We start from the raw sequence: 112,197 nt of genomic DNA on the forward strand, positions 1-112,197 counted from the left end.
TGAAGAATGGACCTGTCTGGGACAACCTGCCACAAAGCTGTGCCCACATCTAATTTCAGCTCATCACCAAGGTGCCAGTCTCCTACAACATATGTACCACACGACATGCACAGACCTTCCCAGAAATGTTAAGCTGAGCAAAGACAGAGCTTGGGAGAGTGGATTCTTAGCAGATTCTTAACTGGCGATACGTTCTTCTCTTCCCCGACCTGCCCACGATTACAGACTATACCACCTAGCTTAACATCAAACACCTATCCTGGAAAGAAGAGTGCCTTATTTAGGAGGGCAAGGAATTTCCTGGGATTTCTTAAGGCTGAAGATGAGCCTGATCAGACACCTCTCCCACATACTGTGTATTTGTGGTTGTAACTGGGTGGGGGGGAGGAAGGAACGTAATAAGCCCTTAGCGACTCATTAAGGTTTCTCCCCTATCCGAGGAGTCTCTGGTGGCGTGAATATGGTGCCAAGTGGATTGGCTGGCGCCTTTGCCCTTCCTAGAGACAGCAACAGGGCCCTGGGGTATGGTGGGGTGTGTCTGCTTGCGTTAGCTCTTTCAAAGCCCTGGGGCTCTCAGACTAACCCCCAGAAACAGCCAGAGTCAACGTCTACAAAAATATATGGATTTATTTTCTATCCAAAAGTGAGCCTGGGGTGTTTAGTGAGAAAGGGGAGCTGGAAACCAGAGAGGGTTTGTGAGTTGCCCAGATCCTCATTGAGGTCGAGACCATGTTGGGAGGGAGGGGGGCAGATATGACTGATGTTTGGAGGTGGGAACTGCAGAAGGGTAAGGCTAGAATGCTTTGAGCTGCTGGCAGCAGAAGGGACCACCTTGCATGACAGCCTGTAGAGAGACAGAAACAGATGTTGACAGGCCCGAGTCAAGAATACGAACAGACATTATTAGGACCCCCTTGGAGCCCACTGTAAGACAGGGATTGTGAACTGAAAAAACACAAAGACCAAACAAATAAGAGAAGCCAATTTGGCCATCAAGAAATAATCAACAAGGGGCTGGAGAGATGGCTCAGTGGTTAAGAGCACTGACTGCCCTTCCAGAGGTCCTCAGTTCAAATCCCAGCAACCACATGGTGGCTCACAACCATCTGTAATGAGATCTGATGCCCTCTTCTGGTGTGTCTGAAGATAGCTACAGTGTACTTATATATAATAAATAAATAAACCTTTAAAAAAAAAAAAAAAAGAAAAGAAAACGAGGGGTTGGGGATTTAGCTCAGTGGTAGAGTGCTTGCCTAGCAAGCACAAGGCCCTGGGTTCAGTCCCCAGCTCCGAAAAAAGAAAAAAAAAAAAAAAGAAAACGAAATGATCAACAAGCAGGAGACTGAAGAAATAGAGACTATTTCTTTAGCCACCTTCGACTAAGGATTACTGATTTTTGCCAGATGAATATTGTCTCTTGGTATCCAGACATCTTTGGTTTGGTTTGGTTTGGTTTGGTTTGGTTTGGTTTGGTTTGGTTTGGTTTTCTTGAGAAGTTAGAATACTGAATATTTTGTGGCTCTATCTGGAGTTTGATGTTAGTAACTAATTCCTATTTCGAAGGAGAAAAAAAGTGTTCTGAGAGCCAAAGACACATCTGGAGCCATCAGTTTGTTTCTGTGTATGCCCTGGGGTGAAGTGAACTCCTTCAGTTTAGCTGCTAGTAGGAGGCCTAAAATGTACTACGGTTCTCAGATGACAGAATCTCAAACTCACTCCCCTCAAGGTGACATTGTTCTTAGGGTCCTCTGCAAAGGACCCAGAATCTGGGACAGAAGAGCTCCGTAATACTGTAATACCATCTAGCCCTCTCACTCTACACCCTGCCTGGTCTAACCCCAGCCTTCATTTACTAAGTTAGATCCTTGCTCTTGACCATTCTTCTGTCCCCAGCTTATACCTACCTCCAAGTCGTGGGGAGAAAGTAAGACATCTCCTCTGCGTAGCCCAACAGGGCACCATGGTCCATTTCATGCCTGCTGGATTCCACGGCTTCAGGTGACTCCCCTCCCACAAGAGGAGGACGGGGGGGATGGTTTAGAAAATGGAATGGGGTTAGATGTGGCCACTCATTGTTAAAAAGTCCAGAGAATCCAGAGCCAACCAGACCAGCTGGCAGCTGCTGACCCCAAGGCAAGAGGCCAAGGAGCCCAGCTCCTCCCTGGATGGCAGGTAATTAAGCCCACCCCAGACAGGCCTGGGCCCAAGGCCAGGGTCAGTGGAATGTGTCTGACCCAGACTGGAAGCTGTGCTTCAGGAGGCTTGGGGTCAGAGGAGAAGCCTCTGGAACTGGAGAGGGTCCAAGAGGATCAGGTTCTGAAGGAAAGGGTGGCACCATGGAAGACCTCAGCTCTGAGGGGGTGGCCCCTATCTCCACTGTCCCAACACTGGCTGGACAGTGGACTACAGCAAGTGTAGTGTTCTGGAGACCAGGTGGAGGTCCAGACATATGAGGAGAGATGCATGGCGGTCTCTGATGGGGGCAAGGAAGGTCTGGGAGCCAAGTGGAGTCAGGTGGGTGACTTGGGGGACCCAGCCTGGCCTGTAAGAGGCCCATCACTTGGCGAAGCTCCCGGCTCAGCTGAGACACTTCCTGGTTGAGTCTGGAGATCTGTTGAAAATATAGCAAAATGTCTCATGGACACCATAGCAATAACCAGGTCACCCCTCATCCCCCACACTACAGATTACAACTTCCTTCAACACTGTCGGTTCACAACCACCTGGGAAGAAGAAAGAGCAGGAGCTAGAATAGCCTACGAGTACCCCAATTTATTTCCAGAAAGTTATTTGTGACATCGGACACTGCTGCACCTGCTCCCTGGCTTTTTACATATTTAATTTGTGTGTATGTGCACTGCATGTGTGTTTGTGCGTGCGTGTGTGTGTGTGTGTGTGTGTGTGTGTGTGTGTGTGTGTACACTTGAGTGCAGATGTTCTAGGCCAGAGGTCAACACAGGATGACTTCCTCTTATTCTCTATGGTTTTGTTTGTTTGTTTGGTTTTAGTTTTGTTTGTTTGTTTGTTTGTTTGTTTGAAGACAAAGCCTCACTGGATGATGGTGGAACACACTTTTAATCCCAGAGGCGAGTGGGTCTTTGTGAATTTGAGGCTAACCTGGTCTATAGAGTTCCAGGACAAGGGGGGGGAAGACTGAGACAGAGCCCTCTCACTGAACTTGGAGCTCACCAACCATCTAGACTGGGTGACCGGCGTGTGTCTGTCCAAATCCCTTCCCCATCACCAGTGTTACAGACATGCAGCACCACGCCTGGCTTTCAGTGTGCACTAGGGATCAGAAGTCAGGTCCTTATGTCTATGTGGCAGGCACTTTACCAGTGAAGCCATCTCCCTAAGACTGTCTCAGAGAGCTCAGGCTGCCATGTAGGCAAGGATGGTCCTGGATTCTTGATCTTCCTTGCTTCTATCCCTGGAGTTTCGGGGTTACAGGCATGAGCCACTACACTTGGCTCCCCCTCCCTTTTATAAAATATAGGGGAAAAAATGCAGTCACAGCATTGCTCTTAACTCATTGCCTAAGTGTCTTCATGGGTGGCTTTTTAATGAGTGCTGAGTCCATTGAGAAACTTGTCAACATGCAGAGTTCTTGACCCCACCCTAGACATTCCAAACTGATAGGAGCCAGGGAACTTGTACGTGAAAGGGCAGTGCAGATACAAACTCAGGTATGGGAAGCACTGGCCTGGAGCTGAGGGCAGCCCGAGGCAGTCAGGAGAAGCAGAAGCAGAACTTGCCATTAACCTTGACCTGGAGATAGCTCTAGGCTCTGCTCTGGCTCGGATGCTGCCTCTCTGGGCTCCTGGCTGTTTATTAGAACTGAGGGAAGGTGTCTCCCAGGGGTTGAGTTTGGTAGCTGTGCGGCGACAGTACTGAGATCCCTTGGGGAAGGAGTAGAGGCGGTGCCTAGCCTAAGTATATAGAATATGGTCTCTTCCTGGCCAGTATTCAGCCATAAGGGCATAGGCCCTCTAAGCCTAAAAGTGGACACACACACACACACACACACACACACACACACACACACACACAACCAAGACTGAGTAAAGGTTAAAAGGGAAAGGACTTAAGCCTTGGGCATCAGACTTTGGTTGGATGGTGTTTGGTTGGATGGTCTCAGGCTGCAAATGGAGACCTAGTTGTGAGAGGGAGAGGTGTTAGTGAATATTCGAGATGCAGCAGGACCCAGACCAGATATGTATGCACTCTTATTCTCACACTTCTGGGGAGGACATACTATTTTTCTCTCATCTGTCATCTGTCTGTCTATTATCTGTCTATCTATCTATCTATCTATCTATCTATCTATCTATCTATCATCTATCTATCAATCAATCGTTTGGTTTTTTTGAGTTTCTCCATCTATCCCTCTAACTCTCCTGAAACTCACTCTGTAGACCTTGGACTTGGCCATTGCCTGCCTCTGCCTCCTGAGCGCTAGGATTAAAGGCGTGCACCATCACCACCCAGACAGACATACCATTTTTCTAACTTTTTTTTGGGGGGGGGAGCTGGGGACCGAACCCAGGGCCTTGCGCTTGCTAGGCACTGAGCTAAATCCCTAACCCCCATTTTTCTAACTTTTAAGTGAGGAAACGGAAGCCCACCATAGCTGTGGGACTTACCCAGAGTAATTTAGCTAGCATGACTAACAGGACTCTGGCTAGCTCTAGAACACGACATGCTCCTCTCAGACCCCAAGACAATATTCTCTGGGGTCGGAGGGGAAGAGCCAAGCCAAACTCACCTCTTGGTTCAGCCTGCAGACCTTTTCCTTCACCTCCTCTGCTGCCTCTGTGGCCAGTTCCCGGCTGAGCCTGGGGCCTGTGGGCAGAATGGGGTGAAGAGGCACAGATGAGTTCACAGAGCATGAATCCCCAGGTGCCCACACCTTTCTGTTGCCTAGCAAGCAGGAAGCAAGGAATAGAACACTCTAGTGTCAGAGAGATGGGGAAACCAACACCAGTGGCTGGTTTTGTGGCCCTGTGACTCTCCCAGTCTCTGCTTTTCCTCCATGCCTGCCACTCTCCAGCTCTAGGCAACAGGACTTCTTGGCATTCAAACACAGTGTCTCTTCTGTGCATGCCTTTATACCTTTGAACGGTCGCTCCACTTTACCAACGTGCCACATTCTCCTTTTCTTCTCAATTGCACGTATTTATTTATAGCTGTGTATACATGCGTTCCACAGCGCCAGGACAACTTTCAGTTCTCTCTTTCCAGCATACGGGTTCTAGGGATCACACTCAGTTAATCAGGCTTTACCACTGAACCGTGTCTGTGGCTCCTTGCAGTCCGTTTAAGAATCAACCAAAGGGGTTGGGGATTTAGCTCAGTGGTAGAGCGCTTGCCTAGCAAGCGCAAGGCCCTGGGTTCGGGTCCCCAGCTCCAAAAAAAAAAAAAAAAAAAAAAAAAAAAAAAGAATCAACCAAAGTGCCCTTCCAGTCCTACCACAAAGTCTTGCTCTCCTCTCAGTTGTAGAACTCAGCGCAGAATTCTACTATTCTCCCCAGCCCCAGCCGCCGGATAAAATGTTGGCGGGATCTGGTTTGGTTGTATGCAACTTTTGGCAAGCTTTAGTTTAACTGTATCCCTAGGATGGCACGTAACACACGTGCCATGGAGTGGATGGGTAGATGGACGGATGGATGAGATAGATAAGTGGATGGATGGATGGATGGATGGATGGATGGATGGATGGATGGGTACAGGTGGATAGATGAATAAATGGGCAGATACATAAATGACTGTGATTTGAAGTCATTGTGGTTCCTTACCTGAAGGGGGAGCCTGTGAGCGGGTTCTGGTGGGCTCCGGCCTCTTGCTGAACCGGAATGTAGGGGCCTCAGCTGTGTTACTGGAGTCCTCAATGCCATCCACGATCCTGAGGGTAGAGTAGTGTTCATCAGCACCACAGGGAGGGTGCGGGGCCGGAACAGGGTAGGCAGAGGGTCAATGAGGGCAGCAGAGGCAGGAAACTGGGGAAGAACAGTGGTCAAAGCAGAATGGGATTGCAAGCTGTGGTTGGAAAGGCAGATGGGGGCAGAGACAGGAAGGAGCACTGGTTGGAGCGCTGGGAATGGAGCCCAAAGAAGGTTCTGGAAGCCAGCAGGGATATGGGAAAGGTAAGGAAGGCTGGCATCTCACCGGGGACTGAGGTCCGGAGGTCCAAATGTTCCCAGTGGGGGGGTGAGGAGCTGGGGGGGCTTCCAGGCAGCAGAGCCCCTGGGGGGCCCGTGCAGGGAGGGACTTGAACCCCGGCCAGCCAGGGCAGGGGAAGGAGTTGGGGACAGGGAAGGAGAGGAGACAAGGGCTGAGAATGGGGGCAGCTCCTCGCCCAAAAGGCTGACCAGGGACCCCCGAGGTCGTGCTGGACTGAGGTTGGGCAGCAGGAGGGGCCGACGGGGCTTGGAACCAGCCCCAGGCTCCATGCCACCCTCGGTTTCTGTGATGGATGGCAGAGTCTTGTCTGAGGAGGAACCAAGAGTGTCGGAGCGTGCCTGAGGGAAGAGGGAGCATCAGTTGTTACTGGACAGTGGACAACAGGACCCTTCACTGGGATGCAAGCCTCAGCACCGGATGCTCCTCCCAGTCCCCTGTCCCTTCTCCCTGTGGCAGAGGAGCTAGGGAAAGCTGCACACCTCCCAGCCTCTCCACAGAACAACCTCGCCCCACCCAGAAACGCGGACGGATTACCTGGGAGAGTCGAGGAGAACGTGAGAAGCGGCCGAGGCCCTGTGGAGACAGTGGGAATTCAAGCTGACTCCTAGCTCTTCACTGCTCTGGTACAGCCCCTCCCCACTCTACTGAACAGTGTTAAGGGGTTGAGTATGTGGGACCTTTTTATGGAATCGAACCAGACCACCAACTCCCAACTCAGAGGAGTTCAGAATGATTAATCGAACCCTAAAGTAGCAAAAGACAAAGGCCTAAGGTTTAGACACAGTCCAAAACAGACCACTGGGACAGCAGAGGAGAGGAACTTTGGTGTGAGGGGTTGGGGGGTTGGTGCCAGTTCAGAGAGAGATCTAAAAGAAGGGGTTGTTCAAAAAGATAAGACAAGGCTGAGAGGTACTGGCTAATAGTTGGAAGCTGTAAGAGGTGGTCCAGAGGCTGGGGGAGGCCCAAGTGGAGTGGGGTAGGAAGAGAGTATATATGAAGCAATACAGGGAGGAAGTTGGAGTTAGAGGTGATGTTTTTAGAGAGGAGAGAGATCCAAGAGGTTATCCGTCTTGAAGGAAGGTACCTTGGTGGGGGTGGCAGTCATACATTGTCAACATACATTGTTTTCAGAGCCTTGGCGCAGGTTGAAGGTTAGGTCCCGGGGTAGGCCAGCCCTGAAGGCAGCCACATATTCCGGATACAACCGAAGGACCTCGGCCAGTCCTCGGCTGCTCAGCTGCTGCAGGCCACAGTAAGTCAGTGCTTTCACATCAGCGCTGGTCTTCAGCACGCAGCTGGGGCCTGCCCCTGCCCCAGGCTCCTGCCCCAACTCAGGGATGTCTGCCCCAATCAAGTCCCCCTTTCCTGTGGGTAGAGGAAGGGGATAGTCAACAGGGATGAGTGGAATATCAGTGGGAGAGGGTCAGAGGACTTAAGGATGGTTGAAGGTGAGTTAGCGCATTGGAAGAGGGAACTTGGAACAGGCCAATGGAGACTGGCAGGTGGAGCTAGTTGCAGCCAGCGGGAGAGGTCTACAGTGATGGAGAAATGACCAATGGAATTGGATGATCAGTAAAGAATGGGCCAGAGGGGTCAGTTAAGCCGGAAAGGTCCACAGGTGTTAGAGTTGTTTGGGGACGGACGGGTCAATGGAGCTGGAAGATGATGCAACAGAAAAGGACGAGTAGGTGTGAGAGTCACTGATGGCGGGCCCATGGGTTAAGGTGTGGCCAAAGAGCCAGGGCAGAGTGGGAGGAACGGCCAGGAGGAACTGTAATAGGGTGAAGGAATCGAGGAAGACTACTCCTCAGTAGGCATTCTAGGTACTCGTTAGAGGTCTCCCATTCCCTGAACCCCAGGCTATCCCCAAGCTCTCCGAAGAAGGTCTTAGGATGGGCCTTAGTGTGAGGTGGTGGGGTTCTCACCAAGGATGGCCAGCACCGTGTTGTCTCGGAGCACCTCAAGGGAGCCAGAGCAGACATAGTAGTGTGCCTGCAGGGCATCCCCACGGCGTAGCAGGAACTCCCCAGGAGCACAAAATGAGGTCTTGATGTGCAGGGAGAGGGCACGAAGGCAGCCCCTGCTTGCTGCTCCAAACAAAGGCAGCTGCAGGATCTCCCGATTCAGGTGCATGGCGATGTCAGCTCGCAGCTCATCCGGGAAGTCACGCAGTAACTGTCATAAGAGGCAGAGGTTATTCTGGCCATCCCCTGGGCAGTCGATACTCAAATCTACAAATGAATTGGGCTATCCCCAAGGGCAAAGGTGCCAACTTGCCCTCTCTTTAAAATTACCCACTGGACCTTAGGGAGATTTCTTGTCTGGTCTCAATTTTCCTTACTCTGTGGATCGCCAACCAAATCTAACTTCCGGGCAGAGACCAAGTCTGCCCTCTGGGTACCGCACATGACTGCACATGCTCAACATTCCTAGATTCTGGTTGCTCAATTCTATACAGTGAAGAGTCATCCTTGGTGGGTCAGACTTCAACTGGGAACTGGGAAAGTAGGAACCCTCCCTTTCTCGTCTCTGGGCCTCAGTATCCCTATCTGTAAACTGCAGGCTCAGGCAAGGTCTTGAACGTTACCAGGGCTCTCCACATTTCCCTCACAGAACCATGGAACCCCTCGGCAACTCTGTCTTGCCGATCTCTTCCTTCTTCCGCCTGGGTCCCTGGAAGAGGCTCCCTCCCGGTTCTGCTCCCTCATCTCTGGTGTTCCTTCCTCATTCCTCCCCCAGCCTCCCTGCATAGCCAATCCCCTCAGTCACTTCTCACTTCTGCATCCTCCCCACATCATGGTAACCAGCGCCCCTCTTCCCCACTACTCAGGCCTGGAAGCCCTAACGTTCGGTTCAATGTATATTTACAACTACCTGATGGACACCTAAGTCTCCCATAGGCAACACATCTCCTGATGGCTCACCCTGGACGCTCCCCTTCATCCCTAAGCTCCGTCTTCCTCCCATCTCATCCCTGGACCCACCCAAGCCAGACCAGGGTAGCTCTCTTGCAACCAACTAGAATTTGCCTACTCTTGTGGATCCTTTCCTGGCAGATGCTTCCCATGCACTTCTTCCTCCACCCTCTGCCACACCCTTTCTTAGAGATCTGACAGGATAAAACTGCAAACTCAAGGCTATCTGCTCTTGGGGCTGCAGCGGCCCAGCCCTGACTCTGGCACTGACACAACCCCTCTCCAGCCCTCTCCAGAGCTCACTTTTTTTTTTTTTTGGCCTGGAATGGTCTCATGACAGACTGATTCTCTTGACTGTGATGTATCCCTTTCTCTAACACCTTCCTTGTCCCCTCTGGACTCAGACACAATAAGGGCCCTCCTGCTGGAACTCACTCCTGGATGGTTCCATTTGCTATGTGTTTCTCTGTACGGGTTTCACTCTCCCACCTTTCTTGGGGTCCCCTTTAGAGCTGAGGCTGCCTGTAACCATTTCTAGCTACTGTCCCATTCAGTACATAAGAATGAATGGAAAGGGAGGGCTTGGCCCACTCTAGTACTGGGGGAAACCTGTGAAGCCTACCATGACGGAGAAACTGAGGCCCGGATAAGGCAAGATGTCCACTCAAGTCCAGACTCGAGCATTCTGCTCCCTTTCAACCTCCATGTTTAAGGACCAAAGAAAGGGATTTGGATTTGTCTGGGTGCACATCCTTGCTGAGAGCCCCGTGCCTCATTATACCCTGGTTGCCTCTGTTCCCATCCTGGAGAGGCAGTACCCCTTCCCTACTGCACCTCCACGTGGCAGGAACCCCTGCTCAGCACTACCTCGTTGGCATCGATGCCGCTGTTGACGGCCCATGTAGTCTGGAAGTACTCGAGCATGCGCTGCTTGAGTGGGCGGGGCAGACGATGCACTCGGATGAAGTCCTTGAGATCCTTCATGCGGCTGTGGTAGAGCGAGCGTCGGGAGTACATGCGCTGGATGATGGCTGTGACATTCCCAAACACCACCGCGTGCATCAGCGCTACAGAGGTGGCAACCCAGAGTATCAGAGGCTCTCACCGCACATTTGCTCCTTGTGCTCCCCGAATCACCCTGCCTTGGATGGGTCTCGGAGGTTCTGGGGAAGCACAGGAGAGCTAGCAGTTCCTGGGAGCACATCTAGCCATCAGAGGCAGGGGGAAGTAGTCGACAATCCATAGATGGGGCACACCCATACTCCTCTCTCATCACCCCCTTGACCATGACCTTGGGTATTTTTACCCCTTGAAAGAGATCAAAACTGTTTATGGGGGCATAGTCACGGGTAGCGAATATGAGTGAACACGTGACCGTGTGGACTTGAGTGGGCAACTTGCTTTCTCTGAGCCTTATTTCCCTGTGCACAAGCCCGGATTCAAAGGCTCCCTGGAAACAGTGGGTCTGGCCTCACCGCCTATGAGCATCGTGCAGATGGAGAAGATCTTCTCAGCGTCAGTGTTGGCACACACGTTGCCGAAGCCTACACTGGTGAGGCTGCTCAGCGTGAAGTACAGCGCGGCGATGTAGGCACTGCGCCGAGATGGTCCACCGGCCGAGCCATTGACATAAGGCTCCTCCAGCCGCTTACCCAGCTCATGCAACCAACCTGTGATAAAAAAGAGAAGAGGGGTTGGGGATTTAGCTCAGTGGTAGAGCGCTTGCCTAGCAAGCGTAAGGCCCTGGGTTCGGTCCTCAACAAAAAAAAAAAAAAAAAAAAAAAAAAAAAAAAAAAGCCACGGAAGAAATTATGACTGGCTACACTAGCAGCACTGGATAGAGCATTTTCCTGATCTGCCTGTTTGGCCTTGGATACATATTTACAAAGAAGGCCAGTTTGTAGCTGCTGAGACAGGAAGTGTGACAAGCAGCGGTGACTGGGCCTGGAGGCCATGAACTTCCTACAGTTGACTCCAAGGCTACCCACTCCATACTTTCTGATATGTTACTGGGTGTTTCTTATGCATGTGTGTGTTGTAGGAAAATGCTGAGATCTGACCCAGCTAGGGCTGTCCCTGCCATCAGTGTCAAGAGGAAAGGAAAACAAGCCATTGCAGGTAGAAGGCAAGCTACGAAAGTGTACAGCAGGTTGGGGGTGGGGGCAACATGGATCTTAGGGGCATCACTCTCTTAGGATGTGGTATATTTTGGTGGAGACTGAGAGAATAGGAAATTCACCTTGGGGAAAGAAAGGAGCCTGGGTCTCCTAGGAAGGAAAATATATACAAGGCCCATAGTGAGAAATCAGTGGTTGCTAGGTCCAGGAGGCCAGCTAGTGTACACGGGCTGTACAGGAGAAGACGGTAGGGACACAGATCACACAGGGCCACCTTGAACACATAGCCATAGCGTGGAGTTCAAGGGCAGTGAGGAGCTTATGTAAGGGGCCAGGTAGAACTGGGGTGGGTCAGTGTCTATTATGTTTTAAAATTATTATTACAGATTTATTTTACCTTTAATGTGTATGAGTGTTTTTTTTTTAATTTTTTAAAATTACCTATTTTATGTATGAGTACACTGTCGCTGTCTTCAGACACACCCGAAGAGGGTATCTGATCTCATTACAGATGGTTGTGAGCCACCATGTGGTTGCTGGGAATTGAACTCAGGACCTCTAGAAGAAGCATCAGTGCTCTTAACTGCTGAGCCATCTCTCCAGCCCCATGAGTGTTTGCTTACATGTTATGTATGGGTCTAGGCAGAAAGAAGCAGGGAAAGGGTCAGTGTCTATTAAGTTTTAAAATTATTATTATAGATTTATTTTTTAATGGGTATGAGTGTTCACCAACATGTTATGTATTTGTACTGTGTGTGTGTGTGTGTGTGTGTGTGTGTGTGTGTGTCGCTTACACAGGTCAGACAAGGGCATAGATCTCTTATGAGCTACCTATCATAAGGGTGTTGGTTCTGAACCCAGGTCCTCTGTAAGGTCAACAAGTGCTCTTAACCCTTGAGCCCATTGTAGGAGTCATGAGGAGAGGAAGGTGGATTAGATTGGGCGAGGTAGTAGAGATGAAAGGACCATGCCAGATCCAAGTGGTGGGGCAGTGTGGGCTGACGGAGTGGGAGGTGTCAAGAACGCCTAGGATCTGACCTACTTTCTAAGGAAACATTGAGGGCCTGGGTCTGCTTCCTCGACAGTGGTTCCGTTAACTGCGTCTACGGAGGAATTGATGATGGCCTTGAGCTGACAGACTAAGCTCTTTCTAAGCCTTTACACACGATGCTTCCTCTGTCCAAAATCCCCTCTCTCTATCAAGGTCTTTCCCCTATCACTGATCTTGGTCTTGTTCCTTGCTAGGCTGGAAGTTTCCCCCTAGGCAGAGCCCTTGTCTTCAAACCAGTGTCTCCACACTTGATGCAAATGAACACGGCATTTTATCTGATGGCTGGAGGACTATGGGATGAGGAAGTGTTGAGTGCTGGTAGCATTTTTGGGGGATAAGAGAGGTTGAGAGGTGGTAGCAAGCGGGGGGGTCTGGGGCTGGTGGCTCACCAATGTCCCAGAGCAGCGGGTCATTGGCCTCCATCTCCCGGCGCCCGATGACATACCAGACGCAGGCCATCCAGTGGGCAAGGAGTGCAAAGACGGACATGAGCAGCGTGAGCACCACCGCGCTGCACTGAGAGTACCGCTCTAGCTTCTGCAGCAGCCTCAGCAACCGCAGGAGCCGCACGGTTTTCAGCAGATGTACCAGCGAGGTCTGCAGGAGGGCAGCGGGGGAGGCTGTCAGCAGGCCACACCTCCCCAGAGCTCTCACTTAGCCCCGCCTCCGCCCAGGCCCTTCCCACCAGACACCCAGGAGCCAGAGGAAGCTGCAAAGAAAAAAAAAAACTATCCCTGCTGTCCTGAAAAAGTGACTTTAAAATGCATCAGGAGAGAATAATTAACTCAGCCACTGAGGACTCCTTTCGCTTTGTTCCACCACTGCGTTAGGCATTTATAGTCCTCATTAAAATAAACAAAACAACCTTCCGAGTCTTTGGTCCAGTTATCATCCTGGACCCTGGTTTGCGTAGGGCTCACACTAGTGACTTGCTCCAAGTCACAGACCAAGGAAATAACAGAGCGGTAACCTAGACTCAAGGGGATGGACACCCGAGTCCATTTGGGACTAAGCTGCCTCACAGAATTATATAGGGGGATACAGGAGCAAGCCCTGGTCAGAGGGGTAGACTGAGAGATCTGTGGAAGATCCCTGCTCAGAGCTCCACTGTCCCTAGAAACCATCAAGCAGGATTGGCGACTGGCATGGGGAAGTGAAATGAAGGGAATGGGGTCAAATATGGGGCCCGAGGACTGCCAGAGGTCAAGGGCTTTTCTGCTTGTAGGTCAGCTACCGGTGAGAAGGAAAGCGGGGCTTGAGGACACCTGCTGTGAGCTGGAGGTTGATGGAGCCACGGTGTCTAGCAAGGGTAACTTTTGTTAATTCAACGAGATGCAGGATCAAACCCAGGACCACCTGATACATTCTAGACAAGTTCTCTCTCTCTCTCTCTCTCTCTCTCTCTCTCTCTCTCTCTCTCTCTCTCTCTCTCCCTCCCTCCCTCCTTCTTTCTTTTTAAAATTTATTTATTTACTGCGTATGCAGTGTTCTGCTTAACTGTATGCCTGCACAGAAGAGGGCATCAGATCCCGTTACAGATGGTTGTGAGCCACCATGTAGTTGCTGGGAATTGAACTCAGGACCTCTGGAAGAGTAGCCAATGCTCTTAACCTCTGAGCCATCTCTCCAGAGCCCCCCACCCCCTTCTTTCTTTCTAAACCATGAAGCCACATCCTTCAAATCTGCCGGGTTTGTTATAATTATTTACACTTCAGTTAGGGCTTTTAATATGGCAAACGAGGAGTAGCTATACTCCTTACCCACACACAGCTTGAAGGCTAGAGCTAAAGACTCTCGGGCTTGACAGAAAGGCCCTCGCCACCCTTTCAGGGAGCTGCATGAAAAAGCATACCCCCCCCCAAAATAAAAAGGAAAAGAAAAAAAGGGGTTGGGGACTTAGCTCAGCTGTAGAGCACTTGCCTAGCAAGCGCAAGGCCCTGGGTTCGGTCCCCAGCTCCGAAAAAAAAAAAAAAAAGAAAGAGCATACCCCAGGGCCCTGGCATTACACTGCTCCAGAAGGCATTACACCTCATGAAGGGGCTAGAAAGGAAGCATCCCTGGTTCCCCAACATGGATCTTCGTTAAGGCCTAACCAAACACACCAACCTTCAGCCTGCACCTTTAAGGGCTCTTGTCTCATTGTCCTTTGGCCTGAATGCCGTGGGCATGACTCCTTTAGCTCTATGTAACTCTTACGTGTCTGCTCCTCTATTTTGGTTCTAGCTCTCTCAGGCTTCTGGTATTTCTCCCCATCCCATACATTTGGAGCCATACACTTGGAGATCCTGCTTATCCAGGAAGCAGGTTGTAAATGGGAAAGGATACTAGATCAGGAGTCTGGAGACCTAGTTCTGACTGAGTTTTCATATCAACATTTGAAAGAGAGATACAAGAACCTCCCCTGAAGGGTTCCACATGTGTGAAAGTACAGTACTGATCTGTAAAGTACTCCTGAAGGCAACAGAGGAGAGGGGGACATCCTCTCCGCACCCTGAGAGGAGGGGCTGGTGGCTCTCTGCAGCACACCTCTCCAGTAAGGACAGCAGTCTGCCTGGCTGACTATCTAGTGGGCATAGAGGCAAGGTTACAGTGGACCTCAGGGCAGACTCACACACACACACACACACACACACACACACACACACACACACACGCACGTGTGTAGGAGCATGCACACACATGTGCACAACCAGGAGAAGGGGCCCACAGCCCGTTGGCGGCTAGTTAAATCCGGCTTCGTGTAGGTGGTTTCCTGCTATAGCTGAGTGCGGCAGGGAGAGCACACAGGAAAACTGCTCTCCACCTCGCCTCCCCCATAATGGCGAGGGGGCTTGGGGACACAGGGTAAGACTGCCTCACCTTGGACTAGAAAAGACCTACTATCCAGCCTCCACCCTGACCACGCAGGGCGTTTCCAGGCAGTCCCAAGCGAAGACACAGGTCCAGGTACACTACCCAGCCTCTGACTCCCTGGCTTGACTTACTATGCTCTTTCTCTGGAGTTTCATCATTTTGCTAGCCAAATCCTGTTCATTCTTAGAGGCCTGGCTCTGCTCCCACCTCCCCCGGGAACAGTTCCTTCCCAGACCACCTCAGCCCCTGCCCAGCTGGGATGCTTCTGCCCCCAGGTGCTGGCCTGATTTCAGAATGTTTTTGCATATACTAGTGTTCCAGCCCAGATCTCCAAGGCCAGCCCAGATCCTGTGCAGCGACTGCCATCTCCCATTCAGCGATTCTGTGTCTCATGTCCTCCCTCTACTATCCCTGCCTGTCTCACCAACCTGAGAGGGCTTTGAGGGCCACTTCCTCGTCTCTTTCTACCATAGTGACCAGACCCCCATATAGTGTTTTGCAGACAGCTAAATGCTCATCCGTTGTTTGTGAAATAAAAAAATGTGAAAAGTACCACTCATCTGGCGTCCGACCAATGCCGCCTTGGTAGCCATAGTTAGCAATCGGTTCTCTCCGCTTCCCTCAAAGACTGTAAGCTGAGTTCTCCAAAGAGCATAGACCCTTTGGGTTCCTTCCCAGTGCCTGGCAGGGCTATGCCCACAGCAGGATCAGAGGAACATCTATCTGCATGTGATTGGATAGGACTGTGGCTGGGTTTGTGGTTGCTCCGCTAATGGGAGAGGCTGGAGTTCATTCAGATGCTAGGATGCATGGTGGGATGTGTGTGTGTGTGTGGGGGGGGTCACTCACCACAGTGATGTTGAAGACATATAGCAGGTCAAAGGGCAAAGCAGCAATGAGGTCCACAAAGAACCAGGTGGCCAGGTAGTGGAGGCCAATGGACCGAGGAGCAGAAACCACCTGGCCCGACTGGGACACGTAGGTGGTGCGGAAGTTCAAGATGATGTCTGAGGAATGCAAGAGGCCGTTACTAGGGACCATAGCCTGAACTCTCAGGTCAGGTAGCTAAGGAATGGGGCAAGCTAGGAGTGAGCATTGGAGGCCCAGAATGAAGGAAGAGGCAGAATGAAGAAAGCTGAAACTCTTGGATGATCTATAGGAAGGAAATGCCACATGGCGGAAGGTTGCAGGGTACTGGGCACTATGGGATTTACGGGGTCCTAGGGGGTAAGCCTCCTCCCCCTCTGAAGGCATACTCACCCCTCACCAGGCCCCTAGAACTCAGAACTACAAAGACTCTTTAAGCTAAGGAAGGGTCCAGCAGACCTAGGCTGGAAGAGGCTTGCCAGAGTGGGTCCCCACAGCCCGCCCTCCAGATTAGTACAGCAGAGGGTTGTGGGTCCCCACAGCCCACCCTACAGGTTACTCCAGCAGAGGGTCTGACCCAGGATGAAGAGCATCTCCACAGCGATGTCACTGACAAGGGTGTGTCGGGACGTGATGGGGGTGTCGTCATCACCAGCGAAGCAGACGTTGTAAGGGACGGTGACTGCGACGTAGAACGTGGCGAGAAGGATGAGACCGTCCCAGACAGCCTTGGGGATGCTGTAGTGGAGGAGCAGGCAGCGGGAGCCCCCCACGGAGGCCACTTTGTACTCAGGCACTGATGGCTTTGGCTCAAACACGTTCTAAAGGGAGAGGGGTAGCAGTTAGGGACACTTAGGGGAAAGAAAAGTTGAGGCTGAGGGAAGGGAGAGTCTGGAGATAGGGGGAAGGGGACGGTTGGTATTGGACGGGTAACCAGAAAGGAGATAGAAGATATGGGGTTTGGGGGCAGGGAATTCTCAGGTCGGCATCTGTACCATGTTATAGCTCAGGTTTCTCTTTCGTAGTTCTCTTTACTCCTTCTTTTCCCTTTCTGCTGCTGGGGACCTAACCCAGAGGCTGTGTACTTTTGAGGCAGGCACTCTATCACTCAATCACTCTATCACTCCCCACAGAACACCCTCAGGCAGCTTCTAAAGAAATCTTGCTTTATCAGCAATATTGGCATGGACTGTCCCTCACCCTGCTTGAAGATTGCCAGATGACAATCAGACCATTCTTAGGGCCATAAATTCTTTGCAGTTCTTTCTGAGTTTTAGGGACCTAGTGAGGGGGTGAGCATGCCCTCACAGGGAGGAAGTAAACTCTGTTGACCCAATTCCTTTGCCCTATAACAGACTATAGAAGCGGGTGGGGGACTCATTGCCTGGCTTGGTCAGGAACCTTGGGGGTAGCACCCAGGGTGGGATTCTAGGATCACAGCAGCTTGTGAGTTCATCTCTCATGATACAACCCTTACATTCAGGGGGAGGATTACTGCTAGAGCCCCACCCTCTGTGATGTCGTTACCAGAACGTCAATTACCTACTGAAGAAAAGGAAGTGGGGACGCTTGCGATGAAGCAGAAACTGGCATGTGGAAAATGGGTGGGCAGAGGGACAAGCCAACGGAGGGAGATTGAACGGACAGGAAAGAGGGAGAAGGTAGCAGGGAATTAAAGCTGGAGGACCCAGGAATATCAGTGGGGGGGGGGTGGAACTCACACTATTGGCTTTCACGCTTCCCTGGTCCCGGCGACCAAAGTGGCCAGTCAGCCGGTGTAGAACTGTCCGGTTCTGCCTCCTCGTGGACCTAAGTCTTGAGCTAGCTCCTCTCCTCCCAAGGGAGTTTTCTATTGGGAAAAAAAGTGGACAGAGATAAGTTAGGGTGCTGTCTCCTAAGAGGCTGTACGTAGCACAGTCTACTGAGACCCGGACCTGTAGTTACCATGATTATTGTCCCCATGGATCCCTGGTGAGCCAAGTCCTGGGCCTCCACTCTGAGAGATGTCCTTAAAGGAAAATAGGAAAAGCACAACCTCCCCCATCTCATTTTTGATGGGCATCATATCCAGAAGACACCAAAAGGCTGAACCTGTGGACACAGAGAGAGGGCAGAGGTACATGAGCATCCCTAGGCCACCCTTTGATTCTCCTCGGTTTCTCAAATTAGTCAAAGGCTTTGGTGAAGGTTTAGAGCTGGGGGATACCCCCAGAGAACTGTCATCTGGTTCTTTCACATTACAAATGGAGAGACCAAGACCCAGAAAGGATCTTAGTCCTACAGGCAGCTTGTGGCAATGGAAAGATAGGCCCATCAGCGTCTCTGTGCCTAGCACTCTGCTGAGGGAAGCCCTGGGATTTGGGCAGATGTCAGGCAAGCCAAGTCGGGCTCTTTACCATCCTTTCGGTAAAAGCAGATTTCAGCTCTGTGTTCTTGGTGGCCCTCCAGGGCTTTTTGTAACCGTTGCAAGGCCGGCTCACTGGTCTCTGGGCCATAGAGGAACCGGCAGCTACAGGTTTTCTGCATGACTTCGGTGCGGCCGTAGCCTGTGAGCTCACAGAAGCCGTCAGAGCAGTAGACGATGGGAAAACCCCGTGGGCCCTGGGCATTGGCCAGAAGAAAGTTGCTGTCTACAGGAAGGAGAAGTCAAGGTCAGGACCAAGCAAAGAGGGGAGCTAACTTTTAAATGAACAACAGTTCCCTCAAGTCATGGACAGAGATCAGAGAGCTAGAAGCTTCCGGGTGGTTCCTAATCTCCCTCTGAGATGTTCTCATAAGGACAAAGTGTACAACCAAAAGGTAAGGACTCAAGGGTGACCCAGAGACCATGAAGGGCTAGAAAAGGAACCCCATGTGGTTCATGTGGGAACCACATGGCTTCAAGCCGGGGAACTGTGACTGCAGAAAGCCATAAAGAATGGCAAAGACAGGGACTCCAGCACTCACTTCTACCACCTACACAATGTGGCTTAAGACCTCAGCTTCCTTATCTGCAAAGTGGGACACAATGTGCCTTTCCCCCATGAATGTGGGTTGCATCAGGTAACTTGGGAAGGAAGGCCCGGGGGCACTTAGAAGATCTCCCCCTACACCCCCTTTCACTCAATTTTGGAAGTGCATTCTTGGATACAATCCCAGCATCCTCTTTTAACGAGCAGGACAAAGATTCTGATGACATCACACTCTCTTATTGTTAAACCAAAAGGCAGAAAATTTCAAAACTCATAAATGTCCTTAAAAGTGAGGGAAAGACTCTGGGAGACACATCTCTCTTTCTTGCCTTCCAGGAAATGCCGACTTTTTGATATATATATTTTAAAGGAGTTTCAAAGGATCCGTTCCTTATGCTCAGAGTCAAATTGAAGAGGCATTGAGGTGTGAGCTGCAGCCACCCCAGCACCAGAACCTGAGTTGGCTCCCTCTAGCATTGGCGGATTAGAGCCTTGGGGGTGGGGGGACATGTAGGGATAGGCTTAGTCGATGGGGTAGGAGACACAAACAGTCCAAGGACCCTAGGAGAGGGTTCTGTTAGGGGATGGGGTGTCTGATCAGGACACTGAGGGTTCCTAGGAAGCACTGGGTCCTGGGCACAGCCTACTTCTTCCATCCCAGGGCCCGTTGCCTCGGTGATTGGCGCTATGGAAACAAGGGAGGTTGAGGGGGGGTAGGGCCCTGGCGGTTCGGTTTCCGCCCTCGGCTACCGCTCCCCCACCCTCCTAATGCCGGCCAGGGTTTCGAAGAGGGACAAAGGAAGACCTGGGGGTTCCAGAGTTAGGAGAGGGAATGGCGGGAGAAGAGGCCGGGAAGGAGCTGTGCGGCTGTCCAGGGTGCTGAACTTGGGAACCAAGCTCAGGTGGGCTAGCAGGGAGTTTTCTCAGTCTCAAGTACTTGCCCCCGCTTTGCCTCACCCACCTCACGCACGGTTATCTCATGACTTGGGGGCGCGTGACCTTAATGCAGACTAGGTCTTGCCGAAGTCTGTTCTCTCTCTTTTCTGGGGCAGAGGTAGCTGTAGTCACCAGACCACTTTGTCCCATCTCCGCGCCTCAGATACCTCTATACACACTCCCAGCTCAGCTCTGCCCTGGAGTGGGTGGCTCCCAAGGCCCCTCCTCCGTCTGTGGCACAAAGAGCCGCTTTTGCCTTGAGTCACACCCCCTAACCTTGCCCCCCCAACCCCCGTGCTCCATGTCTTGATTTCCACTCTCAAGGGCTCTGCACCCCGTTTCTTTACCACGGTTTTAGGAGACCCAGCACCTCATTCTCTCTCCTCTGATCTCACCACATCCAGATATTCACCCTATCCCAAGGAGACTTGACCCAGCCTCGGCCCAACTCACGCGTGCCGTCAAAGCGAGTGGCGATGGTGTCCAGAAAGGTGTTTTGCGGGGCCAGCAACCCCTTCATGACCGGCATGGCCCCGGGTACGAATTCGAGGCGTTGCGCGGGCTGCGTTCAGCGCGGCCTGGCCGGAGGGGGCGCGCTACCGGCGGGGCCGGGGCGCCCCATGCGCCGGCCTGCCTCCTCCCCTCCTCTCGCCGCCGCTGCCTGTGTGCTCTGAACCTGTTAGTTCTAAGCTCTGCTCGCAGCACTTCGGGAGCCGCCACCCCCACCCCACCCCACCTCCCCACGGGTCAGGTTTTTCCCGGAGGGCTCAGCCCGCGCCCACCACGTGGCTCCGCACCGGGAGGGGCCTCCAGAGACACCCGCAGCCCTCCTCTGTGGCCCTCCTCCCAGAGGGGAGCGGCCCACGCGTGTCTCTTGGGGAGAGACTCGGAGACACGCCCACCATCCAGGCTTGAGAGGTGGGACTCGAACGGTGGCCCCGCCCTTCTTTCAGGGTGATCACGCCCCTACGCGCGTGGTTCCCTGGCTGCTCCGGTAGCTCCACCCCACGGGTTTCCCCGCGCGGCCCACGCTGGGGCTGGTGTCTGGTTGACAGTGCCGCCTGCTGGAGTTGGAATATTTCCTTCTTTTTTTTTTTTTTAAAAGGTTGTTTTTATTTATTTTTGTATATATGTGTGTGCGTGTGTGTGTGTGTGTGTGTGTGTGTGTGTGTGTGCCTGTGCCTGTGCCAGTAGAGCAGGTGTGGAAGTCAGAGGCCAATTTCCGAAGTAGGTTCTCTCCTTTCACTTTGTGGGTCCCTAGGATCGAACTCAGGTCTTCAGTCTTGACTGCAAGTTCTCTGTCCACTGAACCATCTTGCCAGCCCTGTTGTCTCTACTTTATGATTTTATTTTGCTGTTGTAGGATTGCTCCAGCCACGTGACACCGTGACACCGAGCGGATGGCTTAAACAATCCTGGGGTCTGGAAATCTGAGTACAAGGTGAACTCAGGGCTGGATCCCTCTGAAGGCTGTGAAGAAGAGTCTCTTCTTCCTTGCTCTCTTCCAACTTCTAGGTGGGCTGCTGGTGACCGCTGGCATTTCTTAGCTGGTGGGTGCATTGCCCTGATTTTTATTCCCATGTTCATGTGAGCTCTTCCCGTTTCTGTGTACCCTAATCCCCCCCTTTTTGTAAGACCACTACTTATACTGGATTACAGGTCTCCTATCTCATCTTAGCTGACTCCATTGGCAAGGTCACTTCCTACGTGCTGGGGGAGAGGAGGTAGCTGAGATTGCAACGGGTGAATTTGGGGGACACACACTTCAACCCGCAACTGGCACTTTTGGATGGAGCTGTAGAGAAAGCTTTGCTTGTTCTCTGCTTAAGACCATTCCCAGTCTTCCATTCTATTTTTATTTTTATTTTTTTTATTTTTATTTATTTTTTTCTTTTTTTCGGAGCTGGGGACCAAACCCAGGGCCTTGCGGTTGCTAGGCAAGCGCTCTACCGCTGAGCTAAATCCCCAACCCCGACTTCCATTCTATACAAGGTGCAAACTCTGCCGCTCATATGCAATGGCTGCATGAACTTACCCACCTCTTTTCCAGTGTGGCATTGCTCACACTTCACAGTATAGTGGACCACACTACAGATGCTCCTGAAGGCTCCTCAGGAAAGCTCATGTGCCTTGCCTCTTCTGGAACCTTACATCCAGCCCTTGCCAGTTGGATCCTGTGCCGTCGAGCCGTTTTCCAGGACCTCTCAGTATTGGTCCCTATTATAAAACAGTAGGGGCTGAGGATGTAGCAGTTGTTAGAATGGTTGCTTAATTGAGATATACGAATGAAGCTCTGGGGTCATCCCTACCATTGCATAAAGGAGACGCGGTGAACCGCACTTGCAATATCAACACCACTGAGGAAATAGAGGCAGTAAGATCTGAAGGTCATTTAAGTTTAAGGTCATTCTGGTCCTTCGAGGGCAACCTAGGATACATAACACCTTGTTTCTAAATAAAGTGGGCAGAAGAACGTGAGGGCACATCGGTACCTCATTTCCACCCTCCCAAGCGTGCAACACACATCCATGGACTCTGGGAGGTTCCATGCTGGGTTCTTCCCGACCAAGTATTTAGGATGAGAAACACAAGTTCCTTCCAGGCCTTAGAGTCATCACAATTCTCAAGATCCTTTCCCGCCCCCTGGAGGCCTGAACTTGACACACAGAAACAAAGATTAGTCACGCCAACAAAGAAACGTCTTTATTGCCTAGAGACTGGCGAGGAGAGGGGGAAGTTAGGACTAGGACAGGGATAGAAGACGGGTTCAGACTCTGGATCCGCCCCGGGGCGCTAAAGCGGTGGCCGTTGCAGTCGGACAGCGGCGACCAGGGCAGGGATATGGCTCTAGCTCTGCGCCTGCGCGGCGGCCCATGGTCAGGATGCCAGCTGCGTGGTTACCGTTGGCCTGAAGGAGGCGCTGCAGCCGTCCTTGGAGGCCTGGGGGTCCAGGTCGCCGCTTTCCCAGAGTGAGGATGCCCGCGGCGTGGTTGCCAGCTCCGTGCAACAGTTCGTAGAGACGGCAGGAACACGTCTTCTGGCGACAGCAGTCGGGCAGAGGATGCGCGTCCACCCCAAGCGACAGCAGCGCCGGCGGCAGCAATAGCAGCAGCAGCAGCGTCACGGCGGCCCAGGGAACCTAAAGGGACAGAGACAAGGTGCAAATGGATTTCACTCCACAGAGCCAGTTGGCTCTGAATTTCTCTTTGCCCGAGATCCTGCTTGGCTGTCACTTAGTTTCCTGCGGCTGGCTCCTTTGTCAACTCATATACTCTAGGAAAACCTCATAGGCTTCTCTGGGGTAGAAGTTTGTCCTGTGAAAACATATTTAAAGGCTTGACCTTCCACCTGCAGGCAGGTGCGCCTGAGTCTGTCTGTGCCAGACTTACAAGCTCGACAGAAAAAAAGGGTTTATTCAGTTCAGTCCTTCCCTCTACACACAGTGGGCTTGTTCCTTTGCTGGGAAAACTGAACGTTGTGGCTTTAAACGAGTTTCTCACCCTCTTAGGACAGCCTTTCCTCAAACAAACTAGGCATTAAATCATCCCTACTACCCAGGGCTGTTGAGTGGAAGACATAACTGACAAGCACAGAGAGCATCCAGAATGCAAGTTCTCATTAAACACGAACTTCTCCATAATGGCATGCCCAGTGTTAACCAAGGAGGCAGGTTGCCAAGAGCCCACCCAGACTCTTCCCTTAGTGCTAGCCTAGAAAGCTCATAGGAGCCCAACCCTTAGCGAGCACTCTCATGGCCTCGGTCGTCTGGTGAGGTGCATCCCTATTTCTAGATCTTACCTTTGTAGAAGGAAGGTTCATGGTGTCTGGAGCTCAGGGAAAGGTAATCAATCCGGAGAGATGGTATCTTCGGTGCAGTGGTCCAAATACCCAAGGAGTCTGAGGCCGCCGTCTTCTGTGGCTTGTTTCCAGGGGCCAGGAGTTTATAGTGTTCTGAGGTGTGTGGGGCGGGGGGAGACATGAGTACATGCGTCTACTCTAAACCAGACAAAGGCATGTCTAAGATTAGCAGCTTGCAGGGGAGCCGTTTCCAGGTTGGACCCAAAGAATGGCCGCCCTGTCCCTGGTCCCCAGCTTGTCTGTCTGCCTGTTCCTTGGAGATAGGGTGGTTTCTGAGTACTAATGAGGTTACCTTGCACCCAGGAATCTAACTTCACAAAAGAGGCCTTGTGAACACTTTTGGGACACTCGGTTGGAGACAATGGGGGAGGGGACGGTTGCTAATTAGGGGCAGAAGTAGCAGCCTGAGAACCACTGTCCGTGGTGAGTGTAGAGAGGGTACCTGTGTGGCATGCTCCCTCACCCCCACTGATTCTGGGGGTCCATCAGATTCCAGGGCCTTTTCCTCCATGGAAACAGCTATTGACCTCTCCCGCCTCCCACAGCTCGCCTCTTCTTTTGTCCCTTTTACCAAATTCCTCCATGGACAGTCTTGGAGACTTACTATGGGCAACGGGTGAGAGGGCAGCCAAGCCTGGTCTTTAGGAGAGTAGATGACGAAGAGTAGACGTCTCCTGGGCCAGCAGAGACGACCGTCATCATCTAACTCTGCCATCTCCAGGATTGAGCCATCATGGAATAGGGTGTGGGTGGTCAAGGACTCAAGCCACCTCCAGGCCAGGTTTGCCTTCAGGGTCCTGTTATGAAGCTCTTGGTGTAGATTAGTCCTGCATGGGTGCAGGGATAGCTGTGTGCCTAGGATGTGACACCATTTTCTTAAGTTTATTTTTAGATTTTTATGTTCGAGTGCTTTGCCTGTGGGTATGGCTCTATTGTGTGCCTGGTGCCTGTGAATGCCAAAGGAGGGTTTTGGAACCTAAGGAACTGTAGTTATGGATCATTGTGAGCTAACGTGTGGGCACTGGGAACCAAGATTGGGTCCTTTGCAAAAAGGCAGTAAGCGCTCCCCCCCCCACCCCCGCAGCTGGGGACCGAACCCAGGGCCTTGTGCTTGCTAGGCAAGCGCTCTACCACTGGCTAAATCCCCAACCCCGGCAGTAAGCAAGCGCTCTTAATGGAGCCATCTTTCCAGCCTCCACGTCTCCTCCTTCAGGGAACACACAAACCTGGATGGAGTGACTCCTAAGCCTAAGAATAGTTCAATGCAGGGGAGGAACTACTCAGGCACCAGCAAAGATTAGACAGGCACTTTCTTTTGGGTGGGGCAGGGTGGTCCCTCAAAGGCTTTGCCTGAAAAGTAGCTTCCATTAGGTAGGTAAGGGGACAGACTCTGCCTGAGAAGGGACAATGTTGATGAGCGAAGGCTTAGATGATACAGTACTTAGTGCTTGGCTCCCGAGGGATGGGGTGTGGGCATCATAGTTCCTATGGAGCTAAAGGGAGAGTAAGCTAAAGGGTTGGAGAGATGGCTCAGTGGTTAAGAGTGCTGACTGCTCTTCCAAAGGTCCTGAGTTCAAATCCCAGCACCCACATGGTGGCTCACAACCATTTGTCTGATGCCCTTTTCTGGTGTGTCTGAAGAGTTACAGTGTACAGTGTATATAACAAATAAGTCTTTTTTAAAAAAGGGAGAGGTAAGGTGGTTATGGTTTTTCCATGTGTGCCAGTCTGGGCAGTCATGGGTGGGGGATTTTAAAAGGGGTGGTTGTGGTAGGGGTGCTGGAGAAATGACCCACCGTTTAAAAACATGGACAGCTCTTCCTGTTCTCAGCAACCGTTTTACATGGTGGTTCACAACCATCTGCAATGGCTCTTTTCTAGTATGTCCGAAGAGAGCTACAGTGTACTCACGTCCATAAAATAAATAATTTTTTTAAAAAGGCTGATGCAGGACTGGCTAGGGAGGAGGGGAAACTGGAAGCTGGACACTGATCTAGACGGGAGGAGTTTAGGGTCTTGGCCTTGTGGCTTAGTTTCCTCACTGCTGTGGACACTCTCTTCAGGTAGCTCTAACGCTTCTTCCTGCTGTGACATTTTGTGTCTTGAAGGATAGCGATCCTCCTTTCTCATCATGGAAGTGATCTGTGCAGACCAGGCCAGGAAGGAGCCCAGTACTGAGAAGCTGGGAACAGCTACTTCACCTTCAAGCTGTGCTTGGCACGGGAGGGAAGAGGGTATCTGTCTGCTTGGCTGTGAAAACCATGGTGGGAGTCCCCAGGGGCTCCTCTAGTCTCACAATCTTGGGACGAAGCTTAAGCCGGCATCGTAGAGTAAGTGAAGGCCCTGGAGCTCGGCATAGAGAGGGAATGGAGGGGCCTTGGTGGGGACCCCAGACAGCAGCTGAAGCAGTGCGCAGAGGACCGCACATGGCATTCCCAAAACAGGGTCCATTGTATGGGTAAGAGTTTTATTTGAAGGCCCAGAGGAATGGTTCAGCAGTCAAGTACTTGATGTTTTCACAGAGGACCTGGGTTTAGTTCCCAGCATCCACATAGCAGCCCTCAACTGCCAGAAACTCCAGGTCCAGAGAATTCAATATCCTCTTCTGGCCTCTGAGGTCATTCACATACACATGGTGCACATACACACATGCAGGCACATACACACACATAAACATAAAATAAACACATTAATTTTTTTAAAAATTTATTTGGGACGTGATCCAGGGAACAGAGTGATAGAGTGGGCCAGGGAGAGAGGATGGAGGGGTGGGAGGAGAGCTGGTAGGAAGAGTATTAAACACTGGACGACTGGGGGCCATAGCCTCAGCCTGTCGGGAGGTTTTGCAAGACACAGCCTAGACCACGAGACAACGAGGCTCTGGTTTCTTCATCTGCTCCTGGAGCACTGCCTATACTTTTAGCCCTTGCTGTACCTTGGCCAAGCACATGAGAAGGGCTGCAACATAGAGAAGCCACCAGCAGCCTCAGGCAGGAGAGGCTGATGGGAGACCGTCGATGGGTTCAGCTGCATCCATCTTAAAACTGGCCAATGAGTCTAGGGCCTCCCTAAGGCCCAAAGGCTCTGATGGGCCAATATTATGTGACGTCTGATCCAGGACTCAACATCCAGACATATCCCAGAGGAAAGAGTGAGGCAGCAGGAGGGAAGCTGCCTTGGTTAGGGTATCACTCTCTTCTGCAGGAGCTGGGCCAGGTGCCTGAGCCTGAGGACCCGAGGCATTTCAGGACAGGAAGAGGAGGGGCAGGCTGCTAGTGCTTCCCGAAGTACTCTGAAGCTCCCTGGCCTCACCAGATGGACTTTGGCAGGACCCACGCTGCCCCAGAACCGCAAGGACTTGTACCGAGGGGAGGCTTCCTGAAGGCAGTGGTCAAGCTAAGGGCAGAACAGTGAGGTGAGGCCATGATGCGATGTGGTGGCAGTTGTACTGGACATGCACGATCATATCCAGGGCCACGTGCACTTAGGATTTTGGTGTGGAAATGTGTGTTGTGGGGCCCATGCTCCCTTCTCAGATTCTCTGAAGGGGCTCCCCGTCCCCAAGACCCACCCCATTCCCTTAACTCTCTCATCTCCACGGCAACTAGGGGCTTGTAGAACAAAAGAGACTTAGAATCAGACCCAGGTCTCATCATTTACCTTGTCTCGATTTTCCTCCGACAGATTCCTCAAGCCCCTCAGCTCCACAAACACTTCATAGTGTGGGGCGGATCCCTCATAGGAGTCTGGGGATAAAGCCATTGGGATACAGGCTTCCTGAGGGAAAGGAGGCTGCGAGAGCCAGCAGCCTGCAGCCTCACTTCTTCCCTCTTCTAAGGTTCGCAGCAGGAAGAAATGATTCTTGGTGGGGAGCAACAAATGGAGGGGAATCTAGAACCGACTCCTAAATATGAGACAGGTCAGGAAAGAAAAGGGGCGGAGACAGTAGGGATGGAAGTCAGATAAAGAGAGGGACTTTCTTTAGGAACAGTGGGGAAGGGTGAGTTTTATCTCCTTCCTAGATGTCTCTGGTCAAGGGTGAACATGGGTCGGGGGATAGCCAGACCCAAGACATGGAGGTAGGAACTGGAGGAAATGCTTACCCAGAATGTGGCTCTCCACACAGACATGGTCCAACAGCTTGGCCCCTGGCCACTGCCCCACTGCTTGGGCCAAAGCCACAGAGAATACATTCTCATCAGTAACTTCTCCTCGAACACTCAGGGTCTGTCCCAGCCTGAAGGAAGAAGGAAGAGGGAGTAGGCTCAAGGCACAGGGACAGCCCCTCATTGTCCCGGGGGGGGGGTCACCTACCTGCAGGTGAACCTGACCACAGGACACTGATTGTAGGTGCCAATCACCTGTACCACGTCACCCAGGCGGCACCTAAGGAGTGGGTTGATAGGAAGAGTGGGCTGTTGTCCCCTCCCAAGGCCAGGGTTCTTATCAGAGGTGAGAAGGCCAGTAGAGGATCACCTGGTCAGGCTGGTGCTGTCAGTCAGGACCAACTCATACTCTTCCTCCCTTTGGACATCAGTAAGAAGGAGAGTGGAGGCTGCCTCCTCTTGGGTTCCTTCCTTGATTGGAAGCAGCTCAATAAAAGGGACTCCAGGGGACAGAAGATAGGATCCTTGGGGTTGCTCTGGCCACAGGTTTAGGGCCATCACCCCTACAGAGAGCAAAACAATCTTCTTGTCAACCTCGTGGAGCATTCCTTTCTGCCACACAACAGCAGAAAGTAATACCTCACTCTGGACAACAGGGCCAGTTCCTCTAAGCATCTGGCCCTCCTGATGCAGTCTTTCTGGTCACCCCCCACTCCTTGCCCTCAGTCCGGCCTGCTCTCTCCTGGTCAGGCAGAGGTGCTGTGGTTCTAGAAGGGATCAGGGCTGGAAGCAAATCCTGGTACCACGTGAGTCTGTGTGAGATGTTATGTCTCGGTGAACCCTGGCATGCTCAGCTGTTAGTCAGCGCTGGTAACCCGTACCATTCCCGGCACTGAGGAGAACTGAAGGTTAAGTGGACGTGGTTCAATGCATGGTAGCTAGCTGTGTGAGGTCTCCCTCCCAGCCCCATCTGCATCCAACCCCCGCATCAAGCTGACCTCCAGAGGCAGCATAAGCAGGAGAGAAGAAGGCTAGCCCTTGGCACCACAGGACCCTAAGGGCAGCCACAGCTTCTGCCTGTCCTCCTGCGTCCAGAGTCACCACCACCTGCAGCTTTGGCCAGAGCCGGAGGGCCAATCCTCGGGGTCCCTGCTCTAGGGCCTCCTGCAGCTCAGCTGCTCGTCGGGGGAGCTTCCCTAGGCTCCCAGATGCTATGACCTCAGCCAGTTCTTCACCATCAGCCTCCAAGCCCACAAAGACATCCAGGAGCTCCACTGCAGTCCTTGCCTCAAGTACCCTCAGCCCCGGGGATATCAATGCCTCCAGCAGCAGGGTCCGGGCATCCTTGGCTCCAATGGGACTTACCCGGCCCAGGGCATGCCCGAGCCAGGGGACAGAGTAGGGCCATGGGGATGTAGGGGTCACGCAGGCAGTACTTCCTGGAGCCAGCACTTCTGGATAGGCCTTGTTTAAGGTCATTAGACCCAGCAGGGTGGCCTGGAGGGAGATAGGAGGGACTGTCATTCAGACTTTAGAACCAGACCCCAGCTACTACAGTGGGCCTCCGTTGTACATCCTTTTGTGAGTGTCTGCTGTTGTGGGGTGGAGGTACCTGTTTACCTGCAAAGAGGCATCTCCATGGTACTGGGGTAAGGTAGGGGGCGGGAGCTTCTCTTCACTTTCTTTCTGCTGGGTGTGGCTGGTTTTTGTCAGTGGAAGATTCCGGAAGGTGGTCATGTCTGTAGACAACCCCCCCAAAGAAACAAAACAAAACAAAAACAAAAACAAACTCCTCAGGAAGTGAAAAGACTGTGGAGAGCCTTGAGAAAGGGTCTGGGAAGTGGGGTGAAGGCTAGAGCAGGGCCCAGCAAGGGAAAACCCATCTTAACAGGAGTTGGGTATAGGTCACGGTAGGGTTCTGCCCTAGGCCACATCATATTGGTGGTATTTGGGTTCTAGAGTCTGACTGTCTTGTGGGTCATCTCCTCTCATTGGGTCACCTCCCCCAGGTGCCAGAAACACACCTGTGTTCTCCCCGGGGAGACAGCAGGAACCCTGGGCTTCCTTCAGACACCCCATGAGGGCCTGCTGCTGGCTCTGGCTCGCGTTCAGTGTGCTCTGTTCTAGTTTCCGCCGCTGCCAGGCGGCTGCCCAGCTCAGCACCACGCAAGCCACCCGGTGCTGGAGACTGATCAGCCAGTATGGCCTGGCACCCGGAGATCTCTGCTGCCAGAGCATGGCCAGCAGGGGCAGGAGTGGCAGCAGCAACAGCAGCCACAGCACAGGCATCTCCAAGTATCTCCTGGGAGAAGGATGGAACAGAATGGAGCTTGAGGGGGATAACCAAGTCTTCCCACACACTCCGCTGCACACAGAAAATAGAGGAAGGAAGACAGTGGGGGGAAGCCAGGGCCCCGCTGGTCAGGTGATATGGAAGAGAGACCCTCGAGACTCGGGCATCCTAGCTACGGAGCTGGAAGCACAGCTCCCACAGCTCCTCCCTCGGAAGACGGAGAGAGGACTGGGCACGAAGTATAACATTTTTACCCACTCCCAAGTGACTTTGCTTCCTCTCGGGATCTTCCCTGCCCTGGTCCCCTTTCCCCTTAGAGCCCTGGAGACAGATATGCACCTGTCACAGCCCACTTCTGCCTACTTTCAGCACCCCAGACCCCTCAGGGTCCCACAGTGCATCTGGTTTCTGTGTGCCGTAGTCCTGAAAGTTGAAGTGATGACTTTAAAAGGCAGGGCTTGGACAGGAAATCCGGCCTGACTGGGCGGACCTAGGAGCCGGGGGAGGAGTGTTCTTAAAGGAACAGATCACCTAAAGGGCTACAGGTTGAGTTGCTGGCTCAGGTTGGCAGATGAGGGAGGTAAGGCCAGGGTAACATGATAGTCAAGAAAGTGTGTGTGGAAAGAGTGCTTGCTTTCCCACCCAGGAGCAGGCTCAGATTTGAGAACTACTAAAAACCACAGCTGTGGAGGTGTGGTTATGCGCACCAGTTGTTCCAGCCCTAGGGGATGTGTCCGAAAGAGGGCAAGGTCACCCACAGCTACATAATAAGTTCAAGGTCAGCCTGAGCTACACGTCTTAAACAAACAAGAGAACCCATTCTACAGAATGCATCTGGAATCCCTGCATTTGGGAGAGGCTTGGGAAGAGGAATGGCTCCACTAAAAGTTGGAGGCCAGCCTGGGCTACATAGCCAGGTGCTGCCTTACAGACCTTGTGGTGCATACTTTTTTTTTTTTCTATTTTTTTTTTCTGAGCTGGGGACCAAACCCAGGGCCTTGCGCTTGCTAGGCAAGTGCTCTACCACTGAGCCAAATCCCCAACCCCATGGTGGTGCATACTTTTAATCTCAACACTCGGAGGCTGAGATAGAAGGACCTCTATGTGTTTGAGGCTAGCCTGATCTACACAGTAAGTTCCAGGACAGTCAGGGCTATACAGAGAGTCCCTGCATCAAATAAATAAAAGAATGAATAACGAAACAAACAGCTATCTAAAGTTGTTCCCTGCCTGTAAAACTCCACGAAGTTAGAGAAAATGACCTAGGTGGTGACTTTAAATTTGAATGTAGTATGTGTCACAGGCAATCTGTTAAGAAGACTCCAAGACAGACAGATGGCGACCCACCCTCCTACACAGACAAGCCAATATAGTTATCCAATGGCCAGTCCTTAAGTAGGATGCCTTACAGAACTGTTTCTCCTATGTGGTTCCATCAAATTGTGACTGAATACATTGACTTCATCTCAAAAACCCAAACCAAACCAAATAAATTAATTAAAAAAAATCAAAGCACACTTGAAATATTTCTTTTACTTTTTGAAAATTTTTAATGGTTCTTTGTGATTTCACATCATTGCCCTACCCTGCCCTCCAGTCTCTTATTTTATTTTAAGTGCATGGATATTTTACCTGCATGTGTGTCTATGTGAGGGTCTTAGGTCCCCTGGAACTGGAGCTACAGTTTGTGAGCTGCTATGTGGTTGCTGGGAATTGAACATCGGAAGAGCAGTCACTGTTCTTAACCACTGAGCCATCTCTCCAGCCCTGAAATATTTCTTTTTATTTTATTTTTTTTAAAGATTTATTTATTTATTGTATATATAAGTACACTGTCGCTGTCTTCAGGCTCACTGGGACAGGGCATCGGATCCCATTACATATGGTTGTGAACCACCATGTGGTTGCTGGGAATTGAACTCAGGACCTCTGGAAGAGCAGGCAGTGCTCTTAACTGCTGAGCCATCTCTCCAGCCCAATATTTCTTTTTATTAAGTGTGTGTGTTTCCATGCGTGCAGTTGCGCGTAGAAACCAGAAGAAGGCTTTAAAATCTGCTGGAGCTGGAGTCGCGTGAGTTCTGAGCCACCCAATAGGGATGAAAGAAGGCGTGGCCTTCTGGAATGGCAGCAGTAAATGCTCTTGATTGCCGAGACAGCTCTCTAGCAACCCCCTAAAACAAAGGCCATGTATTTGTTTATTCATTTCTTTATGATTTGAAAAGAAGACTGCCTTGGGGTTTTATTGCTGTGAAGAGATACATCATGACCACAGCGACTCTCATAAAGGAAACTCTCGAACTGGGGCTGGCTTCCAGTGTACCATCATCATGGCCGAAAGCATGGTAACGTGCAGGCAGACATGGTGCTGGAGAGGTAGCTGAGAGCCTTACATCCTGATGGACAGCCAGCAGAAAGAGAGAGCAACACTGGGCCTCATTTGAAACCTCAAAGCCCACCCCCCAGCGACACACTTCCTTCAACAAGACCACACTTCCTGATAGGCCACTCCCCATGAGTCTATGGGGGCCATTTTCATCCACCACAGGCATGTTAAGAGTTTTGGACACCTGACCACTTTATACTCACCTTCAAATGAGCACAATAGCTACTTGTCTATCCTTGACCCGGAATTGGTCCTCTTCTGTAACAGAAGGTCGATTTCTTCAACCCAGTATCATTCAAGAGGTACACACTTGGAGCTGTGAGGGAGGAAGGAAACACCCAGCAAGCAAGCCAGATAAACCCAATCAAACCTTGGTGATCAATATGATGACAGATGTCTTAGCTAGATTGTCCCCACATCAGCTTTTTCTTTTTAGTAACAGATTTATTAGATATAATCACACATTACATGAGTCACCCATTGAGTGTGTGATTCAATGTGTTCAGGATCTCCACCCACAGGTCCAGGCGACAATGCCAAGTCAACTTTAGAGCATTGTCAGCATGCCCAACTCTGCATCTGCCAGGTGTGGTGGCGCATACTCAGAACTCAGGAAGCAGAGGCAGGTGGATCTCGGTGAGTTCAAGCCAGCCTGGTCTACAAAGCCAGTTCCAGGATAACCAGGGCTACTTAGAACCTGTCTTAAAGAAACAACACAAAACCTGTGGGTGTCAGTTCTAACACTGCACCATGTGGGTGTCAGGATCAAGGCGAGGTCATCAGGCCTGGCAGCAAGTGTCCGCCATCTCTCAGGCCCTAGCCTTGGATTTTTCATCCTCTTGCCTCAGCTTTCTGAGCACAGGGATTACAAATGCACATCACCACACCTGCCTGACACCTAAAGTGTGTGAAGTGGTGTCTCATTGTGTGTGTTTGTTTTTCAAAACGTGGTCTCTCTGTAGCCCTGTCTGTCCTGGAACTCATTCTGTAGACCAGGCTGGCCTTGAACTCAGAGATCCTCCTGCCTCTGTTTCCTGAGTGCTGGGATTAAAGGCGTGGACCAATGCCTCCCTGCCTCCTTGTGGTTTTAATGTTCACTTTACTTAGGACTTATAATCAGTCATCTTTCCATGTGTTTACTGGCCATATGTAGAGAGAGATCTAGTCACGTCAAGCATTCATGATTGAGCTGTTATTTTTTCCTTCTAAGCTGCAAGAGCTGCTTTTTTACCTATATCCACACCTCCGCCCGACACACACGTGACTACGCCCTGTTCTGCGCGGCCGTTCATTTTCTCAGGATGTGCTGGGGATTTATGCTGAAGATGCTTTCTCACAAAGGAGTATCACGCTCGCTGCTTCCAGATCTCAGGGAGAACGTGGAGTTTTTCACCAGGGTGATGGGAGCTGTCAGGTTTCAGCATCGTCTGAAATGGTTGTAGTTAAAGCCATCTGTAACGTCGTGGTTTTCCACCTGTCCCATTTTGCTTCCAGAAATAAACTTAGTATTTCATGAATAAATGAATGCTTGGGCCAAAAGCTTTGCATGTTCCCTAATTCCCATTTATTCTAAGTCATGCCAAATGGCTTGCTACCTGGTTCTTAGTTTCATGTGATCGTCGTCTTCTGTGTCTGGAGTGAATCCCCTGAGCCTGACTGTCTCCCAGAATCCTCCCTCTGCCTGATGTTCCACCCTCTAATCCTGCCTCAGCTCATTGGCCAAAAGCTTTTTTTATTGACAGGCGAAGCTTCCATACATTGCACAAGAGATTATCTCTGTAAATGGTCATACTGCTCTTCTTCTTCTTTTCTTTTTTTTTTTTTTTTTCCGGAGCTGGGGACCGAACCCAGGACCTTGCCCTTCCTAGGCAAGCGCTCTACAACTGAGCTAAATCCCCAACCCCCTCCTCCTCCTCCTCCTCCTCCTTCTTCTTCTTCTTTTATAAATTCTTTTTTTTTTTTTTTTTTTTTTTCCGAGCTGAGGACCGAACCCAGGGCCTTTCCCTTTCTCGGCCAGCGCTCTCCCCCTGAGCCAAATCCCCTTCTTCTTCTTCTTCTTCTCTCTCTCTCTCTCTCTCTCTCTCTCTCTCTCTCTCTCTCTCTGAGACAGAACTTCTTTGTATAGCCCTGGCTGTCCTAGAACTCACTCTGTAGACCAGGCTGGCCTCTAATAGAGCTCCACCTGCCTCTGCTTCCCATGTGCTTCTTCAGAAAACATTTTGTCAACTGACCCATCTCTCTGGCTTCTCAGTTTTTTGTTTGTTTGATTTGTTGTTGTTTCTGAGACACATTTTCTCTGTTTAGCCCTGGCTGTCCTGGAACTCACTCCGTAGTCCCGCCTGGCTTTGAACTCAGAGAGCCTCCTGCCTCTGCCTCCTGAGTGTTGGGCTAAAATACACGCCCAGTCACCCAGCTCCATTTCTATTTTTAATTGTATTGATACTCAAATAGACTGTCTTATGCTAAGCTCTCTCTGGATTACAGAGATAAATCTGACTTTGTGGTGCTGCACAGTTCCTTTTATATGCTGATGTGTTTCTTTTTGTGTCTTTTTATATTTATATAACAGTTCCCTTTATATGTTGACGGATATAATCTGCTAGCCTGCATTCAGGATGTTTGTGTCCATATTCATGAGTCATGTTGGTCTTGTGATGTCTTGCTCTGACTCCGGCATTTAGGACAATGCTGGTTCTATAGCATGATCTGGAAAGTGTCCATGCTTACACTTCCCTCAGCACACAATAAGCCCAGAAAGTTTGTAGGGGCTCGAGAGATGGCTCAGTGGTTAAGAGTGCTTGCTGCGTTTGTAGAGGATGCTGGCTCAGTTCCCCTTTGGTTCCGGGAGATCTGATGCCTTCTTCTGCCAGCACAGAACTCATACAGTCCCCTTAAACACATGGACGCAAGACACTCATAGACATAAAATTAAATATTTAAAAAACATGTTAATTATTGTGGTGCATGTATGTGTGTATGCATGATGTGTCCTCCAGCCTCTGGTGCCCAGAACCAGGCTTGGGTCTCCTGGTTCTGGAATGGAGAGACAGAAGAACAGCGAGACAGCCCCAAGCTAAAACATCGTGTACTTGAGAGCAGCTGCAAGGGAGTAACCATTTCCAACAGAGGTTACCATAGTTCATCCCGAGGTAGAAAAAAACCACTACATTTTCCAGCAGGAAGCCAGAAGCTTGGACACGGATGGAGAAAAAGGTCAATCAGGAACTCAATTGGACTGTTTCAACTTCCCCACTTCATCTCTGCGGCTGTTTCTAAGCCTCCAGTTTGATGGTGTTCCCTCTGGTGGCTCTCCCAATCAGACTGCTCTCCTCCTCTGTGCTAGACGTTATAAACTGGTGTGACGTTTGCTATGTATCTGCGACTTGCTATAAATGCCTTTACTTTTTGATCACTACGTACTTAATACATCTATTCGAAACCCCAAGTACGGCTATTGTAGCTAGATATTACGGAACACAGGGTGTCTACCTCAGAATGGCTTCAAACATAACACTTCTGATCTTCCTGCCTCCGCCTCCCAAATGCTGGCGTTAGAAGCCTCCACCACCACAGATGGTTATGCATTTCTGGGAATCAGACATGGAGCTGCGTGCGTGCTAGGCAAGCACTCTGCCAACCAAGCTACATCCACAGCACACGACGAGCTCAACATCGTTCCCTCCACCTTTCACGCTGGCTGTGCTCCCCTGTCACCAAGCCATGCTCTCCCCCAGTCACTGAGCCATGCTGTCCCCCAGTCACTGAGCCATGCTCTCCCCCAGTCACTGAGCCATGCTCTCCCCCAGTCACTGAGCCATGCTCTCTCCCAATCACTGAGTCATGCTCTCCTCTCAGTCACTAAGCCATGCTGTCCCCCAGTCACTGAGCCATGCTCTCCCCTGTCACCAAGCCATGCTGTTCCCCAGTCACTGAGCCATGCTCTCCCCCAGTCACTGAGCCATGCTGTCCCCCAGTCACTGAGCCATGCTCTCCCCCAGTCACTGAGCCATGTTACCCACCCTGCCACTCCATGATAAGCATCTGCCTCAGACAAAAAGTCTTTTGCTTTACCTCTTGTGCTAAGATTTGAACTCAAAGTCCCCAACCACTGAGCCCTTAGAGACTTTTTTTTTCTTTTGAGCCTCAAACTTGGGATAAGTCTAGCTAGAGTCCAATTATCTTTCAATGTTGTCTATTAGGTTTGTGACCATGCTTCAGACCTATGGCTGTGGGTTCCAGATGACACCAGCTTCTCTTGCTTAGAATGGTCTCACAGCTTCCTTGTTGCTTGTTCTGCCTCCTTCTAAGCTGTATTCAGTAAGGCTACTGTAGGAGTTTTTCTTTTCTTATTAAACATTTATCTATCTATCTGTCTATCTATCCATCCATCCATCATCCATCCATCCATCATCCATCCATCCATCATCTATCCATCCATCCATCATCCATCCATCCATCCATCCATCATCCATCCATCCATCCATCCATCCATCCATCCATCCATCCATCCATCCATCCATTTTTGGGTACGAATATTTGTCTACATGGGTGTTCCTGTTTCACATGTGTGCCTGGTGCCCGTGGAGGCCGGAAGAGGGTACTGGATCCCCTGGAACTGGAACTACAGATGGTTGGTTGTAAGCCGTCATGTGGGTGCTGGGGACTGAATCCAGGCCTTCTCCAAGAGCGTAAGTGAGCTTGTGTGTGTTTGTGTTTTGGAGGCCGGGTTTCTCTGTGTAGCCCTGACTGTCCTGAGACTAACTCGCTCTGCAGACCGGGTCTTGAATTCAGAGATCTGCCTGCTTCTGCCTTCTGAGTGCTAGATGTGGGACAAGACTGCCCAATTGCCGTAAGTGCTTTTAACTGCAGAGCCATCTCTCCAGCTCAACCAGTCCCTACACCTTTTTTGTTTGTTTGGTTGGTTTGGTTTGGTTTTCTCTCAAGACAGGGTTTTACTGTGTAGCCCTTTGATGTCCTGGAACTGGATTTGAAGACTTGGACTCACCACCTGCCTCTGCCTCCCGAGTGCTGGGATTAAAGATACCGGCCACCACCCCACCTCCAGATGTCCTTTTCTGAGATAAGGTTAAGGATGGCCTTGAACTTTGATCCTCCTGCTTCTACCTCCCAAGTGCTGGGATTATAGGCACGTACCACCATGCCTCGTTTATAGTAGGGGCATGCTGGCTAACTTTATGTCAACTTGACACAAGCTAGAGCCATTGGAGAGAGCTTCAATTAAGAAAATTCCTCGGCCTGGAGAGATGGCTCAGTGGTTAAGAGCGCTAAATTAAATAAATAATATTTGAAAAGAAAAAAAAAGAAAATTCCTCAATAAGATTGAGCTATAAGCAGGCTTGTAGTACATTTTCTTAATTAGTGATTGATGGTGGAGAACCTAACCCATTGTGGGTGGGAAGACTGCTGGGCAGGGTGTGTAAGTAGCATTTTTATTTATTTTCTTTTCTTTTTTTTTTTTTTATTAACTTGAGTAATTCTTTTTTTTTTTTTTTTTTTTTTTTTTTCCCCGGAGCTGGGGACCGAACCCAGGGCCTTGCGCTTCCTAGGTAAGCGCTCTACCACTGAGCTAAATCCCCAGCCCCAACTTGAGTAATTCTTATTTACATTTCGAATGTTATTCCCTTTCCCGGTTTCCGGGCCAACATCCCCCCTAACCCACCCCTTCCCCCTTCTTTATGGGTGTTCCCCTCCCCATCCTCCCAGCATTTTTATTTTTAAAGATTTATTTTACATATGTGAGAATACTGTCACTCTCTTCAGACACACCAGAAGAGGAAATCAGATCCCATTACAGATAGTTGTGAGCCACGTGGTTGCTGGGAATTGAACTCAAGACCTCTGAAAGAGCAGTCGGTGCTCTTAACCATGGGGCCATCTCTCCAGCCCCTTCCTAAACCTCTGTTTGTCCCAAGCTGGCTGGCACGCCGGGCTGCTGCTGAGGACCTGTAACTCTGGAGGCAGAGAAAGACGGGAGTTCAACCACAGCCTGAGACCTTGTCTCAAAAAGAAAAAGCGGGCTGGGCATTAGGGGACATAGCTAATTAGTAGAGTGCTTCCCTGGCACGCTGAGGCTACAGGTTCAAGTACGGGAAGCACCACCAGTTTTCTGACTTGGTGCCAGGCTCAGGGGAGGAATCTGAACACACTCAGGAAGAGCGTGAGGAGAATCTGAGATGGCTATCGGCCCAATCTCCCAGTCATTTCCCAGCAGGAAGGTAAGAGACGCCCCTGACTGCAATCAAAGCCCATGCCATGTCATCTCAGGCCACTGAGTCCCAACTAGTTCCCCTTCTTAGGATCATGCTGATGACTGAAAACACTTCCTGTTAAAGCCACCCTCCCTGGACACATGACCGAAAGGAAACGGGACTCAATGTTGTCCTTCAGGAGACGCTTTTATTGTAACATAAAATACACAATTTTGTGGCTGCCCCAGTTTATACACAATACTTTTTGGTGGCTATATACTAATCTGCCTCAACACTAAAATATGTATCTGAAATAAAACATTAAAAAGAAAAATTATAAAAGAATATTTTCGTTGTATGAGATAGCCACTTCAAATTTCCTTCCACCTCTACAAAGCCCCCCACTCGCCGCACCCCAAAGCTAAGACTTTCTTGACTCACCGGTGGGTCTGTGAGCAGGCAAGAGGCAGGTGAAGACCTGCCCTCGCCTCGTCTTTTTGTGCAGGAGTGGGGCAGAGAGAGACCAGCATGCGGATAGGGAACACACTTTCCAGTTAAAAACCTCTCCCAGGTCCAGGCACAGCCTCAGTAAATCCAGGTAGCTTAACAACCTTGTGGGAACCTCACATTTGGGCACCCTCTTCTTCAAACCAACTTGAAAGGTGCCAGGCTGCTCTACTCGCCCCATGCCCTGCGGCCACGTCCACCATAAATCTATAGAGTCCACACCCTTGCGAGGGTTACTGGGACAAGCAGCCACAGGACAGGTAGAGGAGAGTCCCTTAAGCCTGGACTTCTCTAGCAGTTCCGGCTTTCTTCTGAGGGGGCAGGGAGGGGGCTCACACCTCCTCCATCCCGCCAGCACCTGAGGCAGAGGAGCTACCGCCAGGCATAGAAAAAAAAAAAAATCAGTGTACAAAACCAAGCCAAGGCAAACAGCAGCTTTTAAAAACTCATCTCCCAATAAATAATTTACTACACAGGAGTATTTTCCTTTAACAGTAAAACACTGATAAGTTCAGAAGTTTTTTTTTTTTTGTAAAAAAAATATGTTTATTTACTTGCATGTATAAAAATAAGGTTTTGGGGCTCCTCTCCTGGGCGTGCCTCTGCCCTGGTTTGGGAAGAGGAAGCCAAGGAGGGCTTTGCAAGCCTGAGTGGTAACAGCTCTCTGCTTGCCCCTCTCCCTGACGGCCCACTGCAGCCCCTTCCTTCCTTCTGGAGACACTACTACGGGAGGAGACTGTGGAACAAAATCACACTGAGGCTTTCGCTGTGCTTCTACAGTTTCCCAAGCTTCCTAGCAAACCTGCTGACTGCATTTCCCCAAACCCCAACGACACCCAGCACTCCAGGACCGCACAGTGCTGGCTGCTTGGCAGGCTGTCCCTGGGTCCGGGCCCCTTCCCACCGCCTAATCCTCAGGATACTATGTGACACTGAAGGGAGATGAAGTGATTTGGGTACAGAGGACCCAGGACCTGATACAGGAAGAGAGAAATTTGATGTCAAATTCGGGTGCGAATGGGAAAAACATAAAAAAAAAAAAAAAAAAAAAAAAAAAAAAAAAAAAAAAAAAAGAAAAAAAAGACCTGATTTAGAAACAAAAACACCACCAGACGTTTGCAGAAAGCCATTATCAACAAGCTTGGAGAGAAAAAAGCCTTGGACAACGCAGGCACCGCCTGGTCACAGTACAGAGTGGGGGAGGGTGGCACGGACAGGCCACGCCCAGCGTCTGGAGCCAGGAATGGGTACACCACGCCGTGCTGGCAGAGCACAGAGCATCCATCACCCGTACCTGTACGCTCAGAGGTGGGTGGCCCTCCTTCCTCTCCACTATTTTGTTAAACATGTCCACTCGAGTACGCACACGTAAGCTGAGCGGCAGTTCTAGAAACAGGGATTGGGTGAGCAAGGGGGAGAAAGGAGCCAGTGTTAAGATGGGGGGAAGTGGTGGAAAGGGTCACTCCCCATCCAAAGACCTGTGACCACCCTTGCCCCAACACCCTTGACTCAGCTCCCCTTTCAGTCCCTCACATAACAGGGACGGGGGACACGTGAGGCACTGGCTTTCATCAACAGTCATCTACGGAGACAATGACAGCTCGCTTGGACTATGGACTACCTGGCAGAGGGTTGGAGGCTCCCCAGAGAGGGGGTGCTTTTTCCTCTCTTTGTCCTTTTCTTACTTGGACAGTCGCACGTCAAGGGTCAGCCACCCTTAAGACACATGGCCAGGTTCCAGGGTTCAGGGAGCTGACTGCTTTTTAGCACATGGGAAAAACAAGCACGGGGAGGCCCCTGCCCTGGTGTGGCGGCTTAGACTGGACAGCAGGGGGTGGGAAAAACACAACGTGCAAACTCACACACTCACACTCACGCACACTCCCTTCACTAGTGCCACTATGCACAGAGACACTAAAGTCACGACTAGTATTAACACTTCACATTACGAATATTGTTTCCAAAGAGAAGCGATTCATGGAATTAAAACATCCACAGGAAGGGTCCTCCAGGAGGACAGTGAAGCTGCAGGCGGTGAGGTCTGGTCATGACTGCGCGTGAGGGATCCACTGACTGTCCATGGGCCGGCCTAAGAGCTCTTCCACGCGCCGTGCCACGTCCATCGTGTCTTCCAGATCGAAATCCCCATCGGTATCGAGGACAGAGTCGGGGCTTCAGTGGGAAAGACAAACGGGGGCGGGTTGGGGTGGGGGAGGGAGTCAAAGGTTATCAGAGGTCATCTGAAACCCCACAACCCATCAGGTGAGAGAGCTGGTTGGGTTGTCCCTTCAACTTAGGCCCTCACTAGAAAGAAGATCTGAGAGAAATCAGAGGCCTAGGCTGGCTAGGTACTCAGGCTGTGCAATCAATCCAGCCTAGCCGCCCTCTTCCACCCAGTCCTTACGCACAAAGGGTGGCAAATCTCCATTTTTCAGAGGAGACAAGCAGATGCCAATTTGCTCATGGCCACTGATGCTTTAAATATCTGGTGGAATCTCCCTCTCTGGAAGGTCAGTGCCTGGGCCTAGGCCAGGTGAGGTAAGATCCGGAGAACCTTCAGGTTCCTTTGCCCTGACTCTAGGCCTTAGGAAGTCTGGCCTGAGGCCAAGGGCCCAGTTGCTCCCCATTTATGCCCCAAGAGCATGACCTACTTCGGTGGGTACATGTTGTAGTGAGCCTGAGGGCACACCACTGGGGAAGGAGCCTGGTCCATGTAGGTGGCGCCACTCGCTGCATCTGTAGAAGCATTGACAAACCTGTAGAAGGAAGCAGAACATGATTTTAGCCACAGGGACTGGAGGAGGGGTTAGGGGACATCTTCATGTCTTTTTCAGGACATAGGAGGTTAGACCACAGCATGACTGAAATTCGGTTAGATCTCAAAGGCTAAGCTAGGTTTACTACGGTATTAGGGATGCTGGACTCAGCAGCAGAGAGTGCTGGGTGCTGAGGGGAAGAACACAAAGTAGAAAGAGAGGCACCAGAACAGAGCTGGGCCTTGGACACTTACTCAGGGACCACTTGCTTGATCTGCGGCTTCACGTATCCGTCAGCTGCTTTCGCTGCCAGGGAGAGGAACAGTGAAAACCAGGGACCTCAGAGACACCTCCCTCAAGAACCTTTTCTAGGGTTAAGACACAGCCACTTAATCTCAACTCAGAACACGGCAGAGCTGGGAACATTTCTGTCTGCCGGGAGGCTGGCTGGCGATGTGTAGAACTAAAACTGCAAATCTGGCCCCCTTCCAGGTCAGCTGGCATGATTTAGAAAGTTCCACACAGAGAAGACAGACACTTCCATGCACATGTAGTTAACAGCTAGTGGTGTATATTTGTGAAAAAAATTTTTTTTCTTTTGAAACAGGATCTCACTATGTAGGCCAGGCTGCCTTCAACCTCACAGAGATCTGCCTGCCTCTACCTTATGACTTCATGACTATTCCTGACTCTTTGTCTGGTATTGGGGACTGAACCTAGGGCATGGTATATACTAGGCAAAAGCTACTAAGTGGAAATCCCCACCCCCGCCCCCCACCTTTTTTCACTTTGTGTTTGGAGACAGTGTCTCACTAAGTTGCACATGCTGGCTTTGAACTCACTCTCTCCTGCGGCAGGCGTTGTACTTTGGAACTTCCTGCCTCAGCCTCTCAAGCTGACAAGACAGCTCAGTGGGTAAAGATACTTGTTAGGAAGCTTGGTAACACAAGCCCGATACCCAGGACCACACAGTGCAAGAAGAGTGCTGACTCCCAGTGGTTATCCTCCTACTTCCACATGCACACCATGGTATATGTGTGCATTACACACACACACACACACACACACACACACTAAAAGCAGATAGACTGGGGCTCTATGGAAATCACAAGTCATTGTACGTGAAAAAACAAAACTTACATGACACAGAGATAAGATTTTCTGTATAGATAAATCAGGGAGTAACATTCTTCTTGAGTATGTGTCTACTCATGTTCATGTGTGTGCATATGTATGTGCGTATGTGTACATGCATGTGTGTGCCCAGGCATGTGGAGGAACACATACACTAGTATTACAAATGCCACATTGCCTGGCCTTTTTAAAAGTGTAGGCTCTAGGTATTAAACTCACAGCAAATACCCTATTGACTGAACAACCTCCTCACCCTCAGATTAGCGTATTTTCTATACAAAGATATAACTTCAGGGCTGGAGAGATGGCTCAGCGGTTAAGAGCACTGACTGCTCTTCCAGAGGTCCTGAGTTCAATTCCCAGCAACCACATGGTGGCTCACAACCATCTCTAATGGGATCTGATGCCCTCTTCTGGTGTGTCTGATGACAGCTAAATATATATATATATATATATATATATATATATATATATATATATCTTCAAAAAAAAAAAAAAAAAACAAGGAAGAAATACAGAAAAAATTACAAATGGCCAGTGCTGGCCAATGGTGGATGAAGAATCTAGGTTCAGGATCTAAACCAAGCAGAAATCCTGGCTGGGCCCCTTCCCAGCCATGTGATCTTTGGCAAAGTATTTTATTTCCCTATGCCTCAGTTTCCTTTTATATAAAAGAGGAGTTACAGTCATACTGTAAGCCAGCTCCCAATTAAATATTTTCCTTTGTCAGAGCTGCCTTGCTCATGGTGTCTCTCCGCAGTGATAGGACCGTGACTAAGACGGATACTCTAGGAAACAAAGAGACAGCGAGCAAATGCTCGCCGCCGCTCCGATGCTAATCATTCTGGAGTCATTAATCATCATATGCCAGGGTTGCCTAGAATCAGAGAAACACACACAAGACCCAAAAAGTGCCGTTTTTATGCCAAGCAGACTGGCAGACATGAATGGAGGCTATCCTGTGGTTGGCAAACAGACAGAGAAGCAGATGTCCAACAGAAAGCTGTGGGAAAATGTGAAATCGGATCTTCGAATACAGTTTTGGGAAGATTCATCGAAAAGCTTAAAAAAGCATATGCCCTTTGACCTCATTCTGCTTAGGGATTTATCCTAAGGAACAGGTGAACGAGATACTTGTACTAGGCTAGCTCTATATCGGTCGTGAGTGAAAATGAAGTAAATTAAATCAGATGAATCTCAGTGGCCTAACCCTGAAATGGGAGAGTCACTAGATGATGGAATGCTGTGATGGTGCGGCATGAATGCATCACGGCTCTGTGTGTGCGTGCGTGTGTGTAAAATCAGGGCTCTTAGGATTACCCATGCTTTGACCTTTCACCCCGGCCTCCATTACGGAGGTGCCCTGGCCCTCAGTTTTCATCACCAGCTTCCTGCTTGGCTGGAAGCAGCCTCAAGGCTCTGGGGAGCTTTTCAGCCACCTTGGCTGAACTTACTCTCTCAGCCTACGATGCCTGCTCTCTAGGTCTCTGCAAAGCCAGTTTCCTTACTTTGTTCAAGTCTATTCACATGTCACTTCCTCAGAAACCTCCCCTGACCCCTCTAGAGGGATGGTGCCCCCATCCCAGACACACCTCCACCCTTCACTTTTACTTTATTGCTCTTAAGGGAGTCCCCCGCTAAGTAAACAGGACTGTCCCCCCACTCGCTGCTTTCTCTCTCTGCCCAGACTGAAGCCTCCCAAGTACCCGGGGAGAGAATAGACCATAGGTCTGTAGAACGTTGTAGAACGCCACAGAGCTGTCTACAGAAGCAGACTCTGGATGTGTGTGAAGTCTTTCTTTCTTATGAATTTGTGTATCTACTAAAAAATGTACGATACTATGGAATATTTTGACCAGGAATGGTGCTGTGCAATATTCATCTCAGCGTCCAGGAGGCAGAGGCCTTTTCTTTGATAGACACTGTCCTGGGTACTGCCTGAAGTCCAGTGGGGTGCTGGTGGGTTTTGTGCAGGAAAGAGATCTGCACACACATGTGCACACTCGTGCACCCCCCCCCACACCCCGCCACTAGCAAAAACCCAAACAAAACCAAAACTAAAATCAGTACAAAACCCACTGCAGACGGACGCTCACCGGTGGCGGGCTCACACGGGACTGGTGTGTAGTATTTAGAATATACTTCATCCTTTGGCCGATCAGGAAACACGTATATGAGGTAATTCAGGTCCCCCAGGCGGTCAGCGAGGGACCGGATAGAGAAGTCTCTCGTGGTAAAAGGCATCAGATTCCAAAACATTCTCTCCTCTAGATCAATAAACAGAACAATCACATTCTAACTATGGTTTCCAAATGAGAGGCTTTAAAGTCCACACACTGAAAATGTAAGCCCTTATGGTAAAGTCACGCCACCAGAACTGTTCATCCCCGAATCGCCTCGGGATGTAGACAGGGACCTCTTGGAGGTCTTGGTTATATAAGCAGATGCGTGCGTCACTTCCCTAGAGATCCAGCGACCTCAGTGAGCTCAAGTTCAAGCAAGAGTCATCCCCTGAGCGAAAGCAACAGCACTGGAGCTAGAGAGCTGGCTCGGCAGCTAAGAGCACTCGTTCTTGCAGCGGACTGGGGTTCAATTCCCAGCGCACACAGGGTGGTTCGCCACCGTCCAGAACTCCAGTTCTGGGGCACTGCATACACAGACCGGCACGCAGGCAAACCACCCACATACAGAATAATAAAATAAAAAGGCTGGGAGAGCTCAAAAAGAAGTGGCTCCCAGGGGACCCCACATCTCACTTTCTCGAGATCCATGCCCCCCACCAGAGAAAGTCTAAACACTAGTCCGGGTCGGTAAAACACAAAACACACAAGCTAGCACGCTACGCCACTTCACCGTGAGAGCCAGACTAAGGGGGGCACGGACATTCTTAGGTAGCGGTGCCCAGCAGCAGCACCTGACATTAATTAGAGCATCGTGGAGCCACAGAGGGACGGAAACGAGCTCCAGGCTGAGTAACAATAAGGCAAACGTTTCAAAAGGGAAGTTGCTGCGACGCTGCCCGACGCCCATTCTGGGGCTACAATTCAGCATTTCCCATAATAAGATTGCTCACAGGCTGCCTTACGAGCAGCTGTGTCACGGCGATGCTAGTGATTCCTGTAATTAGGTCTGTCCCCAACAAACAATGTATTCTCAGTAAGATGTGTTAGAATCATCTCGTGACAAAGCAGCTGACTTGGGACACAAGGCCGTGTCTCAAAAGGGGCGAGGCACTCACGGGAGTCAAACTTCCAAGCAATGGTGATGCCCCCAATTTCCGAGTCGCTGAAGCGCAGCAGGAAGGTCCCATCTGGCTTGTTGATGAGCAGGTCGTGGGCCTGCTGCTTGTTCACGAAACCCAAGATGGCCCTGGATTAGAGTCGGAAGCAGAGGGTGACAGTGTCAGAGGAAAACCCATGTATTCTAGTACTGACTTATTAGATGACTGCAGCCCCAGCTAACTGGGGAGGCTGAGGCAGGAGGATCGCTCGAGCTCAAGACCAGCCTTGGCAGCATGTAATAAGGCTGATTCTTACCCATCGTTCCAGTGAGGCTTGAGATGTTTCTTTAACACCTCCATCACACCGTCAAACCACTGCCAGAAAGTGTAATTCCGTCCTGGCAGATTCTCCTGGTTGGGGGACATAACAGAGAACAGGAAGAGAGCCTCAGTGGCCATTAGAATACCAGCTGCATATGACAGAGGTACTCCAGAGCCTGCTGTTATGAGACAGTCGTACGGGGCTCTGTACAAACACCTTCCACATGCAGCCTGCTAAGGGATTGGCTTGTTCTGAATTAACTTTAAATCTAGACGTCACCCAGGAGGCACACAAGGCTCGGTGGCCTTGGTATATGTGAACCCACCCCCTGCCACATAGAGCAAGATGGCAAAGAGGGGAACAGGAATCTCAGGGACAAGGACCAGATGCTGGAAGGCTAAGACTGAACTCTAAGGACCGTCTGCCAGAATTGTAAGACTGAATTCTGGGGACCCGGCAACCTGAAGAATAAAACCGAACTTTGAATTGAGTTTTTGCCCTTTGCAGTTTCTCCATAAAAAAAAATGCACGAGGGAAGGCGGATTTGGCTCCAGCTCTTCTTAGTAAAGTGAAAAGCTCCAAACCCTGGCTTGTGCTTTGCGAGATGGGCAGCCTAGGCTCCTTACAGACACTTTAGATGTAAAAGAAACATCTCCTCTGTCAGCATGCAAACACGCCCGTGTGACTATTACCAAGTGGCCTTACGGCCTCAGAGACAGAGCATGGAAGAAAAGGGAAAGGAGAGGGATAAAAGCCACAGAGCTGGTCCCCCCCAGGGGATCCTGCTAGACTCGCCTCTGGCTACTTCTGTGGTCTGTGACAAGCAGCACCAGTGTCCCCTGGGAGACACTGAGAATCGCACATTTTTTTCCAGGCTCACCCCGGACCCGCTATCAATCAGAGCCTACACTTGAACAAGACGCAGGGTGGGTTCATAGGTCTGACCTGAATTAGATCACCCTAAACCACAGACAGGCTGACATCATGCACATTCCTAGTAATTATCAGGCAAGTACAGTAACCAGGTTCTGTGGGAGGCAGGGGCTTTACCACAATGTTTGCCACAAGGCGGACCACTGAGGCCCGTTTTCCTGACCTCCTCGGACTACCACCAGTTGGACCCAGAACCGTTCAGATGACTCAGAAGCCACAGAGCTCTCTGAATTAAGGGCATCTGAAACTCTGGAGGTACGGGCAGAGCAGGGAGAAGTTTAACTGAAAATCAAAGCTATGACTCGATCAATCACAGATTTGTTTGATGCCAGGAGAGACATTTCCTTTGTCCGTACCCCCTTCCAGGATGCCGAGGGTCCCCGGGAAGCCTGAGCTGACATCAGAGCTGGTGGGACACAGCTAGGCTTACTTTTGCTTCACGGTTTCCTTCATAGAGGAGGAGACGCATTAAGTGCCCGCAGGGCCCCATTCGCGGGCACAGTGGGAAGATGTCACTCCATGGTAGGCCCAACTCTCAAACTGACCATCTACAGATGTCTCTGTGACTTTGGAAAGAGTTTCTGAGGCATATGAAGGACAGGGGCTCAGGGCAGGGAAACTCCAGCAGGCAAACATTTGGAAAGATTGGAGTGAGAGTAGCTGACGGCCGGCCACTCACCCGGTTGAACTGGGACCAGGACACGGACATGCTGTTGTAGTCCTCGAGGTGGTTGCTGCTGCTGTTGAACAGTTTCTGTGCCAGGAACACGAGGTTCTCCTTGGTCAAGCCCCGGTTGCTCTGCACTTCAGCCTTGAACTTCATGTTGAGCGCCTCACACAGCTGCGGCCACAGCACCTTGTCAGGCACGGCAAATGGCACCCTGCCCTGAGAGGGGGAGAAGCCGGTGTAGAAGAGAACAGCGGCTTGATTGATTCTCTCAAGCCACAAAGAGAGCAGCACCGGTCGGAGGGAGTTAGATTTGTCTAGCCAAACCTGAGTATATTCAGTGGGCTGTCCCGTTCTGAGAGACACACAAGGCTCAACTTTAATGTCCTCATTCGTGACACAGCTAGAGGGCCACCCTGGCTTACATGTGCTGGCTTGGGAGCTGTTGACCCTGCAGTCAGACTCCGGATCTAATAAATAGGGTCGGAACCAAAGTATCACTACGTTTTGGCTCACGGTCTAGATTCATTGGAAGTTTAGATAGTGAAAACAGGGCTGGGTGTGGTGGCCCATGCCTGTGACCTTAGCACCTGGGGGAGAGGGAGGGGAGATCAGAAGTTCTAGTCACTCTCTACTACATAGTGTTTGGGGTTAGCCTGGGCTATGTGAGATCCTATTTTTAAGAAAGGGGGGGGCAGCCAGCAGAGAGACAAGCCTGGCTTTCTCAGTGAGAGAGAGGAGGGGAGAGGGAGGAGGGAGGAGAGAGAGAGAGAGAGAGAGAGAGAGAGAGAGAGAGGAGAGGGAGAGGGGAGGGGAGGGAGAGAGAGAGAGAGAGAGAGAGAGAGAGAGAGAGAGAGAGAGAGATGGACACACACACGTGATGTACGGCCCCTAGTACAATACTTGCCCTTGTCACCTGCCAAGAACTCTAGCTCAAAGTGAAGCAACTTGGCATGGAGGAGTGGAAAATTTCTAGCTGGCAACTTTATTGAGAAATAGTTAGAATATGAACTTGTAATACACTGCTTCTCATTCTATTGAGCTAGCTGACCAATAAGGATGAGGGTGCAGTTAGGGCCGGAGGGATGTGGTCTGGTGCTCATATCACACAGAACCCCGACTGTAGCTGTAGGCTTCCAAATAGCCAGGAGAGGAGACTTCCTCTCTCTTCAACCTCCTGCTTTCTCCCTTCCTCCTCCCCTTTTTGTCGTGTGTGTGTGTGTGTGTGTGTGTGCGTGTGTGTGTGTGTGTGTGTAAGGGTGAGGCACATATGTACACATATGTGGAGGTCAGAGGTCAGCCTTAGGTGTGTTTTTCATGAGTCCTCTACCTTTTTTTTTTTTTTTTTTTTTTCTCGGAGCTGGGGACCGCCCCCGGGGCGCATTGCGCTTGCTGGGGAAGTCTCCTACCACAGCGCTCAATCCCCAACCCCTCTTTTTTTTTTTTAATTTATTGGGGGGGGGGCTGGAGACGGCTCAAGTGAGTAAGAGCTCTGGCTGTTCTTGCAGCACCCCCGGGGCAGACCATGACCATCTGTGACTTCAGTTCCAGGGGATCTGACGTCCTCTTCTGGCTTCATGGGCAACAGGCACAACATGGTGGACACACACATATACATACAGGCAAAACACTCACACACATAAAATAAAACATAAAGACTCAGGTCTCCGCACTTGCATGGCATTCACTTTACGAAGCCATCTCCCAAGCCCCTTTCTTAGTTCGTCTGGGATAAGGTCTCATGCAGCCCAGTCTGGCCTTGAACTTGTTATTAAGTTCGAAGACAACCTTGAACTTCTGATCCTTCAGGCTCTACCTCTCAAGTGAGTGAGTTCCTATGACTGACTGTTGAGGGTACTGACAACCTGTTTATTATTCATCTGTCTGTCTGTCTGTCTGTCTGTTGTACCTTGCTACTAAGGTTATGGTCTACCATGTCTGGTCAGCTTCTCTGAGCTTGGTGCGGGACTTCCTCTTCTCCTGATCTGGGGAGGCCAAACCGTACTCTATCTGGGGAAGGTCACGTAATCCACCGCGAAATTCGAGAAATGCCTCTCCGTGCAAATAAGGTATCCCCAAGCCTCAGCCAATGTAACTTCACTCTAAGAAGAACCCCTTCCCACCCACCAAGGTTCATATATATAGCCCTGGTTCACCCCAAATAAAGTGTACGCGTACAAGCCCACCCTTAATAAAGCCTGGCGAACAGTGGTGTCCCTGAGAGGGAGGATATGGAGGACCCGGAATCACAGCTGGATCCCAACATGCAAAACACATCCGTCCATCCATCCGTCCATCCACTCACCCATCCACCCACCCATCCACCCACTCTCTAATCCAGGAGGTTTTGAAGGCAGTGTGCTGTGACCTTTTTTAAGAGTCTAAACTCTGGTTTCACAGCACGCACAGGGAAGAGCTTATAAAACCCTGCTTTTGCAATAAAGGAGGGTTCCCTAAGGATGACAGTTGAAGAGCCAGGAATCTCACAGTAGAGAAAGACAGACGTCGATGTGCTGAACAACAATGCCGACGCTTTTATCATGCTTCTGGGAACTGTGTTCTACCAGCGTGCAATGACCCCTCCTCATGAAATGTTCAGAAAATGTTCATCAGGGGCTGGGGATAGTTCAACTGGGAGAGGGCTTGGCTAGCATGCACAAGGCTCTGGGTTCTAGGTCCAGTATGTCATAAAAAGTGGGTGTAGGGCTGGAGAGATGGCTCAGTGGATTAAGAGCACTGATTGCTCTTCCAGAGGTCCTGAGTTCAAATCCCAGCAAACACATGGTGGCTCACAACCATCTGTCATGGGATCCGATGCCCTCTTCTGGTGTGTCTGAAGAGAGTGACAGTGTACTCAAAATAAATAAATCTTTAAAGAAAAAGTGGGTGTGGTTGGTGAATATCTGTGTTCCTAGTACTTGTAAGGGGGAGGGAGGTAAGAAGGCTAGGGTTTCTTGGCTGCACACTGACCATCATCACCATCATCATCATCACCAGTCTAGGATACTACAGGAGACCCTGTTGGGGGTGGGGGTGGAATGGGCAGGAATGAGGAAGAGAAGGGAAAGGAAGGAGAGGGAGTAAGAGAGTAAATACTTGTTAGCATGCTTGTGCAATTCTGCTTTGGAGGGGGAGCACATAAGCCTACAAGATTATCTGTTCCTTCAGACAAACCACATCACTCTTCATCAGACGTGGGACGAATACCTGAGACTTGGGAAGGGCATCGGATGTCACCCTTATTTACTGTCCAATGACTGAGGCAAGTTCTCAGGTACAGTAAACTCTAGGAAAGGCCTCAGACCGCCTGGGGTTTCCCTGGGGATTCCAGTATTTAGAGCATCTTCAGTGTAACTGAGCTTAGCCTCATGATGGCGCTACAGAGCACCATTTTACCCGAGTTCCAGGCAAGTGAACTCCGCATGGTCCCCAAGGGAGGAGGCAGAGCCTGAATTCAAGCCCTGCCTGGATGTCAACCCCTTCCTCTCTCACCTTTTCTATTCATGGTACTCTGTGTGTGTGTGTGTGTGTGTGTGTGTGTGTGTGTGTGTGTGTGTGTGTGAGAGAGAGAGAGAGAGAGACACACACACACACACACACACACACACACACACACACACACACACACACACACACACACACACAGAACGAACACAGATTCAGGACACCAGGCTTGAGATCGGAAGACCCACAGACCACAGAATCCACTCACAGGCTCTGCAAAGGCGTTGTCCCAGAGGACGGTAGCCGTTGCATTGTTGTCCTGGCTGCCGTGAACGATCACCACCACCGGGAGCGACAAGGTCTGGAAGACAGAGAAGGATCGAACATTGCTTTCTTCTCTGCCTGGTTTCCTGATCATCCGGGTTTCAGTGGCACACTCAAAGAAATGTCGCCGCAAACAGTTGGGGCATAAGCTTAAAAGGCCGAGCTATTTAATCCATCTGTTTTTCTAGCTCTCTAACAAGCTAACTAATTTTTCCTTTTTGGGGAAAAAAACCCTCACATTGTAAGTCTAGGCTGACTCTACTTCAAATCATGATATAGCCCAGGTTGACCTCAACTTATTTATTTATTTATTTTTTTTTTGAGAAAAAAGTCCATATTGCATACACTAACCTCAAATTCCCTATGAAGCTGAGGCTGGTCTCGAACTCCTGATCCTCCTGCTTTTACTTCTAATTCCTCAAGTGTTGGGATCACAGGCATGCATATACTGCTGTCATGCTTCTCTCTCTCTCTCTCTCTCTCTCTCTCTCTCTCTCTCTCTCTCTCTCTCTCTCTCTCTCTCTCAGACTCCTCTGGGACACTGTTTTCTCTGTGTAGATTTGCCTGTTCCGAAACTTACTCTTGAGGATCAGGCTGGCTTTGAACTCACAGAGATTCATCTGCATCTGCCTCCTGAATCCTGATACCAAAGGTGGACACCACCACTGCTTGGCTTGACTCCTGCCTCGGGCTCCCAAGGGGCTAACACTACAAGACTGTGCTCCACAACCCAGCCATAAGTGAAGATACTTTATAGGTGAGGTTGCTTAGATCTTCTGAAGGATGGAACAATTTTCTCACAAGTACATGAAGAACAAGAGAGGAAAACAAGAGTAAGGGTAAGGAGACACTTCTAGAGGAGTCTACAGGGAGAAATGTTTAAAATATTGCATACTTGTAATCCCAGCACTAGACACTGAAGCAGGACATCAAGATCAAGGCTAGCCTGGGCTACAGGGTAAGTTTTAGGCTGTCTGAGCTATATAGTAAGATCATATTTTAAAAACAAACAAAAAACCCAACCCACTAAACAAGCAAATATAAAACCACACAACCACAAAAACTCCAATCTTTTTCTAAATCCCACTGAGTGGCTCCCATGGTTCACGCTTCAGGCATCTTTCTAGCTATTCCAGAAGTTACTGTTTGTACCTAAAAGGAATTTGAAAAAACAATAGCTCTAAGGATAAGGTTCTCTCCATTTCCCATTTGTCAACAATGAAACGGAAACCCTATGGGTCACAAATCTTTGGCAAAGTAAAATAAAACAAAACAGAAACCAGCATGAAAAGACACACGGTAGAATTACTGTATAAACAAACATATGAGCTGGAGAGATGGCTCAGCGGTTAAGAGCGCTGACTGCTCTTCCAGAGGTCCTGAGTTCAAATCCCAGCAACCACATGGTGGCTCACAACCATCTGTAATGAGATCTGATGCCCTCTTCTGGTGTGTCTGAAGACAGCTACAGTGTACTCATATACATTAAATAAATAAGTCTTTAAAAATCATATATGCATATTATATACACAATCTATACACACATACTGCACATATAAATCATACACACACTGCCCATGCATACTGAACACACTATGGACTATATATATCCTACATACACAAATACATCTGACACACATACATGGTATACACCCAGCATATCCACTCTGTAAATATGCATGTACACTGTGAACATACACTATAGGCAAGCACAGTATATACATACTACACACACTGTATATACCCACACATTGTAACCTACTGTATACACATTGTATATACACACACTTCAGGAATACAGCATGTATACACTGCACATATATAATATATACATATGTATACATACTGTATACACACATGGTGTACACACATTGCACACAAACTGTATGCATATTATATAAATGTGCCCATGGTCTAAATACTGCACATACATACCATGTGTACTCACACACTATATAAATTTTATACACACACTGCTCATACACATATGGCATACATGTTGTACATTTATTTGCATGTGTACTGAGTACATACACCACATACATGCTATAATACTGCACACACACTGTCCACACACATGCGTCCATGCTGACAGGGAGCGGGCTTTACCTTGACTTGAAAGACCAGCTCGTTTCCACCAACACTGAACTGCGAGTCAAACAAGATTGTGAACTTCTCTTCCGTGACCGACTCTGCACCTCGGCGGTCAGACCTCTTGATTCGTTTCAGGGACTGCAAAGGAGAAGCAAGGAAGATGAGGAGGCCTGAGATACGGAGGGAGGGTCCACTTTGCTTCTCCCGGGTCCTCACCATGTTTCTGAAGTGGGCGCTGAGGGTGCCTGTGGCCTGGTGGTACTCCATGACGCAGCAGTTGTTCAGGATCTCGCCGCTGTAATCACTGCAAATCAGACAGAAGACGGACGCATGGGCACGGAGAAAGCTGGAGCCCGGAAACAAGGAGGGCCGCTAGGAACAGCTGCCACCGAGAGGAACTTAGCTTCTAAGACAAGGCACAGAGGAGACAAGTCCCGGGGCTGGGCGCGGTGAGGCCCAGGAGCTGTCCAAATCTACCCCATCCTTCTCCTCTGCCCTCCCCGCCCACAGCGGCTCCGACCGCTGATGCGATGACACCACCTTTAATAAAAAAGCCCTCGCGGGTTGGGGATTTAGCTCAGTGATAGAGCGCTTGCCTAGCAAGCGCAAGGCCCTGGGTTCGGTCCCCAGCTCCGAAAAAAAGAAAAAAGAAAAAAAATAAAAAAATAAAAAAGCCCTCGCACTCACTCTCAAGTTCAGAAGAGCCAGAGAGGAACAGACATTATAGAAGAGTTTTATCTCCCACCTCGTGGACCAAGGAGAGTGGCAAGTCGGGGGACGCTGAAGCACACTCACTTGCGGGTGTTCTCGTTCTTGAGCAGGGACTTGGCCTGCTGCTCGCTGATGATGGTCGCCTTCACCTGCGGAGGGTTCATGTGCACGTTCAGCTTCCCCGCCCACCAGCAGGCGCCACGGTGGCGCGAACTTGGTCTGGGTCTTCAGGACCTGAGGGGGCTGCTTCTCGATGATGAGCGTGCTGCAGGGGACACAAGTGACCAGGCGGTTGCCAGGACGCTGGCCCAGGGAAGAGAGCTGGGGGCCAGCTGGGAGGCAGGGTCTTCCTGTGGGACCTGATGGGCGAAGGAAGACAGGGGGAGGAGGGGCCTGGCCTCCTCCAGGAGAGGACGTGGGGTTGGAGACAGGTGTGAGGGGAGCTGGAGGCTGTGGTGCTTCCCCCAGTGTCCCCGACACACACTGGGGCAGGGCAGCCACAGCAGCAGGGCTGTTGGAGCCACAGTGGACGGGGGAAGGGCAGTCCAGCAGGACCAGGGCAGAGCTCTGGGTTTGGACAGTTCCCGGGCCTTAACGTGCCCACCCCCCAGGAACTGCCATGTCCTTCTGAGCACGGCCAGGAGGCAGCAGTCACCTGGTGACCAGGGCTGAGATGATGTCTGTGATGGTGGCGTTGACCTCGGCCAGCATCTCCTCCACGGGGCCTGGGATGGGCAGCTGCTGGCAGAGGTGCTCAGCCCTGCGGATCTGCTGCCGGTTCTGCCAGATGATCTCGGCCAGCTTCTCACACCTGCAAGGAGCCCAGGGCCTTCAGAGGGACAGCGGCTTCTGTTCCAGCCCAGGCCAGGGGAGGAGGATGCAGGATATGCTTCCTCCTTCCCAACAAAGCACTGCCCCCCACCCCTAGAAAGGTGCTGGTCTTGGTCACAGCTACTCTGCACAGGCATAGAACAGAGTCCCTCTTTCCAAAAGCAGAGAATTGTTAGGGTGGCCCCAACTTGGCACCAACCAGCTCAAGAGTAGCCCTGCCCGTTCTAAGACCCCACTATCCCTTGGGGGAGGTGGCACAGGCGTGAGGAGCCAAGTCCCACCAGGAGCCAAGTTACTGCCAAAGTGAGAGCTGTCATAGACGGTGGGAATCTGCCGCTCACGTCAACGCAGGGACAGAAGAGGCAGCTGGCATCCTCGCCCGAGCTGCCCACCCTGCCCACCTCTCACCCCTCACCAGGACTGCAGCACGTCCAGGCTGCCCTCGGGGGACCCCTGTTCCCGGCCAGCTGCTGCCGCCCCTTCCACTGGATCAGCTCGTCGTCCAGGATGATGGTCTGCTGCTTCCTCAGCAGCTGCAGGGTCTTCTGGTGCTTTTCAGCCAGCTCCTGTGTGAGGGCACAGCAGCTCTCTGGCTTCCGGGGAGCATTCCTCAGGGCCTGGCCTAGAACCCAGGGCCTGGCTCTCTCATACCCGCTTCACTCATGTGCACCCCAGGAGAGAGGGGACCTGCTCTCCCAGGCTCTGTCCCCCACCTGATGCCCTGAATCCCAGGCGGCAGAGCTCCCTCCCAGGGCAGAGGATGCAGGGCCCACTAACCACGCGGTACTGTTGCAGTGTCTGTGCCTCTCGCTGCAGCCAGGTCTCCAGGGACACTTGCTTCTGCTGGAGGGCTGTCTCCCTGCTCATGCGCTCCTGGGGGTTCAGCTGGGCCAGCTGGGCAAACTGAGCTGGAGGAGGGGACAGGACACCCACCACCATCATTTCTCGTGTACAGCAAGAAGTCTGAGGGATCTTTCACTCTCAAGGTCAGACACCCCATCAACAGTAGGTCCGGGTTGCAGCTAGGAATGGGCGTCCCATGATGAAGCCGCTCTCTCAGAAGGCACATCAAGGTTCTCCTGACCTGACCTCTCCTAGCTGGGAGCAGGTGTTTGATGGGAAGCAACTCCTTAGTAGTGCCTGCCTGGCCGCTCACCACACAGAGGGCATCCTGCCCTCCACCGAGGGCATCAGGGTTGATGTTAGACTGTGTGTACGAGTGGGTCTGTGGTTTATCAGTTGGGTGAACTTGGGTAAATCCTGTCTTTCTCGTGCCTCAGTCTCCCGTCTGTAAAGGGAGAATCTTGACAGTTGCTCAGTGGGCTGTTCTGGAGACTAATACTTCTGTCTCGCTGTGCATGCTGGGAACCACCGAGGACCTGTTGCATGCTAGGCAAGCAGTCCCCCTCCCCAGCTACATCCTCATTTTTCTTTTGGTACCTTTCAAGACATATGGACAGACCCCTGAGACAGAAGCGGGACACAGAGTCATGTAAAGAGTCCTCATTGGCTCTCCTCCATCAAGTCTGTCCAGGGTTGGACTACCTGGCCACCTTGCTCCATGCCCAGAAAAATACCGGAGTACTCGCATTATTGTTTCCTCCGGTGGCCCCTGAGTAGCCCAGCATCCTTACTCTGGTCTTGCCAAGAATTTGTGCAAACTGGCATGTCTCATTGAAGTTCATGGCTAGCCTCTGAGAAGCATGTCATACTGACCTTGTCCTTGCCCCGGGGACACACAAGCTGGGACAGACAAAAGCAACATTAAGACAGCCAGGATAAGCCCGCAACTATAATTTATGCTGGCCTCAGGGTACAGAGCTAAAAGACTTGGTTCTTTCTCAATGATTTATAATCTGGGAAGCCTGGGAGTCAGTAAATAATGTCAGCGTAGCAATATGCCATGCTTTACACACATGACCTTAGAAGACACAGGCTATGTGCCTGGGGGTGTGGGGACAGACGTCTTCTGAAATTCTTACTCTTTAAATTGGTTTTGGATTTATTCCATGTGCGTGAGTGTTTTTGCATTCGTGTATGTCTGTCTACGGTGTGCACGCCTGGTGCCCGCCCGCAGAGGTCAGAGAGGGTATTGGATTACTTGGAAGTGGAGTTACAGATGGTTTTGAGCCACCAAGTGGATTCTGGGAGTCAAACCCAACTCCTATGCAAGGGAAGCCTGTGTTCTTAATCACTTGAGCCATGGCTCCGCCCTCTCTGAGAGTCTGAGACACTCATGCAGGCATGGAGAACAAAGTGTAGGGTTAAGATGAGCTCTGCTGAGGCTCCACAGCTCTCGGAAGAATCTTCAAATTCTGTGTGTCCTAGGACAAAGGCTAGGGGACATTATCCACAAGGCATACAGGGTCACAGGAAAGACCTCTGAATAACTGCAGACAACTAAATGGCAGGCACCACGCATGGCGATCCTCCCGTTCTGGGAGACGGAGGCCAGGGTCTCACACGTCAGGAAAGCATTCTACCACCGAGCTACACCCGAGCTCCTATATGGGATGCACTTCCCACCTATCACTTGGTCAAGACTGCACTCATAAACTGCTCACACTAGGGCAGGCCGTGTTGGCCCACGCCTTTGATACCAGCAGTCGGGAGGCAGAGGCAGGTGGGTCTCTGAGTTCAAGGGTAGCCTGGTCTACAGAGTGAGTCCCAGGACACCCAAGGCTATTATGCAACGGAACCTTGTCTAAAACAAACAAACAAACAAACAAACAATTACTGTAAGGAATGCTTACTCTCTTTTATACAATTAGGTTATGTCCTCTATAAGCTATTTATCAATCTATAGATGCTTAATTTTGTTTGTTTTTGGAGACAGGGTTTCTCTGTGGAATAGCCATGGCTGTCCCGGAACTGTCCTGGAACTCTCTTTGTAGTTCAGGCTGTTCTCAGACTCACAGAGTCTTCCTTCTCTGCCTTCCTTCCTCTGTCATCCTTCTTCCCCTGCCTGCCAAGGGCTGGGATTAAAGATGTGTGCCGCCATGCCTGGGAAAGATGTATTTACTTACGTACATGGGTGTTTTGTTTGCATGTATATACACCACCAGAGGGCGCTGGCCGCTGTGGGATTACAGTCACAGATGGCTGTGAGCTGCCATGTGGGTGCTGGGAATTGAACTCAGGGCCTCTGGAGGAACAGCCAGTGCTTTTCACTGCTAAGCCACCTTTCCAGCCCCTGGACCTCTTAAACCTTAAAAGGAAGCACCTTCTACAGCAACCTCAAACTTCATGAGAACAGGAAACCTGAGTGAGACCGCACACTCTCCATGTCCGGTGCTACGTTCTCTCCCTAAGCTGTCCAGCTCCTTCTCCGGTGTGAACGGTTCCGTTCTACCCAAAGGCAAGGCTCAGACTGGAGCCAGGTTCTCTTCCATTTCCTCAGAGCTTGCTCCCAGAGTGGGACTTGCTCCCAGAGGACTCCCACCCCCATAGCGCCGAGGATCCCACTGGCAGCCTCACCTTGGATCCGCAGGCTCTCCTGGTACTGGATGATGAAGTACTCTTGGGTCTGCTGCAGCTTCTTCAGCTCGCTCTCCGTGTCCTGTGTGATCAGACGCAGCTCCTCAAACGTTTGGTTGATCTGAAGGTGCTTCTGGGACATGGCGTCAGCAAGACTTCCAGCCGGAGAGCTCCCCTGGGAACAAATGGGAGATCCAGGGTGGGAGGGTGAGAGGAAGTCTTCGGTCTTAACCCTCAGGTGAAGGTAAGACCCCGGAAGTTAAATTTGAGGTCAGAAGAAGTCACAAATGCCACGCGTGAGAATCGGGGTAGAATGGGAAGGTGCCCTGACAGGGTTCCTTCACAGTAAAAACTTCTGTTTCAGCTCTGGCCTCCACTAGAGCGTACCACAGAGGTTGCGCCCATTTCTTTGATAAACTAGAACTCCATATACCCCAGAGGTCACTTGGGTCTTCCGCTTGATGATTATAACCCTGATTCCATATTCACTCATTGACCCAATGCCATGACTGTGACTTCGTTGGGGACACATTGGGAATAATACATGGTCTGTATCTCAAGGCAGTCTGGTGATGAAGTCATTTGCTTCTACCATGGATGAAGCCACACCCGAAGGTTTCTGAAGGCGTCTGAAGCCCCTCGGAGGACGTTATGGGGGAGGCGTGCACAAGGCCCCTCTGGATCTGGCTGTGACTAAGTTTGACCCACTCCTTCAGCAGCCAACCCAGACAGCATGAAGAAATTTCAACTAAGTCATCTCCCTAGACTGTGAGCATGCTTCAATATGAAAATGATTTGCTTGGGGTTCAATTAGTTTGACGTGTTCACCTTACTCTGCGGTTGTAACCTCACTTAAGTTAGAAAGCTAAGATCAGCTCCCTAAAGAGAGACCCCTGTTGTAATGGTATGTGTATGCTCGGCCCAGGGACTGGCACTATTTGGAGGTGTGGCCAGGTTGGAGGAGGTGTGGCCAGGTTGGAGGAGGTGTGGCCAGGTTGGAGGAGGTGTGGCCAGGTTGGAGGAGGTGTGGCCAGGTTGGAGGAGGTGTGGCCAGGTTGGAGGAGGTGTGGCCAGGTTGGAGGAGGTGTGGCCAGGTTGGAGGAGGTGTGGCCAGGTTGGAGTAGGTGTGTTACTGTGGGCATGGGATTAAGACCTTCACCCTAGCTGCCTGGAAGTCAGTATTCTGCTAGCAGCCTTCAGATGAAGTTTAGAACTCTCAGCTCCTCCTGAACCATGTCTGCCTGGATGCTGCCACGCTCCTTCCTCTGAACCTGTAAGCCAGCCCCAATTAAATGTTCTTATAAGAGTTGCCTTGGTTGGGCTGGAGAGATGGCTCAGTGGTTGAGAGCACTGACTGCTCTTCCAGAGGTTCTGAGTTCAATTCCCAGCAACCACATGGTGGCTCACAACCATCTGTAATGAGATCCGATGCCCTCTTCTGGTGTGTCTGAAGAGAGTGAGAGTGTACTCATATAAATAAGTAAGTCTTAAAAAAAAAAAAAGAGTTGCTTTGGTAATGGTGTCTGTTCACCATGTTCAGAGCAGTAAAACCCCAACTAAGACACTAGTGCATATTGGGTCACCTTGACAAAGTGGGGTCCAAAGGGAAATGGATCAAGAAGGGGTCCCTAGGTCCTCTTCCACACCCATGGGCACACTCACATTGTTGGCTTCTCGGACCAGCCTCTGTTCATTGTACAGAATGTGCCGGATACAGCGAACCAGCTCCATGGGGCAGCGGTCGTACGTGTTCTGAAAGAGGACAACAGCAGACATCACTTTGCTCCACTGTGTTGTGGGTTAACCCGACTCAGGACAGGGAGCACTCATGACAGAGATGCGGTAATGGTGGAGTCATGGGCGGCGCTGCTCCCCGTGTGGGCGGGAGCGAGAGAAAAACACAGTGGAAAATGCAATTACAGTGAGAAGCTGAGGCTGCTTTGCTCACTGAATCTTAACGCCAAAAGCACTACAGCAGCAGTCTTGGCAACGGGAAAGTTTCTAAAAGGCCACAGCAGACAACACACAGGACTCTGAAATTTCCTGTCAGTTACAGTCAGAATTACTGTCACACAGAGAGAAGATGGACACCTTCTCTGGACGGGGCATCCCGGAGGACAACACAAGTTATTTAGAGTTTGAGATCATCTTAGACAACATGGTGAGACCCTATCTTATTACAGAAGACCAGAGTTCAATTCCCAGCTCCCACGTCAGCTCACAACTATCTGTAACTCCAGCTCCAGGGGATACGATGCCCTCTTCTGCTCCCTGAGGGCACTACACTCATGTGCACATTCCCAACGTTTAAAACGAAAAGGTAAAAGTAATAAAAGCCAGGAAATAAGTGATTATTTAAAAATGTTAATGTCAAAGTCAAAATAAGGTTGCAAAATGAATGTTGTTAGGTTAACAGGAAAAGGCAGGCAGACCAGCTAGGATAAGATGGTTGTTTCAAGTTCAAGACTAGCATGGGCTACGAGGCCTTATCTCAAAAGCAGACAAATCACAAAATTGAAACCAAAGCAAATAAAATATTAAAGAGATATACTAACTAGATATCATATGTACTCTTGGACTGGACCCTGGACTGGAGGGAGGAGAATACCCTACAGGACACTGTGAGTCAGTTGACAAGCGGATAATAGAGACAGAAGAGTAAGAAGAGTTAGTGTGAATGTTAAACACGGTAACTTGATAACTGCATTGTGACCGTGTAAGGGAAGTTATTGTTCTTAGAACATACACGCTGAGATACTCAGGGGAGAGAGAGAATGCTCGTAATTTACTCTCAACTAAAAATAGTGTGTGTGTGTATGTGTGTGTACTGTATGAGTATGTGTGTATGTGTTTGTCTGTTTATGTGTATATGTGTATGTGTGTGTATTGTGTGAGAATGTGTGTGTGTGTGAATGTATGTGTATGTGTATGTGTACATGGTGTATGTGTATTGTGTGAGTATGTGTGTGTATTATGTGTGTATGAGTATATGTACATGGTGTACATGTGTGTATTGTGTGAATGTGTGTGTGTGTGTGTGTGTGTGTGTGTGCGCGTGCATGCGTGCGCTTGTGTGTAGGGAAAGAGAGAGGAATGTGCGAGAGATAACATAAATGGACCTGAGCATATGTAGGGGGCTTGTTGTCCCACTGCTGCAACTTTGTGCAAATTCAAAAATTATTTTGAAATAAGAAGTTAAAAGAGAGAGTAAAAATCATGGCTGGGAGTGGTGCTCACCTGCAGCCCACACTGGGGGTGGAGTGGTACTGATGCAGGAGGATTTCCAGTTTGTGGCCATTCTAGCCTAAATAGCTTTTCCTTTCTTTTTTTTTTTTTTTTTTCCGGAGCTGGGGTCCTTTTTTTTTTTTTTTTTTTTCAGAGCTGGGGACCGAACCCAGGGCCTTGCCCTTGCTAGGCAAGCGCTCTACCACTGAGCTAAATCCCCAACCCCGTCCTTTCTTTTTAATAGATTATTTTCTATGTTTATTTATGTGTCTGTGTGTCTGTATGCCACTTGTGGGCAAATGCATGTAGAGGTCAGAAGAAGGGGTTCAATCCCCGGGAGCTGGAGTTACAAGTAACTGTGAGTCTCCTGATGTGGGTGCTGAGAATTGAACCCCGGTCCTCTACACGTGTACTGGCTGGTTTTGTGTCAACCTGACCCAAGCTAGAATCACCAGAGGAGGGCACCCCAATGGAGAAAAATTTTTTTTAAAAAATAGGATTGGGTTGTAGGCAACCCTGCAGGGCATTTTGTTAATTAGTGATTGATGTGGGAGGGCAGAGGCCATTGTGGGTGGGGCCACCCCTGGTAGTTCTGGGAACTATAAGAGAGCAAGCAGAGCAAGCAATGGGGAGGGAGCAAGCCAGTAAGCAGCATCCCTCCATGGCCTCTGCATCAGCTCCTGCCACCAGATTCCTGCTTTGTTTGGGTTCCTGTCTCGACTTCCTCCGGTGACAAACGGTGATATGGAAGTGTAAGCCATATAAACCTTCTTCTCAATTCGCTTATGTTCACAGTGTTTCATCACAGCAATAATAACCCTAAGACAAGCAGGAAGCACTCTTAACCACAGAACCAACTCTCCAGCCCCACGGTGACACTCTTGTCTCAAAGAAGGTAACAGCCACAACCACAAAGCCAATCAGAACCATGTGCACGGAACACACAATTCTACGATGCTGGGTTAAAGACCAGAACACGTGTCTTCAGAAAAATAAATGAAAAAGTCCTCGAGGGGGCAGGGCCTAACCGTGGCCAGCATTCGCACCCACCTGGAGCTGCGTGGCATAGTGCCCCAGCTTGATCTTCAGCAAAAACCCATCTTCCCCCACCTGGTGTTCAGCCTTCTTCTGCAGCTCCTGCACCAGGCCCTCCAGGAGCTGGGTGGCCTTAATGTTCTCCTGTGGATTATCAAGATCTATTGAGTCCCTAGGGGAAAAAAATTACACAATCTGTATACATACATGCACAGGAGCCTGTACACATGCAGCCTTTACACACTACACTTGTTTTGTGGGTCCTGGGACTGTAGGTGTGAGCCATTGTGTGGGTCTGAGACGAGTTAAGGGACACCCCGGCATAAGGTGGCTAAATGTCTACCAGGCCTGACTCTTAATTATCTTAGGTGAACTTTATATCTCTTTCTCCAACCTCCCACCCCTCCCACTTCCCTTTACCGACTGACTCTGGTAATAACCCGCCCCTTCCTAGGAATGAAGGGGGAAGGCCTCTTTGTGTACTCTGAAGGGAACAAGGGGTCTGCTAACTTCCAGTTTATGCTCTCATCTCCAGGGTGTATGGGGCACGAGGTCAAGACAGTTCTGCATCGCCTTTCCACCCTCGACTGGTTCCAGGCCCCCAGTCACTGCCCTTCCTCAGGAACCCTGGAAAGGAGGCATCAAGGCAGAAGGTGCCTACAAGTATTGACACCCGTGAGAATTGTCTGTCGCCATTGCAGATACGGGGCTTGGAAGGAGCACTGGATCATCTGGTGAAGGCGAGAAATCAGTCCACGGACCTCGCGTCATTCAGAGCTCTTCAGCTGGTGACAGGGATTGGGTCTACTTCCTCCTTATCTTCTTTCTTTTGTCTTTTTAAATTTTTTTTTTTTTTTTTTTTTGGTCTACAAGTTAGGCGACAATTGTTGCTGGGTAATACTTAAGTGACTTAGCGCGCTGACAAACCAAACAGCTGTCAGGCTGAAATAATATCTAATTACTGCTGACCAGGTCCGCAGCCAGGGAAGAGAGCCAGCGGCAGCTAAAAGACAGTCACCCACAAATCCCTGTAGTTAGCGAGTGACTGGTGGCAAACGGCCAGGCAGAAGCGCACCAAAGCCCTGAGATTGGGTCACCAGAGACCACCCAACCTGTGTCTGGAGAGGGCAGTGACAAAACCGAGGGCAGTGACAAAACCGGCTTTTAGAACTGTATACTCTATGTGTTGAATAAAATATGTACTAAGTGGAAGGCTGGAAGGGCTGAAGGCGCTGTCTTGCCCTCTGGTTCTGACTGGGAGCCCGCCGCTGAGAGGATCCAGTCTTTGAGACAGAACTCAGCAGTCTGCAATTCGGACTCAACCACTGCCTACGACAGAAGACTTCGCGACAGCTTCAGTACGAAGAACTGGGAACTCTTTGTTGGTATCTCTATCTCTTCATGGAAGGACACGATCTAAAGTGCAGGGTCTCCTTAACATCACCCCACATTTTGCAGAGCTTGGTCAGTAAGTAGACCACTCGGGAGACCTGCTAGAGGAAAGCCCACTTGCCTAGGACTGTCTTGAGTTCCTAGGCTTAAGTAATTCCCCTGCCTCAGCTTCCTGAGTAGCTGGAATCACACGTTATTGTGCTCAAATAAATGAAAGTGGCCTTTTGTTCTCTCTTGGAATTGAGCCAGGTCTGTCGAGCTGGACGAATCCTTATCGCTGGCCTCCGAGTGAAATTGTAAATCAACAGAACTTCCTATTAATGTTTTCCGAAGTCCCCCAAATCGTTGAAACAGAAAGAAAAGGAAAGAGAAAGGGAAAGGACCAACCTAGGTGTGTTTGACATTCTCCTATTTAGCCAGGGTTTTTTTTCCCCCCTCTTAATTATATGAAGCTGGGATTTTTTTTTTTTTAATTGCCCAGAAAAATTGCCTTCCTTCGGCAGGCTTGTTTCTGAACGGAGCCTGGCTAATGAGCTGCTGTAATTACTGTACGGCCTCATCTCTAGCGGATATAGACAGCCTCCTCCCAGCAGCACCAGAGCTGTAGCCCAACCACCAGGGTAAAGGGCTGGCTAGTCTAATGAACGTGTCACGCTGACTGACAGACTGGGGCTGACGGGCAAGCGCCCTGCCCTGAGCACTGCAGGGCACCTCGGAGGGCTGGTGAGGATGCGGCAGGGCTGAGGAGGCAGCAGCTCCCTGGTACAGCTGTCCTGTGTGAGCTGGAAGTTTTGCCCTAGCATTGCAAAGTAAGATACGTTGCTACTGGCCTGTGTTATACTGATCTAAGGATTTTAAAGCTCAGGTACATAATTCATAATTTGGGAAATAAAGATGTTGGCTAAGTCAACACTGAGAGATAATCATTATTCGTATTTAAAAAGGAAAAAAAAGCCATTTAGTTTGTGTCTGTGTATGTCTCAATATGGACGCCACATTGCAGTGTGGAGGTGTCAGTTTTGTCTACCATGTTGGTTCTGACATTGAAATTCAGAACATCAGGGTTGGTGGCTAGTTTTTTGGTTTGTTTTTTTTTTTTAAACTCACTGAGCCATCTTGCCTCATTGTTGATATTTTAGAGTATTTTCGTTTGTATATGTAAATATGAATTTAAAACACGAATGTTTCAAGCCAGGTATAATGACACGGGCCTTTCATCCCAGCACTTGGGAGGCAGAGGGAGCCGGATCTCTGTGAGTTCAAGGCTAGCCTAGTCTACTGAGTGAATTCCAGGACAGCCAGGCCTACATAGTGTGAGGCCTTGTTTCAGAAAAAGAAAAAAACAAAGAGCCACGAATGTTCTGATTATTAAATTAGTATGTTAAACATCTGATTTATAAGATACAAATTTCAGTGCATGGGAGGCAAAGGCTGATCTCGAGCCTAAGACTAGGCTGGTCTATATAATGCATGCAGGCCATGCATAACTACACGGTGAAATTTTACCTTGGGGAAAAAATGCCAGGCATGATTCTTGCGTTTAATCCCAGAACTTTCGAGTTCCAGGACAGCCAAGGCCACAGTGAGAGACCTTGTCTCAAAAAAACAAAACAAAACAAAACAAAAAAAATCCCAAAAAAACCAAACAAAAAACAAAAAACAAGCCAAGCCAAACCAAACCAAACAAGGCAAGCTGAGAGGCTGGAGAGATGCTGTGTGGTTCGGAGGGCTTCCTGCTCCTCCGAGGATCTGAGTTCAGATCCCAACAGCCACATTGGGTGGTTCAAACCCCCTTGGAACTCCAGCTCCAGCTGTTTTCTGGCCTCCGAGGGTACCTGCCCTCGTGTATACATCCATATACAGACACACACATATATTCTTAATTAAAAAAAAAAATTAAAAGTTCCAAAAATTATTTCATCTCCCTGAATCTAAGAGGAACACTGTGTGTGTGTGTGTGTGTGTGTGTGTGTGTGTGTGTGTATTGCATGAAGATTTTCAAACAACTTTTCTTGGAGACGGGACCTAAGGGCTGAATCCAGAGCCTTGATGCCTCATGCCTGTACTTTACCACTGAGCTTACTCACCCAGCCCAACACACAGCTCCCCCGCCCCCGTCCCCCCACATCCTCCTTTTCCTTCTGCCTCAGCTAGGATCATGAGTGTTAGAGGTGGGGACCACGAAGCCTAGGTTACTCACAACTATTAAAGTCTTAGCTATAACATTTTTTCTCATCCAAGTTCAATGTCCTTGTGCTTCCCAAAAGATGACATAGAAACTCTTTACCTACCAGGCTTGGCTTTCGATCCACTGGGATAAATAATGTCGCACCTCGATGGGGAAATGCTGGCCGTACAAGGCCTGCATCTGATGAAGGGCATCGCCCTGGAGCTGCTGAGCCTGTATCCACATTGCCATGGCTTACAACCTGTTAAACAAAGGCCTTGATTTATTTGTTTGTTTCTAGTCCCCCATCCCCTTCAAAGCCACTGAAGTAAATATGCACAGGTTTTAAGAGTGAATGTTCTCTCTCCTTTTGGTACAGCATAGGTCAAGTCTGTAAACATTTCTTTTCCTTTTTTTACTGTGTGTGGTTGCGTGCGGGCGCAGACGTGCCGCAGTGGATGTGAGGAGGTCACAGGATGGTTTTGTGGAGTCGTTTCTTTCCCTGCATCTTTAGGTAGGTTCTAGGGATCAAACGCAGGTTGCCAGGTTGTTCAGTAACTGCCTTTACCCACTGAACCATCACACCTGCCCCGGATCAATATTCTTGAACTGACTTCGAGCTTTATCGTGTTTTTAAAATGCAGACACCCAGCATGGCCGTGGGAAGGGCCCCAGACGGATCTATGAAACATTGACTATTGTGGCACAAAAGGCGGAACCGTAAAAACCAGCCTTAGGGAAGGAGCCGTGAACAGTTTCGATATCCTAGACCCGGTCTTTGCTTTCGCTGGAAACCGCCACGGGGTTATAGCATCGTTTCGACGGGCACCGTGAATGATCAGCGGAGCGATCCGAACAATAACTTTAGGTTTGGTATTTGGGCTTTGTGAAATGGAAGACGCATACCCTTTGAACGGGATCCGAAAGACAGACGAGACTCGGGACAGAGCGAGGCCTGCGTGTTCTCTCAGTGAGCTTAGCAGCCGCGCTCTTACACAGAGCAGAGACTTATCTGGCCAAGTTCACCGTTGGAGTTACTGCTATGGAATCTGTAGAACAATGTTGGGTTAAATTACGGCACCCACACACAGTCCAACGCAGAAACAGTATGTGTTGACTAGGAGAATGGACTGTGGTGTTACAATGGTGAGCGGTCGGGTTTCTCGTTGCTCTCCTTTTGTAATGGAGATTGAACCTATGACCTGGGTCATGCCAGGCAAGAGCTCCACAGCTGACCTATATTCCAGGCCTCTTCTGGACTTTTTTTTTTTTTCTTTTTTTTTTTTTCGGAGCTGGGGACCAAACCCAGGGCCTTGCACTTGCTAGGCAAGCGCTCTACCACTGAGCTAAACCCCCAACCCCTCTTCTGGACTTTTTATTTGGAGACAGTGTTTCACTAAGTTGTCTAGGCTGACTATGTATTCACTCTATAGCCCAGGCTGGCCCTAAACTTGTCATTTTTTAATTTTAATTCATTTATTTGGTTTTGTTGTTGTTGTTTTGTTTTGTTTTTTGAGACAGGATTTCTCTTTGTAGCCCTGGTTGTCCTCAAACTCAGAGATCTGCCTGCCTCTACCTCCTGAGTGCTGGGATTAAAGGCATGCACCACCATGGCCCACGGAACTTGCTGTCTTCTAATTTAACCTAAGATCACAGGCTTGAGCCAGTAGTCTCAGCAACCGTGAGACTTTTTTTTTAAAATGAGCTATTGTGGTAAAGCCTATAATCCCTGAACTCAGGACGTGAAGGCAGGAGGATCAAGAGTTCAAGGCCAACTTGGCCTTCCTGTGACCCTTTCTTAAAGAAACAACATCAAAACCAAAACAAGCTGCACCAACAGAAGCACGCTTTAGAAAATGGCTTTCTGGGGTTGAGGATTTAGCTCAGTGGTAGAGCGCTTGCCTAGCAAACGAAAGGCCCTGGGTTCGGTCCTCAGCTCTGGAAAAAAAACAAAAAAAACAAAACAAAAAAAAAAAAAAAAAAAAGAAAGAAAATGGCTTTCTGGGGGCTGGAGAGATGGCTCAGCAGTTAAAGAGCACTGAGGTCCTGAGTTCATGGTGGCTCACAACCATCTGTAATGGGATCTGGTGTGTCTGAAGACAGCTACAGTGTACTCAGATAAACAAACAAAGGCTTTCTGAAACTACTAGGAACCTTTTCTGACAGACCTGAGCCCATCTGGCAGAGACCTGGGATTCCCCAGACTGGAGAAGCTATGGTAATAGGAGGAAGACCTTGAAACCAGACTTGCTGTAACACTGCTTTCTGGGCATCTTGAATCCAATCTGAAAGTGACTGAGCTACTGATTTGCACAGTTCTCCTAAGGACTATGCTACAGCCATGGTCCAGTGCACTGGACCTGGGTTGTGTTGACGACCAGAGACGGCACAAGTGTGCCAGGAAACAAAGATCCGTCTCTGTGAGCAGTGGCTGTCTGATCGAGTAACACTGAGCTATTTATGGGACAAGTCAGTTAGCCAGCAGTGAGGTGCGGGCTGGGTGCCGGTTACCTATTTTAGATGTGTGGGCTGCCATAGGATACTTGGATGGTTTAACTTGGGGCTTTCAGGCTTTAGGGCTGAGACAACAGTGAGATTTTCCAGTACAGCGGAGTTCAGTGGGTGTGAGTTCACCCAGAGGAAAACTGGGACGGGAGAGCAGTTCTGCTTCCTAGTCAGACATGTGGAAGACGGGGTTTCAGGGAGGTCTCCAAATCAGACCAGGACCACCAGCTCATGACTGTAGAGGAAAGGCAAAGAGATTGGGAGTGGAAGAAACTGGAGATTTAAGTGTGTGGGGGGCCCGACAGAAGAGTGAAGAGCTGGGGTTCAGGTAAGCAGTCTTTCTTAGTTAAGAACAAGGAAGGGGTGCTGGAGAGGTGGCTCAGTGGTTAAGAGCACCACTACTCTTGAGGAAGACCTGGGTTTGTCTCCCAGCACCCAGTTGATGGCTCACAACCATCTGTAACCCCAGCTCCAGGGGCTCTGATGCACTCCTCTGGCCTCCAAGGGCACTGCGAACCCACATAGTGCACAAACATACATGTGTACAGAACATTCATACACGCAAAATCAACATAAATAACATGAGAACAAACAAAGACGGACTCGGCTAGGAAGATGGCTCAGCCAGTGTTTGCCTTGCAAGCATTGAGGACCCAACTTCAAAGCCTAGAATCCGGGTAAAAAGCCAGGCAGAATGGTGTATACTTGTAATCTCAGAGCTGGGGGGTGGCGGGGAGGCAGGTGGGTCCCTGAGGCTCATCAGCCAGTCAGTCTGACTTAGACACTCTCTCAAAAGACAGAGTGGGGGGCTGGAGAGATGGCTCAGCGGTTAAGAGCACCCGACTACTCTTCCAGAGGTCCTGAGTTCAAATCCCAGCAACCACATGGTGGCTCACAACCATCTTAAAAAAAAAAAAAAAAGACAGAGGAGGGAGCTAGGTATGGAGGCATGGTCACAGGCAGAGGTAGGTGGCTGTTCATGAGTTTGGGGTCAGCCTGGTCTATATAGCAAGTAACAGGCTAGCCAGGACTACATAGTGAGACACCGTCTCAAAAATAAAATTAAAAGGTAAATAGTTCAAGCCTCCATAAGTGTACACACACACACACACACACACACACACACACACACACACACACTCACTCACGCACTCAGAGCCACATATACACAGCCACACACTCAGCCCTAGAACAAGACGGAAGTAGGACCTCGTCGTAGCTCCCTTAATGAAAATTTGAATGAGTCCAACAGACACTAAAATCTCTTGTGTCTGCAAATTCACCTGCTGAACTGACTCAGGACAGAAGGAACATGGTGGGAAGGTTCTGGGCTCACTCTCTTGTCCACTCTCTCTGTGCCACTGCCTGGCACACATCGTATTCATTAAGGAAGGGGAAGCCATCTTAAACACACGGTGACTTTATCTACAACAATGCTTGGCAATGAGCAGTACTGTCCTGTTGTTGTTGCTTAAGCACACAAATGTGAGCAAACGAAATTGAACGTGCCAGCTCTTTCCTTTTTTAAGATACATTTTTTTCCCTATCTATTTATTTAATATGTGTGGGTGTTTGCATGTAGGTTTGTGGACCACAGGTGTGCAGTGCCCATGGAGGCCAGAAGAGGGCGCCAGATCTCCTGGACCTGGAGTTCCAGATGGTTGTGAGCTGTGGTTGTGGGTGCTGGGAATCCAACCCAGGTCCTCTGGAAGAGCAGCCAGTGCTCTTAACAGCTGAGCCATCTCTCCAGCCCCAAATCAGCTCTTTTCAAAGTTATAATAGAACACAACATCAGTATGGAATTCTACAGTGTACAGTGAAAAATCTTAAATTAGCTCATCAACTCTGTTTAACTCCGGTGACTCTACATGGGTGGTCTCCCTTTCATCACACAGGCTTGTCTTTTTTCTGTCTAGTTTTCTTTTGTTTTCATTTATCTTTTCCCACTGAATCCCAATAGAAGAGGACATGTCATACTGCCCTGTCCCCAAAGTGTGTGTGTAGCAGCTCAGCACAGAGAGCAGCAAACGAATATTTGCTAAATCCATGGTTCTCACCCTTCCTAATGCTACAACCCTTTAATACAATTCCTCATGCCACGGTGACCCCCAACTATAAAATTATTTCATCGCTACTTCACAACTGTAATTTTGCTGTTATGAACCATAATGTGTGTTTTCCGATGGTCTTAGATGATGACCCAGTGGTAAGGTCATTCAAACCCCAAAAGGGTTGTGATCTACACAGGTAGAGAACCGATATGCTAAATGAACAAGTACATAAATCTTTCACACGCCCTGTTGGCCAAGCATATTTCTGGAGCTTATTACTGCTTTAAGGGAGGAACAGCTCAGTGTGGTGGTATACACCTGTCATTCCTTAACCTTGGTAAACAAGCCAAGGTTAAGGCCAGTTCTGGTTTACAAGATGATACTTTGTCTTTCAAAAAAACAAAACAAAACAAAAAACAAAAAGCAAAAACACCAAATGCCTTTGTTTGTTTTTTGAGACAGTCTCACTCAGTAACCCTGGCTGGTCTGCAACTTAACACGTAGACCAGCTAACCTTGAACTCACAAAGATCCCCCTGTCTCTACCTCCTGAGTGTTGGTAGTAAAGGTGGGCCCGGCTCCAAAAGTTGTAAAGACAAAATTGCAGAAACAGCAGAACTGGATGGAGCTGTGCCAGGACAGGCAGGGTGTGGTATAAGGGCAATGCACGTTTTAGGTTTTCTATTTGTTCTTAGTTTTTATTAAAGAGTGGAATGCTGAGCTCTGAGAATTTGTCAGAATATTTCTATCTTTCCGATTCTGAGCATGTCCTGGTATTTTTTTCTTTTTAAATAGCACACTACTTGAAGGGTAATAGCTGGTAAATACAAAGTGGTAATTGCCTTATTTTGATAAATGTGGCATAGTTTCACAACATAAAAGTGCTTTAATAGGGACAGGAAACAGAGCTCCGGAGTGGATTTTGCTCACTACCTGCCAAGAGGATAAGAAGGAATCGAAGGCTCCCAGCACACACACGTGATGAATGCTGAGTGACAGATTTCACAAGTAAGGTGATCTCATCATCACACACTATGTGAGGGAGCATGCCCTTCCCCAGATATGAAAAGTCTGTGTCCGTTAAAATTAAAAAAAATATAAAAGCCACACTCAATAGTACAGTCGTGTTTGTGTTACTTTTAAACCATGGGCTTTATCCACATAGACTATGCGAGGCTTACGTGGGTAACTGTGTACCCATTATGGCTCCTTGTTTTAACTTCCTATAGCTCCTATTGTAACTTCCTACATGCTAAATAGCTCACTCCACACAAAAACTGTTCCCACTCCTCATCAGGTTAAAGGCCCAAGACTGTAGTCCAGTTAGTGCCTTTTCCATCCACGCCCGTGGGAACTCTCCACACTCACCAGGAAACAATGTTGCACACAGGTGTAAGCAGGGGCCCTGTCCCCATACTTTCTGTCTATCCAGCCACCAGCTGCCACTCCACCCGCAGGCACGCAGGGAGACAGCCCACCACGCGCATGCTCTTCTCTGCTTCTTGACCTGGCAGCTCAGTTCTCAGTGCGTGACACTCTGACAAGGGAGGAAGTGGTTTGTATCTCTGGTAAATCATCGCGGGGGGGCCCTCCACTCTAAACACTGGGAAATGGATTCACCATCGTATTTTTAGGACAGGGTTGACAGTCAGCCGAGCTCTGTGCAGTCACACTTGTGGAGTTCACAGCCTTCCAGAGCAAGCCACAACGGCTCAGCCTGGACATAGAGTGCTATACCCACTAAACACACCCAGCACCTATGTTGACCCAGAACACGGACCTATCCAAGGGTGGAGAAGGTTAAAGGGCCAGAGGTACCTTTTTGTAGAAACCAAAATGTGTAACTGACCACAGTATCTCAGGCTTATTGGAAGCTAAAGGGAGGGAGGTCTCCTATGCAGGCGGCAGGTGTTATTTTGTATCAATAGCTAACAGTCTAGCAGAAACATTTTCTTTAACAAATATATATATATATATATATATATATGTATGTATGTATGTATGTATGTATGTATGTATGTATTTAGGGCAGCTCTGGGTAGCCCAGGCTTGCCCCTGGCACTGGACTCAGGATGTAGTTCAAGGCCAGATCCTCCCACTCCGCCTCCTGTGTACTGAGATTATAGGTGTGTTCTGTTACTTTTGTGCTGGTGATCAATTTGCACCTTTAGTCAGAGCTCTACCAACTAAGGATATACTCCCAGCCCAAAACATAAGCATTTGCAAACAAAGCCATTACTCTGAAGGTTTTCAGAACACCGGAGACTGTTTTGCTATAACTACCCTGGCAGAAAGTAGGCTCTCTCTGCTGAAGCTTCCAGAGAAACTCTGCCAGTAGACTGAACGAATTCTGGCTTGAGGAGAGATGAGGGTCTAAAACACCCACAGAGAGATATGGTTTGCCGATGTAGTTTTTATTATGTGGAACATCTATAATTGCTGAGTTTTTCTTTTCTGTGTGGCAGCAGAGCTCGAACCCAGGGCCTCACACGTGCCAGGTGAGCCCTGTAGTGCTAGGCTACATCCCCAGTAGGATTGGAGTAGAACGTGAGATTAATGTTCTGAAGACCACGCTGAGCTCAGCTACTTACAGGTTTTCAAAAGACCTGCTCTCCCAACTCCTCTGTGCCTCAGGCTTCAAACTTCCTAAATGAGGAGAATATGTCTGTGTGTGCGTAGGGTGTGAGAAACATGGGTTATATGTGTACGTATGTACGTATGTGTAGTCAGCCCCCGAGGGGCCAACGATTCACACTTACACACAGGACTTCCTACTCCCCATCCCCACCTTAACTAAACTCAACAAACTTTTCCGCAGCCAATTCTCTGACTGATGACCAGCTCTTGCTATCCCTCTGCTTAACCAAAGTTCCACAGGATAAAATTCACCTTCCTTTAGAAATAAGGTAATCCTTTTTCTTACTTTTATTGCATTTGTGTGTGTGCACGCACCACAGCATGCCTTTGGCAGTTAGAGAACAACTGGTAGGGGTTTGCTCTTTTCTTCTACTATGTGTGTGCTGGGGAATCGAACTCAGGTTGTCAGGCTTGGTGGCAATCACCATTATCCACTGAGTCATTCTGCTGGCCCTGATACTCTCCTCCCTTCCTTCTTTCCTTCCTTTTTTCCTTCCTTCCTTCCTTTCTTCCTTTTTTATGTATAGATCCCATTACAGATGGTTGGGAGCCACCAAGTGGTTGCTGGGACTTGAACTCAGGACCTGTGGAAGAGCAGCCAGTGCTCTTAACTGCTCAGCCATCTCTCCAGTCCCAGATACTCTGATTTCTTAATTTCGATGACACAAGGACTTTATAGACAAGAACGTATGAAAGGGTGAGGCAGGGGCACTGTGAGTCCTGTTCCCCTAACTCAGAAGGACACTGAAAACTGGAGGACAAGGGGGGCATGAGAATAGCTTAGGCTTACATGAGCCCCGACACACACACACACACACACACACACACACACACACACACACACACGCCATATACTGTGATCCATCCATGGCATGTTCACAATAGGCAAATTGAGAGAGACGGAAAATAGTGAGGTTCAACTTTTGGGGAAGTGAGGAAGTGAGGAAAACGCATTAGTGGTAATGGTCTACAATGCTCAGAAGACTTTGAATTCCGGACATCTTAGAATGATGATGGAGCCAGAGAAATGGCTCTCAGGTAAAAGCACTTGTCATTCAAGTCTGATGACCTGAGTTTGACCCCTGCAACCCTCAGTGGAATGAAGAGCAAACACCCAATAGCTGTCCTCTGACCTCCACAAGCATGCCACGGTACAGACACACACACACACACACACACACACACACACACACACACACACGCACCAAACAAAATAAAAAGGTGAATTTTATAACACTGGATTCTATCTTAATAAGCTGTAATTGAAAAAGAGACAAAAGCTAGGCCTGGTGGTACACACCCTTACCAAGATGACCCCATCTGTCAATGCCAAGAGGCCCCAATTGTGCTGTGCCCTGCAGCCACTTCCCAGAGCTGCCGATGTCCTGAGAACTTGTAAGTTGTCATGTCACCCTCTGTACCTTTGCACACATTGTCACACTTCATAATTTAGAGAGAAAGGGGAAAATAGAACAAGAAAGCCCGATGTTGGGAGACTCTGGTTTCAACAAAGGCTAGGGAGAGCTGGCAGATGGACTCAATGGATAAACATTGGTTCTGATCTGAAAAGTTCCAGGCGAGGCGCCAGCACAGCAAACTGTTAAACCTCCCGGCACCCGCTGAGGTCCGAGGGACCCTGGGAGGAGGATAAGGGGCCAGGTCTCTCTGGTCATGTTGTCGGTCTCACTGTCAATGTCAACGTTAGTACTGTATTGAGTGGTGATGGTCACCGAATACAAGGACTTCGAGAGACAGAAAATATTAAATGTAGTGATGAATAAGGCTGTGTTCATACTGGCCTGACATCAAGCAAGGTTAGAGTAAAATGACCACATCCAAAAGTAGGTCAACACCAGGCCATCTGCCCTTTAAAACAACAAAGCAAGACGACCTGACCACTAGCTTGTGAGCAGCCAGAAGGGAGATCCTCTTTTCGGGGAGAGGAAAAAAAAAATCGTAAGCACACGGGAAGGGAACAGGAGTGAAAGTGTTTGGCCCACAAAGAAACAAACAAGGAAAAAATTTGCCCGGGCAACAGAGATAATAACGTTCTGGGAAGACAATCAGTCACAAATCTTCACGTCATAGCCCAGTCACCGCTGCTTTGGGAAGAAAAGCGGTAAAGGACAGAGGACAGGAGGTAAGGGGTGGGGGCGTGGGGAGTTGGGGTGGCTACTTGTTAAGTGCAGAAGGTAAGCCCAGAACAGTCCTCACACATTTAAACTTCTCACCTAAATACAACCACATTTATATTAAAATGTGCATAAGCTCAGAAATAAAGTAGGCTGGGCTGGGAGTGGGTGCGGCTCGTGGTTGGTTAAGTCCTCATGGTGCTGTCCTTAGGATCTGAGTAACATCCTCAAAGAATAGCTGGCGCTCCTGACCCCAGTTCTGGGAAGGCGTTCAGGAGGATGCCTGGGGCTCGCCGGCCACCATAGCTCTCAGTTGGCAAGTTCCAGGTTCACTGAGATACCCAGTCTCCAACCTTCCTAATGCTGTGACCCTTTAATATGGTTCCTCATGTCATGGCGAACCCCCCCAACCGTAAAATTATTTTCGTTGCTATTTCATAACTGTAATTTCGCTACTGTTATGAATTGTGACGTAAATATCTGGGTTTTCTGATGGTCCGAGGTGACCCCTGTGAAAGGGTCGTTCAGCTCCCATAGAGGGTGCCACCCACAGGTTGAGAACTGCTGCTATAGAGCAGTTGAGAAAGGTGCTCGACATTGACCTCTGGCTTCTGCACACATGGGTGAGTATGTGTAGATTCAGACAAGAAGCATCAAAGTGGCTAAAGCCATGACGATGCCAGTGTCTGGGAACAGGATGTTCTTGCCCTCGCATGCTTCTTGCTATTCACAGAATGAAAAGGAGCTGGAGACACAGCCCATTGGTCGAGCTCGGGCCTAGAAGGCACAAGACCCTGTTATCGAGTCCCTGAACCTTTGGGGGGCTGTCGGGGGAAAGGTACATCAGCAGGTGAATCTCGTGGATAACACTCTAACAGAGGGATTGGACAACCCCAACCACAGGGCAGAGCGGCACTATACACTTTCAGACTTGACATGCCGAGATGCATCGCAAAGAATCAGGGAGAAACAAGTATCAGCCCCCGGTGCCTGTAGCTCACGTACAGTTAGACAACAGAGACCGTTAGCATGCCATCCTTCCCCCCCACTCCACACCCCACCATGAGGACGACAGAACACCCCTGAAACATGCCGTTTTCCAGGACTTCCCAGCTGAGAAGCAGAACGTAGCGTTGGGGGCTGCTCTGCTGGAGAAATGTGACACCAACCACGATCGCGCACCTTAAGGAAAAGAAACAACCAAGAACGGAACTAATCCCCACTCCACCTCCACCCCCACAAATCCAAACTGTAAGCCCTAAGGAACAGCAAATCAACAAACAAACAAACAAAAGAGACGGAGCAAAGAATTGGTTTAGAAAAAAAAAAGAAAAGAAGAAGGAGACACGTGTACAGAGGTATAACTGTCAGAGCACATTAAACGCAGAATCGCAGGGCGGAGAGCTAACGCTCAGCAGGTAATGCGCTTATGGCGAAGCCCTCATGACCTGAGTTCAACCCCTAGGACCCGAGTGTGAAAGAACCCGCTCTTACAGGTTGTCCTTTGATCTCAGTTTTCCGGCTTCCCTACACACACACACACACACACACACACACACGGGGGTGGGGTGGGGTAGTAAATCTTCCTTTGTTTTTAAGCAGAAACTCATCATTAAACATTAAGACATTATTGAGATAATTAAGGGATGCTAAATATGGCCTATATATTTGATATTATTGTGCCTTGGGTGGCCTTATGTCGGCTGTAAAGCAGAGGATGACCTTGAACTCCTGATTCTCCCACCTCTACCTCCCGAGTGCTGGGATTACAGGCATGGGTTACCACACGCTGTTTATGCACTGTCGAGGTCCCAACCCGTGGTCTTCTACACACTAGGCAACGGCTTTACTGCCCATCCAGGGCCCACTGCCAGCCCTCGAGTCAGAGTTGAATTTCTTGAGCGTGGCAGGCATTGAGGTTGTGCAGGAGATGCCCTAGTTCATCGTGCGCGTACTCCAGCCTCTAAGGCTTAAGGGGTCACGACATCTTCACCTTCACCTTCCAAAGGAGGGAAGCGTGGTGTGCGTGGGAGTGGTAACACAGATGTGACAACTGTTCGCAGTTGGTGAAGTCTGTCTGGGGCTGGCTGTCCTGTTCTTTCAACTTCCCGGGGACAATAACTTACTAATTTTCAAAATCAGAATTAAGAGCAAACATTTCGAAAGAGGCAAATAAGGACACTGAACAGGCGACTGGCGTCTCCCCTGGAACTGGTTCCGAGCAGCGCTGAGAGTCTGGGCTTCTCCGGCTGTGTGTGGTGGGCAGGAGGATGCCAGCCTCCTTCCCTGTGCAGCACCGTCTCCGAGTCCAAGCCTAACAAGCAACTTGAACAGCCATTAGAGGAGGGTTACCACCGTACCGTTTTCCAGATGGCGGCGAGCATTTGCTGGAGCCTATAAATAATGGCATCTGTGTTACAGAAAATAAGAAACACATTCTCAATATTTTCTTCGTTAAAAATCCATGGCCTCTCTCTTCCCATTGAGAGTTACAGTCCTGTTTCCACTTAGCGGAAATTTGCTTTGAAGAGTGTTTTGTTCTAGGTCAACTCTTAAGGACAACCACTAGTTAAACAGTACGAGACGTTGTGGGGGAAACTGGAAATAACATGAAATGGGGGAGCGGGGAAGCCGCCGCACGTTAACCTGTGGGATGACAGGGAGCCGTCTAAATCACACGGAGAAGCAACCACGATGAAACCCAAACACCATGTCAGTGCGTCTTCGAGGATTAAGAAAAGAATGTAGTAAGTGTATTGGAGACAAGAATGGATGGAAGGCTGAAGAATGATCTGAGGAAGGTCTAAAGGGTGTAAGCACCTGTTACATTAGGCAACAGCCTTCTGATCCCTCTTCTGCGGTTATTAAATTGCGTCTAAAACTTGAGAACTTGGGAGTGTGGTCTGAGCACGCGCGAGGCCATAGGCTTGATTCCCGTCCCCATATCACAAACTAGGCTTTTCAAGATATAATACTTAAAACACAAACTCAGTAACAATGGGCACTCCGCTGGTGACCATCCCGTGGACACCAGGTTTAAAGGGATGCACAAAGACAGACGAGCGCAGGCTGTAATACCAGCACCTGGAAGCCTCAGGTGTCTGGATCCCAAGTTCAAGTCCAGTCTGAGCCACACGGTGAGTCCCCATGATAAGGACACAAAAAATGCAGAAAGAGGGATGGAGAAAGGGGGTCAGTGGCTAAGAGTCTGGCGTGTAGCAGTGAGACCAGCGTTCAGACCCCAGACCCTACGTAACAAGCTGGGCAAACGCCTGTAACTCTATCTCAGAGGGATCCAGCATCTTCTGGCCCCCCACTCATGCACCTGCACATACATGTGCACATACAGCCATGCACTCACACACTACTTATTATTTTTTTACAAACACACAGAGAGAGTATTTCCCAACACTCCATTACTGACTCATAGATATCTTTAAGTAGGACATGACACCGTGGAACTTTAGTCATAATATTTCTTTAAAGCAATGGAAGCCCTATCACTTTCAGGTACTTAGCAACTTAATCTGTTTTCAAGGAGTGGGTCAGGATTACTAATGGCTGAGATGAATGTGGAACCCAGGTCTATTTATACGTCCCGCCAGCTCCCTTTTCGCTCTTGGCATGACCAAAGAACTTAACAGCCACTGTGGGCAGAACGAGAAACACAGAAAACCATTCAGAACAGCACAACAATTCCCTCAAAAAGAAAAAAAAAGTTACACTTCCAGCACATGAGCCGCACGCCTGCCCACATCTGGCTGACATGACGGCCTTGGATGGTGAAGATCAACAACTAAAGGCCTCTGGAAAGCTGCTGGGACAAGATGAGGTAACAGAAAACCTCAGCTGTTAGCTCCTGACTTAGCTCCTACTCACAGGCTGATGGGACTGGCAGAAACAGGTCTTCTTGGCTCCTATCAACTTAGCTTGCGCCAAGAACCCATATGTAGCCCAGGTTGGCTGGAAGTAACTATGTAGCCCAGGCTGTCCTCCTGCCTCAGTCTAAGTGTCAGCTTCGCAAGAGTGCACCCTGTACCACTCATGTACATCCACTCTTCCGGCAGTCTTTGCCACCCACAGTCAATCTAGGAAACGGACGGAGAATACACCGGAGAGGCACACCTACCTACCGATCCTGACTCGCAGGCAGATTGGAGTTGCTGGGTCGAGCACATTTACACGAATTATCATCCATTTTTACTTCGGGTCACAGACATGGTATTTGAAAAAAAAAAAAAAAAGCTTCTTGCTTAGAAAATTAAAATGTTTTCTTGCCAGGAAAAAAAAAAAAAAGAAAAAACAGTATCAGAGGAAAAAAAATGGTTATCCAGAGAGGAGAATCAATGTCGTTGCCAGGACATTTACGACGGAATGAGTTGAGATTGTAAGGTGTCCACCACCTTTGCTACCTTTCTAGCCCTGGGACGACTCTGCCACCAAACAGAATCACCTTTTGCCTAAGCTGCTTTTCTGCACACAGATCTTCCTTCGCTGCCCAGCGGCTAACACATCTAAACACAGCTCAGCACTGTGACCAGGGGCTGTGCAGGGGCTCCTGCTTCTAACGGCTTGTGCCTTGGGCAGCTGGGCTAGAGGCAGAACTCTACCCTCGTCGCTCACCGTTCACTGGCTGCGATCTTACAGGAAGAAGCAAAGAGCAGCGATTTCCTTCCAAAAGGTCAGCTGCTTCAGACAGACCAAACAGAAAGCTGCGAGTTCTCGCCAACTTCCCCTCTGCAGCCGGGACGCAATCACACTTTGTTTCCAGTAAAGCTCCCAAGAAAAACAAACAAACGGAGACCCGCAACCTCTGCCACCAAAGGGTCTGGGCTGCCTAAGTTGAGAGCAGTTAGAACATGAAGCCTCGTGCTTTCTAAATGGCAAGGGCACCATTAAGAACCGCCGGCTTCAAAGTGAGAGCATACTTGGGAGGAGGTGGAGGGGAAGGACAGGAACCATCTTAGATTTTGATTGTTTATTTCTTTGGTATGTTTTGTGTGTGCTGCATGTGTGTCATGGCATATGTGTGTCAGTCAGTGGACAGAGTCTGTTCTCTCCTGTTCTCTCCATTCCCCAATCAAACATGCTTGGTGGCAAGCACCTTTACCAACGAGCTATCATGTTTGCCTCCCCATTCCTGTTTTCTACATGAATAATCCCGAAGTCTCTCTATCTAAAAATATGATAGCAATCTGGTGATAAGAGTGACATTTAAAATCTCCAGGTGATTGACAAAATTAAAATGTCAGACTTTTCTCAAACTGAAGGCAAAACGGCCATGCGGCTGGAGCACTAGCTACTCTTCCAGAGGACCTGGGTTCAATTCCCAGCACCCACATGGCAGCTCACAAGTGTCTGTAACTCCAGCTTCAGGGGATCTGACACCCTCCCTCAGACATACATGCAGGTAAAAAATACCAATGCACATGAAAGAGAACAATAAATCATTTTAAAAATTAAGAGAAAACAAGCAAACGAAAGCCCAGCCATCCACCATGGTCAGCAAGCACGCAATGCCAAAACCCCAGAGCCACAGAGCGCACGCAACGTCTGAGATTAGACATGGAGAAAAGACCACTAAACCGATGAGCAAAAAGACAAGTAAAGTCTTCTTCAGATAGTAATTCCAAACGCTTAAAATGACGCTGAAGATTTTAGTGTCCCACCCCAACAGTATTGTAGTCTCTCACAGACTTCTGTAAATTAAAAGAGCACCAAACTATAGGAGAGTTCGAATTTGCTTCTCCTAGAGACGGCAGCGTAAGGTCCTTCCCAGTGCAAAGGAGAAGGAAGAAAAATGAAGGTTTTAACTGTCTAGATATGTCTTGCAAGAAAATGTGATGGGCTAGACTGGACAGATAGCTCAGTCGGTAGAGAACTTGTCTGGGAAGCCTGAGAACCTAAATTCAAATCCCTCGATCCCATAGTGATGAATGTTTATAATTCCAGCAATGGGAAGACCTGAGGTAGACACACCATTGCTAACCAGGTAATATAGCCTATTTGAGGAGGTTCCAGGTCAGGGAAAGACCTTGTCAAACAAAAAAGACCTTGTCTTCTGACCTCCACACACATGAACACATGAACACACGAACACACACACACACACACACACACACACACACACACACACACACACAGGAAAAGAAAAAAAAACCCATGTGACGAATCCCTCTGAGAGGCTCACATGGCATGCCATCAGCTCCGTGTGGTTTCTAACTACTCTCTTTCAGGTTGTGGTGGCAACAGAGACACCAGGCCTTTTGTGGGAGGCGGTCTTCACAGAAGCTGGGCTTTGATGATGGAGCGCTTAACCCCAGGCTCAGAACACGCTCGAGATGAAGACAACTGAGAGCTCCTGGGGTGGAAGAAACTTGTTACATATGCTAAATTAAGCCAGTAACTTAGAAATTAGAAACTGTTTCATGTCGACACAAAGCAAACTACTTACTTTCCGCTCCACTCAGTGTCTGCTTTACAGCAGCAGGGGGGTTGGCACGCAGGGGAGAAAGCTAGCAGTGGGTCCCAGTAGCAGAAGGAATAAAAAGTATCAAGGAGCTATTGCCACATGTCACACACCTCTGAGTGCTCTGCATGTGTCCTCAATAAGTCTCTCAAGGACACTTGAGGTGGCTCTAATAGTGCCACAATGCCACAGATGAGGCAACGGGCTTAAGAGTTAGGGCTCTCAGATTCCCTAGGAGGCTTCGCACTTTCAGAGAGCATGCTCTCTTAGTTAATGGCCGTCGACTTGAGTCAGTGAGTAAAGGCACTTGCCACCAACCTGACAACCTGAGTTTGATTCCTGGGACCCACACGGTGGAGACAGGAAACCGATTCTTTTCTTTTTTTTTCTATTTTTCGGAGCTGGGGACCGAACCCAGGGCCTTGCGATCGCTAGGCAAGCGCTCTACCACTGAGCTAAATCCCCAACCCCAGGAAACCGATTCTTACAGTCGTTCTTTGACATCCACTCATTCACGGCATACACATGTATATACGTGTGTACACGCTTTTTTTTTTTTTTTTTTTTTAATTAAAAATTCCTCATTTAGCCAAAGTAGTTCTTTTGGAAGCATATCTTTGTCTCGAGGCTGTTTTACCGTAAAGTCTACAGAATAAATTATGCCAGAGTGCAACTTCCAAACAGACACAACCCAAAAGAAAGCTTTAAATCAGATCTTTCTGGAAGCCTTCAAGTACAACTGAAGGAAGCCATGGGAGGGTGTGGTGCATCTTCATCCTTCTGAGCCAATCAGAAGTCAGCTAAAAGCTTGGGGTTGTGGAGGTAAACAGGGGGAGGACCATCCTGAGAGAGGGCAGCTCTCTGGTGGGGTTAATACCTCGGTCCTGACGGCTCCTGGGTCAAAATGGGCGGTGAGGTGTGTTAGGATGCCAGCCGGCTGGACTGTTACTCATGACCAACACTGAGCACAGGTCCTGCTCAGCTCTGGTTTGTATAAAGGGACACGAGAAGGCAACCCACCAACTATGGGGGGGGGCAGGATAGGACTGACTCGTTAGGGAGCCATGGTAGGGCTGAAGCTGGGCATCACCTGGGAAACTGGTCACACGATAGCAATAATTTACATCCATTTACCCAAGGCCGGTGCACCTGACGGTAGAAATAACTGTGTTGCTATGTCAGTGTGCTTTAAATATGAGTTGAAGGCCAGGAATCCTCAGGGTTCACCAAGCCATGCTACAGAGAAGCACATAATGGGCGTCAATGTCTGGATTTTACCGTATGCATGGCATATCAAGGGGGAAACTGAGAACAAGGTCATATGACAATCTCCAGCTCCTAAGAAAAGTGGTCCCTTGTACACTTTCACACCTCAGCGAGGAAAAGAACACAACAATGTTGTGTCTCTCGTCATTTTGAGCACCTCACTTTGAAAAGACAGACTGCACTACCTCTCTAGAGTTACAACTTGGCCCGCACTCCGCCTGGTACATGGTAGGTATTTGGTAATTGAGTATTATATAGCATTTCAGTAGGTCTCCATGTTACAGAGGGAACCAAATTGGGAGGAATAGCCGGCAGGCCAATTATTTCCTTCAATGTGATATTTTTAACACATTATTTGAATCCTTATTAGAGGAGTAATGGGAGTGAATCACATTTTATAGAAACCGTGACGGAGGTTTTGACTCATGGCTAGTGTTAATCAACAGACGGACCCTCCATAAACATCGTGACGGGTTTGGAAAATAGAGCTAACACCTCACGGCGGCGACTCCAGAGGGAAGAACCACATGGGTTGTGAGAACGCCGTTCTGCACTCGAAGCCTCAAGAAAATTCCCTTCGTCTCCAAGCAAACTAAACTGTTCCCTTTAATGACACTGCGAGAAAGAAGCTGAGTAAAAAACGGAAGGCACAGCATTTCGCCAACAGCAACAGCACACTCCTTCAGCTACCATGCCTGCCACTAAATGCCACCCGGAGAGATTTATTACCGTGCCAAAACAACACGATGAGGTCTGACATCCCCGGTGCAGATTAAGGTTCGGAGGATGACTCAGGGCTCACAGCGGTGCCTGTCACACACAGAACCTGTGTTATTCTCCCCCAGCCCCACCATCCCCAGAGTTGTTCATCTCTAGGACACGGTGCCAGCTTGGGATATTTCGGTAGAAACAGCCACCTTTTGACTACAGACGCCTTTTAGAATTCGAGATGTATTTCCATGGAGGATGGCAAACTTAGCTATGGATGTCCCCTGTCCCTGCCAAAAATGACAAGCTGCTTGCTCAGAAGCTGTCACTAATTAGCTACTGCTGTAAAGAACACCAAAGGAGATGCCAATAAAAGCATATTGAACTGAAAGAGGGCCCTAGAACAAGGAGTGGGAAACAGAACCTATTTGTGGCTGGTAAACTTCATACACACACACGCGCACTCTAAATCTGGGAGAGGTGGGGGTGGGACGATAACGGCTACGGATGCCAGTTCCTCTTTAAACAGGAAGGGTGGGAGGATGCTCCCAGGGTACCAGTGCCGCTGAGCTCCTACTGCGATTTCCACCGTTCCGGGATGACCCGAGTGTGGCTAAGTGTTCGCTGTCGGGTTCTCTAGCTTTGGTACCTCAGCCCCCGTGTTTGTAAACACCCATAAAAATGGAACGGTCAGGGCGCACTTCCCATTTCGTTGGCTTCCAGCTGAAGCATTTATGGTTCTGGATGGAACTGAGCTGTTGGCCTGATGTTTTACAGGTTGAGACACGGAGCCAAGGCTGGCAATATGGCTCCACCTGATGCAAATGAACAGAGGACGCAGAGAAGAAGGCGCTGTGGTACAGCTTACGTTCAGAGCTCCGGCTGAGCCAGGGGCCGGAGGGCAAACAGCTCAGCGGTTCAGAGCACTTGTGGGTCTTGCAGAGCACCCACATAATAGATCGCAACCATCTTAACTCCAGTTCTGGGGACCCCATGCCCTCCTCTGGCTTCCATGGGCACCGGGCACACAGACATAGCTGCAGGCAAAAAAACCATTTATAGGGGCTGGGGATTTAGCTCAGTGGTAGAGCGCTTACCTAGGAAGCGCAAGGCCCTGGGTTCGGTCCCCAGCTGAAAAAAAAAAAAAAAAAAAAAAAGAAAAAAAAAAAAAACCATTTATAAACACAAAATTAAATAAATCTGGAAAAAAAGAGTCAGAGGCTGAGGAGACAGCTTTCTTCTGAACGAGCACAGGGACCTGAGCTTGAGTCCCAGCACCCATATAAAAAGCCATGCCTAGAAAGCCAGCCATGGGGGACTGGGGTGGAGGATCCCCGAGGCTTTCTGGCCAGTGAGAGTCCCTGTCTCAATCAACAGTCTGGGAGTTTGCCCAATGGTTAGTGTTGGCCACACAAGAGAGAGGACTTGAGTCCGTATCCCCAGAACCCATATAAATGTCCGGTGGCATAGGGGCCATGTGTAATTCTAGCCTTGGAAGATGGAGATGGGGTCCCCAGGGCAAACTAGCCAGTGGGACTTGATGTATCTTCATACTCTGGGTTCAATGAGAAATCCTGTCTCAGTGATTAAGGTGAAAGAACAATCAAGAATGATTCTTGACAAAAGCCTCCCGTCTTTACATATGCATACACATGCACACATATGTTCGCGCACACACACACACACACACACGAGAAGGAAAAGAAGATGGACAACTCCTGAGAAACAACTGAGATTGGTCTATGCCTTCCACACACACACACACACACATGCACTTGTACACACACACACCACACACACATGCACTTACACACACACATACCACACACACATACACACATGCACTTGTACACACACACCACACACACATGCACTTGTACACACACACACACCACACATACACACATGCACTTGTACACACACACCACACACACACATGCACCACACACACACATGCACTTACACACACACATACCACACACACACACACACATGCACTTACACACACACACCACACACACACATGCACTTGTACACACACACTACACACCACACACACACACACACACACACACACACACACTTACACACACACACAAGTTCAGAACCAGAAGCTGAGGTGTAGCTCAGTGGTAGAGCACAAGGCCCTGGGCTTCATCCCCAGCACCAAAGCAAACAAGATTCTATTTCAAAGTTAAACTCAGATTTTTAAAAAAATGTTTTTGAGTCAGGATCCCATGTCGAACAGGGTGGCTTTGAACAGGTTACGTAGTGAAGGCTAGTCTTGAACTCCTAATCATCCCCTGCCTCCATCCCTGAGTGCCCTCGGCGCACAGATAACTTTTCAAATCATTCTTCAAGGCCGTCTCCTTCCCTCCTTGTTACAGCCCAAGAACATTATAGCCGCCCCTGCCTTCACCCTCACACTCCGGACTCTGCCCGTCTCTCTCCTTTAAGGTGGCTACTAGAGGGACGGAGAGGATCCGGTTGCTTCTGTATCAGCTACTCCAACATCAGAATGAACAAGAAGGAAAAAGAGGAGGAGAGAAGAGAAAGAGGAGGAGGGAGGGCAAAGGGGAGAATTAAGGAAATGTAGTTAAGACGGGGGAAGGGGGGGGAGAAACAGCAAGCAAGGAAGGGCTTGACTTCAGGCATAACCACGGCTTCACAGTGGGGCCGCCATCAAACCCTCTTCTGTCACACAGGCTCCTTGTGTGCAGAATGCTAAATATCTGTATAAGCAATTACATCCATGTACCGATAAATTTCCAGCCCATAATCAAGTTTAAAGAAGAACAATTTGTTTTATGAAACATGGAGAAAGACTAATCTCCAATATTACTGTCGGCGCAGGCTTATCAGCAAGACCTGGGGGAGATGGGCCAGCAGACATCCTGATTAGGAATCACAGCTTCAAAGGTTTAATACCCCCCTAGCGGTATGCCACGAGCGGCTGCTTTAACTTGTCTCTGGATCCTGACTGTGCATGCCATCTCTGCCTAGGTCCGGGCACAAAGCGGGAAGAACTAGATTACCAGGAGGAGAGGGCTGCCAGATCTCCAAGGAGGGAAGGAGAGAGAGGCTAGCAAGACACAGGGACAATTACTGTGACTCCACTTACGTGAGGTACACGGAAGAGTCCGGATCACTCACACAGGAGGCTGGTGGTGGCTGGGATGAGGGGCAGATGGAGAGTTATTCTTTAACGAACAGTTTTTGTTTTGGATGACAGGGATTGCACAATGTGTGTGTCCTTAGTGCCACTGAACTGGTACACTTGAAAATGGCTAAAGTCAGGGCTGGGGATGTAGAAGCTTGGTGACAACCAGTCTAACACATGTGAGGCCCTAGGTTCCATGTACAGTACAGAGCACAGTCTCCCTGTGCCTGCCCGCCTCCTAAAACACTTTAATAGCATGTTTTATTAAGTATTGTTTCAATTCTTTTTTTTTTTAGCTAAATCCCCAACCCCTATTGTTTCAATTTTTAAAACAAGGGAGCAGTTTTATCTAGTAAACACTCCTCCCGTTTTAACACTGAAATCTAAAGGAGGCCAAGTGCTTCCGTGCCTCTTAAGTTTCTAGAAAAGGGCACGTCTTCCCGAGAGACCATGCTCTCTGGATATGCCAGCTATGCTGAGGCTGAAGGGGATCAGTGGAATCCAGGTATTCCACCGTCAATCAACGGTGATCTTCCAAGATGAGTATCTGCTTGGCGTTAATGGACAGAACTGGAGCAAACCTCTTACAGAAACGCAAGGTATTTCCTGGGCTCCCGTTACCTGCCAGGCTCACTTACAGATCCCAACACACAGTGATGACCACAGCAGACGTACATTCCCCCAGACGTGGACCCTAGTATCTCATATTAAACGCTTAGAAGCTGTGCAGACCTCAGTTGTGCCTCTGCTATTTCCTGATCTTGTTTTCCATTTTCTTCTATTTCTGCTGGGGGCAGGGGGAAGGATGCCAACTGACTTTAAAATCTCACAGGTGAGCAACAGGGTGTGCCTATCCAAACCAGTATTTGGAAAATAGTTTTCACAATCTGTCAAAAAAAAAAATATCAGGTCAACAGGGATTACTGACTTTGGGGAAGCGGCAAACGCGTGCAAGCAATTTCTGATCAAATCAGGACATCTGTTCCCCACTGCCAAAGGCTGATCGTCTTTATGTGCCAAACAAATCGGGGTCAAGCAGGGACAGCACAGTGTAGACCGAGTCCAGCTCTTTTCAACGATGTAGTTTTTACTTGCAGGAAAACTTGACACAGTCAAACCAAATCCTCTTTCAAAGAGGATCTGCAGATTAATCCCTACCAAGCATGGAGTTAAATTCCGTGAGACTGAAGGACCTGCACATAAGGGAGCAGTACAAGCTCAGGCAGTTTCTTTTCCCCTCGGGGGGGGGGAATATAGGTCAAACACTACTAAGGCAACAAATGTATATTAACATGTAACATGTAACAAAAGTGAATATAACGAAAATGAGTGAAACATTTGAAAATGACCACTTGTTTCTCAACTCGGCATTGTTGCAGAATCACATAATAAACTTTAAAGAAAAATATCGGTTACCTTGGACCATGACAACATTCACACAGGCGCTTAAACTTCTATCTTGAAGGAAATGATTTCAAGATTCTAAATTATGTTCTGATTATATATTTGGGAGAAGGTGTTTCCCCTACTTATGGAAATAATCCCTCGTTATTAATGATTTTGCGCTGTTTGTATGTATTTGGGGGGCGGGGCGAGTACCAACGTTCCCATTTGGAGGTCAGCTGACAACCTCGGGAAGTCAGTTTCCCTTTTTTACCATGCAGGTTCTGGCGACAGGACTCAGAGTGACAGGAATGGGAGCAGGCGCCTTCACCAGCTGAGCCGTCTCCCCAGCCCCGTCCCTCGCTTTACATGGAGGGGTAAATCACACGTACTAAATTGCACCAAGGTATTCTCAACATCACAACGAACTTACTCTGGCACTGCACTAAAATAAGCAGCAGCTCAAAGCTCACTCTGCAGTGAACGCTAATGAGTACTTTATTTGACATTTTAATGACCCACAAGTTTGGCTTAGGTACGAGGCCACATTCAGAGTGACAAAGTGGCATTTCTTCAAAGGTTCCTTTCAGTACTAGGGAATCTCAAAAGATTGTCAGGATAGTCAAAGCAGGTCCAGATTAGGGACACATGCCTGTAACCCCAGGACTTGGGAGGCAGAGACGAGACAATCAGAAAGCTCCCAGGTTCAAGGGGGGCTTGAGGAGCATCCTGAGACCCTACGTCAAAAACAAAACAAAACCCAACCAGATGCTCCAAGTAGGAGGTAGGCTGAGGGATGGAGAAGGCAGGGCTCGGCACCACCTGCAGGCCAACGGCTCTGCAGTGAGTCCTGAAGCTCTGGTCAGGTTTTCAGACCTGCTTGGAGACAGCAGCTACCTCAGAGCAGCTTAGAGAGAATACCTCTCATCACCTCACTGAAAACCACAGCCTTCCCTTTAGTAGTTCCCCAAACTAAATCGACTGAAGGGGGGAAAAAAACCTCTGGAGGTAACCAATTCTTCACTTGTAACTAGATCTGGAGTTTCAAACGTCAACTTCTACAGAATTGTTATTTTTATTGCTGTGTATATTCATGATGTGTGAGAGGGGTCAGAGGACAACTCTGGGAGAGTCAGTTCTCTCAGGGATGAAGCTCAAGCCTGCACGCCCTACCAGCAAGTGCCCTTTACCTGCTGAGCTGTCTCGCCAGCCCCTGAGCCTCAACTTTACGAGCCTCGTGAATAGAGGCTGAGTTCAAAACATGGGCACGGTTTTGTTTTTCTCCGCAAACTCAGTTTCACAAAGACAAGCAAGAAAGCAAACCAAAACAATGTACAGGAACACATCCTGTAACCAAACAAAAATAGCAAACCTCCCAGCTGCCTAGAAGTCATTTGATAACGAGGCACGTCTGAAACAGGATGGCCATGGCCGTTTCGGTCTCAAAGTGAAGGCTTGTGGACGACTAGAGACGGCTCTGGTGGGCGCATCACACCCTGCTCAAAAGCTGGAGCAAAATCACCCATTCCCTGGGTCCTCCTGCCCCCTGCCCAGTCCCCTCACAGATGGAACAACATTCTAAAGTTCATCTGAGGGGTTGGGGAATTAGCTCAGTGGTAGAGCTCTTGCCTAGCAAGCTCAAGGCCCTGGGTTCGGTCCCCAGCTCCGAAAAAAAAAAAAAAAAAGTTCATCTGCACATACATATTCTCTTCGGAACACGGAACACTTGCCCACATCAGAAACAGGAGGAAGATTTCTAGGGGAACGCCTGGTGAACTCTGGTCACTCGCAAACCAAAAAAGCCCCAGTTACCTTATACTTTAGGGTTTTATCTTACGTTTTAAATTACAATGTAAAAATCTTTTGTGGAGGGGTGCCTCTGTCCCATAGCCCATGTGTGGAGGTCAGTGGTTAATTTTAGGACTAGGTTTGCTCCTTCCACTGTGTGGGTTCTGGGGATCAAACTCAGGTGGTCTGCTCCCCGCAACTGCGATATGAGAGATGTGTGCCAGCACGCCCACAAGTTTTACTTCCAGAGGAAAATGATACTAGAACTTCCTGACAGAATACTGGGAATAAGAAAGGAATCCCCACATCGCTGTGTTCCCATCTCCGCCCTAACCGAGCTTCTCTGCTCCTAAGAGGGGAGGGGCCCAGAGTTGGGAAACACTGTGCAGATACCAGAATCTGAGTTCAGTCCCCAGCAGCCACGTGAAAGGCAGACCAAAGGAACACTCCTGTGATCAGTCCTTGCCCTGGGAAGGAAAAGGCAGGATCCCGGGGCTGGCTGGCTGACTGGCTGGCCGGTCTAGCAAAGCTGGTGAACTCCAAGTTCTGTGACAAACATGGTCTCAAAATCTGAGGTGGAGAGAATCGAGGACAGACAGATGGACAGATGGACAGACACGACACAGACATAGACACTCACACACACACACACACACACACACACACACACACACACACACACACACACACACACACACGCTCATCTACACATACAGAAGGAGCTTGGAGGATGAGCACAGGACTTTCACAGGGCAATGGGAACAACAGCTTCCAAACCAGACTGCAGCTGGGGAAGTCTGTGTGTCTTGGGGTGGGAATCCCTTAGTGGCTCTGGGAGACAATCTGTATCCTATTTTACAGTCAGCAGTCTCGTATCCTCAGGAGATGCATTCCAAGACTCTGTGGATGCTGAAAAAACTCTCAGGTAGGACCAAATCCTATAATGCATATCGCTCTTGGGTATCTACTCTATACACACACCCCTGTGGCTACATTAAAGATTAGTCTGTAGGCAAGCTGGGTGTTGTGGCACAGGCCTTTAATCCCAGCCCTCCGGAGGCAGAAGCAGGTGGATCTCTGAGTTCGAGGCCAGCCTGGTCTACAAAGTGAGTTCCAGGACAGCCAGGGCTACACAAAGAAACCCCAAAATAAATATGAATATACATAAAATAGAAAGTAACTTGTAGGGGCTGGGGATTTAGCTCAGTGGTAGAGCGCTTACCTAGGAAGCGCAAGGCCCTGGGTTCGGTCCCCAGCTCAAAAAAAAAAGAAAAAAAAAAAAAAGAACCAAAAAAAAAAAAAAAAAAGAAAGTAACGTGTAGACAACCCTATAGGGCATTTTCTTAATTTGAGCTCGATGTGGGGGCTGCCTATTGCAGATGGTGCAAGCCCTGGACAGGTGGCCCTGGGTTGTCTAGGGAAGCAGGTCGAGCATGCCATGAGGAGCAAGCCGGTGTGCAGTGTTTCTCCATGGCCTCTGCTTCAGTTCTTGCCTCCAGGTTCCCGCCTTGAGTCCCTGCCCCGACTTCCTTCAATGGTGGACTTTGATATAGAACTATACGCTGAAATCAACCCTTCCTCCCCAAGGTGTTTTTGGTCGTGGTGTTCCTTCACAGCCATAGAAATGAATAATAACCCATGAACCGGAGTAATCATAACAGTTATGAAAGTGAGATCACTCTTCTGTTTGAGTCGCTTACTGCGCTGTTCTCGCATTCTTCTGTAGGGTCACCCACGGGATGCCGGTGTGGCTGGTGTAGGCACTGGGATGGATGGAGGCACATGAAGCGGCTGGGAATGGGTTGCTAAATGCAAGCTTCGAAATACCTCAAGGCTTGATCTGAGGACGAAGACCAGCTAACAGTGACTAGCCAGCAGGTGGCATGTTGTCATAAATCCTCTGGACGGAAGGATGTGTCAGGCCCAGGTGAGACACACCGCACAGTGCGAGAGCTCATGATCCTGAGAACAGTGTGCAACTCAAGCATGGATTTTTTTTTTCTGGAATTTTCTATGTATTATTTTTTAGACTACAGTTGATTATGGGGAACAGAAATCTCAGGAAAGTGGATCCTCGGGTAAAGGGACACTGATGTACTTCCAAACTAGGGTTCAGACTGCCTTGTCCACTACAAGCTGCATATGCTGTAAACTAAGCACTTAAAACAGAGGAACTGGGGCTGGAGAGATGGCTCAGTGGTTAAGAGCACTGACTGCTCTTCCAGAGGTCCTGAGTTCAAATCCCAGCAAACATCTGGGCTCACAACCATCTGTAATGCGATCTGATGCCCTCTCCTGGTGTGTCTGAAGACAGTGACAGTGTACTTATATATAATAAATAAATCTTTAAAAAAAAAAACCTGAAGAACTGACTTTTGAATTTCACTTTAATTAACTGAGGAAGCCATGTATATAATCCAGCGCTCAAAAGGTAGGAAAGTCAAGAATGAATAAAGCCTTATGGCTACACAGGGAGTTCCAGGTCAGCCTGGGCTACATGAGACCCTGTGTCAACAACTTCCCATTTTTCCTACAACAAACGAAAAAAAAATCATGTTCAGTTATTAGAAATAAACTGAGTGAATATATGGATCTACTTTACCAAGAAGAAAAGTTTTATGACATCTTGCCAGACGAGACGACGCATGCCTTTTAAGGCCAGCACTTGGGAGGTAGAGGCAGGTGGATCTGAATTCAAGGCCAGCCTGGTCTACAGAGTGAGTTCCAGGACAGCCAAGTCTATACGGAGAGACCTGCCTTGAAAAAAAACCAAAACCAAAACAAAACCACAGAAAAAAAAAAAAAAAAAAAGTTTTATGAATTCTAAACAGTTTAAAGCTTTACACATCAATTGAGATATTATATGGGTAAAATACACACGAATTTCTGAGCTAAGTATAAAAAAATTAAATAAAATACTTCACGATCATTTTCATATTGATTACTTGCTGACACGTTTATATTTTGGGTTACATGCTAATGTTAGGTGGTTTCTGTTGGTGGTGGCTTTTGTTTTTCTGAGACAGTGTTTCACTCCGTTGTCCTGCTGGCTTCTAACTAGTGGTGATCCTCCTGCCTCAGCCTCTTGAGTGCTAGGATTACAGATGTGCACTACCACGACCAGCTTAAAACTAAAGTGTGCCTGGTTTTGTTGTTTTACCGTTTAAGATAACGACTACTAAATGATTACACTTGCCAAAGATATATTCTTCTATCTCTAGCAGGCAGGGCTAGTTTAGAACATAAATATTTTATACTCCTATGCACCCAGTGCTTGTAGTTTTCTGGTTCACCCAAACCTCACCCACCCGTAACATTGAAACTTCAGTACTACGTTTCGCTTGGGAGAAAACCTTCAGAGCTGTTCTGCAGACCTTTTCCTGTATTTACTGAAACAGTAGAATGAAATTACAGTGTTTGAGTTCAAAGTGCAGATACTATTTTTGAAAATTACTGTTTTGTTACATAGTCTCTATGGAAATGTGTCTACGGTTCTAGCAAAACTTAAAAAGAAAAAAAAAACTTGTTTGAGATAGAGTCTTGCTATGTAGCTCAGCTGGTCTGAAATTCATTAGCCTCCTGCCTCAGCTTCCTGAGTGCTGGAATTACAGGTGTGCATCACCATGCCCGGCCTAGCAGTTCATTTATCTGGTGAGGTGTAAGTGGCCAGCATCCCTTCAAAGAATGTCAAGGGGTTGGGGATTTAGCTCAGTGGTAGAGCACTTGCCTAGCAAGCGCAAGGCCCTGGGTTCGGTCCTCAGGTCCGAAAAAAACAAACAAACAAACAAAAAACAAACAAACAAAAAAACAAAGAATGTCAAGTCATCTTGACTCTTAAAAAAAAAAAATCTATCCCAGTCCTGGGCGTGGTGTATGCATGCCTTTAGTTCCAGCACTTGGGAGGTGGAAGCAGGTGGTTCTCTGTGAGTTTAAGGCTAGCTTGATCTCCCTAGAGAGGTCCAGGCAGCCAGGGCTACATTGTCTCAAAGAAAAGAACTTTCTTTAGTGCATTTTCCAAAGAGAATGGGCCACTCTAATAGACATTAGTCTCTGAAAAGACTATAACAATCCAAATAAGATGTCTAGTCCTTTTGACACATCTGGACACACAGCTGAACTAGGAGCAGATCTGAACACGTATAAAGACTTGATATACACGCATAAAGACTTGATATACACGCATAAAGACTTGATATATGGTGAAAATGTACTGATACACCAGAAAGGGTAGGAAAAATAATAGGTTTTCTTTTTTCTTTTTTTTTTTTTTTGAGCTAATTGTCAAGTCATTTGGAATAACTGTAAGTCAAAAGCATCAGCCCATGTAATGTATTTGCAAAGCACCTGGCACACGGTGAGTCTCAAGATATTAATTATTGGGCTGGGTGTGGTGAGACATAGCCTTAATCCCAGCACCTGAGAAATAAAGGTAGGAGGACCTCCATGGGTTCAAGGCCAGCCTGGCCTACAAGTGAGTTACAGACCAACCGCAGCTCTCTAGTAAGACCTTGTCTCAAAAATTATATATATTCTATGTATGTATATATACATATTTGTTACTGTCATTAAGGAAAAACAGTGCCTATATAGTAATTAGAAAAGTAGAATGAAAATGTTTTGCTATTATTTTATTTCTAAGTATGTTTATGTGTTGTGGGGTTCAGCTGCCCGCTGAGGCCAGACACATCAGATCCCCTTGGAGCTGGAGTTACAGGCAGTTGTGAGCCACCTGACGTGGGTGCTGGGGACAGAACTCAAGGTCCTCTCCAGCTCCTCACCAAGAACGAAAACTTGTTTGTATTCGTGCATGTATGCGCACACATATGCCATACGGCACACATACGCAATGGGTGCGTGTGGAAGTCAGAGGACGGCCCACAGGAGCCTATACTCCTCTTCCACCTCCATGAGCGACTGAAGTCTGGGTTTTAGGCTTTTGTGTCCATTGCTCTTACCTGCTACCTTACCACCCCCCAAGTATTTTTTAATGCAAATATAAAGTTGTATAGCTTCTTGGAGGGATTTTTTAAAATAAGTATGTCTTCATAACCAGACTAGAAAGAATTAAACCAGACGGCATAAAATGTTAGCATTTTATATAAAATTAAATGACCAAAAAAAAAAAAAAAGGAAGAAAAAACACACAAGATTTTTTTTTTTTTTTTTTTTGGTTCTTTTTTCAGAGCTGGGGACCGAACCCAGGGCCTTGCGCTTCCTAGGCAAGCGCTCTACCACTGAGCTAAATCCCCAGCCCCAACAAGATAAGATTTTTAAAAAGAGCATTGGGAATAGTTTGATCCGATGATCAATACAGACAGGAAAACAACATCGAAGGAAGAAAACGGACTCCGGAAAGCGACAACCACCCTTGCCAGAAACCAAAAGCTTGCCTCTGCCGCAGAGGCTTCTTTGACGATCGCTTATGGACATGGAGACACCTCAGTACGCATCCATTGATAGGGAAAGTTTGTTACTTTTTATGCAAGTGATTCAGCAACTCTGTTCTAGAACTTTCAGAAAGGAGAACAGTTTGACAGGGGTGAAAAAAAAAAAAAACGACTTAAGCTAAGTGCCCTCCACGACGCTCATCAAACTGAAAAACTGGAGACAAGCTAAACGTGTATTAATTACTATTTATCGTGTCATTTACTTGTGGGCTAAATACTGGTGCGGTAAAGATACATCATGGAGTACAAATCTTTAAAATGCAGAACAGCTATGGGCTTCTCCGGGGTCTTACCTCTCTCCTGAGCCCCAAGTAAAACCAAACTGGAGGTCTGTTTCAAGCACACGTTTGGACAGGATCACTGTTTCTTATACCCCCTGAGCTCCGTTAGCTGCCCCTGTCAGATCCCACCCTGAGTCTATGAAGCCCTTAGGCTTCAGGTTAAAGTTTTCTGTGTATTTTACTGGATCGGGACGGTTAATACTCTCATTAGAATCTTGAAAACCCCGCCCCAGTTCTCAGACAGTTGAAACCTTTGGGTTATATAGTTTAATGGGTCAACTTGCCGCCTACTTTGACCTTAAAAAGCAAATGTGATTACAGGGCCCAGTCATTCACTGGGTCACAAACATTTACTTGGTTCTAAGCTGTACTTTGCCTGATAACACAATTAACAAAAGATTTAGGGATAAGTCTCTTTGCTCATTTTATAAGCAAGGTCAACACACTCACACACACGCAGATCCCCTCAAAAGGTCCACAACAACAAGCAGACAAAAAAACAGACTAAAGAATTATAAGGAAAAATTTTAGAATTAGCTTCCCCAGTTAGGGTTTGGCTTTTTAGAAATTACGGATATGTGTAAAATAGTTTATGAGTCTGGGTGTTTAGCTGGCATGTGTAGCCGCACACTATAGGCTTGCAGTGCCCACAAAGGCCAGAAGAGGGCACTGGATTCCATGGAACTGGAGTTCCAGACCAGTTAGTGAGCTGTCATGTGGGTGCTGGGAATCAGACCTGGGTCCTTTGAAAGAGCAGCCACTGAGCCATCTCTTCAGCACCACTTCCCCCTGCCTCCCATCACATCTTCTGTTTGAGACAGGGTCTCACTCACCATGTTGCCTGGAGCTTGCTATGTGTGGTTGAGGCTGGATTCGAACACACAGTTCCTGCCTGCCCTCAACTCCTGTGTGCTTGGACTAAACGCATGTGCCACACCGTGCCCTGCCTCCAAATTAGCTTTCTTGGTTTTTTTTTTTAGAGCTGGGGACCGATGAATCCAGGGCCTTGCGCTTGCTAGGCAAGCGCTCTACCACTGAGCTAAATCCCCAACCCCAGCTTTCTTGTTTTTGTATTTGTTTTTTTAATTTTCTCTTGACTCTTATGCACATTTGAACTCCTTAATTGGAGATAACTTTAAAACATACAGACTTGAGAAAAAGACTTGCTATTTAAGTTCACAAAGTCAAATAAATACTAGGACAGGGTCAAGTACTTAGTTCTAAGTGAAGACAGCAGCATATCGCTTTTGTATTAATTTTGAAATATACTCTAAAATTTGCTGGTATTATGTCAAGCTTGAGGCCCCGAATCTGTACAGATTTCTAAAACTTCCCATGGTCGGGTGAAAACGACTCTTGATACTTACGAGGGAAAAAAGAAATCGTTCTACCTGGTTATCCTCTGATATCCTATTGATAAATCAAGAGCCCAACGGAAATAGCAGCGATCAATGAGCTGAACACGAAGAAAGCTTAATATTTAGTGCATTTTATTGCCTCAGACAGTGTCTCGCCGTGTAGCCCTCACTGGCCTAAAACTCACTGTGTATACCAGGCTGGACTCAAACTCACAGACCTGACTCTGGTACAGGGATTAAAGGTGTGGGTCACCACACCCCACAAGAGAACACAATTTTGATTTAAATGAGGAAAGTGTATTTTTAAAGGCAGATGAGGTAAGAGGTAATAAAAACGACCCCCTCAGCCCCCACAAGTCTCTATCAGTGCCTCTGGTTTTGCTTTTTCTTTAAACACAAGCAAGAGGCAGAAACAGGTGGATCTCTATGAGTTGGAGGCCAGCCTGGTCTACGTAGCAAATTTCAGGCCAACCAGGGCTCTATGGTGAGATCCTGTCTCAAAAACAAACGAAATAAAAAGTAAAGTAATCTGAGTCTTTAACATAAAAATATTTGTTTTCATGAATTTTAATCATCCTGGATACACACACACACACACACACACACACACACACACACGTCACTAAAAGGAATGAATGCTATATTTATTTTACTATTGCCCAAATTGGGTTAAAATAAAATTCCAGGATAGCAAATTCCATTATAGTAAATTACAAAGCACAACCCAAGATAAGGCAGACGTCTAGTCACTTTATGTGAAATAAACAGACGTGCTAGGCTCGAAGGTATTTTCATACAGTTGCCGCCGTGGTCGCTCTATGTGTGATAAGCCTGAAACAGCTGTGCTCCAGAATCCTCTAGCAACATCACCTTGTAACTTATTTTTAGTTCTCTTCTGTAATTCCTCGGATGTTAAAACGTGTCTTCACGCACAAAGTCACAAACAAACCAATGTGGATTGAATTAAGGGACACTCACTGCCAACCTCAGGGACCAGCAATGACACGTGTCCAAGAGCGACGCTTCCTTGAAAAGGTTTCCTCACCAGACTCAGTCCCGAGTGACTACAATACACGTTTAGGGAAGTCCTAGGCCTGGCTGGTGCGATAGGAAGGGATCGGGTTGGCAGCTCGCACAGGTATCACCGTGTCAAGGAGAACAGTAAGAGGGCAATGAGAAACAATGGAAGTGTCACATCTCAGAGTGGCCGGAAGGTCAGAGGAACACCGGACACCAGTTCTCACAAGTTGAAAAAAAACCACGAACACACATCTTCAGGACTAAATGAATGGTAGTCCGGCAAGGCACGTGCACGATAAAACAATATCGTTTATTGTATTTACAAAACAGCATGATTCATCCATTTCTACCTAAAAACACAGGTCATTTCACCAAGAATAGCAACAAACTCTGTCCTCAAATTCAAGGTTTTGTAATTCTGAAAATATTGAACACAATGAAGATGATTTCAGCAAAAGATACCGCCTAACGGCCGCCAGCAAACATTTAGCAGAAACATCACCACTCATTTTTCTGCTCCTTAAAACTGAAAACAAAAACAAGTATTCTAAGATGAGTCAACACAGGAGAGCCATTTTAAAAACAACAATATGAAAACTCCGTTTGTTATTATCTGTTTGTGACGGGACAATGGGAAGAGACCAGAAAATCCCCTGCCCAGAGCTCTAACATCCTACAACCCAGAAATCACCCTCGGGACTTGTTCGTGGTTTTATCCTAGGTGAAACCATTCCTATAAAATTGTTTTGTATTTCAAATTTTTTTTCACTTAATAATGCATTGTTAACTTTATATAATCACTGAGCGTTGTTTTATAACATGGCGTGAAAAGAGCCAAGGGACATCACACTGCAGAACCAGAGACTGGGGGATGATTTGAGCTGCTAATTCTCTGAAGCAAAACACCCAGGGCACCAGCCCCCCAACCCCTAAACATTGTATCTTTTCAATATTATTAGTCTTTATAAATCTAATTGGAAAAACCTTGTTTTTCACTGGAGTGTCATGATTTCCAGTTCAGCTGAACACAGTTTTACGTAATTATTGGCTATTGATTATCTTCTCTTTTGCCACTTCCTCTTTAGGGTGCAGCTTTTCCTTAATTTTTACATCAATAATGTAGACTATAATATAAATTACATGTATATATTATAGGTGTTTATATTATATATAATGTGCATTATGACATATAATACATTGTATAAATTATCAATATATTATATCAACATGTAACTAAAATAAATATAAGAATAATGAATATTATTAACCCTATAATAAAGGCATTGTTTTTCTTATACTGTTATTTTAATTTCTGAAACTTGGAGTATATGCCTTGTTTTGGTTTATCATTATCTTTATATACATATACACGTGTATATATACATATCTCCCTTTATAAATTACTTTACAAAAGCTACATTTGCCCTCTCCCAATCTTTCCATAACCTTCCTAACTTACTCTCACCTACAGACCTGCAGTGGAATCTCACATCTGGGCACCACAGGCGCAAAATGGGCTGCTGAGAATATGGTTCAGTTGCTGGGATGCATGCATTGTATGTATAAAACCATGGGCTCAATTATCAGCCCACCCCACCCAGAAATATTAAAAATAAGTTAAAATTTAAAACCACCAGTGGCACACTGTTATGGCAAAACATAAGGTCTTGTGGTGGCCCTCCCTTCAACGTGACGTGCTCTTCTCTGCTATTGCGAAATCAGAGGGTCACACTAAATCGCTACCTCGGCTTGGGCATCCCAGTCACGTCATTCAGGAAGCCAAAGATTTTCTATTTTGTTTCGAAGTCTTCAACAGTCAGGAGGAGGGGCCCATGATACTTACTCACTGTAAGACCAACTGGTCTTGGTGATACAAGCACCTTCTTCAGAGTTCCCAAATACATCAGTTGCAGACTAAAACAATAGCCACGGAATAAGCCAGGGGTGGTATTTGTATCATATGCCTATATGGAAAGAAAGCCTCCCATGTGGCCTGATTTTCACATGGCCCTAAAACAGTAACACCCCAGGAAAACTGCTTCATTCCGTTAAAACTGTATATTTCTGTCACTCTCTACACTGCAACATTTTCAAGCATAAAACATGACCCGGGCCTGACTATGTAACTCAGTGGTAGAGCATTTATCTAATGTGCACAAACCCCTGGATCATACACACACACACACACACACACACACACACACACACACACACACACACGAATGAATAAATAAATATATCAATATATTAAACAAAATTAAAATATAATATAAAATATAAAATAATAATGTATTATAAAAAATAAGATTGGCTCGACTCTAAGAAGTACAGAAGCTCACATCTGTATGCATATCCCAGCCCTCGGAAGGCTGAGCCACCTATAAGCTGGAGGCTAGCCTGGGCTACATTGAAAATGTATAGTCAGCCTGGACTACATGATGAGACCATGACTCAAAAAAAAAAAATAAATAAACAGGGGTTGGGGATTTAGCTCAGTGGTAGAGCGCTTGCCTAGGAAGCGCAAGGCCCTGGGTTCAGTCCCCAGCTCCGAAAAAAAGAACCAAAAAAAATAAATAAATAAAAAAATAAACAAAAACAACCAAATAGACAATAACCTTATTTCTGAGGGAACATTTCTGCCTATTTAAAACTGTAGCTATCCTGTACATATTTTAGGGCTGATATGGTCTAATGTTTAGAATTTTGGCAGATCAAGTGTCCTGAGGTTTCCTTCTGCTGCAAGCATGTTGCATTAAATTATGCGAATGTAATGTATTTAAGGTCTAGGCTGGACTTTTAAACCCCTTCGCGTCCCCCAAACCATGCTCTACCATCTCTCGGCTTTGCATCTCAGACAACATGAACGAGTTTTTGCAGCCTTTCTAGTTTACTCTCAACTACAATGCTGGAAAACCCCTCTGAAGGCTTTAGAAACTTACCAGACATAGGGAGGAAAACAGAGACAGAGAGAGAGAGAGAGAGAGAGAGAGAGAGAGAGAGAGAGAGAGAGAGAGAGAGAGAGAGACAAGCAACTTGAGCTGTAGGCTCGGCTCTCACTGCCGAGAGCATGAGGAAATTCTGACTGGCAACCATCTCACATTAAGCTTTTTCCACTGACAGGGTAACTTCTGTCAACATTCAAAGAAAATTCAACCCCGGTCAAAGGTGCCGGCGACAATCGCAGGTGCTGACATCCTGTTTGTTTGAACAGGGATAGACTTTCTGCCCAGGGAATTTGGGTTTTTCTCACTGTCACTTGAGCTCCCGGTTCTATGGTGCATCCTTTCAGGGCTTGCTTTGGTTTAAATACATAGGGAGTTATTAGACGGCTCGGCTCGGCGGCTGGGAGCACAGACTGCTCTTGCACAGGACCCTGGTTCAGTTCCCAGCACCCACGTGAGGTAATTCACAACTCCAGCCTCAGGGGTCCAACTCCTCTGGCCTTGGCACCAGAGCTCACCTGCATATATTCAGACACAAGCACATATACACATGAGGGCTTAAAAGCTTCTCCATGGAAGTAACGCTTTTAGATGTCTGCGTTTCAGAAATCGTGATGGATAGCCCTACCTGTAAAAGCTTCAGTGAGACAGTAATAGAGACGGAAGTCCCTGCAAAATCAAACCGTAAAGAAAGCCAGGCAGACGCTTGGCTCTCTGTGAAGAGGTGACTAAAGTCACCACACAGCACAAATTATCTGTTTGTCACTACCCAGGGCCCAAAGGGGCAGCCATAACTCTTCTTCTCCTACGGAAATGGTAAGTTCAAGGAAAGCACCCATGCCATTAGAAAGCTGCAGGCGTCCGCTGTCCCTGAGCGCAGTGGTTAAGGATAGGTCAGGGTTTAGCCCTAGCCCTGCGGTTATTAGCAGTGTGACCTTGGATGAGTTACTTCACTTCTCTGTGGTCATTTCTTCACTTTTATCTGGAGATAATACCCATTCCTCTCAGGACCATAAAACAAGGCAACAGGGAGTCAGGGGGATGACTCAGTGCGAAAGCCCTTGCCACACAAGCCTGGGGGGAGGGGGCGAGCCCGCATAGACAAGGTTGGCATGGTGGCAAATATCTGTAATCTCAGCCCTGAGGAGGTGGAGAAAGGAAGATTCCATCCCTGGGGACCACTGGCCAGACATTCAAACCCAGGCAGCAAGCCACAGGTCCCATGAGAAACTCTTGTCTCAAAAAGCAAGGCTCTTAAGACAAAGACTAACACCTGAAATTCACTTCTAGCTTACACATGCACACAGGAACACACACACACACACACACACACACACACACACACACACACTTGTATCCATTTGTAAGGCCATGTTATACAGTACTGTATGTAGTCCACAGTGTTAAACAGTAGCAACATTTAAGACAGGATCTCACTATGCAGCCCAGCCCTGGCTGGCTTCAAACTCAGACTCCCCCTTGCTCTGCCTCCCTAGTTCTGGGGTGAAAGATATGGGGCCACCACACCGGGTCTTCAACAATTATTTTTTTTTAAATATAAATCATACATGTGGCTATGGCTGGTAACCTTGACCGGGTTCCCCATCTACAAAGAAATCCCCTGTCAGGGAAAACCAAGCACGATCAGAAAACCCTGAGGTTTGTCCGATGATCGCTGCAGAGTCAAGCCAACCTCACATCGACTAGCCCGATGGACATTGAAAATATTACTCACCAAACTAATCGCGACGAGTAACAATGATTGATTGGCTCATTGATGTATTTCCCCTTGTCTTCCCCAACCTTTCTACAACCAGTCATAAAGGAAAGTTTTCGCATTTTCTGAGAATCTCATTATGGCTCTCAAACCTTCCTCCCCATCTTAGTATAATTTTTAAAAATGAGTCAGTACAAGTACCAAAAAAAAAAGAAAAGAAAAAAAGAAAAAGAAAAAAGAAAGAAAGAAAGAAAAACCCAGCAGTGCATAGAATATGCAGTTATTTCTCTTCATAACAAAAATGTGTCAAGAATTCTTAAAGGGCTCTTCAGGGTGTCAGAAGTATTCGTGGAGAATGAAGTGGCCGTAGGTTTGACAGGAAGGGCAGGTTGGAAGAGACAACCCGTCCCTCAACCAGTCCCCAAATGTTTCATCCTCATAGTACTATACAAGGGAAAAATGGGTGCAATTACTGTCATTAGACCTCAAGAAGAAAATACCCTGTGAGACGAATTTAAACCTCTTCTTGCTTGGACACTGATCTGGAAGGGAACAGGAGACCAAGGTACCCTGAGGCTTAACTCGCCTTGCAGATCTCACTATGAATAACCCCCACTCCACGCTCACGAGTGCTATTTCTTTTAGGATTGTGACCCAAAAGAAAATACAGAAGAGAGAAACTGCGTTGAAACCACGAACACACCAGCAGCAGAGTCTGCTCCCAGTCTCTTCAGTCATTACACTAGAGGAAAGTTAGTGGAGAGACGGGAAACAGAAACATGGCTCCTTCTCCCCAAGGCTCCACAGCACTCGCATGGAGACTTGCTACATAAAAATCGCCGAGGGGTCTGGGAACGCAGCTTTAACTGGTAGTGTACTTAAGTGATCACGAAGCCCTCGGTCCTCTCTCCAGCACTTCATCAAACCAGGTCTGGTGGTGCAGGCCTGCTATTCTAGCACTCTGGAGGTGAACAAAAGGATCAGAAGTTCAAGGCCACGCTGGGCTGGCTACAGCGTTCAAGACCAGGCTGGGCTACGCAGGACCCTAGAGCAATGGTTCTCACCCTTCCAAATGCTGAGGCTACCCTATTAGTAGAGTTCCTCATTGTTGTGGTGACCCCCCCAATCATAAGATTATTTTTGTTACTGTTTCATAACTTTAACTTTGCTACTGTTATGAATTCTAACGTCAATATTTGATATGCAGTATATTTGACATGGGGACCCTGTGATGGGTTTCGACAGGAGGTGGGGAAGGGAGACAGCCATCCCAGAGGATCAAGAGTCATAAGCTTGAGGGTGGTCCCTTCAGAGATCTACTGCTAGACCTGAATTTCGTCTGGTTCTTACTTCATTCTCCATGACACAGTGTACGGATTGTAGGTAAGGTCAGGAAAGCTGCTACAGTTTGCAGGGTCTTGAGCTCCCACACTAGGGCAGCTCCTCCTTAGAGCACAGGCACTGGACTCTAACTTTGCCCTGTGTCTTCTAGGCACCTGGGAGGAAACAGCTGGCAACAGCCCCATTTCTCTGGTAACTGTGCCTCTGTTGTGAGGCTTGAAGGCTCCTTCCAAAAGTGCCCCGCCTTGAAGAGAGATGGGAAAAGATTCAAGAATGCCTTGTGTTCCCAACTGGGTCTTGGACTGAGCTCAGTGATGATGTTCCATGAAGCAGGACAACAGAGGCAAAAGACAAAGCACATGACGAGCGATGCTTGCCCTCGTGTGTTTAAAGTACAGTCGAGACCCGGTGAGAGGGTTAACATGGGGACCTAATTTTGAAAATATAAACAGGAAGCACCCCTACCCCAATATTACCATTTGAAAGAAAGAGAAAAAAAAAGGAAAGCAAACCTCAAAAATACCTTCCAAGGAAGTCATGGGTGTGACAAAATAACATAAGTTATAAAACGTCGAGTAAGACATTGCAACCACCGAAGAGACGGGCTCATTCTGTCGAGATCCAACCCCTGCAGTTTTCCTGCATAGGGTTTAATACACCAAGTCTTCTACAAAATGCCTGGGTTTTTTTGATTGTTTTGTTTTATTTGGTTGGTTTTTGGTAGTACAGGGTTATCTTTAATCAAATATTCATGGTCAGTATTTCCCTTCAAATAAAGCCATTATAATTAGGAACCAAAACTTTTTTTAAAATTTCATCATGATGTTTACAATTTAAATGCGCGCGCGCGCACACACACACACACACACACACACAACAAAAAAACAAAAACAAAACAAAACCCAACAACAACAGCAACAACAACAACAACAACAACAACAAAAAAAAACCCTGCTAACCAATGGAAACTGGATTGGAAACTGGATTGTTAAATTTGACTTTCTTATTCCCAGAAATAATCACAGAACTGCTGAGTCCACACCACTCTAGAGGAAAAAGCCACTTCTGGTTTTAAAACAGTTTTATTTCATAAAATTCAAATTAAAAAAAAAAATGGAGGTAGACCAGTTACTCATGCCTACACTTGGGAGGCCAAGCAGGAGGACAGGACCGTCACAAAGTCAAAGGAAGATTGGACTATGGAGTGAGACATTGTTTCAAAAATGTTTGGAGACCATGGTATTTTGAACACACCCCCACCCCCCAGTCCGTGGGGTGTTACCATTAAGCATTGGATACAGAAGCACATACATACACCAGCTACACCCCCAAATCTTTTTTCTTGTGTTGAAACAAGATTCTTGATTATTGGGCCAGGCTAGCCTCAAACTCTGAACCCTCCTGCCTCAGCTTCCCTACCAGCTGGAATTATAGCATGCATGACCATGCCCAGCTTTGGGGCAAAAAACAAAACCAGAAAAAGCCAGACGAGGGTGGCAGAGGCAGGGAAGGAGACAATGACAGAAGTTCCTGAGTCAAAGTACTTTGATATTTTAGTACACAATAAATGAATATTCCTCAGGCTGGGCAATGGTCACTCATGCCTTTGATCCCAGTGCTTGGGAGCTAGAGGCAGGGGGAAGCTCTGTAAGTTCAAGGCCAGCCTGGTCTACAAAGTTCCAGGACAGCAAGGGTTACACAGAGAATCCTTGATTGAAGAGAAAAAAAACATATGTACACACAGTCTCTCTCTCTCTCTCTCTCTCTCTCTCTCTCTCTCTCTCTCTCTCTCTCTCTCTCTCTCAACCTCTCTCTCCCTCTCTCTCCCTCTCTCTCCCTCTCCTTCTCCCTCTCCCTCTCCAGAAGAACTCAGTAATTGGAGGTAACTTGGAATTATCATCTGTAGCTTTAAAAAAAAAATTCTCAAATACTCAAGCATCAAAACAAAAACACCTGTGGCTTTTTGTTTTCTCTTTTGTGTGAATGCTTTCTAGGAGGAATTCTATGGTCATCTACACTCCAAATGAAAGGCAAGGTGACACTAACATAGCCCATACATCCGGGCGTGACTTCACAGATGCACCCACCTTACAGGGCATTAGAACAGCCAGGCTTCCATTGAGCCCACTTTCAACTACCATCGGAGTAAAGGATGTTATTTTCCTCTTTGTAGACCCTTCCTTTACTAGAAGGCCACATGGATCACCTGCCTATGTAACAAGCCAGAGGAACTGGTCGATACACAATGTCTATTCACCTGTTACAAACCTAGACACTGACTGTGACATCATTGGGAGGGGGAAAAAAGGAAAACATATACCAAAAAGCAGTAAATGATACTTTTGATCTCAGTGGGGTTCTTGTGGATAAGACAGAGGAGGAGGAGAAATCAATCCAGACTAAGAAAATGGAGGTGAAATGAGAAGTCAGAGTCAATAGGAAGTGTTGGCCAAAACATTTCTGTTGCAATCCCCTGAGCTCTGATAGCACCTGTTAGCTACCCTCCCCACCCCACACACATATCACAAAGTATACTCAGAAAAATACCCATCTTAAACTCAACACAACGTATATCATCGGCTTCTTGGCAGAAACAAGAAAACAGGGAAGGTAAGAATTAGGGAGATCTTCGCTGGGTCTGCAGCAAAGATTTTCTTTTTCTTTTTTTTTTTTTTTTTTTTTTTAGAGAAATTTAACTCTGAGTTACGCAATCACCAAACTGCTAGTGGCAGAAATCAACTCTTGTTTTTGTCTTCTCTCGGATGTGAGAAGAGGGGTGGGGGTGGGGAGGTGGGGGAGGGGGAGGCGGGGAAGAGACTTTTCCATTCGCTCTAAGTGTTCAACTTCATGCTGGAATTTACCATGCTCCAAAGCCTACAGAAAACACGCTGTCCTCTGGTGACACCTGGCCAGGGGTAGGCAGGTGTTTGAAACTGGACTCTTTAAACCAGAAACCCCTTCCCGTTTAGCGCCACCGATTTTTAACAACTGTATTCCTTCATAAAATGGAGATTGCTACCAAACAAACACATAAACAGCTCAGAGGCCAACCAACAGAATTCCCCAGCTGAAAAGGCTCCAGCTCAACTCAGTGTTCCCACATGAGAGAAACACGAGAGAAAATAACCCCTAAATAAAATATATCCAACCGACACACTGAACATCAAGCAACAAAAACAAATGAACAATAGCAGAACAATGGGTAAGAGGCGAAGCCCCACATCCTGACTGAATGATAACCGAATTATGTGAGATAATGCAGACTCAACAGCTGAAAAGCTTATGGCGCCGCCGGCAGCTATCCAACCGATCTGGAAGCCCAAGACACAAGCAGATGATAAATACCCCTGCCACAGGCTACACAAAGCCATCAGCCCAGTGACACACTAGCCCCTTTCCAGGGACACTCTCTGAGGATACTCCCAACGACAACCTATAGAATCGTACTGAGGCCAAACATCTAAGATGGGTCCTTGAGGGTGTGAGTTGGTAAACTACTAAACATAAACAGACTAGGGACCTGAGCTGGCAGCGACATCCATTTATCTGGGCCTCGGTTTTTATAATGAAAGAATATAGTATGATCCCAGGGATGGAAGCTTCCCAAATCTAAGATTCTATAAGCCACTGTTAATTTAATACAAGTTACGACCCACAGGGAGACAAGCACAAAAGTGTGCATAGGTCCTTGAGGAAACGAACGCTGTCTCTTTTTGCCTTTAAAATCCTGGTGGCTCTCATTAATCCCAGCTTTCTAAATGCTGGTGGTTGCTTCTCATCTTTGCCTTTCCCATCACTGCTGGCTACAAGTGTTTGCAAACGCCTCCTGCTCCAGACAAATTCTTTTTTAGTCTTTGATCACTCTGACCATCTTGCCAGATTCCTGTAGACTCAGACCAGCTTCTGTGATAAGACAGCTCTCCTTCCGACTGCCCATATCTACCCCCGACACCAGGATCACTTTTTTTTTTAAAACTCTTTAACCTTGGCTAGAAAAAAAAGATAGGAAAAAAAAAAAAAAGAAAGAAAGGAAAATAAAAAGAAAGAACAGCCCGCCCGCATCCCACCACCACACATTCAAGTCCAGGCCTGGCAGGTCCTGATGTGGGATCCCGCAGCCCAGAGCCTTATCAAAATGTTCGTATTTGTTGTCTTGACTCCATATAAGGCGCTATTTCTTGAAGCTTTGCTGATACCCCCCAACCCACTGGGTACCTTCGGCTTATCTTTTTCCCCGGAGTCTCGGGCACTCCAGCTTTGGGGGGCACATAATAATAAGAGGAAAAACTGGGAGACAGCAGGGGCTCTTCAGAAATGCAACAGGAAGGTGTGAGGCGGCCGACAGCAGTGCCCTCGCTCCCAGGGGATCGGCTCTGTCAGCGTCCCTCACACACCCATCGTGACATGCACGCGCCAATACTTTCCACGGCATCCACGGCGCCCCCCGCCGCGGCCTCCGCGCGCCCCCCTCGCCAGCGCCCTGGGCCCCTCTGCAGCCGCCCGGCGCGCGGCCCCTGCGGCCTCCCCACGGCCCCGGAGCGATGGCGGCGGCTCGGCCCTGCCCAGCTTCTAGGCAGCAGGAGCACGGGGCCCCGCCTGGCTCCCCTGGCCCCCGGCCCGCGCGGGGCGCAGTTCCCTACCTCGTTCTGCCCCACCAGAGCCAGCGGTCTCTCCGGCCCCGCACGCCTCTCGCGCGCCCGCTTGCTCCCTCCCCGTGCAGGACCTCCGCGCGTCGTCGCCGGCGCTCGGTCCCCGCCCTGGGGTGACGGCTTGGGCCGCCGACTCTCCTCCCGCCGGGGCCCACGGGGGCGCGCGCCGCTCTCGCGCCCAGGCTCCGGGGACGCGCGCCCGCCCGTAACCCCGAGCGTGCCCCGCTTCCTGGTTCCTGCCCGCGCGCGCTCCCCAGCCCGAGGTCCCTCCGCGCCCCCTGCGCAGCCGCCCTGCGGGGCCCCGGAACCCCCTGCGCGCAGCGGGGGCTCAGGGGGCGCGCTCGGCTGGGCCTGCGCCGCGCGCTCCCGCTGCCGGCCGAGCCCGCGCCAGGCCGCCCTGGACACCCCTGCGAGGCCCCCGGACTCCCAACACATTCTGCTTTGTTTGGGTGGGGGCAACCCCCGTTCAAGGGCACAGACGGCGGTGGTCTTGGAGATTGGGACACCCCCTCTGCGGCCCGCCCACCGCCCTCCCGCCGGGAAAACAGGCCCGCGTTCCGGCTCCTTTAGCTCTCAGGCCGAGGGCATAAGTCCATAGTAGCCCCGATCAATAATTATCCCGAGCTTGCTCCCCGGAGGGAGGCTTAAACCAGGGCCCCCGTTGCACTACCCCGACGGGCGCAGGCAGGACCGGGCCAACTGGATTGGTGGACTGCCCCTGGGTAAATCTATAGGGTACAGGGGAGACGCCTTCCTCCCTGGGAATTTTTGCTGGTAACTATTCGTGGTTATAGGAGTGACAGGTTTATCCAGGGCCGTCTAGGTTCTCCCCAGGGGTAGAGGGTCTCTATGATCCTTCCCCCAGTGTTGGGGAGAGGTTGTTGTATGTGTGAGAGAAGGCAACCTGAGTCACCCACTCTCCTGCGCTCCATCTCCGGAGCTGGCCAGTGGTTTCCCTGGCAACCCTCCAAGGGCCAGCCCGGCCAGCCCGGAAGCAAGGCACATCAGTGGTACAGAAACCTCAGCTGCAGGGGCGAAAGAGGAAAGGCCCCTTCCCATCCCTACACAGAACGCCTGCCTGTTCTCTACAGTCACTTACAATTTGTTCAGCTGAAAAATTTCCTAGCCAGGCAGGACCAAGAGGCAAGCTCTCCCATGGTCCTTTTCCCAGCAGCCTTCCTAGGGACAAAGGTTTTGGGATATTAACTGATCACAAAGCCCTCCTGCTCCTGCCCCACAGGCTGGGCCAACACTTGATACTGTGTGACACAAAATAGAGGGAGAGAGCTTGGAGCCTGGGCAAGGAAGCTGGGTGGAAATTAGCAGCTCTGGGCTTTCCCTGCCGCCAGCCCAGGATGAGTTAAAACTTCAGGGCGCATTTACTCCGTTCAAGCTTTCACACCTGCATACATGCTGTCCTCTCTTCCAGGAACACACTCCTGGCCTCTCAATGCCTACCTTTCTGTGTGATGCTTGCTCTAGGGCAATGGTTCTCAACCTTCCTAATGCTGCGACCCTTCAATATGGTTCATGTTGTTCTCGTTGCTACTTCATAACTATAAATTTTCTACTGCTGTTTATCGTAATGTAAATAGCTGTGTTTTCTAATGATCTTCGGTAACCACTGTGAAAGGGTCCCTAGATCCCCAGATGGGTCTCAGCCCACAGGTTGCTGCTCTAGGGCCCGGAGTCCAGGCAGTATAACTGCTACCCTCCGGTTTCTCACCACCTGCTTCATGCCATGCCTTATCACCATACCTCTTGTGTTGAAGAACGAGTTCTTGTCAGCATGTCTCCTCCAAAGGCAGACACAATATCCTGTTCACCTTTAAATCCCCCCACCCACACCCAGCCCTGTGCAGACACCCAGTAAATATGCTATACCCTGGAAAAGGAAACTACAAGGACTGTGTACATATCAAGGGCACAAGGTCCAAAAGCAGTCATACCACTGTGAACATTTTTCTACCCTGTTCTCTGTTCTCACTACAGAGCAATATCAATACTGTCTACTTCACGGTGTCCCGAGAATCAAGTGAACTAAGAGACGTGAGATACTTCAAACACTGCCACCTACTCTATTTATGTTAACTGTTACTGTTATTAATAAGAGCCACGATTTAACTTTCTTTTCCTGAGATTGGATAAGGTCTAGGACTCGACTCGGCTCCCATAGCTGATGACCAACGGCATCCCAAGGGTGCCAGGCTAGTCGAGAAAACCATAGCATGTCTCTGACCGCTCACTAGGTAGCCTGTTAGTCTTGTGTTTGGAGGCACAAAGGATGGAATGTTCTGTGGCTACTTCAGCAAAACAGAAAGCTGTCACTCTGACAGGAAGAAAGGTCCATCATCTTCCTCCCTGTTTGAAAATTCAGATGAGTCCA

At 48.7% G+C, this 112,197-nt stretch overlaps 4 protein-coding genes across 4 annotated transcripts; all 4 read right to left on the minus strand.

Annotated features, from left to right (window-relative positions):
• Window positions 1–601: 601 nt before the first annotated feature.
• Kcnh4 (potassium voltage-gated channel subfamily H member 4) lies at window positions 602–20,554 on the minus strand. Its single transcript, XM_032913886.1, has 17 exons — window positions 20,324–20,554; window positions 18,380–18,613; window positions 17,928–18,074; window positions 17,705–17,832; window positions 16,561–16,804; window positions 15,966–16,123; window positions 12,653–12,860; window positions 10,571–10,765; window positions 9,963–10,162; window positions 8,106–8,355; window positions 7,301–7,545; window positions 6,715–6,753; window positions 6,166–6,518; window positions 5,796–5,902; window positions 4,766–4,842; window positions 1,905–2,611; window positions 602–844 (listed from the first exon to the last, which is right to left on the minus strand). Exons 1-16 carry the CDS (start codon window positions 20,397–20,399, stop codon window positions 2,216–2,218), a joined length of 3,057 nt encoding a protein of 1,018 aa, XP_032769777.1. The 5' UTR covers window positions 20,400–20,554; the 3' UTR covers window positions 602–844; window positions 1,905–2,215.
• A 1,993-nt stretch (window positions 20,555–22,547) lies between these two features.
• Hcrt (hypocretin neuropeptide precursor) lies at window positions 22,548–23,814 on the minus strand. Its single transcript, XM_032913132.1, has 2 exons — window positions 23,669–23,814; window positions 22,548–23,009 (listed from the first exon to the last, which is right to left on the minus strand). Exons 1-2 carry the CDS (start codon window positions 23,687–23,689, stop codon window positions 22,638–22,640), a joined length of 393 nt encoding a protein of 130 aa, XP_032769023.1. The 5' UTR covers window positions 23,690–23,814; the 3' UTR covers window positions 22,548–22,637.
• A 2,614-nt stretch (window positions 23,815–26,428) lies between these two features.
• Ghdc (GH3 domain containing) lies at window positions 26,429–30,562 on the minus strand. Its single transcript, XM_032913801.1, has 9 exons — window positions 30,467–30,562; window positions 29,859–30,136; window positions 29,455–29,573; window positions 28,833–29,331; window positions 28,205–28,397; window positions 28,043–28,114; window positions 27,832–27,965; window positions 27,389–27,474; window positions 26,429–27,124 (listed from the first exon to the last, which is right to left on the minus strand). The coding sequence occupies exons 2-9, from the start codon at window positions 30,121–30,123 to the stop codon at window positions 26,909–26,911; spliced, it is 1,584 nt and encodes a 527-aa protein (XP_032769692.1). The 5' UTR covers window positions 30,124–30,136; window positions 30,467–30,562; the 3' UTR covers window positions 26,429–26,908.
• An 8,345-nt stretch (window positions 30,563–38,907) lies between these two features.
• On the minus strand, window positions 38,908–110,071 carry Stat5b (signal transducer and activator of transcription 5B). Its single transcript, XM_032912290.1, is given in 21 exon segments — window positions 38,908–41,398; window positions 41,878–41,982; window positions 42,237–42,288; window positions 45,213–45,383; window positions 46,355–46,485; window positions 46,653–46,747; window positions 48,271–48,477; window positions 51,971–52,063; window positions 54,136–54,258; window positions 54,337–54,424; window positions 54,916–55,013; window positions 55,015–55,096; window positions 55,487–55,642; window positions 56,078–56,105; window positions 56,108–56,228; window positions 56,440–56,570; window positions 59,140–59,314; window positions 60,802–60,891; window positions 63,415–63,571; window positions 67,083–67,220; window positions 109,803–110,071. Coding segments are annotated over 20 exon segments (2,358 nt in total). The 5' UTR covers window positions 67,211–67,220; window positions 109,803–110,071; the 3' UTR covers window positions 38,908–41,271.
• Window positions 110,072–112,197: the final 2,126 nt, after the last annotated feature.

The sequence above is a fragment of the Rattus rattus genome, chromosome 9, assembly GCF_011064425.1.
Source record: "Rattus rattus isolate New Zealand chromosome 9, Rrattus_CSIRO_v1, whole genome shotgun sequence".
Lineage (NCBI taxonomy): Eukaryota > Metazoa > Chordata > Mammalia > Rodentia > Muridae > Rattus > Rattus rattus.

Excerpts from the sequence above, each read along its gene's own strand:
- Kcnh4 (XM_032913886.1), bottom strand. The coding sequence starts at position 20,399 with ATGCCGGTCATGAAGGGGTTGCTGGCCCCGCAAAACACCTTTCTGGAC. Across the intron at positions 18,614-20,323 it reads CACTCGCTTTGACGGCACGC|ACAGCAACTTTCTTCTGGCC; the intron begins GTGAGTTGGGCC and ends TCCTTCCTGTAG. Across the intron at positions 6,754-7,300 it reads GCCAAGGCTCTGAAAACAAT|GGCCTCGGCCGCTTCTCACG; the intron begins GTATGTTGACAA and ends CTGTCTCCACAG.
- Hcrt (XM_032913132.1), bottom strand. The coding sequence starts at position 23,689 with ATGAACCTTCCTTCTACAAAG. Across the intron at positions 23,010-23,668 it reads TGAACCTTCCTTCTACAAAG|GTTCCCTGGGCCGCCGTGAC; the intron begins GTAAGATCTAGA and ends CTGTCCCTTTAG.
- Ghdc (XM_032913801.1), bottom strand. The coding sequence starts at position 30,123 with ATGCCTGTGCTGTGGCTGCTGTTGCTGCTGCCACTCCTGCCCCTGCTG. Across the intron at positions 29,332-29,454 it reads ATGGAGATGCCTCTTTGCAG|GCCACCCTGCTGGGTCTAAT; the intron begins GTAAACAGGTAC and ends ATCTCCCTCCAG. Across the intron at positions 27,125-27,388 it reads CGGAGGAAAATCGAGACAAG|CTTGACCACTGCCTTCAGGA; the intron begins GTAAATGATGAG and ends TTCTGCCCTTAG.